Below are 144179 nucleotides of genomic sequence, written 5' to 3' on the forward strand. Positions count from 1 at the left end.
GCTTTAGAAATAGGTAAACCTGGAGAAAAAATTAGTGGGGGATATATTTTTTAAGCTACTAAAACAAAACAGAAAGAAGAATATAATTTAGGTTTATATGTTATGTTACAGCTGCTGTTCCAACCTGTGACCATTCATTTTAGAGTACGGTGAAGTTCCATCTATACATTTCCGTCTTTGACATTTATGTTATGTATATAGGAAGATACATATTTCCCTCTATGTGTGTGTATAGATACACATATGTATATTTAGTTATATAAGGACATTTGTGCTCTTAAGAGAAAAAAACATTGCCACCTTCTGTATTACTAGCCTAGGAACATATGGATCATATGAATGTTCTCAGATCTTGATCCAATCTCAAAGCTTCTATCATTTGTGATTGTGAATAGCACCCTCAAGCATGACATTTATTCCAAAAGAATGTGGAAAAAATAATCGGGTTTAGGGCTTATTTAAAACAAATTGTAATAAGAAGCGAATAATTTTGCATGATCCTAGTTTGTCACAAATTTTCATGCTTGCCTTTTTTTATTAGACTGTATTAAACTTTATTAAAGATGTTCCTGAACAAATGTAACTACTTGGATAAATGAACCAGTCCTTCCAGAACTGGAAGAAGAAGGGTGACTTTGAGCTAAGGTATTGGAATGTGGTTCAGGAATCTGCATTTGGTTCCTGGTCTTGCTATAAGCTTCATGTCTAACCTGGTGAGATTCATTCAGGCTCCTATGCCACATTCCTTCGTGAAAAAGTAGAAGAATAGACTTGTTTGTCTCTTTCTTTGTTTTTTTGTCTTTTGTTTTGTCTTTTGGGTAAAAGGCACCCCTGCTTCCGAGTTTCTACAAAATTTAACACACATGGATTGCAGTGTCATTGGGAGACTGGTGATACAATTTGCAATAGACCTCAATCCAAAGATGGTTTAGGATTGCAAAGGCTGAATGCTAGGTGTGATCTATCTTCATTAGGCTGGCTCTTGTTATATCTTTTCAATTAAGCTAAATTTTCGGATCCGTCTAACACATGCTGAGAGGGCATCTGCTATGTACTAGGTGTATGTTTGAAGAAAACGCTTTGGTGAAGTAGTCTGCATTTAAAATGCAGATGAATATGGTGTGTGATACATGGCTTTTGTATCCGTACCTTTTACAGGTATAGAGATGATTTCATGACTCACCTTTCTGCCCTATATAGGGTATTGTTTTCTAATAGCAGCACTAGGTGGCACACAAGATCAGGTCAGAGCATCTCCAGGAGCCAGGGTCTAAATACCTCTTATGGATCACTGATTAAAATGATCACTCTGAGCTTCTGGATCACACTCCAAGGCCTCTTGTCTTGTATTTCTGCTTACTACAAAATCACAGCATAGAATTAATTCTAAATCCAGGAGAGGCTGAAACTGTTCCAGCTGAGGACCGCATTTATACATAGCCATGTATTGTGTCATCTTCCTACAAGCATAGTTAATCTCATATTTATTACAAATATTAAATTTTATTCAGATTTTGAAAGGAGAAGTCACCTGAGAGAAACATAACTGACAAAAACCAGCTTCCAAGTGGAAGTTTAATAATCCATTCTTACTTCTCATAATGTACAAGGAAGATGGAGATGGAGATCCCATGTAGCTACAGCTCTTTCAGAAAGTATCTGGTGCAGCACCAAAGTCTGTTCCTCCCACCTTTTTCAGCGTGCTATTATTTGCTGCAAAGAAGTGTAGGTTTGGTGGTGTGTGGGGTTGCTTGGATGCTCGATGACCCTCGCTAAGAAGAGGAGAGAGCTCTGTAGCAGGCTGCCCAGTGAATTCCTGCTGTAGCCAGGTATGTGCAATGTAGATGAGATACTGATGGGGAAGAACATCAGTAGGGGACCACAGGTTAACACAACCACTGTAATGGAAGCTGTTTTCTGTTTCTGTTACGGGTGGTGAACTTTTTTTCCTCTTGTAGCTTAGTTTGGTATTAGCAATTTTGAGGTAAACTTTAAAACAGATGGACTTCTGTCAAGTAGATCTTTCAGCTGTAAAGGTTGGGTTTTTTTGTCCTCATTAGCTTTGTGTGCATGTGTATGTTTTTGTTTTATACTGCTTGATGCTGAGAAGCTTGCAAAGAAACCACAGTTCCCCCCCAGCCCTACCTCAGCACAGGAGGGTGACCAGCATGCATCCAAGAGTAACAAGCCGAACTAACTGAGAGCTCCATGTTTGGGAATTCATGAACAATAAGATAGGACCTAAAAGGATAGAGAGCCAAAGTCTGCAGCTGACTCAGTTACTCAAGACCGTTGAATGTAAAGCTGACTGTAAAAAATTGCAAAAGGATTTCTCATTACTGAAAGACTTGGCAAAAACCTAGTGTGTGAAATTGGAAGTAATGCAAAGTGATAAAGTGTACTTCAAACTCAAGTAAGTTCCATATATATATATATAAAATAGATATATATATACACACTACTGTATATTTAAGTATGTATGTGCTCAGCCCCAGCCTGATGGTTTTCCAGATACCAATCCACATGACATCCCTCCTTCCAGGACCACTCTTATTTTGTCCGGGTGCTCTCTCCACTGTTGGACGTGATCTTGCCTGAATACAACCTCTGTATTTCAGTTCTGGCTCATAGCCAGAAAATATCTGTCAGAACCTGATACAGCTACTTGCCTATCTGTCTATGTATCTGTGTATCTATCTCATGTCCAGCTTATGTTTTGGCTGTATGTTGTAACTCTTTTAGCTAAAATGACAGCACAGTGACATACACGTCATGTACATGCTTGCCACCATCCAGCTGCTGAGGTTTCCCCAATCCTTCAGGCAAACAAAGACACACAAGTGGCTGAGCAGGGTCACACCTAGGAAGTTGTGAGGTGTCCCGTCACAAGCCGCCCGGTAAGTCCTCTGATAGAAGAGCCAAAGTTTAAAGCACATAACTAGTTGAGACCTCTTTCCACATAGTGAAGAGCTGGACAGAATTTTGTCCTGAGACACCCAAGAACTGCACTTTTTGGTGAACGTTAACAACGTGAACATTAACTCCAGAATCAACAAAGTGTCAGGCAATGAAGAGTCAGCTCAATGTGAGGACGTCTTTGTTATGCAAAAGAGTGGCTGGCTGCCAGGCAGTGATGATCATCCTGACGGAAGGCTGCCTTTTTAATCTTCTGACTTGGCTAATAATGATCCCTTAAACCTTAGGAGTCCAGTTGTATAAAGAAAACCTCAGCAAGTAAGTATTTCTCTTTCTGTTTCTTTTATTTTTCTTGGTTATGAATAATTGAAATTATATGCTATATATATTTATAAATGATATTATATGATATATATATATATATATATTTATTTATTGCTAAATATGCAGTGATGCAGGTCGTGTTTGTCTTGCCTTTTTTGGGTGTTACTGGATTCTACCTTACTGGACAGATGTACATATATAGATACAGAGAGTATCTGTGTGCGTATGAGGCACATCTAGTCACATATACATGTGCTTCTTAAAAGGCTTCATGAGAAGCCAATGCAAAAAGTTATTTGGTGTGTTTGCAACTCTAGACCTAATTTCAACCTGTATAAGAAATCTTAGTACATAGTTTCTGAAAAGACTGGCTCTAGATAAAATATCTTTAAATTAACAACTTTTGGAGCTCGTAGTCATCTGAATTTAAATATATATTACTAGCTCAGTTGGTTAGAGTATGGTGCTGCTAACGCCAAGGTCGCGGGTTCAGTCCCCATATGGGCTGTGCTGAGGGTTGGATTAGATGATCTCCAGAGGTCCCTTCCAACCTTACCATTCTGTGAACTAATACTACAAGCTAATAAAGCAAGTATTTTACGTGGATGCAGAGGCTTTATATGGCACTGATGATTTTGGAGTGTCACCACGTTGTGTGGATGTCTGCTGAAGTCTTATTTTTACCAGAGACTTTTTGCACTCACTCAGGAAAAAGATAGAATTAGTGTTGCCAGCTTCATTTCATGGCCTCCCTTCTCACCATTTCCTCCCACATCTTCCTCCAATCACTTCAATCTGTGGATGAGAAAATGGCACAGCTATTTCTCTAATTTGGGAAGGAGGTTCAATACTATATGCATGTGCGCTGGATAGCATAATATAAGTCATTACATAACTCCAGTAAAATATATATATATTCACAGAGAGAGAGCCCTGTTCTGGCATTGTTAAAGTTGGCATCAAAGGGAAACCGTGTGCTTTGCTAGAACAAACAATTCCCTATTAAGAGATGTTGCAAACACAGCGGTGTCTTCCTCGAGATTCCTTTAATTGTATGGAGCTTCTAGCACAGTGCTAAATTTACCATCTAATTATCAGGAAAGGAACAGTTGGGTTTTTTCTACCTAATCTTTCCATGCTAGTGACAGTCTGTGTCTGCTGGGAAACTAGGCATTTTTCCTCTGACTCATTATACCCATCTGGCAGATGAATAAATTGTACTTTGTGTATAGAAATCTTAAAAATCTACTCAAAACAGCTATTTCGAGTGGGAAATTAGGGTGCTATGGGGGGAGTAAGTGCTAATTCTTTCTACTCAAGATTTTCCTAAGTTTCAGTAAGCCTGTCAGTGTGGATGGGTTCCCTATGACAATGAGTGTTCACTGAGAAGAAAAGCAAGGACACTTCACCTGGAGTTGTAAGCTGTGCTGAGCTTTAACTCAGGAGCTTAAAAATTATTGGAGTTATTATTATTATTAATTATTACTATTATTAATGGAGTTATTGCTCCATTCTTAAAAACAGTTAAACATCTGGTTGTTTTATAGTGAAGAATAAAAGCTCCAAAAAATAGTCTAGGAGAAGAGGGTCTGGATCCAAGGTATGTTCTCAAGATTGAAAAAGTGAATCAAACTTTCCCAAATTTCAGCTTTGATTTGTTTTAAGTTTTAGATGTAAAATGACATTTTAGACCCAGGACTAACAATCAGCATGTGGTTGTAAAAAAATTCCCCCCAACTTCCAACATTCCTTTGTAGGGCAGTTTTACAAAACAAGTGACTGAAGAGATGACAGCTTATTATAAAATAAAGTTTAAGTAAAACGTTGTCAAAGGAATGGAAGTGAAATCCTGCCATCTCAGTCACAAAACTGCTTGAAATTCTTCTGTAGACTGAGGAACAGTTAACCAAAGATAGTCAGCAAAAATGATTTACACAGGAGTAAATACCCAATCAGTTGTTATTAATAGTTAGTTGATTATCTCTAGGTGAATACAAATTTTTGACATCTGTTAAAAAAAACTCTGTAATGATTGAATACTTAGATTAGATTTGTGATGCTTTTTAAACTGAATCAGTATAATCCCCTGATTAATCCTAATGAGTAGTGATGTCTTCATAGCTGGATATTTTATTCTTTTAGATTCACATTAATACAAAAAAAAGACATATACTTTAAAAGTTCAGTAATAGTTCATTATGTTTTTCTGCTGATGATGATTTTAAACATCTTATCGGTGGAGTGTTATAAAGTCTGTATATGGAGAAGCCTGAAAGGACATGAAACTGCAGGAACTTCTGAGGACAAGAAGGCATTTAAGGAAGCATACAGTAATGAATAGCTAAAGAAACCGGACAGAAGTGAAATTCAGGATGGGAGCTGCAAAAATGGGAAGCCAAAGGAAAACCATCTGAAAAAACACAGAGGGAAATAGAGAAATAGGGGAAGAATTAAATGATTTTGAAGTTGCTCCTGTCACGTACCAGAGCAGGACGTACTATTTTCAGAGCAATTACACCTAGGTCATGGTATTCTCTTCTGAGCAGAAGAGAGCTGGGAGGAGCGCAGAGGAGACCCGAAAATGAAGAGGTAAGTGGCTGCAAGCCTGGGTTCTGAGAGGATATTAAAATAGGTAAATGTACTGCATGATTTGGCCGAGTGACAACTCGCTGGACAGCTAACTACCCACAAACATTGGAAGGGCATATACAAGAAGATGAAAGAAGAGTTTAATGTGTTTCTAAAAATAGCAGGCAAATTAATGGAGGAAAAAATGTAGCCTGAATAAAAGGAAGAGGATCCTTTCGCAATGATGTCTCACAGGCTGTCACATTCTCTCGCTGGAGAAACGGTGGAAAAAGTCGTATGAGCGCGTTGGACAAAGCGCAGGGAATTGGTAGGAGGCACCCAGGGCAGCCGGCAGGGAAAAGCAAAGCAGACCCAAGCAGGAGACAGAAGAGGGGGAGGAAGAGCAGTGTCTGGCTCTTCCCGTGCTCGGCCCACGTGTGGCCAGTCCTCTCGTTCCTGCGCTGGACCTGCTTTGGGATTGCAAGCCTTCTGCTGAGCCACTTAGGCTCCTAGATCCACGTCCAGCCTCTTTGACCATTTTATCTCAGCAATGGAGAATTCAGTCAGTCCTGCTTAGAAAATGACAGCAAATTTTTAGTTAGCAGCACACACTTTAATTGTGTTTTATTCAAGTGATTGATAGCAAAGAACTAGCAGAACGGTCCGCTATTAAGACAGCCTGAATTCAGGGCTGGCCCGGGACCAGAGGAGATGCGTGCCCATTTCAGAGCAAGAAATGCCTGTTTTTTACAGTGACACCAACTAATTCAGTAGTGATTTCAGAAATTATAGTATTCCAGGTCTATTCTTTGGAGATGTGTTACATTCATAACAGTCCAACAGGAAAGAAATCACAGGATTTGAGAACATAACTGGAAAGTTGGAGTATGACTGGAAAAGGCTTTTGGCAGACTGATTTGCTTTGGCGACCTTTACCCATTGGTAGTATTATAATAAATTCTAAGAAAATATACCTAGGAAATTGGTTGTTTGAAACAGTTAATGGCCTGAATGAGCATTTTACAGCCTGAGGCAGAACTTAAAAGCAAAGACGTAGCAAATTAATCATTAACCATAGTGATGATTTGTTTTCAACAGTTTTATTATAAGAAAAGCAGTGTTTTAATGTCATGTCTGAGAATTATTAGTTAAGCTTTAGAAATTTCTCCTGGTAAGGCTTAATGTGTGTTTAGGATGGCTTACATATACAGAGTGGAGAAAAGTTTTTATCTCAAAATTCTAGTGGGACATGTGAACATAAAAATTAATACCCTTGAGGGAAATGCAAAACTGCATAGGATTTTTAATGAATGTAGAAGGTGGCCATGTATGACCCATTTCAGACCAGCCTTTAAGGGTGCAATTAAAGTTCAGCATATGCTGAAGTTTCTTTGACGTCAGTGGGCCTTCGACTGGGCTTAAGTGATGTCTTGATTTTCTAATCAAGACCAGGTTCCCTCACCTCATACCTATGCTTATTTAAAAGTAGGCTAAAGCAGAAATCCTTGAAGCCTAGGTACCCTTTCATGTGTTATAAAAGCTGCTGTGACAAATAAAGGGACAGTGGAATAAAAAAGCCGTGACAAGTCATATGCATAACCAGAGCTAGCTGGATTATTTATTGCAAAGTTTTGTACAGGTTTTGCACAATTTTCTGCTGAGAAGTTTGGTTTGGGCACAAACAGAAAGATATTTCATTAAGGGAGAAGCAGTAGGGAAGATTTTTGTGCTCACTGAATTAGACTTACTCCTGCAACATAAGAAGGGAAAGAAGAGGTAGCCAGCAAGGAAACAGAGCTTCATTCTGATAAGGCTAATGCTGGAATAAAATCTGTGTTCTTGGAATCAGATTAGAGGGAATACTTGATGTAAACTATGCTGAAGTTACCGTCAAGTCCAGTTTGCTGTTTAGCAAGACTTCTGCATGCTGACATTTGTGTATTGATAAATCTTGGTGAAGGCTTCTAATGACTTCTGTTACTTTTTTAGTAAAAAAAAAAAAAAAAAAGCAAAACAAAAGAAGAGAGGTTAGGGTTTGTGTAAACCCAGAAGTGAAGAATGCAGCTGTCACTGAGGTACCTGATTTATGTTTGGTGGGGCTTTCCCTGGTATTACTTCATGAGTGCTGTTGTGCAAAACTCCACCAAATACAAAAGAGATCAAAGAAAAGACAAATTTTGGTACCAGCCTCATATATAAGAACTAACTGTTTGGTTCTGTTTTATTTTCTGCTTCTTTACTGGTGCTAATAAATTGCATAGTTAATTTTCTTGTTACCGTAATAAAGTAAGTCCTCACTAGGGTCTTTATGAAAGTAGAAATATATTCTGTTTACTGGTTTTCTCAATGCTTCTTTCACTTGACTCCTTCTCTAAGTATCCTGACACAAGATAATATCCTTTTGCCAGTAATGGGCTGGTTTGTCTTAATGCATCATGCCACTGTCCTGTATAAACAAAAATGTTTGTGTGTCTGTCTGTGATTATTTATTCTTTAATTGTTTTACTTGGCAACTTAGCAGAGGGAAGTGCTATTGTACTGATGGTAAATATGGAGCTACATCCCTTAAGAGAGTTTCATTTGGGAATTTCTGGGACTAAAAAGAAGTGTATTCACTGAAGACTACTGCTGCACTCATTTAATTATTAATAAAAGGGGGTTTGGTCTGTTAGATGATAATACCTACTAATGTATAAAGAAAAACTTTTATCTGACAAATAGATGTCAATGCTTTTCTTTTAGGCAAAGATATGCTAAGGGACAAGGAGGAGTAAGTATGAAGCGTAAGGGTGGTTCAGAAATTGCAACACTATCCTTGGATGTATCCTCAGGCTCTATTTACTGAAACGGAGGTTTGCAGCCTGTTCTTTTCCAGGCAAGAGAACTGTTTTTCTAGTCTTCTGGAATCTGATTTTTGGTTCTCCCCTGAGGAGCTATCAAAATAAGACTTTCAGCTGAAAGGAAGGATTATGAAGACACATATTCTCACTCTCCCAGAAGACTGAGAAACATCTCCTTGTGCAGAGAAAGCTAAACAACTGCCATATTAGATGAGCTGAAAGTGCAGTTAGCTCATTGGCGCTGGTCTCTACTGAGTTTTAATACAGCACGTCTCTCCAGATCACTGTGTCTCAACACACAGCATGTGGCTTTGAAATTGCAGGCTGCGATCCCAGGGCGCAGAGCGTCCTCCTGCCCTGTACGGTCTTCAGCAGCAGTATTAGGGGTGAGGGACAGTGGTGAGGACACCTGAACTCTGCTAACTCTGTTACTGATGTGCTACAGGGTCTTCGACTAGGGAGTTTGCCTCTCTGTGCTACCCAGCGCTCCTCCCACTACTTATCTGTTTAGACTAGAGGAAATTATTTGAGGAAACACTTCTGCTAGCTGTGCTTTTAGAGGTCAGTCACACTGGGGCCTTCGGCTTGGTGGAAACCTAACAATTCAAATAACAAGATAGCTAATAATGAAAATTACAAAAATGACAACTCTTGGGAGGAAAGAGAAATTAATTCTATAGGCAGGAGGTCACATTCTAACCCCAGAAAAGTGATAGGAGAAATCACATCATGTGTCAGTGTGCCTGCAGGTTTAGTCTTCACTGAGTTGGTTTCTGCTTTTGAGGTTATCTCTACATTTAAAAAAATTTACTAAAAGTGTGAGAGAATGAGAGAAGGTATAGGAAAATCACCAGGAGAATTTTTGTAAGTCAAAGTTGTGCAAACAAGCAAATCAAAGGATATTCCCAAGCCGCAGGTTCTGAGACACGATTTAGTCTTGCTGTATTGTGTTGCCCACTTTTCTCTTCAGTATCATAAAACAATGTTTCTGCATGCATCACTTGTTGATTAGCATTTCTGTGTTGATCTCTCTGTTTCATCACATCAGTTATTTCTCAGTTTTACTTCTTAACTCCTGCTTGCAAGGTAAACTGTCAGTTTGTTATTTTGAAGAGAGTGACAGATTGCTGCTGGATGTGTTCATGTCACTGTTTGGTCTTGATATTTTCCAATGATTTCTGGGACAGGTAGCTGTCATCATTAGACTATTTCGCTTAAGGAATAAATAATAGAAATGATCATAACAATACATATAAATTAGCTATTAGTGGCAATTTCATAACAATAAGTAACAGCAATTCAAAAATTCAGCTTTCAAGTACTGAGAAATCTTCAGGCTTACTCTTACTCCTTGAGTGTCTTTATCCATTTATAACCGGAAGAATGGATTTCATCGTTGTTTCTCAAGCCTGAATCTGTTTCTCATATTTCTATGGAGCGGCTAGCTCCTGATTTTCTTTTTGTCTCTATATTAATGCAAACAGTAGAGACCATTGGGTGACGTATTTAAATTCCAGATGATCTGTTCCTTATGGTGCAAAACAAAACCAAAACAGAAAAGAAAGAGATACAATTGTCTCATTCTGCAAATGTAAAAATTGGTCACTTCTGTGTGTATTCTGGAGGCTATTTGAGCTTAATTCTTCCCAAAGCTCAAAAACCGTAGGTTGAGAGTTTGTCCAGTAACAGACTTACTCTAGATTATTAGATGCTTTATTCCACATAGCGTTTGTACATGAATGTTCAGCTATTCTAGAAGTATTTTGAAAATTCAAATTCAGACTCACTACACTAAACTGTGTTACTTTTCTTGCAATACATAGAGGACTAAGTGTCCAATAGCTGTTACTGGTAGAACAATTTCCTATTTGACTTGTTTTACAGAGTATTTCTTTCTGGTTAGGGCCTATTTTTATGTGCTTTGCTCTTGCCATAATATAGATTTAGGACATTGGGGAATAAGCTTTTCTGGCAGTCAGGGACTCCTTAATGGTATGTAGGACCTTTATTGAAATATTAGAACATAACCAAAAAAAAAAAAGGAAAGCAATCTCTCTGCCTGCTGTAGTTTTTCATGTCTTTGATGTAGGTTTTTTTAAAGCATAACTTAGTTTATGTACACAGTGAGCCAAAGGAAGTAACATTCAGGAGAATGGAGAGAAAATAGCAGCGGGAAGCGCTACTTGGAAATAATATCTGACCAGTATAATTTCTGATACGGGTGTCAAATCTGTTCTCGTGGGCACAGCAGAGCTCAGACTGATATTAGTAAAAGGAGAAGCAGAAGAGTAATGGACACTGTGAGAAACCATTTTTGTGCTAACCCAGGTAGATTGGAAACCTAGGTTGGAGTAACAAAGACAGCGTAGAAAGCTGAAGTTGAAATGTTCTTTGAACGGGATGTAGCTCCATGCATTTTCATATCTTAACTGTGTGAGCAGGTAGTTTCAGTACAGGCAGAACAGTGTTAATCTGAATAAGAAAGACATTTCTGGAGCATTTTAAATATTTAATTGAAACAGACCACAAAAGAAGAAAGACTTTATAAAGATACTTTGAAAGTCAAATTAATGCCAAAGTTAGGCTTTGTAGATTTGCTTATAGTGATAAGTTCCACTAGTGAAAATTCTACCTTAAATAATACTGTGAGAATCTTTTCCATCACACACACACAAAAAAGACATTATAGCAGAATTGTACTCATTTAGGAGAGGAAATGTGCAAGTTACTCTTTAACTGTAGTGCCGCCTTTGAAGAACCTGAATGAAGCTTGCAGAAAACCAGTGACCCGTGGTGTAAATAAATAGTGTGTCAAGAGAATTATTATTATGCAGTAATTTTCAAAAGGGCAAGCAAGGTTGTCCAAATAATACATTCAGCTTTTTATTGGAAGTATTTCATCTCCTGAAAAGTGTCTCTCAAATATGAACTATGCCCATGCCCTCAAAATATTATAGATTCTTTAGTTTTTTTGTGATGCTCTTGTGAGTTCTTTGCAGAAAACGTATTTTGTTTCACTGAACCCTTAGCTCTCTCCCGGAGCATAGAGTCAAGAACGGCAAGTGTTAGAGCCGCTCCATGCTGCCAGTGTCAGAAACTTAAATCTAAACCTCCATTTTTTCCAGAATCATACAAAGTTTTTCCATATGTCTCTTTGGACATGAAGCATTTGCAAAAATAGAATAAGCAGTGAGTCCTGAAAATAATACTTCCATGAGTAATAGCACTTACTTTATTTGGACAACTTCCATGAAGAAAGGTTTGTCAGAGTGAAAGCTTGCTGTCATCTTTTAGACCATGACAGTGAAGGATGGAACAGCATGAAGTCCATTGGTTCTTGTTATTTAAGTCTTGTTATATAAGTCCTGTGATTTCCATGACAAGCAGAGTACCGTCCCTATGTGTGGTCCTGTGCTTTTCGCTGCTCTAGCCTTCCAAGCTCCCAGATAATTTCCTTTGAATATTTGGAACTGCTACACTGGTTAATATTGGGTCAAGATAATTTCTTATCACTTCTGCTTTCATGCAGTTTTCTGAGATCACAAAGTCTTCATTAGTTACTGATTTTTATTTTAAATTTCTGTCTGTGTCCCCCCAAAAAATTCAGAACAGATTGAAAACATAAACATGGGAGTAGCTCAAATAGCAAAATTTTGACTTACTAATTTTGATGTGAGCATCCTATCACTTGATACTGATTTGAATTTCTCTGTGAGGCCAGCAGTTGGTGTAATACTGATTTTTATAAAAATGGTTGCAGGGCAGAGTTGAGGCTTCAAGACCGGTGGGTTCTGACTCCTTACCAGACAATATTAAATTATATCCATAAATTTGCTATAATAATATATTTTTTCAAGGGAAAATCATGCCTCATAAATCTGCTCTGAAGAAGTGAGACACCCTGTAGGGGAAGGTCACGCAATTTATCTGATAAATTGGAATTTTTGAAAAAGTGAAATGTCCACGGTCTTCTCACAGATTAATAACTGACTAAAAGAGAGAGGGAGAAAAAAGGACAGAAATAAATACTCAGTTTTTGTAACCGAGTAGGATAACCAGTGGAATCTCTCACTGGAAGTTGTGCTATTTAACATACTCATAAAAGAACGGAGGAAAAAGGGTGAACAGTAAAGGAACCAGCTTTGCTGCTAGCACAGAATTATTCTGTGTGGTGCAACTACAGTACCTAGACACAGACATAGATCCAAATTAAGTTTTACTGTTTGGGAAGGAGAGCTGGTCATCCCTGTGGCTAGCTCAGGAGTAAGCAGAAGGCAAGTAAGAACTTAAAAATAGTTAGGTGAGAAACAGAAAACAAGCAAAACCATTGTTACTGTCTGAACTCCGAGCCTGTGTTTTGAATGATGCACGTCATTCTACTCACCCGTCGTACACAGATTTTAGAAGACAGCAAATGTAAATGAAGGGCAGTGACTTATGTACCCCTAGGGGAAAAAAATGTATAAATCAGGACTTTTCAGCTTGGAAAAGAGATGACTGACAGAAATTATCAACAATCAGTGATGTGGAACTGCGTACAGGAAATTACTTGTGTTACTTGCTTACAACACAAAAATTCAGCTGCATCCAGGAAAATGACCAAACTGTAGACAACAAAACAAATAAAAAGAAGCAGATTTTCTGTAGAACCCAGCTTGGAGCTTCTAGCCACAGGAAGGTATGGAGACAGAGGGTCCTTCAAGCAGATTGAAAGGCATGTCCAAAGGCAGGTATTTAAACATTATGGCCCTAGCGCAAACCCAGGGTGGGAGAAAGTTCCTAAGCTACATACTGCTATCAGAGAAAGCAGCATGTTGCACCCTTTATGTTTCTTATACTTTTTCCCTAGTTGAAGGTAAGATTTGGGGCAAGAAGGAATTTGGGAAATTACAATTGGAACAAGGGATCTTTGGAATAATGAATTCCATAGAGCTATGAAGTAAAATCTTGATCAAATGATTTTTTGGTCTACACCTCTTTTTAGACTCTAATCTTTATTTAAACTGAGGCAACTTTACTTAGTTCTGTAATGCAAGTGGTACCCCAGGGTATAATTCAATCCTATATTCAACCCTGTATTCATCTCCTTTAAAATGAATGCTGTTAAGTAGTCTCACTTAAATAACGTGATCTTAAATAGGGTCAGCCGTATTATATAATTAATCTTATTTGTTGAGAAGTCGCACAATTCTCCTGTCAAGCATGTGGCAAAGAAGCTGGTAATACCATCTGTGAGTTTTACATAATAGAAGACTACCTTGAAATGTTAACTGTTCTGAAATTACTTACACTGCTCTGGTTGTTCATCTCCTGGCTCAGAGGAGCATTCAGCTGCCCCTTTCTGTTGTACTAATCTCGGGGGAACGAAAGCTTTTCTGGGCAAGCTTGACATTCACAAATGGCCATGATGGGATGCACCGACGGGTACTGAGGGAGCTGGCAGGTGTTGTTGCCAGGCCGCTCTCCATCGTCTTTGAAAGGTCCTGGAGAACTGGAGAGGTGCCTGTGGACTGGAAGAAAGCCAATGTCACTCCAGTCTTCAGAAAGGGGAAGAAGGAGGACCCAGGCAACTATAGGCCGGTCAGCCTCACCTCCATCCCTGGAAAGGTGCTGGAACAGCTCATTCTGGATGTTATCTCCAGACATATGGAGGAAAAGAAGGTGATCAGGAGTAGCCAGCATGGATTCACCAAGGGGAAATCCTGCTTAACCAGTCTGATAGCCGCCTCTGATGGCATGACTGGCTGGGTAGATGAGGGGAGAGCAGTGGATGTTGTGTGCCTTGACTTCAGCAAGGCTTTTGACACTGTCTCCCATAACATTTTCTCCTAGATAAGCTCAGGAAATGTGGGTTAGACGAGTGGACAGTGAGATGTATTGAGAACTGGCTGAAAGGCAGAGCTCAGAGGGTTGTCATCAGTGGCACAGTCTAGTTGGAGGCCTGTGGCTGGTGGAGTTCCCCAGGGCTCAGTACTGGGTCCCATCCTGTTCAACTTCTTCATCAATGACCTGGATGAGGGGACAGAGTGCCTCCTCAGCAAGTTTGCTGATGATCCCAGGCTGGGAGGAGGGGCTGAGACACCTGAGGGCTGTGCTGCCATTCAGAGAGACCTGGCCAGGCTGGAGAGCTGGGCGGAGAGGAACCTCCTGAGGTTCAACAAGGGCAAGTGCAGAGTGCTGCACCTAGGGAGGAATAACCCCAGGCACCAGTACAGGCTGGGGTCTGAGCTGCTGGAGAGCAGCTCTGCAGAGAAGGACCTGGGAGACCTGGTGAGTGACAAGTTGACCATGCGCCAGCAATGTGCCCTTGTGGCCAGGAAGGCCGATGGTCTCCTGGGGTGCATTACACAGTGTTGCCAGCAGGTGGAGGGAGGTGATCCTGCCCCTGTGCTCAGCCCTGGGGAGGCCTCATCTCGAGTACTGCGTCGAGTTGTGGGCTCCCCAGTCCAAGAGAGACATGGAGCTACTGGAGAGAGTCCAGCGTAGGGCTACGAGGATGATCAGGGGGCTGGAGCACCTGCCCTATGAGGAACAGCTGCGAGATCGGGGCCTGTTCAGCCTGGGTAAGAGAAGACTGAGGGGGGATCTTATCAATGTGTACAAGTACCTGAAGGGAGGGTGTCAGGGGGACAAGGACAAACTCTTTTCAGTTGTCCCATGTGACAGGACAAGAGGCAATGGGCAGAAGTTGAACCACAGGAAGTTCTGTCTGAACGTGAGGGGGAATTTCTTCCCTGTGAGAGTGACGGAGCAGTGGACCAGGTTGCCCAGAGAGGTTGTGGATTCTGTGGTTCTGTGATTCTTTAAGGTGACATATTGCTTTATAAGAGACATGCCTGTTCACCAGTTGACTCTGAGGTCAAATGTGAAGTTGAATAAAAAAAATAAATATGGGAGGTTCACTTCAGTTGCTGAAACATAAGTAATTAGTGCCATTTGGACACCCATGGCTGAGACATCCAAGTGGGCTGCCAAATCTGACTCAGGACATATGGGACAGCCACATCCTTCTGGAGCAGCAGCTGTGCATCTCAAATAGTAATAGATGACTATGTTTAAATGACTGTATAGTGGTAAAACAGTAAATGAACATAGTTGTATATTTTTTTTTACATAGTACATTGTTTTGGTTTAGGTAGTTAGTGAGATTGTAAAGAAATCCCATAAGCTTAGCCATACTGTAGCTCCAGACTTCGGGCTCAGCTGCGCAGTACTTGACTGGGAGGCAGTTAATATGGCAGGAACAGCCTGGGTGGCTTTTGGCCACTTAATCCACGGACATGCCAGCAATTTATATAGAATAACCTGCTACAGTGTCATATGCTGGGAATGATGTAAAGCTAGAGGAGGGTACAAGCTTGTGCTTAGACCAAATTGTTTTGATACCACTGCAAACACAGTTGTCTGCAGACAGAGTAAGTGGCAATTTGTTTAGGAGACACTGAATCATTCTCTTTTAGATAGAGAGGATGATACTGGTTTGCTAGAAATTCAGAGAATGCAGCCTGACAACTGAAGATCTTGGAAACTGAGCTTCTCTACTGACAATCAAATGCATCTCTGAGGTTCTTACTGATAGCTGAAAAGAATATTGTGGAGAAAAAAATATTCTATTTTTCAAGGTTTTTTTAGCATTTTTGCCTATTCTAGTCTTTCAAGTTGCATGACAAACACAGAATAATGAACAGAAAATGGAAGTAGTGAACTGGAGCCCTCTCGAGAAGTTAATACTGGCCAGGTTTTTCCTTTGAATTTATCAGTATTTACAAATGGAGAGCATCACAGGGGTCTGTACCTGTCCTGTTTCATCAACATCTTTATCAACAATGTGAAGGAGGCATCTAGCACTGGTCCAGTTTGCAGATGACACTGAACTAAGTGGACCATTTGATAGCTTGAGGACAGGGCTGCCACACAGAGCAACCTAGGCAGGCTGGAGTAACAGGCCACCAGGAACTTTATGAAATTCAGCAAGGACCAATGCAAAGCCCTGCCCAAGAAGGAAGAGCCCCTGAGAGCAGTACCGGCTGGTGGCTGGTGTTGGCACTGTTCAGCCGAGAGGGTCAGGAGTGTAGCAGAAGGACACAGAAAAACAAGAGAGATTCAAACGAGATCTAAGGAGAAATATTTTCCCCACATGTACAGTCAAGCAATGGAAAAGCTTGTCTGGAGAGGTTGTGCTGTCTTCATCCCTGGAGGTTTTCAAATCCTGAGCAACCTGGTCAGATAGCTGACCCCACTTTGAGCAGGAGGCTGGACTAGAGACCTCCTGAGTCCCTGCCAGCCTGAGTTATTCTATCATCCTATGAGGTCAGATGTCATAGATATAATAGTAGACAATTACAGAGACTAACTTCTTCCTTAATATGAAGGTTTGAAGGTTTCACCCGACATGCTCTACTTCAGGCTCTCAGAAGATATTTCAAGACCACAGCATTGTGTCTAAAACTGGCTGTTATTTTTGCTGTTGATGTTTGTTGTTTCCATAACTGCCATGAGTGACTTGGCCGCAACCCCAGAAAACCACCAAGTAGGTGGAAGGAGGGAGAGAAAGATAGGGTCTTGCCAAGGAACTGGAGATCTGAGCAGAATTCACTTTGATTGTGTTTTTTTCTCATTGACAGTGGAAAGTCCTCCAGAAAAATTAATTATTTTTTAAATGATGAGGGAAAATGTTTGCATGTAGAGGTGGGGGAGGAACCATAGGGAAAAGTGAGCTTAAAGGAAGTTTCATTTTTCCGCTGCAGCAACTTGTCTGATGAATTATCTCAGAGGAGCAAATTGTAAACTAAGACTGCATTTATTTTGCCAGATGTCAGTGATAAGAGGCATTTTGACTGCTGCTGAGAAGCAGCTGAGAAGCATTAGCTGGGGACCCAGCTAGACCATTTCAGATTATGCAATTCCCAAGCAAATTGCTGGTTTTCACTAGAAGCAGTCTTAAAAGCAAGAGATTAAAACTTGTTTTTTGTTTCTGTGATGTTACATACAATGGACTAAATTATTTACACTATGGAAAGAGAGAGATTTTACCTTGGCATTAGCAGGTCTATCAGGTTATGCTCAGCGTAGAGGCCTCGGGAATGTGGAGTTCAGACAGCCCTCTACTGAGTAGCTGGCATTCTTAATCCTGATCAAAGAGTGGTTCTCTTCATGTATCTTGCAAAGCATTCGTCCTTAAAAACAACTGAAGGAGTATTTTGGGGTTGTGTTAAGCATCTGACAAAATACTGTATTTTGTTTACTCAGTCAGTTGTTTGCATTTTCTTTGTTGAGTCTTGATATGTCCAGTCTTGCTTTCCAGTGGTTTTGCCTAAAGCTTTGTCTAAGCTTTGAAGCTTTGAACAGTGCACTTAAACGGCCTCTGTAATTTGTAGTAGCTTCCTTCACAAATTCGGCTTTAGGAAAGACCTTTGCCTGCTCCACGCTCGCAGAGCATTTTGCATGCCCACTAATTGCCTCACCCAGTTCGCGCCTTGTTTCCACCAAGGGCCACGTCAAGGCCAAGAGTAGCTCAGGAACAAGCTCGCAGGCTGAGCGCTTCGACAGCAGTGCTTTGTCCCCGAGTTAGATGCCAGAAAGGCGTCGAGGGCACATACTGATCAGCTGGGGGCAGATGTGGTAACTTCACGCTGCTGGGTATTGCAGAGTGAACAGCATCAGATAGCTGTTCGTGGGTAGAAATCATCTGAGTTACGAAGAACACATACATAAAGACACATTTAAATAAAAGAGGGAAAGGAGGTTTTTTGACCTAGATCATTTAGAGATTGGTTGACAAGGCACCCTGCAGAGTCTTTTCCTACCGGGAGGCATGAGTTGATGGTGGTCTTCAGGCAGTATTTTATGTGGAAGTCAAAGGGACCTGAACAATGACACCATAGTGGTTTTGCTGCATTTTGGGGGGGTTAATGTTCAAATAGGCAAGATGAGGAAATGGAGGAAGAGGCTGTCCACATCAAATAAGTGCTTTCTGAGCTGGCAGGCCTGGGTTTGCTTTCTAAACTTGCCCTTCTTTGTGACAGCACATAGAGGACAGTACTTTCCTACCCAAATGCCTTTTTCCTTACAAGATGAGACAAAAAACTAGGTTAAAAGTAATGGCCAGAGTTGCTCAGCTCTTGCAGTGCCTCATACTAGAAGACCAATATGACTGTGGAGAAAATGAGGTTTCTGACTCGCATTGCTTTGCACTGAGGAGTGGCTTGCTTTCCTCTAATTGTGGCTGTAAGTTTACTGTGCGTTTAGGAACCTTGTTAACACTGTGCGAATGTCACTTACTTACTTGTCACTTGTGGACATCCTTTGGTTTTCTGTGCTTTGAGAAGGCCATGTGAAGGCACTTAAGACATTTTTTGTGCTTTATCTTTGTTTTTATAATGATAGTCGTTTTTCAAAGAAATGTGTTCCTATCTTGACGCTAAGTGTGTGCAAAGCCCCAGCAAATTCTAGTGAATTCCATCATCAGACTTACAACTGGCTATTTGGAAAGAACTTGACTTCAGCATCAGAGAGATGACCATCAATCTTTCGGTGCCTCAAGAACGAGCGTTTTTGAGCTGTTACATTGCAAGGGCTGGTTACAGGAGAGCAACAGCTGAGGCTCCAGCCTGTCAGGTTCTCCCACTGACTTCCTGTGGAGTCCACAAACCCAAGGGAGAAATACTTGTTTTGATGGTCATGATGCTGCAAATAATACTTTAAATCTTTTTTGCTAAAAAAAACCCCCAATAAATGTGAAAAGGAACTTTATGGTCATGTTAAACCTTCGTAAGGGTGATAGCATTAATAAAACTGAATGTGTTACCATTAAAAGCAGCCAAAACAGCCTTCTGCTTCCCGTAATCCCATCCTTCCTACTCTCCCTTCTTGCAGGACAGACCATTGCGCACACCTAAAACGTGCAACTTTTAACTTTACACGAGCCGAGAGCGGAGCCGGAGGCGTAGTCTGAGCAAGGCCTGGTGGTTCAGGCTGCGCAACGCCTGCGTGGGAGGGGGCAGCATTTCCCCGGCAGCGGGAGACGCAGGGCAGCGGGGCTGGTTTCCACGCGTGCAGACACGGCGGCTTTGCCGTCGGGAGCTGCAGACCGCTGAAACGCTCCTTGGGAAGTCACGGGTTCTCCGCTGCGGAGACTTGCTCCCGGAGCCGCAGGGTTTCCGCCTGGACCCGCGCTGCCGACGCGGTCGTCTCTGCACTGACGGTGCGGGCGTACCTAAGCCGCCCCGCACCTGGGATGGTCTGAGGCCTTTCTATCCTGACTGCGGCACAGGGACGCGAGGGCGAGCGCCACGCGCGTCGTGGTCACAGGGAGGGCGGAGGCTGTGGTGGACGCCCGCCCTCAGGGACGGAGCGGCCGTTCTGGGCTCCGCACAAATCCCTCGCTCGGAGGCTCGCAGCTTGCTGCCCGGTTACGGCCCGGAACCGCAGGTTCCCGCACGGGGACGCGGGCGCTCGGTGCGCGGGACGGCTGGCGGCACAAGGGGAGCGGGAGTGCGGCGGCGGCGGGGCCGGGCGGCGCTCCGCAGCGCGCCTTTATCCGGCGCGGACCCCCGGGCCGTCGCGGCACCGCCGAAGCGACCTTCCGCAGGTCGCGGGAGCGCGCGTAGCGGCCGCGGGGCGAGGCGGGGCGCGGCGGGGCGCGGCGCGGCGGCCGCTCCTCCCTTAAGGCTGCGCGCGGGCCCCGCCGGCGGCCGCGCCGCGCCGCTCCCGCGCGCCACCTTAAGAGCGCGGCGGGCGGGCGGGCGAGCGGGCGGCGGCTCCGCCCGGCGCGGCGCGGCGCGGCCCGCGGGGAAGGTGCCGCCGGCGCGGCGCGGCGCGGCGCGGCACGGCAGCGGGGGCCCTGCGGGCGGCGGAGACGGCGCGGGACGGGCCGGGCCGGGACCGCGCGCTGCTGTAAGGCACGTACCTCCCCCCGCACCTGCCGCCGGAGCGGAGCAGCCCGCCGGGCGCGCCGGGGCGCTGGCGCTGCTCGCTGGCTCCGGCGCGGCTGCTCCGTGCGCGGCGCAGCGGCCCGTCCGGAGAGCGGCGGGGAAGTGAAGCGGCGCGCCCGGCGAGGGAGAGGCGCCGCGAGCTGTCCGCGCCAGCGGCTCTTCCCGCGGGTGCGGCGGTGCACGAAGGCCCGGGACAGTTGCCGCTCGCGGCTGGGAAGCGCTGCGCGTCCCTCCCGGGGCGCCGGCCGTGGGCGCTTCCCTCGTGGAGGGCCGCGGCGGGCCCCGCTCCGCCCGCGTGCCCGTGGGCGCCCCGCGCCGGAGGGGCAGAGCTGACCCTCGCCTCGAGCCTCCTCGGGGGCTGAGCGACCCTTTGGGCTCCGAGCTCGGTAAGGCCCTCGCGCTGGGAGAAGCGCGGCGGTCCGGAGAGCGCGGCGGTCCTCCTGGCTGCTGGGGGTGCTGCCAGCAGGAGGAGGCTCCTGCGGGCCCCTGGAGACTTGGGTGTCCACCATCAGTAGCAACGGATTCGTGCCCTCAGCTTTGCGCTTCCCCGGGGATGTTGAATCCCCGAAGGATTTCGGAGAGAAGGTGTGAACCTAGAAGCCACCTGCTTGCTCCGTCTCCTTTTCCTGCCCCCCACAGGAACGAGGGGGAAGGTTTTGAACACGCAGTGCGGAGTTAAGTGCTCGTCTGCCGTTCTTGTCTTCAAAACCTCCGTTCCGTTCCTTTACAACCCCCTTCCTCCACTCTCTCCCTGTGATATAACAAGGTTATAAAACAAAAGAGGCGTGGAAATACTGATTTATACTTGAATCACATATTCTAATCTTCTCCTGGGTGCTGGAAAAATACTGGATCGGCTCCTGGCAGAGCAGCACCAAATGCTCTTGATACTTCTTGATGCTTTTAGAAGAAACAGGTGAAGGGCAAACTTTCCAAAGTGCTGCTTCCTCACTAGGATTGCAGGCTTAAAGTACATTGAAGCTAAGATGAAAGTGTTTAACAAAGTTATGCACTCAGGTTACTTGATACTCTTTAATTTTTTTCTCCATAATACTTTGAATAGATTCATTTTGACAGCTGATCTAAAATAGCCAGGGTATGAAGTATTTGAGCCAAGCCTTTTTTGCCTTGATTGAATCCATAACACTGAGCGGTACACCGGGGAAAAGCTAATGAGTGTAGAGTAAGCCCACGTTCTTCTGGGAAACTCTTTCCTTCAGAGCTACTCCTGAAAAGCCACTGAACAGCTTCAGAGACATTTTTTGTAAACTCTGCTTCCTTTTTTGAAGCATTTCCCTGATAGCAGCAAGGAACTAAGTCCCATGCAGTGCAGCAGGGGCTTTCCAGATGCACGTGGTTTGGGGAGTAATCTAAACGTCTGTACTTGAATACATTTTAATTAACATGCAATACTGAGATGTGTGGGGACCTCCATGACTTGCATGCAAGTTGGAAGAGGACAGCGGTGACAGTTGAGCTGAAGGAGTTTTGGTTTTTGGCAACTCGGAATTCAAAGTGAATTAAGTTATTTTCCACCTAAAGCTAGTCAGTTATCAGGGTTAGACTCTCATAGCAGCCAGAGAGGATGGTATCTCCGACTTGTGTGCAGCAGTTCAAACATATGATCATGGACCACAAAATACAAGAAATACTCCATTTTCCTCTTAGGCCAGAAGAAGTCAGAAACACCACCTTTCAGAGCGGTTTTCTCGTCGCTAGGCTACAGCCTAGTCTACACGGAGCATCCCTCGTGCTTTCTGGCAGAACAAATGGAAGGTGACTGAGATCAGAGTGGTAGAGACCATGGTTAGGACATGGAATTGAGAGCTGGGAGACCAGGTTCAGATTTATTCTCTGCCTGATACAGAACAGTGATGTGGATCTCCTTGCCCTTCAGGATAGTATCTGAAAAATGAGGGTCACTTTGAGGGAGCAAAACCAAATTTTTGAAAAAGAAGTTACTTGAAATTGATGGGAAGCCCACAATTCAGTGTCTATTCTGAAGATAAATAAGTGTCGAAAGCATCTGTGGCTAGTAGGCCACATGTACATGAGTTTATTGTCTAAATCATTTTGTGTAACGCCCTGGTTGAGCTGATGTTTAAGGATGCCGCTAAAGCCTATGGGATGTATTTTGGGCACATCTTTCAATTCAATTAACAAACTTCTCTGCTGTTACTTAATTCCGTGACAGCCTCTTTCTCACTGAAAACCTCTTGTAATCCATGGGCAGTGGCTACAGTATTAGCTATCATGTTCTTGAGAGGTGATGAACTCTGCCTCATGTGTGCTTCCCATCCCTGAGTGATATAACTGTTTTTTTTTTTTTACTAGTCTGAAAAACAAATTCCAGAACCTGCCTTAGTAATGGAAATGAGATCATCTCTGCCCTAGGTTATAATAACGTGATGTAGTAACAGAACACTTTCAAAAGAACTCTCGCTTTTTTTTTGAAAAAAAAGGATATTCAGACTTTCCTGAGGGCTTTCATTTACTATTTACCTCAGAAATGATACAAATTTCCTGACTGTACCAGTTTCCAGTAGCTGTGTGTCAACGTCTGGAGCGGCATTACTCAGCCGGTGGTGGCGAAGGCACTGGAGGTGGTCTGTAAGACAGGAGAAAGTGGTCCACCAAACAGTTGCAAACAAAACACCAAGCAGCCCCAAACCGCTTTGTTCTGTTAATGAGTTGTGGGGAAAGTCAAAGTCATTAGTGAGCCTTTCAACTTTAGCCTAACTGTTGCAAATGAGAAATGTTGTGGCAGTCCTGCGAAAGAATCAGTGGACTTTGTTCAAAAAGATCAGGTAGTTCTTCAGCTTGAAAGTACAGTCCAGGACAAAATGATTTTTGTGCAAGTAAGACCACAGTGTTGGTAAGGAAAAAGTATGAGAGATGTATTGAGAGACTATGGGACCATCACTGTACAGATTTTATTTTATTTCTCTCTAGCATTTATAACAAAACTGGTGTTCTTGATCACCGGCTCATGGGTGTAGCGATCCCTTTGGCAGAGGTTGCCCAAGCTTTTTAGTTTCAAGCGTCAGGTTGAACGGCAGGGTATCACCAGTGGTAACTCTGAAGCCTCTGCTGCTCCTGTACCAGCTGGCGGGTGTGGATGGCTTGGACACGGACACTGTGGTTTCTCTCCCCAGATATTTTCTTTTCTCAAAAGGACAATTGTTGGGGGTGGCCGTTTCCGTCTCTGCTCATGAGTTTGCTGTAAGCTGGGGCTTTCACAGCAGTTAGGATGTGCACTGCTGAAGGCTTTTGGCATCTGGGCTTGGTACTGTGGCACAACAGAGATGTTTTTTGTGATATTGTAGAAGTCTAGGATGTTGCCAAGACTCTTCAGGTAATCCCTGGAGAAAAACGGGCACTTCCAGGATAAGATTAACCTGATTCCAAAGCAGATATCCAAAAAGCCACATGAACTATGCCTTAGGAGTGCCTTTTTCTCTCCACTGCCTAAGCGCAGACGAAGATGTTTGTGATAGTCATCTGAAGTTAAGTGAGGTGAATCGTAGCTCTGATATCTACTGAGCACAGTGATCAACTGTGGAGACTATGCAAGTCTGGGGACAAGCGCTCTTTTTTTTTTAGTTTTGGGATGCAGTCTCCTTTCGAATGAAGGGAGGCTTTGGAAATGGTGCATCCCAGGGCTGAGAGCAAATGATACGATGTTTCTTTCTCCCTCATGATAAACCTCTGCCACAGTGGTTTTATTATAGATTTAATTACTCATTTAAAAGTTACTCACTGTTAATTTTTACTGCCTCTAGGATACTGAAAGCACAACATTTTGCAAAATATACATTATTTACAAACAAGTATCCTTCTCCTGCTCTCTCCATCACTCCAGCCTCTGCCCCTAAATATATGGATTTAGGAAGGAGATGGTAAAAGTAAGGTCAAAAGCTTCCATGTGCACAAGTTCATAATTGTAGGTGATTTGACTCTCTGTCACATTTGTAACTTTATAGCTTATAGTACATTGTTCATAGCATATAGTTCATAGTATGTGCTAAGATATGTAAAAGTGACTATTTATTCTGATAAGTGACAGTCCCTGCCCCCAAGAGATTACATTTTAGAAGATTTAAGTGTTAATTGAGACTGATAACTGGGAGATTGAGATAGGTGAAGACAACAGTGTAAGAAGCCTAGGTGGATGCTTTGGTATGGGTTGTCTTAGGTCTTCTGGTTTGTTGCATTTGCCAGACCAGTCAACGGAAGGATCTGGCTTTTGGAAAACCTTCCTTGAATGTCTTTTCTGTGTTTCCAGGGCATAGATTATAAATGAAGAACAAGTAACACTCATGGGCAATTCTGCAAGTGTGTAGAAACTCTCTGTGGCCTAAACTGTAACTTTACATGTTCTGTCAGATAAATTGTGCCTTTTGTGCTTAACATGCAGATGTTTGTCTCTTTGCAAAGTCAGCAGCTGCTGCATAGCGTGTAAGCTCTGTGTGCTTTTCTAGCAGGACTGAAAATCACTTTGGGGAGAAAGTGGCTGATTTTGTAGACCTTTGGAGTGTAACTAATCAGCTAAATCAGCTAATCACTAAACTTGTGCATCCTCTTTCCAAAAGCAGTGTGTGAGGGAGAATTACTTTTGCAAGATTATGGCTTTTGAAGTAGTTATGTTCTTAAAGTTTCATAAACGAGGATACCTAACTGAATGAACATCTGGAAAAAAGATGATGTCTTGACTAGACAGGTTTTGCAAAATAAGAAACTCACTTTTGAATCCTTTCCTCTCTTAACCTAATGAGATATTAACTTCCTAGCCACTAACTGAAGTGCAGTACTGCCTTTTCTGTCACCATTTACGATTTGATAAAGGCATGTATCTGATGAGGTTTCATGTGTACAGGGTTTAGACCTTCGATTTGAGTGGGAAAAGACCTTTCCCATTCATAACCAAAACTCCACAACTGTGAGTCAAAGATAGCACTAGTAAAAAGAACTTCAAATAAATCAAAATAGTAACTGGAACAGCATCTAAGGGGAGGGTGCTAGGAAGCAAGCCTTAGCGTTACTTACATCCTTTTTATTTTAGGTTTTGCCTGTGTTCAGTGTCATTACCAGCGATCATGTTTGCAAACTCTGTATCAGATGGCTCAAGGTTTCTATAGGAAGTTGGTGTGATGTCTGTGCTGACAGTACTGAAAAGCGATTCTTTTGTAATTGCAAACATCTGCCAGTATTTTGCATTTCTCTGGGCATTTTCCATTTTGAATAGCATGTGCTCAGACAAACCTTCCTGGTAAGGTGGCTGATTACATTCAACTATGACGTACTTCCAAATATTATTTGTTTTTCACACCAATGAGTTTTTCAGTTCTTCTGTAGCCCAGTGAGTATTTAATTTTACAAGGGTATTTTTGAAATAGAAACTTTAGATTCCAGTCATGAAGTCCAATCTGAGTCAGAAGTAGGTATAATAACCTGAAGTTATGTCTCATAGTCTCATCTTCTTAGATAGTCTTCTCTCCCCAAATCCACAATGTTCTGCAAAAATGGCTGTTGTTATTATGGCAAATGTTATTAGGTATTTTTGTTTGAAAATTAAAGGCTTGGGGGGGGGTTAGACTTTTCTTCTATGTGTGCCTGATGTTCTGTGTCTCATAATTTGGGAAATGAAATAATGCAGGCATGAAAAAGGTATGTGTGGTGTGGCTAAAGAGGAAGGAAAACAGGTTTTGCTGCTTGCAAAGGTGATTTTTGACGGTGAATGCCAAGTAAGGAGGGTCATATGAGCTGAGCCTGCCTTCTGCATCCCGTTCTTTCCTCTCTCCTAATATTACTATTTTTTACACGGGTCTGTTTAAGACCGATTGTAATACTATCGAGATGTTGATGAAAGAAGCTCAGAAAGAGTGGTGGTGTTAAGAACAGCAGAGCAGGATGGTGCTGGGATGGCTGGAGAGCCAAAAGATGCAGGTGTGAGAAAAGAGTAGTGGTCCAGATCGAGTTCGATAAAATTCCTTTTGGGAAAGGTTTTCACATCAAACCTGATCTGAGCCTCCAGTAAAAAGCTGTTTACTTTGGTGAATTAACACTTTCTGTCCAAAAATCTGTTTTGGTGAAAAATGCTTGATCTCCATGTATTTCTCAGTGCTCTAATAGGTAGCAGTTGCTTCCCTTTCAGTGCAGAGTGGGCAGATTGACCAGAGGTCTCATATGTTGAGAGAAAGCTTGACTCGTCAAGGAAGGTGCTAAGCCATTGGTGTCTTAAGGAAGAGTTAAATTAAAAGTAGAGACAATTGTGTAAGAGTGGTCGTAGCTTGTCTAAGTTCTGGTGGACTTTCTCTGACTGTGACCGATGCATCAGGGGAAAAAAAAACCCGTAAAAGTCCCACAATTGTCCCGAATTTGGAAAGCTGTTTTAACAAGAGACTGTGTGCAAATTTGGGGTTTCTTGTGGCCTTTGCTCGCTAACCGTTTCGCTTCTTGAGTCATTGTTTGTGGCTCTGGAGAGAATTGAATTGTTTGAGTCCTGGAGGCCACATTTAAGATCTTGGTTGCTAGCAGCTACAACTTTTTTGCTGGTTTTTCGGGGGGAGGGTGTGTGTGTGTCTGTGACCACTGATGTAGCTAGTCCCTTAGTACTGTTAGTACCGGATCAAAGTAAAGCTTGAAATAGCCACTTGCTGAGGACAAATAGAAAAATTTCCAATGTTGTCTTTTTTTGTGGTGGTGGTTTTCTTTTTTCTTTATTATTTTTTTTTATTTCAGGTTATGTTTTTAGTTTCAATCCAGCTCTAGAGCCATAGTTGGCAGCACTGTTCGTCCATCAGCGGTGGGTTACATCCTTTTCCGTACCCTCTCGGAGCTCTGCTGTGTTGCTGCTCGCGGGTGTCAAGGCAGTTGTTCAAGCATGAAGCAAGCCTGACCCGATTCAAAGCTGGCTGTGTGAACGAGCAGAGAGGTTGCACTAGAGCTCCTTATGCAGCCTAGCATTTTTACTGCTTTTACTCTGAACTTAAAGGAAGGGGGAGAGCAGAAAATTCAAGCCATGTGGGCCAGGGGAAAGCCCTGGGAAAGCAGTCGGCCCAGGCTGCGGTTCCCTGGAACAGGGGTGGCAGGGCTTGTCAGCGGCGGAGGAGTGGAGATAGGTTTGGAAGGGTGGTTGGGCGCGCGGTGCAGAAAGGGGAGCTCGGGGCAGGCCAGAGTAACTTGGAGTCCCTTGCACAGTTGGCGGGCAGCGTGCCGCTTGCCCAGCGCGGAGAGGGGCCTGGGGCCAGAGACACGGCAAAGACTTCTGCAGACTTGCACAGAGTATCAAGACTCTGAGTCGCTACTGTCCTTGCTCTGCTGATGAAGCATGGACTGGTAACTCGGGAGCTTTTCCTGTAACAGTCCAAATTTTGGCCTGGAGGTCTCTTACCAGCAGCTTGGCTGTGCAGAGAGGACAGGCTTTATTTCCATGTGGTCCAGCTCTGTGGCTGCCTGGTGTCAGGTACAAGACCAGAGACATGTTTATTGGTGTCCATACCACAGGCCTCTCAGAAAATGGGTAGGGACTTCAGGTTACCCCTTTAGGTCTAGTAGTTTTTTATTAAACCAGTTACTTTTAAAAAATTCTTTATATTGGCCTGCCTACAAGAAATCTTCCATAGTATTAAGTTCACTGAGTCTATCTCCTAATGAATGCAGTGTAAATAGTAGAGGTGTCTGTGTGTGCCTCTGTGTTCACGCGTGACCCATACATTTTTTATTGCATATTCAGAGGGTGGCTTGGCAATAGTCATAAAATACTTCCATGTGAATTTTACTAGCATCATTCAAAAGAGAGGCTGAAAAACCTCCGCGTCATACGTTTCTTGATGACTGCTTTTACTAGAAAGCCCTGACAAACCTCCTTGAGGGCAAACCCGTTACGCACTCAAACGACTTTGTCATGCTTTTTGTGTTATTGCAGGGCACACCAAAGGAAGTACAGCGCGGTTGTCCCCTCTATTACGAACAGTGGCCAGGGCTCATATTCTGGGTAAGTAATGCAAAACCAGAACCTGGCAGTTGCGACGTTGGGTCGCGTTCGACAGACGTTGTGAGCGAACGATGGCAGAACGCGCCTTTTGCGTGTAGTCCGTTCTGCAGCATCGCCGCGGTGCGAGCACGACAGCGTGTGCACACGTGCTGGGCGCCTGCGACGTCTGCTGCACTGAAGTGTCAGAAATCCGGGGAAAAACTCAGTTTTGGTAACTTGCTCTGGAGACCTCATTCACTGAATCAAAAAAAGATATTTAAAGAAATTCTTTGTCTAACTTCTACCTCAGTTTTTGTTTCATTGCTGACATGTTCTACCTGTACAGGAGTCAGCTCTTGATTTCACTAGCTCTTTGTGTTTTTGGAGCGTTTTTTGCTTTTCTGTGAGTAATTCTTCCTGCCCGCTGCGCAGGCTCCGTTTGCGGGCCATGGGCATGGGCAGCGCGGAGGAGAGAGCCTCGCCGCTCGCGCTGCACGGCACCAAAGCGAGGAAAACAGTGAGGGGTGCGCTGCATGGAGTGAGAGATAAGCCTTGCTTCTTGTGTGGGAAGACCTAAATTAAGAAATCACATTGCAGTAATTTTCCAGGATGCGTAGCAAAATCGCATAGAAAGAGATTATTTGTTATTTCTATTGTACAATCACAGAATCCATCTGTAACCAAATAAAATTCTAAGGGCTGATTTGATAAAAGTGGATGGTGACATTCATACCAAAAACCTGAGTCAATACTTAGCTTATTCTGTGCCCTCCATTTTTATCATATCATCTTGCGCCTTAATGACTGTGCTAATGAGTCACAGTTATTGACGATCCTAATTGTTCATATCTTTGATTTTAAAAAGAATTGGCAGACTTATTATAAACAGTCTCCCCTTCTGATTTTTCTTACTGTCTTAAGAACTTATTCTAGTCGTGGTATTTATACTGAGTTGTGCTTTACTCATTTTTGGCGGTTCTTTCCCCAGTGAGACTGTAGAGTAAGCTCCAGCATGAAAATGGCAAAAATCTCTTTACTCTCATTGTCCTCCATCCTGGACATATCCAATAAAACTGAATTATCCCTCGCAGTGGTACTGGATGAACGCTGAAAATGAAAACCTTTCCAGTAATAATTGGTGTCAACCTCTTTTTGTGTGTTTTTTTTTAAACTCTGTTTATAGTTGGTGTTTATAGTCAGTCTTCCTGTATCTGAGTCCGTCAGCTCATGTGAAAATTGCTTAAGATCACAATAGTGTCTTAGCTTAAAACGCAGAAACACTTGTCCATTAATAACATGTTATTTTTATTGTCTTGGACTGCACCTAACAATTAAATGTTCATGAATGGAAAAAAAAACAGTTGATTTTCAAGTGAAGGTGAAAATTCAGCAGAAAGCAGTCTCTCTATGTTACTGAAGTAAACTGATCTGTTCAGGATCATCTGTTTAGTACGGTGTTAGTAGGATAATTTGCACGTAGGACGTTTGTCAGTGAAACACCGAAGAATATGCTGTTAATCAGTCCGGTGAGCTTTTCATTTTAGTGAATACATAAATAGACACAATTTATGCTCATATTCTCCTAGCAGCATTAGGTGCTTGGCGTTTCCTTTGGGGAGGAAAAGGTCCAGGGAATCTCGCAGTCCGCAGGCAGTGCAATACCACCGTGTCAGGACACAGAGAAGCGTGCAGTAAGATTACTGAAATACGCTTTGGGATCTGGCTAGAGACGCTAGTTCCTCCCAGCGCAGACCTGCTGCTGGCTTCTGGAGGAGCGTGGTTGTCTTCAGACCTGCGTGCCCCGCGAGGCGCCGCGGTACGCTAGCACCTCTCAGAAGGCACCGGATGGCTGTGTTCGGGCACCTACCTGTGTTTATCGCTTCCTGAAAGACCGTGAGCAAGCAAGGCGATCCGGTTTAGAAGAGCGTCAGCGTTGCGAGGGCTGGGACCCCTCGTGCTGTTGGTTGGAGGGGTGTGAGGAGAGGGCTGTTCTGCTTTTCACATCACACCAGGTTCTTTGCTGCCTGGCCCTTGTTTTCTGGTTCGGAGACTGCCTGTTGATCCTTAACTTGCCTCTTGTGCATGTGTGTTTCTGATGGAGCTGTGAATTACGTGATCACATGTTTGTTTGTCTGCAGGATCCTTGCCTCATCCAACATGGAGGACAGATGGTGCCCAGGGATTCCTTGTGACTGTGTAATCAGAGACTGTTGTTTGCAGGATCACAAATTTATTTCCTGCAGATGTTGTAATAAATGAGGCAGGGGGTTGTGGGAAGGGAAGGGATGATCTCATGCCTGAGACAGTTCAGTGATGATCTGGAGAGCTGGATCCCTGCCCCTAGATGCTAGATGAGTAACTCAAACCAGACTTTTCTTGATAGGCCTAACCAATATCCTTAATTCTAGAGCAGTATCCTCAATTTAGTTCAGCGCATCCTCTCAAAACGAGCGTGGCAACTTGTTGGTACTTGACTCCTCACTTAAGAGAAATGGTGTATTTTCTGTTTTGTAACTTCTAGACTTCCTCTTCATTATAAGGATCAAAGTTTCCTTACTGGCTTCTTTTCTCAATCCCCTTTGAAGCTTGCAATGTGTCTCCATCAGCGATACAGCTGGCCTTGTTTACCAAGACTCTAGAGTGTCCTGCCTTGTTTAAGTAGAGCACGAGGTAAAATAAACCGGCATGCAAGAAAGCAATGATACGATATGTGTATAAACCCAATACTGCTTCCCTGATGTCCTCCTGTTTACACCACTGCTGAATTTGGCTGATAGAAATTAAATTTAAAAAGTCTCTGTAATTATTATTACAGGACCATAAGTCATGGTGTGTTTGTACTGTAGAGATGCTATTCCCTTTCTCTAATAAAGTTCACTTGTTCCTGTCCCCCAGGCTATGAGCTACCTTAAGTGAAAACTAAGAACTGAAAGTATGTTGAACTCTTTCTTATGCAGGCTTTCGTAGACTTTTTAAAAAATAAGCCGCTGGAATTTCTAGCCTCAGGATATTAAGTCTGAGGGGCTCAAAGAAGAGACAGCATATTTTAATGGTCACGACTATCTGGAATTTTTATGGCCCCCGTTACACATGCTCTCTCAAGAGTTCTTGGAAGTGACATAAATCATCCTTTTTTAAGGCTTATCCTGTCCTTTAAAAATTGGGGACTAGCAGGAAAGATTTCCTTGAGCCAGGACTCACTCTTTTCATTTCGCTCTGCAGCTTCTGATGGTGATTGTGGGCTAACTGAATCTTAGATCTGATCCTGGCCTGCAGTGCCTGCATTTTTAGAAATGCAGAAGAGACTAATACTTTTTAGTGTATTTTACTTTGCTCGTTGAAAGTAGATTTGAAATTTAAGGCCCCCAGTGGCCCCTGTGTGCAACAGAAGTCTTCACAATGTTTTTTTCAGAAGCACAGCGGCCCATGGAGAACCTATTTAAATACTGCTAGCTGATTTGCAGGTTGCCCATCAAAGCCTTTCGTGGATCTCTGTAAATAACTGTGTTGGTGACGGAGATTATATACAGCTTAAATTGCAGTTCTCTTTTCACATTTACAGTGGGCACTGTTGCTTCTAATTTGTAGTCAAGTAAATTCTGCTGTGCTGCTGCTGACGATTAGATGCTGGAATTTGTTTTCTGCTACTTTCTTGGTTATACCCAGAGGCAACTTGGGGAATTTGCTATTTGAAAAAGCTTTCCATGTGGAGGTAGCATGAGAAGCTGCATTAAGCTGACTTAACAGGCTTGCTACGAAGGGTTGCAGCTGTCTGATGAAGTTGCTGACTGTCCTACTAGCGCTCTTTTCAACTGGCTTTGCGGTTCCAAATTTCAAGCCTCTTGGTGTTAGGGCAGGACATGTGCCTGTACTACACCCTGTGCAGAGAGGAAGATGCAAGGAGGAACTTTGTTTCTTCTCTCCTGACCATGTGTGCACTTCCATATCGAAGCAAAGTATAGCAACCAAGACTTGGTCGTTATTAACTAACCAATGATTTTGATTATCCTATTATAATAAGGTATGGAAATGTCTACTTTTGAAAGTATATAACCGATAAATATAATTGATTGATTGTTTTGTTTATCTGTAGAGCTGATAGAAACCCTTGGATGACTGGAATTCAAGATACTTGGTTCATGCTCTTACACTAAGTTGAAGGAAATAAGCACAAGAAATTTCTCTGGTTCAGGCAAGTGGAAATCTATACCTCCATAGCTTATATTGAATTAATTTCTCTTTTAAAAAATGAGTTCTGGGAACCTTACTAAAATGGAACAGCTAATCTTTTTAGTACGGATTATATTTTGAAAGGAACGTAAGAATTTTAATTACAATTCCTGTTCATTACTCAGTGGTTAAAGGATCTGCCAGCCTGAATTCTGCTTTGAAAAGCTGGGAAGTCTCATCGGTGTGGAGTTGAACTAGCCATTTGACAGCTGTCTTGAACAGAAATTGAAACAAAGATGTCCTTCATAGATCCTTATCAACATATTGTGGTAAGTAGGTTTGAATATTTTATGTATGTTGTCTTGTATAGCTTATTCTGTACAAAGTTACCCTAGATAAGCACAAAGCATTAGTGTTATCATGAATTCCATAATATATTTTTGAGTGTGGTTAGAGCAAATTTCTGAAGAAACTCTTCTGAATGAAATCTGAGGGATATTTGGTTTAACTTTTCAAAAGCATGTAATGATTTTGTGAGTGTAGCTGCCAGTGCATAATTGGCATATGCCAATTGGCAATGCGTAACACAGGCTCCTCCTAACTTACTGTAACTTACCATGATGAGTATGATTCCAGGAGAGTAGGATTTTAAAGGAATTGCCGTTCAACATGATGACTCAGAGTGCTTGTATTTGATACTTTATTGCATATACATTTCTGTCTTACTGATTGTCACACTGAACTTGCAGTGAAAACTTCTGCCAAAATTTCTATGAAAATAACATTATGTCTGTTAAACTTTCTCTTCCAGTACAATTTTTCTGTAAAATTCTATTTAACAAGTGACTTTTTTTCCATTTTCATCAGTGTGAATAGAGGGAGATTGGCAATTTTGGTAGAGCTTGAACCAGTGTATATCAGTAATGTTGATTTTTAAAAGAGACTTCAAAATACTAACCTGTAAACCCTGGATAAAGGTCAGTGAGATGAGCTGTGCAGCACATTGCTGCCAAAATCTCCTTGCTCCCTCTTTTCCATGTTCCTCCAGGCATGTGTTCTTGCTACATTCTTTGTACCAGCTCTGGAGCTCACCTCATCTCTGAGTGAGGCAATTCACCTTGTTGACTTGGCAGAAAACGAGACTAATTAAAAAAAAAATCTCTTGTCAGAGCTGGTGCAAGGAAAGGGCAGAACCATGTGGGCACCAGCTGTGAAAGGAGAGAAGGAGGGACAAGAGATAGAGGAGAAGGGAAATAGGAGCAGGACTGCCCTTTACGTGGTGGCAAGCCAGTGGCTCGGCTGCTTGCTGAACGCTGAGTTTAGGCTGTAGTGTTTGCTCACATATCTTTGCTCGAGTGACTTGCCAGAGAAAACATCGAAATGGCAATTTCCATCCGAACTGGAAGCTTGGAACAAGTTGGGTGTGTTCATATCAACTGCTTCTCATAACAGAACCGGCATCTATCGCAGCAGGAAAAGCAATTCATACTCAAAGATATGCACCATCCATTTGTTGTAATGTGAAACTTTTACATTGCTAAAAATAGTATCTGCTTCCTTGAAATGATCTCTTATCAATTATGTGGTTTCCACCCCACACAGTCACATCCTTTACATGAGTCTGCAGCGAACAGATGTAGAACTTGTGTCTTACACCACAGTTCCGTGAAAGCTGCTGTAAAGACGTGTTTCAGGTTGATGGCTTTATTTAATACAGGGTTTTAAAGCAATATACTGACATGTTCCTTTTTGCATCAGTGCCCTCTCCTGGGTGGAAGCAGTCTCTGAGGCATGCATTTATATTTAATTTAATTTCATGTGGAAGACCTGTTTTGGTTCCAGTGCAGATACCATAGAGAACAAAAGGCATTAAAAGCATATGTAGTTAAAATTCTCTGGCAGTGCTGAGTTGTTGTTGAGGGAACATTGTTAATGTAAGAGCTGATTCCATAAATGCTTGGAAAATGAGATGCAGGCCTTTGATTTTTTTAATTTGAAGATTGAAACTACAAGGAAAGTTTTACCAAAGTGTAGGACACTCAAAAGTCAGCAGAGTCATATCAGTGCAAAAAAAAAAAAAAAAAATTTTAATGGCATATGGCATTGGAAGACTTGAGAAAAAGAATTCTGCATTTTCCAAAAGTCTTTCTGATAATTATGAGGTATTTTACAACCTCTTTATTTTTTATTTCTAAATGAAAAACTCAGAGGAGTAAATGAAGAAATTGATCAAGTTGCTGCAGGTACAGGCAGAACTGACTGTATAAAAATGCTTTTAGGTTCAGAGAATAAAGAATTGAAGTTATTATGTAATAGGTCTTCAGTTATGTTGATATTGGGGACAAATATTAAAATAATGTGTAAAATAATTTCAAGATTAAAAAAAAATCCATCTGTATGCAAGAGTGTCTGCCTTAATATGTAATATCCCGTTAGGGGATTTATGAAAATCTGTTACTTACGAAAACAGGCAAATATTTTCACTTCTCCAGCCCTGCTGCCAGCTCAAAGATCCTATTTAATGTCAAGGAAGTAAAAGTAATAAATCCTTATTACACAACCAATCTATAGCAGAACTTCCTGATCTGTACAGTACATCTTGTGATTGAGTTTCATTTAATGGTTGTGCATTCTGGGCTATGAAAAATATTATACTAAACACATGCAAATTCCTTGCTTTCTCAGGAAGCGCGGAAAGTACATAGACAAAACCTGATTGTGTTGCAGCAAATTCTCGTGGTGTTCTGCTTCCCAGCTGAGAAGTGAGAATGTAGTATTTATATGTACATATGAATGTAAAGATATTTACGCCTTATGTAAAATAAGATAACTAGGGAAATAAGGAAATAAGATAACTAGGGAAATTTTACTGGGACGAAAAAAAGTCAAAGGTGGAAGAAGGCAGGAGGCAGGAGGAGGAATTGAAAGGGATGGAGAGTCCTGGTGTGGGAGCAGGAGATACAGAACGGTGGCTGTTCTGAATACTCAGAAAACCTTGTGCTTGCATGTAGAAGGGGTGCAGTGAACCATTAGAGAGGCGATACTAGACATCAAAGTTTTTATCGTTTGGGAAAAAACATGTTTGGAGGTGATATGGTAAAGACTTTTCTCCTACCTTCTCTAACTTCATGAACAAAGAGGAAGCAAAGTGGAAGAAAATATTTAAAGCCAGGTTACTTTTGAACATAGGATTTTGAGTTTTAAATGAATTATGAGTTTCTGAATTTTTTTAACCTGGCTCAGATTTTAAAGGTATGCAGATGTTGCTCCACTCTTGCAACACTGAAGTGATTTATATACCAACTTCCCTTTTTTCAGAAGTAATTAAGGAGTTGGCAATGTACAGATTTTTATCAAGATTTAAGGTGAACATAAGTCATTTTGGAAAATACAACTTAGTCATCTAAATTAGTATGGGCTGGATTCATAAAGGTATTTAGAATCAGTACATTTCTTGTGGTATTTTCAAGGGGGCATCTAAATTCCGTGGAAGCTATTGTTGCTGCAAACCAACAAACAAATGTTTATGAAAGTCCCACTAGCTGTTAAAGTGGGTATTTGAGCTTCTTAATACCCTTAGAATTTGGATCCTGAGCACAAAATAGCCCTTTTTCCAGCTAGCCAATAGTCATATGAACAAAGTCTATTTTGGGATAAGAGGGAGCCTATTGAGCTTCCCATGTATCTCATTTTTTTTTTAACTAAGAGGGAGATAATTTGCAAAAGTAAATTTCTTCCAAGCATGTGACTGTGGCCAAATATTAATTAAAAGCCTTGGGGTATTATTCTGGGTGATGTGCGGGGGAAGAAGATAATGTTCCTCTGTTGCTTTGTCAAACCTCTGTGTATTTGTGTTCGTTTCAGAGGACACCAAATCTTACGCAACAGCTACCATTTTTGGCAGCCCAACAGCTGGAATTATGGGGCTTGCTGCCCATAAGTCAATAAAAACCAGTTTGCGTGATAGTGTTAACAACCCAGTTGTCAACTTAAAATAGGAAGTAATGGCAATGTTCTCATTATAACTGCATGGGAATTCTATTAAATGGTGATTTGGCCTTAGTTTAATGGTGAATGTTTTATTTAAGCGTACATGCTCCATGAACAGAACTGGGGGAGGCAGGAAAACTCTTTCACATCTTTTTTTCTTTTTTTCTTTTTTTTTTTGTGGACCAGCATCTTCAGCATAATGCAGGGTTGAAGACTGAAAGCAGTCGGATCAGTAGGCAGCTTTACAGGCAGGCTCTGGGGCATCAGAATTAACCAGGGGTGCCACAGAGCAGCTGAGAACTAAACCCAGCCCTCCCATATCCCGTACTTGTAACTTAATTACAGCCCCGTCCTCCTCTCTGTTGCTAAACGTTCAGTGCTCTCCGATTTGTGGTCGTAGTGAGGACAGACTCTTTCCTAACAGCTCAGAGTAAGGGCAAGGGCGGCGTGTTTGTACTTTGGGCCGTCTCTCTTAATTACAAGGTTGTACATGACAAAGCAGCTACACCAGTCTGCTGCGCGCGAGCTCTGGGGCCAAGGCTGCGTCGCGAGCCCAGCGCTCCGGCGCTCGGGCGTGCGTGCGAAGGCGACGCGCGCTGGTAGAGCAGCTTTGGGCGCTCCCACGAAGCAAAGCAAAAACAAGGGACCGCGGGAGAAGTTGTTTCCTGGAGATTCTCAGCTTGTAAAAAAATCCTTGAAACAATGCAGATGACAGAGCGGGAATAATTTTAGGTAGCTGCGTGACAGGTAACTCAGGCAGAAGTTTGCTCAGGAGGAAGTCCTGCTTTTTCCCATTCATCTGTTTACTCTGGGAAGCAGCGAGGCAAGGGAGAACGGACGTCTCAATTACTGAGACGTCCTCATGTCAGCACAAGCCAGGCTGTTTAGTAGGTGTTGCTTCGTAACGCTCTTCCTGTTTGCACATTTGCACATCCGAACTCTTCTGTTCAGCTTGGAGCTGTTAACTCCGGTCAAACGAATCGCGTGGGAGAATTGGTTGGAGTCTGAAGTCCATTTTTGCTGCGGTCGGTAACCCACTTGCCGTGGCACGCTGACTTCAGTATACCACTCGTACGCCAGTAGTTTGCCTTGCCGTGGGCTTCCCTCTGCCTCGTGGCTTGTCTTTGGAGCAGACAGGTCCTCCTGCGGCTCGCAGGAGGACCATCGCACGGTTGGGTTTTATCGCTGGGCAGGCCGTCGCGAGCTGAACCTCCAGCAGTCCTCGCAACGTGTGGGCGACTGCAGCCTCGGTAAAACGCAGCAACTCACTGTCTAGGTCAGGCGGTGTCTGCAGTGAAGTCATACCCTTAATATCTCTGTGGGCATTTTTCTGCTTAGTGTTTGCAGCTCTGATGTGGCCATGCCCTTTGCAAACCTCGAGACTTCAGACTTGTGGAGGAGTTTCTGCTGGTATCAGCCGTGTTATTTTTCAGTGCTTTCTGACTCAACTCATACTTAATTATTCACAAGCCAGCTTTGCCATGAGATTAATTTTTTTGAAAAATCATATAAGAAACATATATATTTTCTATATACAAATATCTTATATATATAAAAATAAGAAATTTAGAAAAGAGATAAAGAGTTGTCATTTGTTGCCAATTTGTATTGGAGAGGGATCCAGTTTGGTTGTGGGCACAGTGTGCGAGCATGATACAGGTATAAAATGGTGAGACTTGGCTGAAGCAACCGTGATTCTTCTGAAATAGTTGTGAGCCCCTGTTGAAGGCCTGTATAGGATCTGGTTGTTGAATCAGTAAATAGAGGCATGTGGCACTGCTGAAAGCTAAAGCACAAATGAATTGGAGGGTTTCACTGGCTCCTCTCTCTCTGCTTTTAGCGTGAGAATTTCCTGATGCCAACACTTTCCCTTTTCCTTCCAATTGGAGTATCTTGCAAGGTCTTTAATACTTGGTTAATTTTTTTGGTCCTGATAATTTATTGATATGCAGTGTTTATTTTAACATATTTCACAAAGTTGATGGGTGATTTTGAAAAAAACATAATACGGGTATCACAATTTCAGCTTTACAGGCTGAAGCCTGAAGTACGGGTGCTCCCTGAGCCCGAGTTTCCATCGCAGGAGAGCAAGTCGGCCCCTGCCACGCTGTGCCAGTGGGCGAACCCACGTCTAGGCCCTGGGGGCAGTCAGACGGCTTGGGTAAAGTTAAGATTGGCGTTGAAATAACGTACTTCACACGTAAGCACTGTGAGGCAAGAGCCTGAGACCCGTTCCAGGCTCTGATATTTCACCTTAGCTCTGCACTGTGCCCCCGTAGAAGGTATGTTGTCTGCCTTGTCATGTGCAGTGATGTTCATAATGGTATTCAGTAGGGGAGTTAAACTTACGGACCATGTGGACAAAGTAAAAATAAACCTGAGTCACTGAACACCTCTTCGTTAGGTTTTTTATTTCTTATTTTTACATTTCTTTCTACTTCCTGTTTCATTCAGGAGTGTGGTGTTCTGGCTGTTCCTGCTGCACTCCTGGCTTTGCAGGGAGCAGGAAGCGCTGGAAAGTGCAAAAAGGCGGGGGAGGGGGGGGGGGAGAAAAAGAAAAGAAGAAAGAAAAAGAAAAAGAATAATAAGAAAGAAAAGCTGGTGGATGTTTTTACAACTTGCTTTTCACCTTTACTCCATTGTCTTAGGGCCGCCTACACTTTGAGTATTGATGCGTTGATGCACACTGAAAACGAATTGGGGAGTCTCTGTATTACTAATGACATCCCTTGCATCTGCAATATGCCTTTATCTATTCCAGAACATATACTTAGGTATAATTGTACCCCCTTTTTTTTTAATTGGAGGAAGGTAATTATAAACACAAGTACATCGTAAAATAGCTTTCCCCCCCCACTCCGAGTTGTCACTCACTGACTAAATGCCTTAAAGCAAGTTCTGTAGAGAGGAGGAGTGTTATTCACTGAGATTAGGGAAAAAAAAAATAAAAGCATGTTATGAAGAACCTGTTAAGTAGGTGTGGCTGCAGGAAAATCAAGCAACCTTAATACAAGGTCTGACCTTGCAGTAAAGCTACAGGGTGCAGTTGCGCTTTAAGATGCTCTATCCAGTATGCATTTCATTTATGTTTTGAATGGGGGATCTCTCTTTTCCAGTTTTTGGACAAAGTGAAACCTATTCTGATGCTTTTTGGTTCTGGAGCTTAATTGCCTCTAACTCTCTGACTTCCAGGTGGAACACCAGTATTCCCACGTATTCACTGTGACAGTACAGAAAGCCACCAATGTCACAAAGGGAGCGATTGGCGATATGCGTGAGTATTTCTCTTTCTGGTTTCACGTCTTTCATCTCTCTTCTAGGAGGCTGTTTCCTTAGGCAGGGGGAGATGACACAACAAGCTTGTCATGCATTCAAAGGTTGTTGGTTTCTTTTCTTTGCTTATTAAACCTAAGGCAATGCACTTATTTCATTGCTCACACGCTTTAGCTCATAAAGCAGATTTGCCGCTCCTTCTTTCCATTGATCCAAAAAAGATGAATGAGTGAGTTGTACATAATTTGCCTACAAGTGAGCAACACCTACGTTTAGTTCTTGGCTTAGACGGAAATGCTGTTCTGAGTGTAGTGAAACTGGCAATTGCTGTATCTTCAGAAAGCTGTGGTTTGGTGGGAACGCATAAAAAGAGAAAAACCCAAAGCTCTGCTGAGTCAACACCCTAAAGAGAAAGAAAGGGGAAAAGAAAAGACAGATAAGCGGATCTCGTGATGAAGAGTTGTATCAGACACCACTGCTGCTTCTCCTTTCTGTTACACTTTTGAGTCTCCAGACTTAGCTGTGGAACAGGAAACCACTAGGAAGAATGACCTGCGAAAACCCTTGTCTGCTCTTATCGGGGGGGGAAGAGGGAGAAAATAATATGTTGGCTTAAACTGTGCTTTTTTTTTTTTTTTATCTTACTTCCTTGATTATGGCTGTGGTGCTGTTATCAGTTCATCTCTCCCTTTCCCTGGCACTTCATGCAGAGCACTGCATTGCCTGATACTGCAGGTTGAGGCTAGGAGGATGAGTGTGGTGCCCTGTTCCTCCTTTTCAGGGCGTTTTGATCAGGCTTGTTTGATGTATTCTTGTTTCTTTCCCAGCACATTCCTGCAAATGGCTTTCAGGTCAAAATACAGCAACTGCTCTAATATGTAGCTTTGCCGCAGCAGGTTAACGGTTCTTTATGCTTTGTGTCCAGTTCTGATATTAAACATGGGGGTAGGTGGGGAGTGGCAGTGAGGAGGGAAACATGTCAGAGCCACTAATATGAACCCTGGTAGAAAGGGAGAAGGAGCTGGAAGTCCAGTTAGCACGCAGAGAAGATGCACTGGGGCAGGCGGCCTGCTCCGTTGGAGCGCAAAGGTCCCTGGCATGAGACAGTGCAGGGAGTGTGGAAGGGGAAGGAAGGTGCGTGGAAAAGAGAAGGTGGGGGAATGGGGGCTGCATGATATAAGGGACTAAGAGGAAACATGGAAGGGGTGAAGAAGAAAGTTGGGATCCTGTAGTCATTTTTTCTTTTTCTTTTTTTTTTTTCTTCCTTTTTGGCCATCAGAACCAGTATGATCCTGTAATTCCAGTTAATATCTATCAAAATATTTGGTGTTTTTCCAGCCAGATTCTTTCCATGAAAACTTACTGAATTATCAAAGCTGAAAAGTTATTCCGGAATTACTTGTTTTTGATAAAAACTTGCCAGAGCTATGCACAAGGGCCACTAAAAGCTGCTTGGGTTCCTGCTAGCTTGTCTAAAGCAGCTGGGAATGTTCCATCGCCTGAAGCACTGGTGCTCTGGGGCATCTCAGAAAAGGCTTCCAAGTTCCTGGGGCTTTTGCTTGAGCGCCTGGGGTCCTGGCAAATACTCCAAAGTCAAAAAATTTTAAATGGAAAATAAAACCTTGTCTCCTGTGTTTTTATGAAGCTTGATATATTAGAGCATGGAAGCCAGTTGAACAAGTTGGTAAATAATGTTAAACGCCTGAGAAAAATGCACGAAATTGTGAGCATCCGGGGCCGTTAATTAGTCATTGCTGGTCAGTATTTTTTTTTTCATTTGATTTCTCAAGACCTCAACTTGTTGAAGGGCTGTGCCAGCTTCTACACTGCATTTCTCTTCTGAGGCAAAGAATTCCCTGCCAGGGAGAGGGGCTGGGATATTTAATGTGAGATGCCCTGATCTGAGTCGGGACCTGAGTGCTAGTGTCTGTGATGTGGGAGAGGAACAAACTGTTGACTCTTCTCTTACGGGTTTCTCCTAATCTCCTCTATCAGAGTTGCTCCACTTGGTGTGGTTAATGAAGCGTTCAGTGGACCACAGGTCACTTTACGTTATGGTGGTGATAGAAATTGGGGAGAATGTGAGATTTTGATTCATCTTTTGCTTCTATTCTTTTTTCCATGTCCCAGGTGAATGCCTGAAATGCTGTAAGTCTCCCCTGGAAATTTTCAATTCATTTAAATTTCTTGTATATTCACAGCCCAGTTCCAGTAAACTGGAACTCTTTCCCTTTTGGAAATGTCTTGATGAGATGGGGATTTATACCTCTAGAGGATGTCAGATACTTCTCGTCCCTGACAGAAAGCAAGTCATAGTTATCCATGTTACTGTCTCCTAAAGCTTCCGTTGGGGAACTATATAGTATTTCAAGTAATTTTTCAATGCTTCTTGAATTCTCCATTAGTGAAGAACAAAAGTGGTTGTGTCACCCCTAAAAATAGGTGATTATGCATTATAACATCCACAGGCTGTGTTTTCTTGTGTGAACAGATCATGCACAACACTGCTGATTCAAGAGAGATTCTTAGTTTCCTGGCAGATCTGGATGTCTAGAACAACAAGGAAAGTTGGAGCTAGGATAGCTTCCAGCCCTCTATTTTTATTTTGCTTGGCTGAGATTTCCCATTGTCTCTGTAAGCTCTAAAAATCTCTGTAGACTAATCTGACTAAGACTGGCAAACAAATCTGAGTCTGGGTCATACCAGGATCTGAGTCTCTAAACGACAGTGGCTGTTTGATTTCTCACTGATAAAGCATGTCAAAATAAACAAAGAATGTCAAAAATCATGTCATATGGATTTTCCGTGCCACTGTTTTTCATATGTGCCTGAAAGAAGTTGGTATATTTACACTGCTTTGACTTTCTGCTTTGGGGGAGGAGGGGAGAGGGAATACATGAGAGTTATAGTAAAAAGGCATGCCCAAGCTGTTAAGAGAAGTTCATTCAAGTCCTGTATTTCAGATGTTGGTTCATTTTCTATTGCCTTCGTGTAAGAGTACATCCTTTACTGATTTCACTTGCTTTAATTTTATCACTTCTCTTTCAAGATGTCTTTCACACTCTAAATATTGTCCTAACAGCATCTAATCAGTGCAATTCTGTCTTTACAAAAAGTTTAAGTGACTGCTGCTATAATAGCTGTAGTGAACTTTTCTGGTTAAGTTACTCTGCAGTCTGGAAGACTTAAGAGCAGCTTCAGCCTCTACAGTATCTCAACATCTGCATGTTTTGGGGAGGATTTAATTTTTTTCATTCAAGGTCAATAGACCTTGCAAAGTCATTTCTCTGACCAGAGCTTTTGGAAAAGACCTCAACTCTAGTCCAGCAAAATCTTATGTCATAGATGTTGAGTTCTGAGTCTACTTCAGGTACCAAAGCATACTTTCCTTATTTCCATGAAAATAGAAGGAGTTACAGGAGAGGAAAAACAAACAGAAAACAAACAGAATCCAAATCTGCAGAGTGTTAAAAGAGAGAGCTTGCAGACTTTGGTTCTTTTTCAACTGGATCTCTCTCTCCTGGATTTTCAAGGGGCTTGGTGGAAAATTGGACCAAATGAAGCAGTGGAAAATTCATCCTACGTTTCTAAGGACCTATTTTATTCCTAAAGCATAGTGGCTTTCAAAACAGTATGTAGCATCTACAGAGGAAACTAGTTATGTGACTCTGTTCTTAGTGATCCATAATCTTCCTTAATCCTGTTTTGAATTCATTTGCAGCTTTTATTTGCTTTATCTGTTTTTCATGTTACAATAATACACAGGTTAACCCTGGGCATCTTAGGGAAAAGAATCTTCTTCTAAATAATCAAAGAAGCTTGAAGTTTGGATAGAACTCCAGCTTGTATCTCAGTTTCTGTCCTGGAATTAAGGGTGCATTTCCACTGTGGTTATACTGCTCAGATAAACAAGTTAAAGTATTGGGAGCAGTCCAGTCAACAGAGCTTAACCCTACATGCAGAACTTGCCAGCATGAAGATGGAAAGCAGCTGGTGATGGTTGTAGCCCATGCTGCTGCAACTAGCAATAGTTTCCCCTAGAGGCTAAAGCAATGTTGTGGCAGTGTTACTGGCATGTTCCCTGCCTCTCCCAAAGGACAGGAGGAGCCATGGTGTTGAACAGGGCAAGCGTGTGCCTTGCTCTGCCTGCACCACGAGTTCAGGCCCTGGCTGCCAGACGTGGCTCGGCAGCATTCGGGGTAAAGAGAGGAGATGACTTCCAGTGCAATGTCACAGTTGCCATTTCTCCGTAGGCTTTTGCCTTAGTGTTGTCTTCACTTCTGGCCATAGCTCTTGAGTGTCCAACCTAGGTCATTTAAAGCCACAGCAGTTGAGTGCAGTTCAGACATAAACATACAGTGCTTTAGATGTGAGCTAGCTGAAAGGGAAGAAATTGGAGATTGCCTGCTTGTAGTGGAGTAGAGACACAACAGCTTGTGTTACAGCAGCTCATTCAGGACTAGTCCAGATTGATAAATCTCTCATCCTGATTTAGCTACAGTATATGTGTTTTAACTGTTGAAGTGTAAGATAACTCTTTCTACAAGGCCATGAAGCAGGACCTGATTTTTGCCCAGGAGCTGCAAGATGGAAAACAAAAACTAAACGCCTGCCTCTGCCAACCTAATAGCCTGGAAAAAGTAGGTCAGAGTTGGCCAATCTTTTGACGAGCTGCGTATCCAGATCTGCACATGGCCAGGAGCCATAAGGTGCACTAGATGCCTAACAGAGCAAATGAGAAAGGGATTGCTACAAGTAGTTCACAAGGAGCAGACAGATGTAGCATAGGTCCATGTGGAGAAACAGCTATCTGTGCTAGGGTGGCCTGAATGGGCTGCTGAATCCCATGACGACCAGCCTGTGTGGGCTTCAACTCCTCTTGACTTGCCTCTTGCCAGCGGCCCAGTACGAGGTCTGCTGTTGGTCATGTTCGATGGTGGTCCATGCTCCACAGCCAGCCATAGGAGCTCAGTGTGGCTCCCAAGCCGTGGGCTAGTAGTATGCTGTTGCCTAACTTCAGAAGTGAACAGTACTAGTCACAACTGCTCATGAAAACTCTACTGCAAATTTCAGATGTAAATACAGGCCTGCTTATAATTTCCTTAACACATTGCAGTGTTTTTGCCATGTTGTAGGGTCAGCCATAAACAGTGCTGGGAGGTGAAGGTCATGTTGAACACACTCATGTGTTCCACGGTGAAACCTGCTAGAAAAATGTTGCATTTTCCAGTTGTAAAAATATCTTTTTGATGTAAAACTTAATTTCTTCCTGCCTTCTTTTCTCTTCCCTCCTATCCCTCTTCCCAATGACGTCTTTGAGGTTTTGTTAGAGTTGGACTAATGCCTCGATCTAAGGGAATATCAAGGAGAACATGTGATACTTTCCCCTGTTCTCCTCTGAGTGCTCAGCTGTTTTCAGCAGAGGGCCTTCCTGAGCTGGATCTGGTTCTGATGTAATTAATAGCCCTCATTGACTTTCTCTTGTATAAATTTTACTATTTTTCCTGAATCCATGCAAGTCTTCTCATCCACAGCTCCTTTGAGGAATTCTACAGGATACTATCTGGCCTGTGAAGAGGCACCTTTTATTTGTTTTGAAACTGGGGTTTAAAATTGTAATTTGAAGCACCCCCTAGTTACTCTACTGCATTTTCATGATGTTGCCTTTCTCTAATATGTCAGTCCTTGTAGAAGAAGAAGCTTTTTTTAACTAATAAATAAATACGCTAATTTGTATATTTCTGACTGATGAATGCGTTCTAAAAGGGAGAAGAACGTTTATCATTCCTCATCCAACTCGTTAAAAAAGAAGTAAGTTTGTAAAGGCTATCACTACAAACAGTGCTGTCAAAGCGTCCTGCAAACAGTATTGAATGTAGGACAGTTCAGTACAGGAAAGGTCTGCTCGCTCTGCGCTAGATTGTGCCGTGCTTATTTGGCCTGACTAATCCGCGTGCACGATCCCTTCGCCTTTACAGAGCTGTTAAGGTTGGTGTGCGCGTGGTGTTCTAAGTGCTTCACCGTCCGTTCTTACTACTCCAGATGAAACGCCTCCAAGTGCAGCAAGGTTAGTGCAGCAACACTTCATAGGTGTCGCTTGAAGTTTCCCGTAACGGCTTGCGGTAGCACGGAGGACGGTTTTCCTAAGACATGATGTTTATGTAAGCCGCCTGAGCCTATGCTTAGCTACGGTCCTTTCTAGTTAGGACAGCTCCAGGTTTATGCAACGTGTTCCTGACTCTGAATGAAATGTCAAAGCAAGAGCCTGTTCTCACCGAGGCCTTGAGGCTGCACTTCAGCAGTATAATAAATTGAGCTTTAGGGCTTCTGGTAGGGGATCAAAGCCTCTAGAGCCTCGTGATACCAGACACAGATCCAGTATGAACTTGTTCTGCGGATTCAGAGCTGTTCGGAACACGTTGACAGGTTAAATTGTTATTAGTAGACTTTATGGCAGGCTAGAAATAATCCATACTCCATCAGCCAACACAAATCTGGAATAAAATTCGTATTGTGGGTTTTGTGTAATTTATCAGGAATGTGGCAATATGGCTAAATGTATTCCAGATGAAATTATCGCTGTGCAGATCTGGCATTATCTTGGAAGCGAAGTCCTAGCTCAACTGGGCAGCCGTACCAGCTCTTCCTTCCTTTCTTCTTAGCGTCTTTGCTGGCAGAGTGAAGTTTTTCCCAAGCTTAACACTGAAAGCTCTAAGAAGTCGCCACTTGAATTAAAAGACAGGAGGGGTGGGGGAAAAACCCTTGGATTTGGACACACTGCTGGAAAACTAGTTTTTTCTCTGAACTATTGCAAGCGGATGTTTTAGTAACTTTTTACTGCAGTTTTTCTGCAAATGAAACAAGTTGGACAGATATTCTAGAAAAGTGTATCTCTTTTCATCCGGAGACTTTTACAAATTTGGCTGGAACCCGCTGAGGGGTTTCAGCTGACTTTTCTTCTTTTTCAGTGCTGGATCAGCATAGCTCCTACCACTATCTCACCTGCCGGTAAACTAGGTGGCAATGTTGTGTTCAGCTCCTTCCTTCCCTTAAGTAGTGCTGGAGAAGAGCACTGTCATGCTCTAATGATCTCTGCTGAATGCATTACTCAGTTACAGGACTTCTCATAGCAAAGCCTGTTGCTTCGGGAGCTCCTTACCTCACTCGTAGTCACCTTCCACCCATGACATCTAGCAGTGCATCTTTCCCTTTGCAAAATGAAAATGAGGGCCAAAAGCCTGGAAATTTCTTGTAGTTGCTGCAAGGAGGCAGTCAAAAACCTTTTCCATCCACCCTGGGGCCCCTTGCTGATAGTTTCTCTGTGATCTCCCAGATTTCTCAGGCTTCTTGTGGCCTTCTGTCCTCCCCAGGCTCTTGTTAGTCCGGCATACAAATTACCCCTAGCCTATCAATGTGTGTCTGTTTAAAGACTTTAAAAATATCTGTCCCAAACTAACAGGAGGCATGGGTTTAAACATGTTATTTAAACTGTGAGCACTCGTTCGGGATTAAATTCCGTTAATTTTTAATTCATTTTTGAGATGGCCTACGTAGCAATTTAATTCAACTTAGCCGCTATGCTTTACAAGCTGATTGCGTTGGTTGTCTGTGCATCAACAAGGCATCCTCCTCTTAGGAAACAGAAACTCAGAACAACTTTGAGACCACAGATGAAAAGTTAGGCCCTGCTGGCTTTCAGATTCTCCTGCAAGCTCTTGCGAGGGTTTCAGTATTGAAAGGAGGGCTTGCCATCCTGCCTCCTCGTCTCTCTGGGGCCGAAGTGAGGAGTAAATCTGTGGCACCTGTGTCCCTCCTGAGCAGAGGAGTCCCGGCTCTGCTGGGGCCTCATGTTAGCCAGTCCCTTCGCCGGTTTGCAGTGGAGCACGGCTGAGCCCAACCTACCGATACAAATATTTGTGAAGTTGTAATTTGGGAAGCGTTAATTGTTTGGGATTGGCTGATATTTGGCAGTTACTGATAAATACTATTTTTAGTTCCTATTTTCCCCCTCCCTCCTTCTAAAAAAAGGAAAACCACGTTCAAGCAGGAAAAGACACTATTTCAAAATTAACTGCATCTTCTTCTGAATCTTCTCACGACCACAACAGAGATACGTATCAAATTACATTTCCGTGCCGTTGCGAAGCATGTTGCACAACGAGCCGTGCAAAGTTTGCTCTTTGAATAAAAATCCATTATTTTCAAACACACCTCCATCGAAACGATGCTTCAAGCCTAGGCAGAGATTCACCGTAGCTTGCACCGTGCTGATCTGCCGTGATCTATACTAGTTACTTTCCAAAGGGAATGTCTTTGCACATCCCGCCTGGGGTGTCTTTAGGGAAACGGTGGCTTTTGTAACTTCTGTAATCTTCCGAGGAGCCCTGCAGCTGCCCAGCAGTGAGTACGTGCGGTGTGGGCGCAGCCCACGCAAGTTCCCTTCCCCGACGAGGACCGCTCGCCCGAGACGGACAGTTGGCGGTTTTTGCTTTTCTGAGGCGGCAACTTCCTTCCCCTTGGAGGAGGGTGAGTTAATTCAGCAATTCCCCCTCCGAGCGTGGCCTCGTCCGAGTGGCGGAGCTGCGCGTACCTTCGGACCGTCCCCAGCGCGGTCGAAACGGCGACGCAGCGCCCGGCGGAGCGGAGCGCCGTCCTCGGCGTTCTCAGCGTCGCGGGAGAGACGAGCCGTCGCACACCGGGAAGGCATCTGCGACGGCGCGGCGATGTGGGACGGCAACAGAAGCGCGTCTTCGTTCATTCCCAGTTTCCTAACTTTCAGCCTTTGTCGCTTGTGTTTAATGGAGGATGGGACGTAATTAATTTTTGTTAGAGCTTCCGTGATTATCAAGTTGGACTGCGATGCTGGAAGCAGGAAAATGCCATATCTTCTTAGTGGACGGTAGTCAAGGATGTTCCTTTGGGACTACTCTGATTTTATTAAGAAGTCTGCACTTAATGGTGGAGGATGTTAGTTGGCACAAAGGGAAAAAAAAAAAACAAAAAAAAAAACCCTCTGATGAACCAAAGCAACTTCTTTAAGGAAATTCTGCAGTGTATTTGCTAGAACATTTCTGTAATATCCCTAGATATGATCTTTGGAGACCTGGGTCTTTTACTTTTTATAACGGTGATGCACATGTTAACTGAAAAATTACATATTTTTATTACATATTCAAGTGTGTATGAATGCTTATATATAAAAAAGAAACTCTTGTGATACTAAATTATTTTGTAACAAAGTAGATTTTGGGACAGATCACAGAATCAGTAAGGTTGGAAGGGACCTCTGGAGATTGTCTAGTCCAAGCTCCAAAAGATTTCCCGGTGCTGGTTCCGCTGGGGCTTGAGCCCAGGACCTTCAGCATGTAAAGTGGTTGGGATAACCACTACACTACTTTGTGTGTCTTCCAATTTTTGATGGTCAAATTAGATAGATTTTAGTGTTTGGTAGATGTTGCTTTAACCCTAGGTATTTTAGATATGAATGGTTTTTCTTTAACTCTAGGCATTTTAGATATGAATGGGTTTTCTGTAGTTTCTAGGTGTTTATTACTCTGTTGGAATAATTGACATTAGAATGACTTAAGTACATATAGTTAATTTTATTAATATGGAGGCCTAGTTACAGTGCATCTCATCAAATGGGTAACCTAAGACAAAAGTGCTTTTACTCATCGTAGGAAATTTTTCAGATTTCTTTAATAGACAGTTTGCTTTAAGCGTTACTCATTTTTAATGTGAAGATGATTGATCCTAATTAGTGTCCATTGTGAGTTTAACTTTGTGAGTCACAATATAATTCATAATATAATTTAGAGATATGTTTCTATAGGAATTAAGTACCAGGAGATAAAGCAAACAAGGAAGACTCGTTGAATCCTTGCTTCCTGCCTCCCAGCCATTTGTTAAGCCAGTGTATTTAAAGATAACAGTTTAGGTGCTGACTCTATTTTTGATATTAGATGTCTGTTTTTTGAAAAAAGGTATTCCGCAAATTGGCTAGCAAAAACATACAGGAATAAATACATCCATGCAAAAAGACATAGTGCAACTATATTGTCTTCATATGATAGCTTTAATGTTCTGAACTACTGTGGGTGAATAATTTTGTATTAATTGCCAGGTTGCTGGCATCTCCAACCAACAGCAACGAGTAAGATTCTGATTAATGAAATATGGCTTATAGGAATATTTTAATCAGAGTATACAATCTTCCTGTATTTTTCTTCTTCATCTGAATAAGGAAGTTTTAAGAAAATAGATTTGCATTTTCTTAATTAAAAATAGTGCAAAATAAACTTTCAAACATGAAAAGGCAGATGATTAACTCTGCCTGAGGTTAAAAAAAGATAATGAGGGCAGGGAGTGAGTGGGAGGCTTGGCAGTGCTGAGCTACAAAAATGTTTTTCTTACTTAGCAGAGCGACTGGCTTGAAGCGTAGTTGCGCCGTGCCTTGGGTTTAGTTTCCATTTGCACAGCCTGGCTGGTAGAGAAGTTAGCAATGGGATGTGCGTGGCGGCGTACCGCGGTGCGGGTTTCACACGCTTCGGGGCTGTGAACGCCTGTAGGAAGCCGCTGGCTGTTTGTGTTCAGAGGAAGGTGGGTTATAGAGTTTTCACTCATTAGAGCTTTGTAACTGCTAGTCAGAGCTGGTCCCGTAATCAAGTAAAAAGAAAATGATTGGGAAGAGAAGCGATGGAGTTTTGCCCAGAACGCTGCTTTGTATCAGTGTTTTGGTTAAAAACCAAACTTCTGTGGGCAAGTTCAGGCTCTTGGCGCTGCAAGTCTGCAGCGATCGTTGCCAGAGCACTGCTCAATGTGCCGACTTCCCCGATGAGATCCAGGCACTGCTAACTTCAGTAGATATTTTGCAGCTCAGTTTTAAGGGGCATTGATTTCCTTCCTATTGATGCAGTTTTGCATAATAATTCAAGGGAGCTAGAGCCTTCAGAAAAAGCTGACAATTAGTTATTTCCCTAAGTGAAAAAGTGGTACGGAGAGCCTGCAGGTTGATCCCCTCTTCCCCAGACTTTAGATAAGAGATGAGGTAAGGTTTAAATTCTTAGGAGCTAATGAAGGTTGATATCTAAAAGCTTGCCACGCTGATCTCCAGCTTTAAATAGCTACTTTTTAGTTGTACAGGTAGCACTGTGACCTACCAAGTCCTAGGTAAGACACACGCAAACCTGAAGTACTGTCTAAAACTCCCTACAAAGTTATTTGAAGTGTTGTAACAGTCCAAGAAAATTGTGACACAGGGAAATCTGTTAATTGCAGAATTGGCGAGACGTTTTTTGTGTGTATTTACATACAACGTTTAAATTTAATCAGCCCGAGTCTGTGAGATTTATTTACTGACTTCGAGGTTTCACTTGCTAGAAGAATGTTTAACTCACTGCATGAGACTTGCATATTATTCTGCATCTCCAGAGGTATTTGAAATCTTTCTGTGTAAGTTCAGTATTTCTAATGTTTGGAGGTAGAGTCAGAAGGAGAGTTAATTCTAGTTAATGTTTTCCATTAGAATTGGCAGGAGGCCAGCTGTTTTGGTTCATAAATATTTTTGAAATTTTAAATTTTGTTTTCATTCACTGGAACACAAACAAAATCTCCTGCATGGTTTTTAAATCAGAGTCTCTAAAAACATTTTACTCTGAACGAAACATATCTATAGACTTAAGTAGCGTACAAGGAGGAATGTTCTGACCTGCTTCACCCATTAATGGGTTCACTCTTCCACAAAGTGATCTTTGAGAGAAGTGCTCTTGCTTAGGTGAGTATTATACGTACTTGAATGTATTTCACAAAAATGGAGGGCAACCTTTGAAGAGAAGATCCTGGAAAGATGTGCATTAATTTTACCCCAGTAGAGCAAACAGCTTTTAATGATGACCAAAACCATGGAAATAACTTCCTATGCTGTCCTGTGAAAACATCTGAGCAGTGTTGCAGAGGACTCCATAAAGGGCTGCATCAGCCCAGGCCTTTGGCAGTACTGGTACTTACTTACTTACTGCTTTCTCAGTTTTTGTATATGTGATATCCTCTTTTTTGGAGTTGATAGAAGAAGGTCCATAGTGATCTTTGTCTTTTTTTAAAAAATGAACTGAAATGTAAAATACAGGATAAAAATCTCTTCTGGAAATGCAATGTAGCGCTGTGGAAGGTTCATGACAACTGAAATTTCTTGTTTAGGAAAGAAATATCATCACATTGGTGATGCTTAAGCCCTGAGGATCTGTTTCATTTGTCAGAAAAAATTCCTTACTTTAACTATTGGCAAAGTAGGGTTGGGAGGGCTACCAGCAATGTAACTTTGCTTTCAGGAATGAATAGCTATCATTAAACATATATCAGGTGAGCTTTTTGTCCATATGTATTTTTCTGCACTGATAATTCAATTGAGATATAGCTGGCCTCTGTTAGTATATTTTCAATTAGTCTTTTGCACAGTCATTACTTGGATATGGTATGTAAATAAAATCTTGATCTGTGGTGACTTCCCCAGAGCTCCAAAGATTGCGATGGTTTCAGTTTTGAACAGCACTCCTTAAGCTGTGTTTAGGAGTACATAAGTGGCCTGACTGGTTTCCTCTGTGATTGCCAAACCAACAAAACTGAAAGAGGATGCAAAAGGATACACCAAGCTGCTTGCTTTCGTTTGTAGCTGAAGACTGTTGTCGTGCTAAACTTACTCCTCTGACACAAGCCAAAGTAATTAAAGGATAGAAAGAGAAAAAGGGCTAAGAGCTTTTGAAAATAATTACCACTGCCGGGTAGAAATATACTTATTTCCAATAAACTTGAATCATTCTCAGTACCATTCTGTTTGTGCAAGACTTTTTTTCCCCTCTTTAAAGATAAAAGCATAACTTCTGTTTCTTTTGGTGAGACTGTTAATGTCATTATATCATTTATGTCATTATATTCCTATAATTTATATCATTACATTTACATATATTTTTCTGTCATAGACCATGAGATGATCTGTGGTTTTGCATAATTGTTTTGGTTGTTACATCCCAAACTTGAGTTTAATCTAACTTTTACATTTGTACAGTTGACACTCCAGACCCCTATGTGGAGCTGTTCATCCCATCAGCCCCTGACTGCAGGAAGAGAACTAAACATTTCAATAATGACGTGAATCCCGTGTGGAACGAGACCTTTGAGTTCATTTTGGACCCCAACCAAGAAAATGTCCTGGAGGTAAATCATCTGACTGAGGTGTATCTGTGAAATGGAAGTTGAACAATATCTGGAAGGTTAGAGTAACAGTATCTTGTACAGCATCTGTTGTCTCAAGATTTCAAAGATTTTTTTTAAAAACATTAAAGGCTATGTTTTTGCCTTTAGGTATGCTACTAAGCAAGAGCGTAAGTGTATAGATTGTATTATTCAAGGAGTAATTGAAAAATTGGAAAAAACTTGAAAGTCTTTGTAAGATAGGCTGCTGAATCATCTTTCAGACTGCTCCTGAGGGCTAGTAGCTTTTATTGTTCTTCACATCAGCTGTAAACTATTGTCTCCCTACTTCCTTTGTTGATTCAGCTATTAAGGACAGTGAATAGCTGGGGGTAAAGTCAAGTCTCTGCCCATTCCCTGCTCCCCCCTGAGGAGACAGAAACCAGAAGCATGGCTCTTTCTCCTCTATGCCCGAAGCCAAGCTGTGAGTTGCCCATTTAGTGATGTTTTGGGAACCTTTACTCCATGTGCAGGCTTGTTGACTAAGTTTCTGTCTACTCTGAATGCATTAAGCCATTCCAGACTGTGTGCAAAAGGTGAATATAACTGTTTTGTAAGTGGACGTAGTTGGCACCTAAGGTTATCTGTGGTGTTTCGTTAGCTTGGTGGTTCTTAGGGGGTGGCGATAAAATGTAGAGTCCTCTTACTCTAGTTTAGATGTGTTCAACCTAAATTGATAGGCCAGCTGGCACAGAGACCAAAGCCTGTGAAACCTTTATTTGAACTAGTAACTGTAATTTCTTGTAGCTAACCTGTTCAGGGTCTAAAATTGGCTGGTGCTTCCTACAATGTTCCCTGTGTCCCTGGAGAGGTAGGCATGCTCTACTGTTCAGGGAGACAGAATTGCATGATCAGCTCACTGGAACACAAAGAGCCATGGTATGTGTCCTCCACAGGTGGCAATCATTTTCGGGAGGTCCCAATAACCTCATTACAGCTTTGCAGATGGGAGATTACCTGAAATAACTTCCACGAGCTGGTCAGATGCACCAGTCACCTCCGTTGACTCTCACCAAATGTTTTAGTCATGGACATACAAACTGGCACCATGAAGCCTGAGAAAAGTTTGAAATCTCTAACTTCAGTTATTTTTTCTAGTAACAAGACAGGCAAGTAGATAATGGGAATTAGAGGATAGAAGTATTTTCTTCTTGAGAAGCATTTGTGGAAATGGAGAGGAAGAAGAAGAGAAGAACTTGGGTTCTTCTATCTGCCAATGTTGCAATATGGGAAATAAAAAATGTTATATTTCTACCTGATGAAACTATGCAATCCTTTTTTGAGCCCTTGACTGCAGATAAACAAATAGTAGAACAGAATATGATGTCTAAACAATTTTTAATAGCTTCAAGTGTCACTTCAAGTGTCACAATCAGTAGTAAAGCTATCAAGTTTAGTTTAAACTTCTACTGTAATTTCAGTTAAAATAACTGTCTGCATTTGTAATCAAATGAGTGTCTTAATTTTTTTTCCTAAATCTCTGTGGATTCTAACATAAATCCTGAAGCCGAGAGCATCTTGCATCTCCTTGTAGGAGCTCTTACACTTTTTAGTTTCATCATTTGTGAATCAAATACAAAGCTTGGGATAATACTTCTTGTTTTTATGCTTGCATCATAAATGCAGGGGTTAAAACTACCTCAGCAAAAAGGACTCAGCAAAAATCTGTAATATAAGTTATCCTACCAATTACATACTGAAGGCGGAAACAAGTGAAAATGGTATGACAAAGGGGAAAATGGAAAAAATGTAACTCTTCATTTGAGTTACATTTGGATCTTGTTTCAGTTCAGCGTCTTTCTCTGGATTTTAACAGATAAATGAATGCTGTGTAATCAAATCCTCATCTCCATCTTGATTAAGATTTTGTCTTGGAATTTCTTTAGGCTTTTTTCTCATTACATTTTAAAAGATATTTATGAGGTGGAATAAGTTAACGAGCTCTGAAATGGGATCACAAAAAGAGTTTCCTAATAGGTTTTGTGCCCTCCGGGACACTGGGCATGGGGAGATAAGAAAACAACGCTGCTTTCAGAATCAGGCTCGAGGAGAATCCATTGAATAGAGAACCTGACAGATTGCGGGGAGCCTGCACAGTATTTACAGAGACTGTGTGTGTCAGTTGTCTCTGACTTGGTTCCTGTTGGTTGTCATTCTGATGTTACAGTTGTTGTGGATGTTGGAAGATCTACAGGAGCTACTGCTGGCTAAAGGTTTGGTGTGGTCTGTAGTAGGTCCCTCAAAAGATGAGAGGAATGTGAAGCTAGGAAACAGGAAATAAGAGTTAAAGTATAATCACTTGGTTACATTGGCATTTTGTAAAGATTGGGACAGATTCTGCTTGTAGTTACGCTTAGGCAGCTTCCCTGGTAATGTATGGATTTGTTGAGTGTAAGATTTGGCTCAAGAATTTTAAAAGAATAAATTACTAAGTCATGAACAGCAATGGCTAATGGCTTATCTACTGCCTTCTATAGAATCAAGTCCTGCCTCTTGTACTCGATATCTTTGTGCATTCTCATGTGAAGAGGCTGGGACGGTGGCAAGCCATTCGTTCCTTACCGTTGTAAGGTCTCAGATCTTTTTGACCGTGGCGTGGCCCAAGTCATTCACTTCCTTTTTGGAGATAAGGTGAATAACTCATTTCCCGCCATGGTGAGAATCCCTAGTTACTTAAACATCTCCTGTACGTCGGCTAGCATTTTATGAGGTATTTCTCAGTTTTAGCATGGTTCTATAGAGTCATTGGAAAGAATAGTATTTTATGAGCTGGCCCTCCGCTGATTTCCAGCATGCTGCTGGATTTATTTAAGTCTCCATTTCCTGTAACAGAACATAGCAAGGATCATTGTAAGCAGAGTTTGGAAACATTCCCTTGTTGTTGTTGTTGTTTTAATCAAAATCTTTAGCTCAATCCCAAGCACAGCTTTCACTTTGAAGAAATCCCCTGAAGAACTTTTTGCTCTTGCATTGGTTTTATAAGGCAGCCCTCAAAGATTACAGCAGTAAGAATAAAGTTCTATGAGAAAACATCAACAAAAAAAAAAAAAAAACCCGTAGATGCCATTTAAATAATGAGTTCTTTCCTAACATACAGTTCATCTTTCAAAGATAGCTTGTGGCACAAGATAAGGAAGATTCTTTATAAATGAGGAGAGATTGAACCCAGATACAGCAACTAGTCATTCAAGTGATTGTGTCTTTATTCCATTTGTTTTATGCAAAAGATATGGTCCAAGCCGCAAACACATGATACTTTAGAAGATACAGGTCCATAAAACGGAAAAAGAAAATCATAAGCCAAATCAGTTTGGAGACTTCACTTAATAGAAACCATATAAGTGGTAATTTGAAATTCTTTTTGAACATCTTACTTGAGGACTTGGAAAGCTGATACTGAGAAAAAAGACTGCTAGATGTAGACTGACATGGATTAGAGCAAAAGCATGGAATGGCATTCTTTAATTTCCACATAAGTGTTTGGATAGTATCACATTTTGAAAAGGTATATGCTCTGACATGGTGGATACAAGAAGAGACTTGATCTGGTTGAATACAGAGAAAAGCTTTGTGTAATTGGAATTTTATTAGATTCTCTGTGGATAAATTCTATTAACTGGAAATTTGAAAGAAATTGTATCTACTTAGAAAGGTGGTGAGATTTTATGATGGAAAGGTGCTCAGATGAAAAATGCTTTGTAAGTGGTACTGTCATACTCGTGCAATAGACTGTCTTGGAAATGACACATACACTATACATGAATTTTTCCTATTTTTAAAAAAAAATCACTATTGACTGGTGTTGGTCTTGGCGTCGAGTTGGGTTAGTCATATTCTTTTATATATCCTTTTTTTAATTTCAGGCATAGGCTGAATTAAAAACGTTGTCAAAGTAGAATTGAATGCCTCTGTATCTCTTCTAGGTCACTTTGATGGATGCCAACTATGTTATGGATGAGACTCTTGGCACGTCCACATTTCCTATATCATCCCTGAAACTGGGAGAGAAGAAGGAGATCCAGTTAACTTTCAACAATGTAAGCTGCAATAATGTGTAGCTTCACCTTTTTTACTGCAGCATTGAACATGATAGAGAGATCTGAAAACAGCACCTTGACTGTTGGGTAGATCAGAACATACCATGTTTCAGTTTTTTATCAGTGACTAAATTCTAGCTCTGCCATATTCCAGTTAAATAAAAGCTTCTTCACAAACCATAAAAGTAGCTGCTTATAAAGGATAAAGAATCTCACCAAGCCTGAGGTAGATCAGAGTTTTCCCTTAGTCACTCTGTTGAAGGATTAGAAAAAGGCTTGACTTGCTGTTGATATCCATTCCCAGATAAAAGGAAATCCAAGGCCGTTTCTGATCCCACCAGTCTTCCTCAGTACTATCTATGGATGTGTTTTTTCAATGTGTAACTGAGTTTTAATTTCAGAAATGGATTAGAATACATCATGAAGGGGTGATAGTGGCAGCCTTTCAATCAGGAAATGGCTAAATTTGGGAGAGCTTGGGAGGAGTAGCCCAAGTGAGAATTGTTCTCTATATGCCCTGCTCTCAAGTTTGGTTTCTGAGCATTCACCACTGGCCACGGTTAGACACACAGTGCAGGCATAATGGAACTATATCTTCTTAAAATCCTACTGAGAAGAGGAGAATAAAGAAAAACAGTGCCACTGAATGCTTCAGCATCTCTCTGAGAGAATCCTCTTTGATGCTCTAGTTTTAAACTACTGCATTCTGAGCGAGTTTTTGCATCACTTGATTCAATTTATTTTAACAATCTTTGCTAGCGTGAGAGGTTAGGCAGCTGTTCAGTATGTTACATCTGCTGCTGCCATCTGTGGCTCCGAAAGCCAACAGGAATGTTTTTATTGTTACGCACAACACTTTCAATAGATGGCTTGTCGTAACGCAGCCCTAGTTATTACATGTAATAACGCCTTGGTGTGACTGCTCTAAAAGAAAGGCGAGTCCCAATTTGGGTTATTCTCTTTAAGCCTGTGTACGAAACAAATGGAGTCAATTTAGTAGGAACTGTTTGCTGGTACATAACTGGAAATTGTTGGTAACTCTGTGCATAATAGAGCTTTTTCTGAATACGTTAAAATACTGTTGTTTGTTATAGTAAAAAATCAGAGGCCATTCTGAATGTAATTCATTAGTTATAGTTATATCCATCACCTCTAGTCATCTTTCTATATAGTGTCTGCATTTCCAGTTTGGCCTGTGGTTTATTATGTGATTAGAGGTCATGTGCAGTGACTCCTCCTCAGTTGCTTTCCATATGATGTAACTATAAAAGCATGTTTGGTTACAGCAAATAACTAGTTAAGGCCAATTTATTGGCAATCAGAGAGTTTTTTACGCAAAGGCTGAGGTGCATGAAGCGTGAGGTGAGGCAGCAAGAAAGAGCCGATGATCTTCTGGCAATAAATAATGAAGAAAACATAGTTTACAAAGTTTGTGTCAATAACGTAAGGCCTTGTCACCTTACAGGTATATTTTAACTGCTTATTAGCACTCAGCAAAGATTTTTAGAGTCCCTAAGGCAGAATCTTAGGGAAAGAAAACAAATACACTCTAAAGTTTATAAGCAAATGGTAAGGGAACATCAAATCAGGCTGAGCCCGATGTGGACAGTGTGTATACACAACTTGTATTGCTGAGATTTCCACAGCAGTCTATAAAGCATAGAAAATGACGTGCTATTTCCCTGTTGGGACATTTCACTTAAAGGGTGCGTACATTTTTTTCAACCACTATCACTGCGAATATTTGGAAGTGCTTTCTAAATTAGTAATATCAGGTGCTGGAATAAAGTAATTACTACTCTGTCTTTGAAGTGTTTCCCCGAATGACTCTTCACTCTGTTTATACATGTTCTTCTGTTGTTATTTCTTTGTCTTTTCTTTCCCCCGCCACCTTCTTCATAGACCTCTTCATGTACAATTCCCATAGCGGAGGGAAGTCTGAATCATCCCGTCAGCAGCACGCGGGATGCGGGAGCCCAAGGGGAGCTTTGCACTTCCGTCTCCTTAACTAGCAAATGTTCTGTTGGAAGTGACAGTCCGGTTCCTAATGATCATGCACCACGAATGAGGGGGATGATGCATCCATTGCAAGGGGTAAAGGGAGACAAGACACTGTCTACGAGTCCATGGCCCACCTACAAGTGTGTACCAGTGTGTTGGTGGCCACTGGGTATGGAAGGAGCTTGAGCCTGTTTGTTCTGTCATAGTTCTAGCAGTCTCATGCTCTTGGGTTTTACCTAACAGATACGATTTAATAATTTTTTTAACTTTTTGCCTGCAAAAAAGCCTTTTAAATATTCTATAGAAGAGGCAGAGGAGACCAACCCATAGCTTATGAATCAAGTGGGTTTATGTGGCGTGTAAAAGTGTTCTGAAATCCCCATCTCCTGCCCTGTGAAAAATACCTTCTGAAAATGCAGTTACTCATCTAGTCATCATGAGAGCTCTTGCACTTGTTCCCTACAGTTTGAACACTTCCACCTGTATCGAATAGCTGCATCGTTCCTTTTAGTGTTGGCGGTGTGGTAGTGCTTTACTAGACTGATTTATCTAGCGAGGCAGGAGAAATCATACTTTGATTGGTTTAGCTTACTACATCGGTGATACTTAATGAAAGAGAAACCATTATATAGCTACATTTATTAATTTACTTGCATCTTGCAGAAATTTGTAAGCAGTCACTCTTTCTGACTGATAACTTAGGCATATTTGACTGATGAAAGACATTTGGTGGCTCAGGTAGAGCACAGAGCAGTCGTTCACTCACAGGTCTTTGTTTTGGATGCAAGTTGAGTATAACGTTTACCCAGGAACGTTCATGCGAAGCAAATGCTGGATGGGCTGTGGCTGGTACTAGAAATGAGGATTACAGCATGTGAAGACAATTAGGTCACTTCAGCTGAAAGATGAATAGCGCTGCCAAAAAGCGATGGTCATCAAAATAAAGCCAAAATAATGGGATCTGCCTAATGAAAGTCAGGACCTAGCATCATCTAGCACCTTTCAAGTGTAGTCAGTGCTAGTGATGTATTTTGGAAGCACTTTATGTGCATTTCAGGAAAGGTTACTTAGAAAGAAAAACTCATTTCAGAATTTGTTTCCTCTATTTAAAAAAAATTATTGCAGCAGTAGTTAATTAGGTGTGCATGGTGATTTTTTTCTTCCTCTACAAATCATGTAACCAAATTTAAATATTTCTCGTTTAGGTCACAGAAATGACTTTGGAATTGTTTCTTGAAGTCTGGTAAGTATCTCATATAAAAATATATTGTCAACAAGGGTAACTTGTTATATTCTGTTCATTATATTTTTCTTAAAACCGTGTCAAGAAGAGTGCAAAACTTAATTGTTTTAACATTGAAATACCAAGTACTCGAAAAATCAGGAGACTAAAATTGAAGGTGACTTTTCACGAAGTAATTGTGTCATTGATGTAGACACCAGTACTTATATGAATAGTTTCCGCTTTCCGAATGTTTGCAGGATCAAGGCAAGAATCAGGGTATGTGAGTTTCTCGTCCTGGCTTATGTCAGATGATTTCCCTTCCCAGGGCTCTTCCCCTCATAACCTCATGGACTTCAGGCTCAGCTATTACCCTTCTTATTTTAACTTCTGTGGTAACTTTGCATCTCATGTTAACTTTCACCGTGTATGGATGCGCCTTACAAAGCTGCCACTAAAATGTCCGTGAGTACTAACATACCCTACGCAGTTTTGAAGGCAAAGGTGAGGATCTCAGGAGGGCCAGCATTTCACCATGTTTGAAGCTAGGTGCCTGCCATGTTTTCTCTAGATGTCTTTCTCTCTTTCTCAGGCTAGCTAGGAGAAAGATCAAAAATCGCCTTGAGGTGTCGTCAAAAACCATAAAAAAAAAAAAGGCTAAGAGTGAGTTACTGTGAACAAGGTATTCAAAGAGTTGTTTGTAACTATAAATAGAGGCACTAAAAGCTATCTGTAAATGTAGGGCTCTATAGTAATGACTCTGGAAACTAGTAAACATTTCTCAGGGATAATTTCTGCTCATTATTTTGTACTAGTAGAGCTGCATATGTGGATGGTCCTTGAGACCACCCTTAAAACTTGTAGGGCTTGTACCTTACGAGCGTATTTTGCCTGTCTGATATTAAATGAGCTTAAGATGCCTGGCTGTGTCTTGCTGCTAGTAAACAGTAGGCATTGAACCAAAGGGAACCAGCCGAGTTCAACTCAGGGATGCTCTGCCAGCCCCATGGATTTTGGAAACTGCATGGATCTGGAGATTGCAGTGTCGTGTGCATCGTCATGGAGCGCTGCTTTCAGGCGGTCTTAGCTTTTCTTATCCCTCCCCCCCTTTTTCTTAGTCTGATCATTTTACTGCCTAACAGTTTGTTAATTACTTTGAGGAATTATTACATGTGCCTAAATAGATGCATTTCACCACAGTGTCCTTTTCAGAAAGGACTCTTAAAAAGGCTATATTGTAACTAACCTGTTGAGTAGCCACAGATTCCTAGCATGCCATTTCATAAATACGTGAATTTGAGCGAGACAGACAGCAGAAAGACTTGGTACGCTTCTCTGCACTGCCATTTGCTACAGGTAGGGCTCGAATGAATCACTTGTGCAAGTTTGCATGTGGGAGAGATCTCACTGAATTAAGTGCTGCTCATTCACGGAATTAGTGTTAAGCATGGGATTACTTCTTGGCTGGCTATGTTGAGATTTTTTTCTGAACACTTTTTGCTTAGAAAAGTCAAATTCTAAGACCTTGGAGTTATTGCAGTTCAAGCTGTGGAATGGCTTGTGGACTCCATGAGTTATCTAGTCCAAATGAGGTGAGGATAAAATTGTTTACCCTGTCTTGTCATATGAATTAAGTGGGAGCTGAAGTTGCAGCTTTGCTAAGATCATTTAAGTACAGTAAGGAGGTGTTGGTAGAGAGCCCTGTGTACATTTTAGATTGCACAATCTGTGCAGAAAACTAGAAAAAGAGGTTTTGTTTCTCCTATGTTCAATGGGTAGAATTTACTATATTTAACTGTAATGAACGGGCACAGAGTGAAAATTACCTTCTCCTCCCTTAACATGGAACTCCAAGTTCAGAAGAGTGTATGTTAGTAAAAGTGTGTGAAGATTTTTTGTTGTGGTTCTTTGTTCAATAGATAAAGAGGATAACGAGAGAATTCCAATTTCTAGACTGCAAATCTATTGCCATATGTGAATGATGAATTCACTTGCTGTATTTTATTTTTTTGTATTTCAGACCACACTATACCACTAGTAGCTGCGTACTTTATGTCTGGTTTTCACTAGTATGTGAGTGATGGGGTTACTGTATAAAATTCATGTCTTAAAGACAGTGTACCATTGTATTTCATTTCCATCACTCTGTAGAATCACTTGATGCAGTTGTATCACAGGCATAATCAAAAATTAATTGAAGTTTTATTTCTTCTCATGTAAGGTAGTAAGGAATTTCCTTCCATTCATACTGGTACATGTTTTTTTTTTAGTTATGTTTTGAATTATGCTGTTTGTTAAAGCCTCTCTGTTTTGCAAAATAGCTCTTCGACAGATCTTCGGTTCAGTATGGCTCTGTGTGATGAGGAGAAGAAATTTCGACAACAGCGGAAGGATAATATCATGCACAGTATGAAATCATTTCTAGGAGAAGAAAACAGCAAGAACTTGACTACTTCCCGAGATGTAAGTTTGGAGAGCTCTGATTAATAGTAATTGCACATCAAGATTAGTATAATTCTTGAAATCCTTGAAATCCTCCATTGTGTCTCAAAAGAATGAGAGATGAGGTAGAAGGATTCAGTGTAAAGACAGATGACAAAAGCAAACCATTTTTTTTTCCTCTGTATACCTGCTGTATTTGGGATGGAGAATTTTCCTTGTACCCTAAATCTGTAAGGTAAGGAGACAAACTCCTGTGCCTGAATGAAGCTGCACTTGAGTAAGATGTGATCCATAAAATGAAAAGAACAAGACAGCTTAAATACCACTAAAAATAAATATCACAACATTTCATTTGCACTGACACCTTAAACGTGTGTAACTTTGTCCTGAATCATTATTCTTTTAATTCTTAGCAGGTTATACTCAGGGTAAAATTGAGGGCAGAAGGAGATGTATCTGTGTTTTTCATTTTGTTCTGATACTGAATTCCATGCTTTGTTAAGGTATTGGTCCTGACCTGAGATCCTTATTAGGAAGACATGCAAAGGGAGTGAGAAATATGTGCTGCAAAGAAGTGTGGAGAGGTTCTGGGCGGGCACTCTAGAACCTGCCCTCGCATGCTTGATACTCAGCTTGTGTTCTTAAAGTGGTTTTGGCTGCGTTGTCGTCTCTGTCTAACAGACAGGGCAGCAAATGAGTAGTTTTAATGTTAGAGTTAGCTTAGAAATGATTTTCTTTCCTTCCCTTCTCCTTTTCCCTTGGACCATTTTGTAGGATTAAGATTTTGAAGCTTAATTCTTAGAGAGCATGAGGTGCCACAGTTTCCACTGACTCATTGAGGCCCTGGTGCTGCGTGCTTCTGAAAGTCAACCCAGCAGAGCTGAACGGACTGGTTGTGGTTTGGGTCGTACCAGAACGAGGAAGCGTACTGAATCCTGCCGATCGTTTCAGTGGTTTCATACAGCACTGCTTTATTTTGAGTTAATTAAGGATACAATTGGTACAAATCCACGTGTTTGGTTTTTTAATCGCTTGTTCATCCTCTCCTTTCCTCCTTACTTGTTTCCTGTCCCGTTCTGCTCCCTGAACTCTGACAGGCCAGCTGTCTAGGGGAGTCAAGCAATGAAGTGAATTAATTAGTGCATCTGGGTTAAAAATACTGATTTCTTCTCTTCATTTTAGTAAAAGGAGAATGTAACAGTCTTTTGCAAAAACAAGAACTAACACTAATTTCTTTCTAAATTTCAATGAATTTTTGAGCAGGCACCAACTGTGTTATTGATGTTTAATTCTGAGCTTTCTTTTAGCTAGGAAAATATGCTAACATGAGCTTTCTGAGGAAGATGGAAGAATTTGAGAAGTATGGTGTGTATTTCCTCTGCAGTGGTATTAATCACAGACGCTGTGAAGGAATATTAGCAATTTTTTTTTCTTAATTTTCGGTGCAGTTATTTTATTGTTGACGCACATTTTATCAGAACAGATATTTGTGGGCGTGAGATTGATCTACCACAGACTAACATCTTTCTCCTAAAGAATGCAATGATACTTTGTCAAGCACCGATTAGGACTGGGTTGATCCTTGGTGCCTGAAGTATCAGTTCTCTGCACGTGGTATGAATGCATGAATAAAATCTCATTATTGCAAAAGCTAGGCAAACTTTCCTATTCTTTATATCCTCATCTTCCCTCGGTATCCCTCACAGCCTCACATGCTGAAAGTTCATCAGTTAAAGTGCATCTTCCAAGACCAGACAGTAATCTTTGAATCCTAGGAAGGACTGAGGTAATGCAATCCTGTCTTGTTTTCACATGCCAAATCTGTAGTTCTGAGCTGACTTACCAGAATTTTTAGCTACTTCTAGCAATGAAAAACACCTTTTTTCATCCAGATTAAAATGCAATTTTAGTTAATTAATTAAAATTTAATTACTTAATATAATCCATCATTTTTAGTTTTATCGCTGCAGATTAGACATATCAGGAGGATTTTGGGGATGTCTTAACAGGGCAGCAGAAGTCAGGAGACATAATGAGTATTCTTAGCTGCCTGTGAGTCACTGTTTGATCTTAAACAAGTCACTTACTCAGAGTTCACCTAAGTTTCTCCAACTGCTAATAGCAACACATGTGCCTTGCAGGGATGCTGTGAGAGTTAAATACCTGTGAAATAATTATGCATCCCCAGATGGGGAGATAACTGTGTACTTACAAATCTCTGTACTTAATTTTGAAACACATTTTGAAAAAAACAGAGGATGAGACTTCTGGTACCTGTGTAATTGCTTCGTTTATTTTATTGCTTTGTTGGTCTAAACTTTCTAAAAATAACACAATCAATTAAAGCAGACACATAGTTCTCTAAGGCTGGATTTGCAGAACAATTTGTTAATACACATCTGTGTACCCCGTGGCAAATATTTTTAGGCACATGTATTTTTGTCGAGGTTTTGTACACTCTGTTTCCAGGGCAGTTGGACAAAAACATCTGCACCACCCATTCCCATAACAAGATTTAATATGTTTTAGCTTTTTTGCCAGGTTACTGGAAAATATGATTGAGATGATCTTTCTTTTCAGAACTTTGCTTAAAACATACCTTGTTTCCTAAATCCTTTCCATTTACATGCCCAGTGAGGCGATTAACGAAGCAACCCCTGTTGAAATGAGATGCCCATTGAGTGAAGGGAAACTGTATTGTCTACACAGTTAGAGCGTCACTTGGATCCTAGGGTCACTACGGGTGTATTGATGGAACACTTTACCAAGGGTGTTAGGTCTTGTTCAGTGGAGTACGTTAGTTTAGATGATTCAGATGAGATCTAAGCTGGTTTGTTCAAAACCAGCTTGGGTCCCACCGTTTTGTGCCATGCGGACGAACCATGGGAAAAGAAAGCCATGGTGGCATGGCCTTTTGGTGGTGCAGAAGTGGACACAACCATGTTGAATTTAGTGTGGCAGTACGGCCAGGGATTAGAGGAATGGACTCCTGTAGCCAAGACTCTTGAATTCAGTTCACATTTTTGCCATTGACTCACTGCGTGACTTCTTGTGAGTCACCTACCCTTTCAGTCTAAGTTTACTAAGCTGCTTGGATGGGTGTTGTACCTCTGCCCAGGTTTAGCTGATTGTGTACAAAGGGCTTTGGCTTCAAAGTGCCTCCAAGAGTGGAGTGCGTCAGCCACAGCCGGTACATGCGAGGAAGCATGCACGCCTCCTCCTCCTGCCTCATCTCCATACTGTCTCAGTATCGAAATGGCTTCTTAGTTCTCTTCCCGTTGTTGTCTGCTGGCTGCCACTTCCCCCTTCCTCGGCACCATTTACTCTAGAGCAGAACTTGTAAGACAGTGAGGTGTTTATGATAGGACCTGAGGTTGGTTTAAACTCAGTGGCTGACACAGGAATATCAAGTGGTTCCTAAACCTACACATACCTCTCTCCATATCCACCTACTGCAGTAACCTGTGGTTTCTGGGATGTCTGTGGGCTGAGGAAGCATTTGCACTCAGGATGCTAGTGACTCTTCTTGGCATTATTTTATTGATCCTATTTACAGATTCCTCTGCATCCTGAAGGAAACTCAGATTTTCCTTTGTGCTTGTGCCACTTTGGTGACGAATAGATTTGTTGAATAGTGGTGCTTTGGAAGTGTTCTTACATACTTCTTTGAGGCTTGCACCTGCAACCACCCTCTGTTCATCCTGTTGGGATTTGCCTGCATAGATTAATTAGGCTGTGTTTGTAAAGAGCTTTCAAAGCTTAACATACATTCATAAATGTGTGATTAGTAATACGTCTCTTCTGTTCAAAGCAACTGCTCTGTTTTTGGGGTGTTGGCTTAACAAAACAGGCATGTCCTAATTCTTTACCTTTTGTTTTGTCATTTCTTGATAGCTATCTCTGGAGTTGCATGATGAATGCTGATGCCACTGAAAACCTGTGACTTCTGTTAATAATGCTTAATGCTTATAGAGAAAATGATCAAAAAATCTTGTTGGATCAAGAATCAGTATTTTTCACAGAACCGAAGCCTAAAGACAATTTTTCAAGTTATTTGGTCATTGTGCATGGACATCTCCATGTGGCTGTACGTGCTTGCAGTCTACAGGGGAGTTTCACTGCTTGGATTATGGAGTCTACTGAAAGAAAGTGAACTGAGTAGTTGCCTGGGTCCCCACCCCCTTTTATTTTTTCTTATAACTAATCTGATCCATTACCACCTTAAATAGAATTTCAATGACTTTTTTTTTTGACTGACTACCAGTTTGATTAGATATGGGCTTTCCACACAAATGTGTAATTTTTTATGCTAAGTAACAACCTGCAGGTTGTTATCTTATCACCACTGAACAGTGGAAAAATTTTCCAGGATTCTGAAATTGGGAGGCAGATGGGCCCCTTGCTTAGATCAAAACACTTGATGACAGCAACTGGGTATTTGTTTCATTTTGTTGTCTTTCCAGATACTTGGGGAAGCTATGCAATAGAGGAAAAGGCTTTTAAATGAAGCCTTGAAAGTCTGGGAAGTAAGAAGGAAATAAAATGTAAAACATATACTGTAGATACGATTTCAGTGTGGTATTACTTGTAACTAGGTATACTTTTAATCATTTTGGCTTCTCTTAGTAGTTTAACAAGTTTATAGATACGCATAAATTCTCCTTCCCTCTTCTGTAGTTTTTGCATGGTAGTTAAGTCTGACACTGTCTTCTTTTCATGCTATGTAGTAATATCAATTTTTTATGTATTTTTAAACTCCTAACCAACGTATTATTTATATCTATTCTGTTTCTAATTAGTAATTTCCACTGCTTTTGGCTCTGCCACACGGATACCTTTTCGATTAAGGCTGGTCTTTGGATTGCTTTAAACATTTTTGTGGTTTTGTAGCTATCTATATAGTTACTAAATAATAAAGTTTAATTTATTTTTCTATTTTGTTTATTTCCTGGATTATGAGTAAGCAGGACAGGCATTCTTAAAAAAAAAAAAAAAAAAAAAAGATGTATTTTTATGTAGAAGTCTTGCTACAACAGCATACTTCTTCAAATACATTGTAATTCTTCATATACTGAACAGTTATGAGTTCTAAATAACAGAATATTCTGGAAGCAGCTGCTTACAAATGCCAAGACCTGACTTGATTTATTCAGCCGATTTGTAGATTAATTGATTGTACTTTGAAATCTGCGGGAGCACAAGTCTGTGCTAGTGAACTGGACTTGAAGTTCTGTACGTTGTTTTAGTGGACTGGAAGCTATAGAGAGTCGTAATGATGGTATTTAACTTTCCCTTTTTTCTTTTAGCTGCATGGCCTGTGGAATGTGAAAGCAGGCATTATCTTTCTGTGCTTGTGAGGAGCTGAAAGCAAAGGATTCTGTACCGTGATAATATTGCATCGTATTAGCAAGTAGAAGGAATAAAAAGTACATTATAAACAGGATCATTAAAAAATTGTCTTGTCCCCCTTGTCATGGAAAATAACATTATTCACCCACACTCAATTTATTGCCAACAAGGAAATCAGGAAGATTCTTCTTAGCAGGTCCCAGAGTCCTAGTTCTGATGCTCATCATCCCAGCCATCTTCTGATCTAGAACTCAGTCACTTCATGAGTACTGCAGCCCAGTTTTTTACTGTTTGGGAGTAGCAGTTGAGGTACAGCATTACCACTCATCAGTGCCTCTAGCATTTGCATTAGAAAATTGTCCCCAAGCTGTCTACATACTTCCCAGATGGCTTGCACAGTGCTGCTGTCTGAGCAGGCAGTTAAAATTCCCACGGAGGACTGGAGCCGGATCAGGAGACTTCTGCTAGTAGTTTATAGAAAGCTTTACCCACTGTAAATCATCCTTTTTGTCAGGTGGCCTGTAAAAGACTGCCGCAGTATCTTTAGTGTTGATTTTTTTCTGATCTTGACCCACAAACACCCAAAAACGTGTCTCTGGTTTCATCCTGAAGTTCTGAGCAGTCAGGGAGCTGCATTTCATACAGCTCGGCCCTGCACCCCTTCCCCTCTGCCTAGCCTTCCTCAGCAGCCGTTACCTCCGTGGCCACGTTCTGTCATGCTTGCTGTCCCACCAAGTCTGTCATTCTGATCATGCTATAGACCTGTGACTGCATGTGAACTTCCAGTTTTTCTCCTTTGATGTCCAGTCTCTGTGCATTAATGTAAAGGCATTTGAGGTAAGCTTCTGAATACTCTCTCTTCTGAGCAGGAGTGTGCAAGTCTCCCTACTAGGTTTCTCCCATGCACACCCCCTGCATTTGCATCATTTGCTTGCTCAGATTCCTGTTCCCCAGTGAAGCTAGTCTAAAGTCTTTCTCATTAAATTATTAAGTCTGTTAACAAAGATGTTTGTCATTCTGTTGGTCAAGTGGATTCCATTTCTTCCCAATGGCCCATCTTCAGCAAACACAGCTTTATGTTTGAGAAGACAAAGTCTTCCTGGTGATACCACCTGAGCTTTTCCTCTTCCAGGCTGGAAAGATCAAGTCCACAGGCTACAGCATTGGGCCCTGTACCTTCTCACTCTTGCTCCAAGAATGGGCAAGACACCTCTCATCTGATCAGAGTCTCTTCCGCCCGTATCAATAGTGCCCACTTAAATGAGCAGAGAGGGGTAGTAGTTGGAAGGCCAGATGAGACTCAGCAGCCTCTCCAAGGCATCAGGGACCTACAGTCTGGGCAAGCAGCAAACCTTCCTAAACAGTCTGTCTGTCTGGCAGATTGGTCTGTGTCCTGTAGGAGAGCAAGTCACCAACTACTGTCATTTGTCACTTCTTCATAGCTCTGATTCTCATCCAGTAACTTGTGGTGTCTGGTCTGAAATCTTCCCTGACAGCATTTATTTGTTCATCATCCTCTCTGACCAGGGTCCTAAACCTCTTTTCTAGGCACAGAGCTGTTTGTGGAAGGGGAGAGTCTCCTGATGCCGGAAGTCGCAAGCTTACAGCTCCCTTTCTCCTGTGGAGTTCATACTCATGCCCTTGTATTGCCTCAGACATATCTTCTTTCTTGTCTGCATGGGGGCAAGGCACATTTGCCCCCTTTATATCCTTGCATGCTCCATTAGTTGCATCCTTTTTGTTTGCATCTCCTGGTTGTTAATGCTCCCTAGGTGCCAGACAAATGGGAAGCTGGAAGGAAGTCCGCTCTGCCCCTCTGGGAGATTTTCTCCTGGGCAGAACCTCTCATGCCATCTGTTTGTTCCTGGCCGGATTTGCTTGTGATTGGCAGTCCCACCATACGCAGCCTTCCTCCCGTGCTGCAGTCCAAAAGTGCTTCTGCCACCCAGCGCTCATTGTCAAGCGGGAAGGACGGAGTAAATGAAGTTCAGTTGGTCGACATCCTTCCTGCGGCCAGAGAAGCTGAGGGGATAGCTGACCTCATGGAATGGCTTTATGGTGTTGTGCATTTCTACTCAGAGAATTTAAAAATCGTATTTTGAAGTGCTGCATTAAAGTTATTTGCTATTCACTACTACGTGTACTGCTAAAATAAAACTGCAAGTGACAAAAATACCTCTTTTTGACTCGTTAGAGCTTTTTACATGCAGATTAGAGAAAGTGCAGGTTTCATCTCTGTCACGAGGATCACTGGAGAGTGACTTTGTTCATCACACGAGGCCAGTGCATTTGGGCAGCAGTTGGTGGATAAACTGTATTTACTTCTTTAAATCTGTATCAAAGTTGATGTGATGATTTTCTGTTCTTTTTATCTATGCAGGTACCAGTGATAGCGATCCTGGGTTCGGGCGGTGGATTTCGTGCCATGGTCGGGTTTGCCGGAGTCATGAAGGCACTCTACGAATCAGGAGTTTTAGACTGTGCGACTTACATTGCTGGCCTCTCAGGGTCTACATGGTAAGGTTATTTTTTTTTCTTTTGCTTTTCTTCACTTTTTGTTCAGAAAAATCAAGCAGGAATGTGATTCAGAGCAAATTTTATACACTGCCTGGAGGGAAGAGTCTTCCTGAGCTGGTTGTGGTAGGCAGTGGAGTAAATCTCCTGGTGGGGGAGTTACAGAATGCCTGGAAGATAAGGACAGCTCTAGTTGGTCTCCCTAGGAGATTTGATAGCAGGAATGGATGAAAAGAGGTGCTACACATATGCAGTCTCTTCCAAGTATCAATGGCTAGTGTTGTCCTTTGCAGCTGATTTTACCTTGGTGACTGAACCAAAAAAATTAAGAATTCAAGTTGTTGATATGCTAGAATTTTTTTTTTTTTTTTTTTTTTTTTTTGTGGTGGTGTTTTCTTCCAAATAATGGAAAAATAAATCCTTTAAATTTGAAAAAGGTATTCATTCAACCCAAAACGGAATATATCCTTTCAATATCTTCTCAAAGATACTCAAAATCGCGGAAAGATCCTTTGCTCCATTTTAGACTCAGTAGTCCCTTGCTTAGTGGATTTACCCAGAGTGTACTCTCTGATCCTTTCTCAACTTTTGGGAAGTTGAGCAGATACATTTCAGCTTGTAAGGAAGAGTTCAGATTGCCATGGTGCGTGGCGTCCAGGTGCGGATTGCCTTGTATCGTTCCTATTGTCACTGTTACGTTTAGAAACGTACACTGTTCATTAAAACGGTTTATCGGTCGGATGAGGAGGAAATGTCTTTCAAGATGTCTCAATTTGAGGATGCCTTTGTGCCTGACTCAATGAAAGCTTTACGCCATAAAGAGGAACAACAACAGGAGAAAGTAAGAGTGACAACACTGTGAACAGCGCTCTCTGACTCCTGCAGGCTCAAGGCTTTGTAGGCAGTAGGGTGATTTAAACCCCAGTATTACGTCTACCTTAACCACTTTTGTGAACTAGGGTTTCTCTTTTCCCCACCCAGTGTTAGGAATCTAGCCTTCTCTCTCCTTGGTTTTTATAAAAATTGCCCGAAATTGTACATCTTACGAATGCTGAAACGGTTTGTTTTGATATTTCTTAAATGAAATGATCTGTCATTTTTAAAAGCTCTGTAATTTTCATCAGCCAAAGATATCTGGCACGTTCAAGCCAAATTTCTTAAATGTTTGGCCTCCTTAACACTGCATTTTTCATTAATTGCAGTACTTCTTTTTGTCTATTCTTAAACTTTAGTTTTAATATCAGTGAACTTGGTTGCAATAGAGAATGTTACAGCTTAAGAGAATGTTGAACTTTCCAAGGAAGTATCTTAACTGTCACAAAATAACATTTTATTGCAACTAATACTTTCTGTATTGTAACCAGTTTGAATATTGAAGCTGTGTCTGGAGTAATGAATCCAGTCTAGGGCCACCTAGCGCAAGAAAGGTGTTGACAAATGGGATGAATTCCATCAGAGGATGACCAAGGTGATGAGAGGTGTTGAGAAGTACATGGAGGCTGAGAGACTGGATTTGTTCAGCCTTGAGAAAAGATTGGGAGGGGCTGGAACCCAGTTGCTGTCTCCAGTTACCTAATGGGTTGTTGTAGAGAAGACAGGCTCCTTCTGGAGATGGCACGGAGAGAGGACAAGAGGTAACAGCCAGGAGTTGCAGCAAGGAAAGTTTGGTTAGCTATTACAAAACATTTTGTGCAATGAGAGTGGTCAAGATTGCTCCATCTTCACTTGACTGGACTGGATTAGATGTCATAGTTTTTCTGTCTGACTCAATGAATGTGTCCTGTGAAACCTTGTGCAACGCGATCTGTCTTTTAAGTTGCCTCTGCGTTGAACAGGATTTTGGGCTACAGACCTCGAGCTTCCTTACAGTCTAAATTATCCTACGATCCTATGAATTTCTAGTTGCTTTGAGACTGAGGGAAAAAAGACTTTCATTGGAGTGAGTAAATATCCATGAGCAGGAAATCTGCCTGGGATGAATTTTACACTCTGGTCTAACTTGGAGCAAGTACCTGAACTTTGGTCCTACCCATTTTAAGGAAATAATTAAGCCTCAAAGTTGTTAACTCTTTTTTGAAACAGATGATAAACTCTTCTATTCTTTGATTTTTTTTTACAATTATATTTCAATCCTCACATCCCCTCCCCTTTCATCAGCTCAGAATGCCAGAATTTCTGTGAACTAAGAAAACATTTCTTCATTTAAATTTATCTACAAAAGGTTGGCATCACCAGAATGATGGTTCTGGTGGATTTTCTGTATCACTGATGCCCAAGGGGAGGGAAGATTTACTACTGGCTGCTAAGAGATCTGGATGTACATTTGTCAGATTTGCAGCAGCAGTGAAAGATCTCATTCGGCTGGATTAAGAGGAATTGAGTAGTGTAACACAGTGTGAAAAATTCTCAGGGCATTTCTAGGGAATGGTGTAGAGTCCATGTTTTGAAAAGACGTCAGTCAGCTGGGCATAAAAAGAAGGTAGTAAGAATTCCAGAGAAATGGTTCATCATCGTTCCGCTTCCTAGTGAAGGATTATCTGTCATACCTCAACTAGCTGGGCAGAGTAATGGCACGTGGCCTTTTCAGCTTGCTTTATTTGGAGACTTAACTTCAGATGGTCAAGCTGTTCTTTGTGAATAGAGCGTTTTGGTGAGGATTCGTCCCTATGCGTTGACCCAGTGTAAATCTGTGGAATCTGTATTAAAATAGCAACATGATCTGAACTGACCCAGTCAAAAACAGATGTTGAAAATAGTTTGTTTTTAAATAAATTAGCTTTTTCTTTCTTGGTGATGTCACCTATTCGGAATTTCTTTGCTTGACGAATAAATAAATTAATACTTTGTCACTCCCTTTCTTTTCTCTTTTTCCCATGCTGTCCATTACTTGGGAATAATGCTCCTCTTTTTTCTTTCTTTCTTTCTTTTTTTTTTCTCTCTTTTTTTTTCCTTCTGAAGGGTGGAGTATTCCTTTCCTGGAGGGAGAGGCAGGTTTCTGCTTGTTCGCTGAGCTGCATGCCTAACCTTGGAGCAATGCATTCACCTCCCTGACTGTTTCAGTCGGCTTGCTTCGACCTTGTCCCGAATTCGCGGTGCTGCGTTTCCCTTTCTCTGCTCACGTGGGAGCTTGCTGCCGCCCGGGGAGCTGACGCGCGCGCGGGGCTAAGCGTGTCGCTTCAGAGCCTGCGCAAGCGCTGATGAAGCGGCTCCTCGCATCCGTGCGTGCGGCAAGGTTCGTCATCCTGCCGGGTTAATCGCAGAGCGGAGGCCTGGGGGCCAAGCTTGCACAGTGTCTCTCTCACTACTATGCAGAAATATTACTGCAGGATAGTACGCATAGCTGTGCCGGCTACTTGAGCAAATAAGAACGAAATGAGCCTCCAGGAGGTTAGGACAGCCTAGCTTGAATCTTCACCCATAGCATTATTTAAGCCAAGCAAGTGAAAACTACACTTAAGTTTCTACTTTGTTTTTGCTGAGTAAGCAGAGTTTCCAGAGTTACTTAATGATAAAACCAAGCGCTGCCTGATAAGCCTCAAACTAAATTAAATCTCTGCATGGATCGTAATTATCGTGCTTCATCATAGTGTGAAAACTTCTAGAATCCTGGAAAGGATGCTAATATATTTCAGGAATTTCTGAATAGTGCTAATGAGCTGGAGAAAGTCGGTGGGGTACGTCTTAGAGCAAGAGAACTGTGGGTGTTTGCTTATGGACTCTCCAGTCTGCCAAATTCAGGTGTACTGTGACAATTTGAAAAGCTGTTTTTTCAGGTTGCAGTGATTATGTCCGTTATCCCTTAAGTAAGTAAACAATGAACACTTTAATCTTTTGGACGCAAAATGTGGGTGTTTACAGAGTAGTTGATTGAAGGCATACATTTAGAATGAATCGTTTAGCTTTCTGTGCCCTGACAAAAAAATGACAATTTACTATATAAATGATAAGTAAATTACTCTGATTTAATCGGCAACATATCATATCAAATTATTTATGGGCTTATTGTATGGTTCAGGCAGATACTGAATCAGGCTTTGATGCTTACTGGAGCTTATTTTCAATTGCAGGTACATGTCGACTTTGTATTCCCACGCGGATTTTCCAGAAAAGGGACCAAAGGAGATTAACGAAGAACTGATGCACTCTGTGAGTCACAACCCACTCCTGCTGCTAACTCCTCAGAAAGTCAAACGCTACATTGAAGCCCTGTGGAATAAGAAGAGCTCAGGGCAGCCTGTCACCTTCACGGATATCTTTGGAATGCTGATAGGTGAAACACTCATCCATAATGTGAGTGCATTTTTTTGTGATTACTAGAGTTGTGAAATTATTGTGTAATAATGTCTATTATTGTGTAATAATGTCCATTGTTTTTTAATGACCTCAGTAACATTTTACCAACCACATTTAGCAACAAGAGTATTTAAATTTATATTTAAACAATGACTACATAAGAAATGTGGAAGATACCTTGCTTACTCTGGGATGTTTATCTGAGTGGGTCTCATTCCTTTAAGAGCAAGGAAAACGTCATGTGTTCACATGCAATGAAAATGAACTCAACCACTGGATGCTTGCAGCAAGCTGCAATCATTGAGTATCATCCATGAAAATTACCACTTAAGCAATTTCAACAAAAGTTTATGAGATGTTGTAACCTCTTCATGTACATTTTGCTATAGGAAAAGCAGCATTTGCTTAAGCAGGTATTAATATCAAGGTGAAAGACCAATAAGATCACGTCTCTATTATTAGTTGTTTTTCTGCAAATGACAGAAATAACAGCACGGTTTTTCACTGTTACATTTTATTATCCACAAATCCTGCTTGTCTGAATCAGATACTAACTGTCAAGTGCGAATGATTCAGGTAAATAGAATTTGCCTTTGATCTTATCGCAAGATTGCAATGCGTTAATAGGTTCACAGGCTTGTTTTATATACTAGTAGATATCATGAGTATAGATTTCCATTACGTTTTTAACACTATAAAATATTGGAAAACAGGCAAGCAATTTTTAGTAGGTAAGGTATAAACTAAGTTCCCCACAGTGAAGGTGTGTTAAAGATCTTGTGAGGTTGATTAGAAGTCCCCATTTACTAAGGAGTTAAACCAGTACCTAGATGTTTTAGCTTAATGCTGAACTTGAAGCAGAAAAACTGGAAATAACCAAGGCTCTTGGTTGCTCACAGATAACATTTCTTACTACAATTATATTGTAATAATTTTCAATCTTTTTTGATTTGCAGACTCCAGAATATGTTCTGGGGGAGGTGTGGATCTTTGGTTAGCAAATTAATGGTCTGTTTGCTTTTCTTAGTTCTCTCTGCTGACTTAGGAGAAGCATCACAGATTGAAAATCATTAGATGACTATCAGTGGTGGTTCTGGCTAAAAGAATGTTTTTCCTCGTTTCTGTGCATGTCTTTTACAGCAGCAGAGGGAAAGAACTTGCTTTGTCCAATAATACTGCTTTCTTTTTGGTCATGTTACATTGGATTGCACTTATTTCAGTGCAATACTGAAGATACACTTATTTCATCTTCCTATGAACTCTTCTCCGACTCCTTCCCTCCTGAACAGTGTTGTTTGCAAAACTACCCATCTCACATACGGAAAATAGTTCAATGAATATAAAAGGAGAATATCCATGCTTTAGATGTCTACAACTTCTATTTGTGTTTGCATTTATTGTGCAAATAGAAGGCAATTGAGCAGAACTGCTTTCTCTTCATGCAGAGAATGGACACCACTTTGAGCAAAATGAAGGAGAAAATCAATGAAGCACAATGTGCACTCCCACTCTTTACATGTCTCCATGTCAAACCAGATGTCTCAGAGCTTATGTTTGCAGGTATGTTTTTAATCTGTGTCTTGAGTCATTTGTGACAAAAGTGCTTGGCTGGAAAAGCAGCTATTAATACTTCTGAGAATAACTGCATCCCGAAACTTGAGTACACTTTGTTAGTCCCGTTGCAAGAATTATGAAAGACTTTGGCATGAAATTAAGCATTCTTTAAGGTTTAATGAAATTCACAGTGTTATGAATTGAATAAAGGGAGATTTAGAGTTTAAAAAAGAAAAAGGGTGTGTCGAAGGGCACAGACAGGGCCTGTCAGACAGGCACACGATAAGGACAGTTAATGGATTTTAAAAGGTGATGGGGAAATGGAGACTTGTGTGCTGCGCGCCATCTGGAGCTCTGACAGTAGACCTGCTCAGGTAATGAACACATAAATAGGTAGACATTTATTTGGCTGGTGCTGTATATGGGTATTGGTCTTCAAGGGTTACAGGATTTGAAGAATTGTCATAAAATGGATATATCATTCCTCATGGCTTGCCCTCGAATTGCACCTCTTCTTGGCTTTTAAGATGCATCTTTTCCTGTCTGTATTACCACGTAACACGGAAAGGCAAACAGACTTTTAGGCAAACAACTGCCTTTCTTTATTTGGTTTTCTCCCAATGAAAAGAATATCGCTTATCCAGCAAGTCACTCAGTACCTTACAGGAGTCAAGAAAAATAGAAGCGTAGTATTTCTCTTCACCATCAGGAAGGTACTTACCACTAGTATGTCAAACAGGTAAAGGGAAATGTTTCTAGTCAGCCAGGATTATTATTCTTTAAAGAAGAGAAAAATTAGAATTGAATAAGCAAATCAGATGCACTCTATTATTATTATTATTTTTTTTTACTTTTTGCACAGTGTAAAGTACTAGTACCATCATCCAAAGGGGAGTTGCTTTTACTCATCTATATCATCAGCTAAGCTAGATCCTGACTGTTGCCATCGTAAGCTTTTTTTTCTTCCTTTTAGAATTGAGCAACTGTTCTTGATGTGAAATACATAGTTTTGAGCCAAAATATTTATACTTTCTTACTTACTAGATTGTAGAGATGGGTGAAATCTTTCATGTTGTTGCATGTTGAAATGCATTAATTATATCAGATAACATTCCTTCCTTCCAGGAGTGACAGTACAAGATTTCACGCGGCTGCTAATAGCTTTCATGCCCCAGGCTCTGCGTGCTTTCACTACCAGTAGTATTTTTGACCCTGGTAGTGCTGACCGTACCCAAAACTTCAGCAGTCATTATAAGTGAACATAATTACTGTGATCTATTCCAACAAAGTGGCTTTTTTTTTTAAGATACCTTCTTTAATAAGAAGAAATTACGTGAAGATACTGATGTTAAGAAGGGGAGTGGAACTTAACCCTTGGCTTTGGTATTGCCGTCTTTCCGTCCTCCTAACCTGGCCTCGCTCACCAGCAAGGCTAGGCCAGCCAAAATTAGGATTTTGGGCTTTTGCGTTTGCAATTGATTACAATAAACCAAAGGCAACTGCAGGCGTTGCTGGGGAAGCAGGGCCGTAGGCGTGGGCTGCAGGGCTCAGATGCCAGGCCCGGGTTTCAGAGGGCTCCTTCGGTCGGGACGCAGCTGGCCGGATCCACTGGACGCGCCACCTCCGTTACGGGTTGGCGATCTGCCCTCCCGTGATGTCATGGGATCGTCAAGCTAATAGCAAAGTCCTTTAATCGCATGGCATAAATCAGTTTATTTCCTTAAGTTGGCGATGTGAGTTGAGAAATTGTCTTTCCTTTTGCAAATACAAAAATGCAGATTGTCTGTCTCAAATTAAATTAATTCTATTCCTAAATTTGGTATCCCTCCTAAAAGCACGGTTCTGCATAGGCCGGGAAAGAAGACTGCCAACTCCTGTTTATACTCGTTAAAGGGAAATACATTTAAATTCCTAGTTCTAGTCTTTAAAGGAATTTCCGTCTGTTCCAACAACTGTCAAGATTTGTGGGTGGTCTATTTAGAAAATTGGAGATTGTATTTGATTTAGAGTAGATAAATATTGCCCCACAAAGTGAGACCCAGTGATTCATGATCAAATCTTTCCTTTTCAGGATGAGTTGTTAACCTTACCGTTAGCATTTTAACAGAAATGCTGAACATTTTGAGAGTGGATGGCATCGTGTGACTTGTTAGAATTTTTCAAAGATGTTTCTTGTTCCTTTCAATTTAAGAATTATTTCTGACCTATTTATAGAGTCAATCAAATTGATCACTATAAAAAATGGAAGATAAAGTGGGCGAATGGTGAAAATCTAAAAATGTTGGGTATTTTTTGTTCCTCATAGTTCACTTTTTGAAGTGAATTTGGTTTTGGGAGCGACTCCAGTGGTTGTTCTTTAAAAGCACTTAAAAGCAGCTAAAATCCATTTAAAAAAAATCAATTCAGTATAGAAAGTGCGTTTGAACATTCTACTCTATCCATTTTTTTTGAGTTCTTGACCCAATAAGATAGCGTGCTCCTTTAAAAATCTGTTAACATCATTTAGTATTAATAAGGTTTTCAACTGCCTCTCAGTTTTGCCTCTTCATGTTGCGTGTTAGAGGCAGCTTTAGTTTGTGGTAGAATCCAGATGCTACTTCTGGAATCCTTCGACCGCTTCTGTGATGTGAAATACTCTCTCTGCCTTCCGTGTCGCTGTCCTCCACATTTTTAGTTGGATCACGGTGAAAGGAAAAAACCTGGGAACGTAGGCTCATGCAGGCACTAAAACATGAGGTGAAAACCCAATGTCATTTTGGGTGTTTCTCATTCACAATTGCTACTTCTTTACTTCTCTTTTTACGGTCTCCTGTTTTTCCATGGAAGTCTGTTGCGGTAAGAGAGAGTGAGACTTCCTCCTTTGCTTTGACATCAGACTTCGTTTGGAATCAGAATTTTGCTTCTGCATAACCGAAGAGGGATTTCCACGACCTCACTGGTTATTTAGCTTGCAGTTTAGCTAACATTTCTTTCCTTGGACAAAATCTGCAGTCAACATGATAAGTTTGTTCTGTGTTCCTACTCACAGATCTGTACGGATCGCGATTGCTAACTAAGCTTTTATAAAATTTCTTGTTTTGCAGATTGGGTGGAGTTCAGTCCATATGAGATTGGTATGGCAAAGTATGGCACTTTTATGTCTCCGGATTTGTTTGGAAGTAAATTTTTTATGGGAACAGTAGTGAAGAAATATAGTGAAAATCCCTTGCATTTCTTAATGGGTGAGTATGGGATAGAAAGGGATTATTAAAATGAATTTCAGTATTCTGTTGACACTGCTTTTAAATATAATCCCCAAAACTGTGGAACAACAGCTAGAGTTCTCGCTCTCAGTTTGTTGGAATGCATCCATTTGAAAGGTTTCGCACATGTGGATAGATGTTCGCATTTTTTGGCAGCTGGTGTGTACACCTGAGTTTATGACTTAACATGTTCCAAAACTGAGATTTTCAGAGGGGTATTCAGAATGCAAGTTACTGCTTAAATAGTGCAGCGTATGTTTTTTTTCTTCTACCAGCCTCCATTCACTGTTTTTTTTGTTCCCTTTTAGGTGTCTGGGGCAGTGCATTTTCCATATTATTTAACAGAGTGCTCGGAGTCTCCAATTCTCAAAACAAAGGTCCCACCATGGAAGAAGAATTAGGTAATATTAGTAAATAATTGTATTACTAAGCAAAACAATCACTAGCACAATACAGCAAATTTCCATTCTGTCTGTGGCAGGATGACAGTCTGCTGGTAATCATTTTAGGAGTGCATAATTCCACGTAACTAATTGCTGACATCACTAGATGCTAGTGAAGTCAGGGAAAGAGAATCGGTAATTTCCATTTCTTTCTTTCACTTTTGTTTCTGATTCTTGTAAGAGATAACAAAAATCATCTCCATATATCCACCAACTGTTTATATAACAGAAAGATATGATTCAAACCCCCCTTTTCACGACCTTGTGCTAGCTTTCGGAACTCAGAACCTGACAAATAATTGACAGTTATTTGTATAATCTCTTGATACTGGATTAGATTAATCAGGGGATTAGTCAAGTAGAAACAAAGCAGTTAGATCTTGGTAGTTAGATCAATTGCATTCTAAGCACAAGTCATCTGGTGATATCTGATGACTCCATGACTCTTCCTTGGCTTGTTACTTTAATGATTCCATTCCTAGTGCACAAAAGTAAAAAAAACAAACAAAGAAACAAAAAAAAAAAAAAAACAAAAAAACCATATATAGAGAATTGTAGCTTGTTTGGGGTAGACTTTGTTGTTTTTTATTTTAGAATTCGATAATGAAACAGTTTTTCATACTTATAGGCAGACGTTGCAGAGAAATACAATTAAATCAGTAGCTAAATTGAACTAGATGGCCACTTTTTCCCTAATAGTGAATAGAGAGAATGCACACTGAGTTGATAGAAACAAAAAACCGAAACATGCTCAGCTGCTGCTTTCTCCTAGTATATTATTATGGGAATACATGTACTTATTTATGGATGAAAAGGAGATCTGAGTTTTAAGGTTCATATATTTGATATATTTCATGAGCATTAATGCCTTCTAATGGGGAGCATGTTTGATTAAATTTGATAGTTATACTGCTTTTTAAGATGCTTAGATACAAAATTTTATGCCCCATTCCTGGCTAAAGTCTCTATTCATCTCACATATAATTTAAAACATATTTTCGAAAATGAATGTTGATATGAAAATACTGATGAGAGTTGAACCAGGCTATTAGCGTAGTTGTAAACTTCCCAGTGAAATCTTGGTACCACCAGTCAATGGGAAAATACCAATGGACAGTGGAAGAGCAATGGTTTCACACAACATATGTAAGCAGTAAATAACTTGGCATGGAGTTTCTTTTAAAAAGATGATTTCATATCCAAAAATTGCATTTTTTTGTTAGTTACCTTTTCTATTTGCTATTTTCTTTTTACCTGTGTCCTTTGTCATTGCTCCAAAATTTGTACGTTTGTCCTTTGTACCTACTTGTCCTTTGAAGATATTTAGATAAGATTAATCCTAATGAAATACAGACTTTTTTCAGAGAAGTTCATTCACATTCATTTCTTTTTCTCCTTCTCTCACTTAATGGTATGAAATGTAAGTAGTCATCTTTTCTACTCGTGTAACTGCTTTGCCTTTTATTTTTCACGTGTTCCAATAAAACTTTCCTCACCACTTTCATAACCATCTTGGCTGTTGGTTTTCCCACTATTTTTAGGGTACATGCTCATAGAAGCATGAGTCAGGTTAAGTATTACTCTTTTTTCCCCAGAATGAGCACTGAATTAACAGATCTGTTGCCTTCCTCGTTCACTAGGAGTTATTCAGAGGACAAAGTCTGTACATCTAAATTTTAATTAATGTGAATGAAATGTGTCAGATATGTGCTACAGCAGTAAGTGATATGTGCTGCTTTAGACTTAACTTTAGTTTTCTCACTCCTTTGATTTATCTGCTTTGTGCACAGACTTTGCAACAATTCCAAACTAAAGCTGATATATTCTAAACATGTAGGTCTACCAAAAGATCAAGTCTCTTCAGCTCACTATTCCCTTATGAAGACTATGATAGTTTTATGCCTCAATTGTTTTGAAAATCTTAGCTATACTCACATTTAACCCCTCGGAGATTAAAGTCAGTTTTTATTTCTTTCAACAGAGAATATTAGGCTAAAGCACCTTGTGAGCAATGACAGCTCAGACAGTGAAGATGAATCACAACATCCAAAAGGTAAATAAATCCCCATATTTTATTTTGTAATTTACTTTCTTATTCTGTTCTCTCAATGAAAATTCAGATTTGTAGGTATTAGTTATTAGCCCAATCCCATATTTCTTAGTCTTACCGAAGATCTCTTTTATCTCCTCTGTCATTTATACCAATGCTAAAAACTTCATTGCCCAATGATCTTAAAGGATCCAGTGGCTCAGCAAAACAGAAAAATATTGAAGAAAAGACCACAGAAAAGCCTTTGACTTGACTTCACACCTTCTGCTGAAGTTGATGATCAAGTGATTCTCTCCTGCAGAATCAGTCTTGGCATCAGCCCAACAAGACTCCAGTGGTGTCTGCAATTTCATATACAAGCACAAATTACACTTGGTGAGCCGCTTATCCCGAAGTCCACCGCCAGCTAGCTCCTGAGCTCACAGCCGCGCATGAATCGTCATCAGCCCAGCAAACTAATGCTAACCCTTATTTGCAAGGTCCTTGATCAGATACTTGCTTGAGAGTGGTTTACTTTGTTTCCAGCATTCATGGATACCTGCTAGCACCTGTACAATTGACACCTGAACCAGGAAATTCGCAAAGCGTTTTAAAAAATGCCCAAGATGAATTTCCCCAGAAGAGGCATAAGCCTATGTGGAGTGTTTGTCCGTGGGAAGAAAAAATTATATTGAAAATCCTGTTTAGGTACCGTGATCTTCTGGGGCTATCTGATTTTACTCAGTGTCTTTGCCGCATCCTAATAATGCCTTCTGGTTTTGATACTTCCAGGGATAAGAGTGATTATTTCACCTGAAAAATTTGAGAAATTTTTAACAACTAAAGCAAAGAATAGAATAAGGAATCTTTGGACAGGTGAAGTGATAATGACACTTTTTTGAGCACAAACCTCTTAAATGCAGCACTAGTACTGTGTGTTCATCTAAAAGAGTGGTATTTGCCAAGCACACAGTAAAGGAAAAACCCATGAATATGTTTCTGTAAAGATTCAGAAGATTAACTGTGCCTCCTTGAGAAAAAAGGATGGAGAAAGCTGTTAATACACATATACACTAATGTAGGCCTACACAGTATGGATCCATACATAGTATTAATCTTGGCAACCACACGTGTCCTGTGGGCCCAGGAGAGATTACATTTTGGCTGCTAGCACAGGCCAAAGCCATGGTTCTTTTTAGTTTTGTTATCGAGACTAGCTAAATCCAGGTCAGGTCATCTAGCACAGTCCCAATCTATTTTCCTATATAGACACATCCACATTACTGTACTGCAACTGGGAAGGTTTGCTGGCCTGTGATGGTGTGAGAGGGCATGTTATCTCCCTTCCTCTTGAATTCTTGCAGCAAGGCTCCTTCATTGCATCCACTGCTTCTTGAAAGAAGGTTATGACCCGGTTCCTGTTGTTTTAACAGGTCTTTGGCCCAGAAGTCTTCATTTTGTACTTCAGAAATTAACTGTCTCACCATCGGTTGCTTTCATTTTCTTGGCAGGCACTGAAAACTCTGAGGCAAGTCACGAATATCAAAACAACAGCCAGGAGAGCTGGGTGCAGCGAATGCTGATGGCGTTGGTGGGTGACAGCGCCCTGTTCAATACCAGGGAAGGGCGCGCTGGGAAAGTGCACAACTTCATGCTGGGACTGAACCTCAACAGCTGTTACCCGCTCTCCCCTCTGGCAGACCTTCTCACTCAGGAGTCTGTGGAAGAGGATGAACTAGATGCAGCCGTTGCAGGTTAGTATGAAGGAGGTCTGTGTCGTTCATCTTCATTAGTAAAACCAGAAACTGGGAGTTCCTCGGCTGGTTTTATTTACTGGAACTATGATGCTTAGAAGTGCATATGCCTGAAGGAAGGCAGGAGAAGCTTTCTGTAGTGGCAGTCATCAGTATCGATAAGCACTGCTCCAAGTGATGGCCCTGTGTTGTTCTTTTATTTATCTTAAGTCTTCTGGTGGAAATGAAGCCATTGCTTTTCCTGCCACAGTGCTTTCCTGTTCCAAAACTGCTGTAGCTTATCTGCATCTTTGTCTTCCTCTAAAAAACCTGTGGAGACAGCACACACACTTCTTTACTTGTAGATCCTTGCTTTGCTGACACTGTCTTCTTCCCAGTGTGACCGATCCGCCAAATTTATCCACACTTCATGTTAGTAAAAGCAGGATGCAGGAACACTGCATCCTGAATTTCAGAAAAATGTTAATTTGTAAGAGAAGTTCAGCGTCTTTCCTTCCCTCTGTGAATTTTATGGTGGATAGGACGATAGCTGTGACTGCATTTGTGACAGAGAATTAGGAATCACGTTTGATTGGTATTTTGAAGATTTCCTATAGATAGCTGCAATTACGTTTTGCTCAGTGAGAGCCTGTGAATTTCTGAATAGTCTTCTGGCGCCGGTGCGTTTCTTTTTTCTTCGTTAGCAGGCAGCAGAGCACTGAGTTAAGGATCTGACTCTGCCTGTGGAAAAGGTATGCCACGGTGCAGACGCATCCTTGGTGAGGCTTCCACATACGGCTTCTCTGCTATAAACTGTAGTGTTTGGGGATGCTACCTTCAAGCTGAGGATACCGGCCTCCGATAGGGGTGTCCCTTGCATGTTCCTGTGTAGTGGCACTACCCTGCCAACCAGCCCTCATCATACTAAGTGTCACTTCAGCCCTTGTTTTCTATTCAAAGAGATTGTCCTAGTTGGTCATTATGCAATAGTAAATACCAGATGTCGTTTAAAAGCTTAAGTAGCAGACGCTCTTTAATGTGTATTTGTTAATGTAACAAATCCCTCTGAATGGTTGTATAGTAATTTCCATCCGTACTCCATTTTCTAAATATTTTCATCGTCTCAGGGGTGTTTACAACTGCATAATCCTAATATTTACAGTGGTTGTAAAAGAGGCAGGAAAGCGGGTAGTAGATTTATGGTTGGAAAAAATGACATTTGATGAGAATTTTGCATAATTAAGGTATGCGGATAATCTCCAAAATCAACTATCAACTTCCTGGGTTTTTATTTGAATTAAAATAAAATGCTGGTTTGACAGAATGAGCCTGCTTCTCTGAGACAATTAAGTTTGAGGGCCTGTCATCTGGAATTTCTCTGGCTAAAAATGTTTGGCAAAAGTTTGATACAACTATAGTTTTTTAGTGTTTGCTGAAGCCCACACTCATGAACCTGAACTAACAACCCTATTCTAACAACTGTGAGTAGTCTCAATGTTATGGTCAGGAGCAGTAAAAACCTCGGACTTTCAGTAGTTAATATAAAATGGGAACATCCAGTAGTGTGACTAGTGTATCCACATTTTAGTGCTTTTAGTGGATTTTGCTAATACGCATAAGAGCCTTGGAGCACAGAGAAGCAGAGAGAAATTTAAAATACTGTACATTACCAATGCAGTAGTTTAAAAACACCATCACATGTACTGTACTCTCAGCGTGCACCCCCTCTCTCCCTCCCCAAAATGCAGTATGGATCAACTCAAAGCCCTGTAGATTCTCCTGCAGGTCCTACATGGATTTCAGACTTGCCAAACCGCAGCAGAATTGCCTGATCCGCGCGGGAGCAGATCCAAGCAACTTTTCTCAGGCTTGTGGATACAGCGAGGAGTAGTTCTTTTGGCTCATGTTGGTCTGGAAGAGTTGGCTGGCTAGTGAAAAAAGCCAAGTGGGGGACAAGGACCCAAATTTTATGAGTTTGCTCTCTGCCGAGGTCCTTAGACACCTCGGTGGCAATCGGGAATTCCTGCTGCTGAGTTCAGTGGAGCAGCGTTTAGCTCCTGGCAGCTGTGGAGCATAGACTATACATGCAAAAATTGGTTTTACAGTAAAAGCGTGAGCTCTTCAAGGGCTTTAACTCAGTGGAAACGCCAGCCCAGCTCCTATATTTGAACTGTATTTTCATTTTGCGCTCCTTTTTATGTGTGCTCCCATAGGTTGGGGATTTTAGCTTTTTGGTACTAGCTTATTGATACTCCTGGGATACACGCTCAAAATAGCTGGGTTTAATTCGCTATTCTGTTTTTCTGGATTCTGTTTTTATGGCCCATTTTCTTCCCTGATCTCAAATAAGCTTTAAAACATTTACGCCCCCGAATGATTTCATTGTTCGTGCCGAGTTGTTGTGTTTCTGTGCCTTGACATTACAAGACACGAAAATCGCTTGAGAAGATGCCAAGTCAATAACAATAGGGAAAAAACCCCTCAGAGTCTCTGCTTCCTTCTTTCAGTATTTGTGGAAAGTCTGTTGCAGAAGCTGCACGTCAGTAGCAAATGGCCTTTCCATCGCCGTTACTTTCATCGGAGCTGTCGGCTGCGACGAGGATCGCTTGGAAATAGAAACGCACGCGTTCGGAGGTCAAACTGTCGTTTGCTTCCTGAGTTCTGACCCTGTAACAGGCACCTAAGGGACGTCCTGGAGCTTTTTTTCTCAGTTGGAAGAGCAGAAATGTACTTTTGCAAAGAGTTACAGCAAAAAGATAGCAAAAACCCCTAGGCTGAGTTTTTCCGGTAGTCACTTTACAAAATGCTCTGTGCTAATGATATATTTATTGATGATGTTGTGATGCTTAGTCATGGAAAGTATGTTAAAATTATGATGATAAAATTGATGATCAAATCTTGAAAGCTGTAAGCGTAGGAACCATCTTGTTTCTCCCTGCCTTGTTGACATACTTTGGACAAGGTTTTAAAGATTTTTATAAGATATTTGTATAAGCAATAATACTGCTGATCACAAACATTATTCTAGCTGGTACAAGTCTTGTTTAAAACATCACTGATAACTTTGTTTTGACGTCAAGCCAAATTTTTATAAAGGAAGCTAGTATAAAACTAGACCAAAGAAGGTTTTTGCAAATTTTAAAAGTTCCTTTGAGAGCAAGATGAGTAATAAGTTATGTGGTGTTTGAAATGTTGTCTTTAATAAGAAGGAAAACCAAATCTAACTTTAATTCACTTTTGTTTCCAAGCTGAAAGATAAGTTAATGAATGGAGAAAAAAATTTGTAGTTATTTTTGAGTTATGAATCTATTGATAGACCTTAAATACATATATTTTAATTGTTTTTTTCTAACTTACAGTTATGGAATACATCTGTTTTTAGAATAGGTATCTAAATGAACTTGGCTCTTCAACTATATATGGTGATTGGAAAGTGTTTTCTCTGATAGAAATCAGGGCAAAAATTAAGGAAGTGGTGCATCATTTGTTGTCAGAGTGTCCATGAGTAAATGAATAATAATAATAGTAATAATAATAAAAGAATACTTTCTTTGAGATTTATTGCTGCTTATAGCAAAAAAATTTCCTCACCTATCCTGAAATGAAAGAGAAAAGCAGTTTTTTGGAGCTTGAGTTTGAATTAATTTTGACAGATTTTCTTTACATTAAGATACCTTTTCTCAGATGACTTTATGCCAATAGGTAGATGTTAGGAGATTAAATAGTACAAGAAATAATACACACCATTGTATTCAGCATTCCTTAGATTATACTGCCCTCTGCAGATACGAGCATTGGTTCTTAGTCAAAATTCAGAAGCATGCGTTGGAAATATGGTTAAGAGCTAGCGCAAGAAAAGGTTGTCAGGAGAAAAGTTCTGTCACTGCAGAGACTGAGCAGTAGGCACAGATATCATCAGTTTGGGCAGTAGAGACAGGAGACTATTTTATGCTATACTGTGACGGTAAGGAGAGGTAAGTATCTTAAATTAAATTCTGGCTTAATTCTTAAGTTTCCGATACGGATCTGGCTTAGTGTTTGTCTTTATTTCCAGTATCGCAAGAAGTAACGGGGTCGTGAGATTTGGAACGGGTTGAAAAAGCGCGTGATTGGGTTCTAATTCACAGGCACAGGCAGACCTCGCTCGCTCAGAGGCACCTCGGGGCTTGCAGGCCGACGGCACGTACCTGGGCGAAGAGGAGGTGGGAAGGCCAGGGTCGAACCCGAGCACATTTGGCTCCGTTGGCCATGCCACCTCGACTTCTGCCTTGGGCGGCGTGTTTGTGGACGCGACCCGCTGATGGCCCTGGCTTCCGCCCTTCTTCTGCACTCGTTGAGATGAGAGTTAAGATGCTTAGCTGGAGCGCCGTCCGTTTTAAATCTGTGAAAGCTTGGGAAACACTTGAGAGGTTGGGCCCATCAAAACGGCAGTTCTTAATCAGTGTTTCGTATCTTTTTTGCATTTGTTCTGTGCAGATCCCGATGAATTTGAGAGGATATATGAGCCACTAGATGTGAAGAGCAAAAAGATTCACATAGTGGACAGTGGGCTTACGTTTAACCTGCCGTACCCACTTATCTTGAGACCTCAGAGAGGAGTCGACCTTATCATCTCCTTTGACTTTTCAGCACGGCCAAGTGATTCCAGTCCTCCTTTCAAAGTAAGTAAGATCGGCCATTCCTTCCGTTGGTGTTGATGCATTTAAGATGTTTGAGTTTTATTATTCCAGGCAGATCAGCTGCAAATTTAATGGTTTCTAAAGGTTAGCCTTAGGGCTACCGGACCTACAGCTTCGGAGCAACTTGTTTCCATGTCAAGGCAGAGACTATTCCACCCCATCTCAGTTCCTGTTTACATGACTCACATGAGACAACTGACACAAAGAAGGCAAATACAATTTGGGTCTCAAAAAACCACTGTTTGAAGTAACATCTCTCTTGTTTTTAATGGAAACCTTGCCTTCACGCTGAATTGCAGAATTTGATTTTATCACGGTATTAAACAATTGAATCATTTACTGTTACTTTATAAAATGCGTTAACAGAAAGAAACAGTAAGACAGAAATACAGTAGAAAAATACTCCCTAAAACACACTATGAGTGAGGCAGCACATTAGACTGCTGCTCTAATCCCATCCAATTCAATTCTATTTTGGATACAAAAAATGAAAAACCTTTCTCTGTTACTTGTAACATTATTTTTAAGATCTTCAGTGGATCGCATGCTGACATACATCACTTGCTGTGATCCCGTATCGTAATAAAGCGTAATAACGAAAAAGCATTTAAAATTCTCAGAAGTTTCTTACGTGCAGCTCAAAAGTGACTTAGGAGTTTAATTCCCAACATATACGTAAATAGTTTCTTCTCTGAAGTTAAGATTTAGGATTTTCAGTAACCAAAGGGCTTTTTGAAAGTCTACCCTGAACGTAAATGGGATTTCAGTGCACAAAGGATTGATAAATATTTCAGTGAAGAAATCATTACAAGTTTCAGTAATACATTCCGCTTAAGCGACTTTTTATTATAGCAGTTTCGTGAGTACCTGCTTGGGCTTTCTTATGAAATATCCTGGTGTACTTCAAATATTTTGTGTATTCCTTGCTGTTCTTATTTCCTGACAAAGATTCTTAGAATCACATAGATACCTGTAATAAGTTTATGCACTGGGGACTTAATTTAGCTGTCATTGAGGTCAATGGGAAGTCTGAGAATCAGTCTGCTTCAGTCTCCTTTAGAAACTGTTCACCAGAAAACATTTTTTTTTTATATTCAGAAATCTGACAATTCTCCCAGCTCTGAGAAGGAGGCATTTCCACATCGTACGGATGAATTACTACACGTGTTGTTATGCATTGATCATCAAGTGCATGTTTGGCACTGGACATGAATCCTGGTCCTATTAATTTTAAAACTAGCATTTAATAAGATTTCATTGCAAGCAATTAATGAAGATTTGAAAAAATCTAGCCATGTGCCTTAGATATTAATAGGTTGTCTGGAAGAAACGACAACAGCGATGATGACAAGTAGATACAGGAAGTCTTCCCTCAGGAGAGTTGCCCAGCTGGGAAGGTGGGATGGCAGGTAGGAACCGCAGTGGATGAAAGCCTGCAGGTATCACCCCCACCATGGCAGAGCCGCTCTTCTACAGCATACTGTATTTGTGAGGATTTACAGCCTCTTTTAGCCTCGATGAGGCAGAAGCAGACATTAGCATAAACAAAAATGAGACCGTTTGCATGTGGGTATGTATAGGAGCAGGACGTTTCTCGCTGTGACTCTAGTTTTATAGTCATGCAGTTTTGTACCTACGTGAGATGGTTGGCACGTTGCTGATATTACAAGACTTCTCAGAGTTAATTCTCGTGAGCGTTAGCAGCGGGAAGGACTGTAACAGCTCAGACGTGAACCAGCAGGTCCGGTGCTCTAGCTCCTACAGCCATGTGATGTAAACGCGTGGCCTTCTGTCATCTTGTAGCAATGTGTCCAGTATTGCTAAATGTATAACATTTTGGAAGTGAAACTGCCAAATACGTAGCGTTTTGGAAGTGATACTTAACTGTTCAATCACATCTCACCAGGGATGAAAGAAAGACAAGCTTCAGCAAAATAGAAAGGAGCAACTTCTGTTATCTCTGTGGTTATTTTGGGGGCTACCTGTAAAAGTAACATACCAAGAGAACTTGATTAGAAACAGCAAGGTGGTGTCCTCAAGGGTTTATATATATGTGTATATATATATATATATACACACTTAATTTTAAAAAGGTAGAGTCTGTTTGCCAGCTGGGCAATCCCATCGGTTCTGCTAACCTTAATTGGTTTTATTTCTCCAGCATATGGGGAAATTGGCCAGCTGAAGTCGACGGCTCTGCTCTTGTTTCATCATTTTACACCCGCTACCTTTTAATCGCTTGTGTATCCAAAACAGTTGCCCAAAGAAGGGTCCCGCTTCCTTCCAAAGCGACATTAAGCGCGCTGACCTTGCCCGCTCCCTCTCCCGCCCTCGTCGCACGCTTTGAGTCATTATTTACAAATCAGTTTGTTTACCGAGCTGTCACGAGCGCGGGGAGCGGGAGGAAGGCCGGTTTCCAGGCCTGCACCTCTGCGTAGCACGCTTGCCGCTGCCGCTCGGCACGCCGCTGCCGCTCCGCACGTAGCGACGGCGCATCGGTGTTTGTCAACTCTCCTTGGTTTCCATAGCGCTGCTCCTCCGTTTGCAAGTAAAATTGCGGGTAGCTTTTTTTTTTTTTTCTTCTCTCTCTTTTTCTAGCTGTCAGCTCTGTAAATTCACCCCAAGATTTACGTGACAGACCAGCTCTTTCCTTCCTGTGAATCATCCCAGGTGGGGAAGATTGGGCAGGCTGAATGAGGTGCTCATTTCTACCTGCAAAGCTCCAAGCTATCAGAAATGCCTTCCGTGACAGTGAATGTTCAGGGGATGTTGCAGACTCCAAGGGGGGCTCCCATCCGCCAGGGCTTACCTAACTCCTGCTAGTCGCAAGGAAATAACGCGCACCACGATGGGTCTGGGGTGGAAAACCTCCTATTTAAAGAAGAAAAAAATGCCGGGTGTTCTGCCGTCTTGCATACAAAGATTGACTCGGTCAGTCCGTTTGTGGTGAAGAAGCACAACTTAATAAAATTGCTCCTATATTGGTAACTTCCTTGCTCTGAAAGTGTCCAGGTAAAAACGCACTTTGCAGGGAATGTTTTTTCAATCATCTTAAACTTCCTGTCTTTCCAGGAAATTTTGCTTGCTGAAAAATGGGCCAAAATGAACAAGCTTCCGTTCCCCAAAATAGATCCAAACGTGTTTGATCGAGAGGGCCTGAAGGAGTGCTATGTTTTTAAACCAAAGGATACCTCTTCAGAGAAAGACTGCCCAACTATAATCCATTTTGTCCTGGCAAACATCAACTTCCGGAAGTACAAAGCTCCAGGTGAGCTAACAGTTTCCGATGATGAATCTACTTGTTCCTTTGAAATTTTGTACCAACATATGTCAGTGATTATATCCTGGAAGTGTGTTGTCTCTGACATAACTCTTAAGTCTGTCTATAGTAGTCATGGATTTCAAAAGGTCCATTAGAAAATGAGATAGTCAGTCCTCAGTCTTAAAACTTAATTTTTCTTTTTCCAAATGATAAATACCTTTTGTGTTTGTTGTGCCTGCAGGTGTCCCAAGAGAAACACAGGAAGAGAAGGATTTTGCAGACTTTGATATTTTTGATGATCCTAATTCACCGTTTTCTACCTTCAACTTCCAGTATCCCAATGAGGCTTTCAAGAGGCTTCATGATCTAATGGAGTTCAACACCCTCAATAACATCGATGTATGTATGCCGGTGTAGAAGGGCCTTAAAGTGTTCAGATTGTTAAAGGCAAGAAGTAGGTGGTGTGAATAAAGCCTTAAATCTGCCACAGCAAAGGTCCAGAGATTTACTTTAGTGTTTTCCGTATTGATTTGTTTTGACATATTAAGTGCTTTCTGCATATAGAGCTGAGGTTCGATCAAAGACCATTACAGTCAGTGAAAAAAATCTGCTTTATTTTAATGAGAGGTGGAGTATTCTCTGAAAAGGTTCTTCAAGAGCTTGTGCAGAACTGTGGTGCTTATGGGTACCTGCACAAACTGTCGTATGGTCCACTTATTTCCTTCCAGCCTGAGAAGGGAAGGTTTTAGCTGCACAGATAATGCAGCAACTGGAGTTACCTGAAGTAAGACTGCAGAGAGTTGCATGAGTTGCAGTTAGAATTAGGGGAGACAATTTTGCCTTTTCTCTTGATTTCTGGTTTTGAAGTGTTGAAATATCAGTGCTATGGGAATTATTATCGTATATGATCTTCTGTCAATTATAAACGTCCAGGTAAACATGCTGCTGAAAAGGCCAGAGATGCTTTCTAGTGAATAAAAAAGCCTAAAGGGTCTAAGACTAACTTAATATTGTGGTCATCTTCTGCCAAGTAGAAGAACTAGTAGAGTTCAGTTAAACCTCGCTGGGCTTTTTATGTTTGACTCTGTCCTTGTTAGGATCCATTCCAGTTCATTTTCTTTAAGTATCCTGTAAGTATGAGTTTCCTCATGGTTTTGACTGCCGCTTCAGAATCGCTTTGGGACTCGGTTTAGATGGTGAACAGTCCTGCGTGGCTGCTCTGATGCCGGGGGTTTTCTGCCAACGCTGAAATCAGTATTTTATACAGTCAAGAAAATGGTATTCAAAGCAGTGCTCAGCAGTTGCTTTGGTCGGTGAGGGAGCACTGGGGGGAGTCAGCAGCCACAGGTGCTGAGAGCTGCTGGGATATTCTCTGTCGAGTAAGAACTCCTAACAGCGTTGGTCCTTGGCCCGCATGACACGCTCTCCAACTGTTTTCCAGGTGATCAAGCAAGCCATGATGGAAAGCATTGAATACAGGAAGGAGAATCCGTCTCGCTGCTCGGTGTCTCTAAGCAGCGTCGAAGCAAGGAGATTCTTTAATAAAAACAACCTTAACAACAACCATACATAGAGGATGCGCTGTAGGTCCCGCTCCTTGCAGGGGCTGGCTCTGTCTTCATAACTGGAGTTGCAAAGACATTGTGAAGAGTGTTGCTGCTCTTGAAAAGGGCTGTGCAAAACTCCTGAAAACCGTTTCTTGTGCATTTTCAAGTTTCAGTATGATTTGATACTACTTCCTTTCAACCTAAAAATTGAAAACATTTCAATGCGCGGGCCATTCCCTTTTTAAAACTGTGGAATTAGGTTTCTTGGCTACAGAGTCATTGGGTTCATGGGGGGGGGTGGAGATTGTGTTTTTTGTTTGTTTTTACAAAACTGTAAATACTGGTTTCTGCCAGTGGAGCAATTTTCTTGTTTTTCATTGCTGTAAATTGGGTGTATCTTCAAACGCCTGATGAGATTTGAAACACAATAGAATAAAACTTTGGTAATAGAGACCGTATAGATCTACACCTGGACTTGGGCCCAGATGCCACCCCACTCAGTATAAATGAGAAAATGTACTTTTAATCTTGGCTGAAAATTTAGTAATCGATAACTATTGCTAGGCACTAGCTGCTCCCTGATATATGAAGTCACTTAGCTGCTTACCAGCTCTGTTGAGGTTGATTTCTTTTAGTGGAAGGGCTTTTGATCACTAATGACCATTGGCTATATTGGCCTCACCAAAACTCTGTAATCAAGCTGTGTTTCAAGTTTTGCTTTTCTTGCATTAATAGTAGAGCAGTGTCTCTTAAAACACACGCGCGGTTTTGAGAACAAATGGGTGAAGAAATGGGGTTTATACATCTCTGATAATATTATGAGTAGGGTCGTCAGCTGGTCGTTAACGTTAGCAGAGCATTGGCGAGTGATACCAAAGGGATCTGCTTTGAAGTCTTTGAATCTCGGATATGTTCACAAAAACTGAAGTCCACGTGGCTAATTTTCAATCATACATGTATCCCACTCAGTAAAGAAATCCAACCTCTTACATTTTTTTCCCCTCATTTTTCACAAAATTAAATTGTGTGAGTTTTTGAGCTGCTAGTACCTGTGTGTTAAGTAACTGTTAGTTGATGTATTTCTGGCCAAATTGGTTTAAAATAAGAATCATTTAGAGTTTGATCGTCATGAAAAAACATGACATTTCTGCAAAGGGACAGTGGCAATGTTTACCCGGGATAGAAGAACATCCCGAGGTAAGAATGTGAAGTAGTTCACCTGCTTAAGGGCTGTATTTAAGATGTATTTTCACTACTTTGATTAATGAAAGATCATGCATAGACATAGATTATTTTAGTACCATCTGAACAAGTGCTGAAAATCTTCCTACTAGATAACTGCAAACACCCAGAAAAATCTTTCTTCTTTCTTTCTTTTTTTTTTTTAACAAATGCAGATTTCTCACCCAAATCCTAGCAATTGGTAGTTTGCTGCTTTTTTTGGCGGCGTTTGAAGGGGAAGATGGCAGTGGCTGAGTAAGTCTGAGAGCTGATGCAAAGGTATTTGCCGAGGTGATTTTTACAACTACTCACTCATCAAAGCGTTCACTGTTAGTTCAGTGACTCTTCCTTTTATTGCGAATTAGTGAGCTATTTTCAGTTGCTAAAATCTTAAACCCATGGGAAGGGAAGCAATCTTTCTTTTAATAGTTACTACACCATCTCACCTTAAGCCTACATGTAACATTATGTGATTAATAACATTTTCCGTATCAATAGGTTTCATCTCTGTTTGAATTAGAGTATGTTTAAAACCAGGAGAGAAAATAAAAGTAACTTATCTTAGTGCTGCATAATTTAAACATTTTCAATAATTTCTTGACTACAGGAAGAAACTGGTACCATTCTTTTATTGTAATATTTTCAATAAATTTTTTCCCCTTTTGGTTAATACGATAATATTTGTATTTTATATTTTACAATACCTGCCTTCTCTGTTTTATGGAAGTGTTTTGTCATGCTTTATACAGTTTATATTATCACAGCATTATCAAAGAACAAAAAATAAAATTTAACTATGTTTGGCATCTGTGGCTTTCAGATGGTTTATTTGGATTGCTTAAGTGAAACTGTCACTTCTGTTATGGAAAGGTGCGAGACAGATACCCTGTATGTGGAAGCTGGTGGGACTGCGGTCAAGTAGGAAATTCAGAATTTTGCTGGTTCGTCTTTCTTTTTAGTTTAAATGTTAAAAATGCAACTTTTGGGGGCAGTTTGGTGGAGGGGGGAATACCCCATCTCGGATTATGTCGTTTTATTTTGATATGATCGCTCTGCAAGTCATTTTGTGCTGTTCCGTTAAGAGCTCCTGGGGTTTGGGAGCCGGGTCCTTGCTGTCCTTAACGTTGTATTTCTTCAAAAGCAGGTGCCAGGGAGAAGCTCCTCCAAACCTGACAACCCAGTGCCATGAAATGCGGCTTCCACCGACGTCGGCCTGCGTGTGCTGAGCGAGAAGAGCAGCTTCTCCTCTGCAGGTGCTGCGAAGCGCGAGCGCGGCCCTCTGGCAGCAGCGCTGTAAGCGGTTGCACTTCGTGGCTGTGGTCAGCCGTGAGCCAGAGGTCCAAGAGTAAAATACTGGAGGACCAAAGCCCTTCCGCTGCGCGCGGGGGCGCGTGGCAAGCGTTTTAACGTGCCAAAGCGCGGGGTTCTGCGGAGCCAGCGCTGTTGGGACCTTGCGCAAGGTCCCAAGAGCAGCAGCAGCAGCGGCGGGCCTGTCCGCTAGGGCGCAGGTCCCGCTTCCTCCGCAGCGGGTCCGGCGTGACTGTCCCCGAGCGCGTGAAACGGCGTTCGAATCGCCGTGGGCTCCCAGGAGGCTCCTAGGCTCGTAGTTGGAAGCACCTTGCTACTCTTGAGCCTGCTTCGTCTTTCTTACCCCCGTGATAGTTTTTCCAACCAAACGCACGTATGCTCTCAGGAAAGTAGAAGGTGGGCTTAGCAAATGAATTAGGTCACGCTTCAGGCGTTATTTGAGGCAGTAGGCGCAGGATGCGGAAACGCCATAATGCTGGCGTATGGCTGCGAAGAGCTCAGCCTGCCAGGTCAAGCGCAGCTACTTTAAAACGGATCTGGAGCACGAGCCTGTCCCATTGCAGGGGAGATTGGCAATGAACCGCTGACATCCAGTCTGGAGATGATATTGCCTTTTCTGTAGGAGCCTAAGGCAGAGTCTCCAGCTGTCAGAAGCAGCATCTGCAAGCTCTGCTTATCCTTTCTTACAGCAGAAGTAAACACTCGGGATGAAATCCTATTAACTCGGCGAGCGTGAGAACGCAAGTGCGTTGACCTCATGCGTGTTTATATCTGCGAGAAGAAAATTCATTTTGGCAGGGGCCACAGCAAACGCGTTTTCTGTTTTGACCCAACAAACAGGGGGCTGAAACTCGAGAAGCAGTTGTGATCAAGCTCTGGTATGCTCTTGAACGCGGTCTGGATCGCCCAGAGGTCTCGCTCTGGATTATTTTTGAGGGGAGCTGCTGAACCGCTCTGTACAAACAAATGGACGTGGTATTAGTAACACTGAGAAGCAAGTTGTGCAACCAAATAAATTTACATAACACATGTTTGCCTCGATGCTCACTCAAAGCCCAAGCATGTAGACATTTCCTGAAGCTGTAAATTCACTCATCACTCTTACTGGTTTTTCACTTCACATGCGGGTTGGATTTGTGTATGCATCTGACTCATCCAATTGAGTTACATAGACTGGCCCTTCTCACGCTAGGTAAAAAGGAAAGATCGTCACAGTTCACAGCAAGAAATTCCCCGTGACAGCAAAAGCACGAGACTCTCTTTCATGCAGAAAAAAGCCAGTGGAATAATACTGTTGACAAACTGAGTTTAACTTCTAGCTCACCAGAAATGCACTACTCAGTATTGCACAGATTTGCTGCCGCGCGTGCACCTGCGGTGCGAGTGCGGCCGTGCCGGTGCCCCAAGCAACAGCTTGCAGCCCGGGGATGTGAAAAGCGTGGCTAAAAGGCTGGACGGTGGGGAGAAAATACTTGTTCAGCACCGGATAATTAAGTGTAATGGGCCTCAGGTTTGCAGGTGGGAGGCAAAGCCGTATTTAGCAGTGAGCCGGTACTGGATTTGTCCTTCGGCAGGTCCTGGTGGAAGAGGCACAGCCTCCGCCTGAGCTGAACGCGTCAAAGCAGAAGTAAACCAGGAGCAAAGACCTATATAGCGCTGTAGTTTCTTGCGTATGAGGGGATGCTGCTGCGTGGAGAACGGCGAGAAAAGCCGTAAGCAGAAAGTGCGATTGGGCCGGGGCGAGGAAAGGGAAGCGTCAGCCGTGCGTTTGCGGTCATTAAGTGCTTTGGAGGAGCGGGTTAATGCAAGAGGCATGTTCCACGTCTAGGTCGTGCTAAGTACACGTTAGAGGCGGGTTTTTTTGCCAACATGTCGTTTAGGGTGTGTTCTGGAAAATATGAAGAGGAATTAATGTAATGACATTGAAAGAAATTGAGGCAAGGATTTTGCCAATACGGATGGGAATTAGAAATGCTGATACTTTGCAGCTGTAGATGCTTCCTTCTGGTCCAGCTTTTTCAAATCCAGGGGATTTGCTACAGGACATTTTTGTGTTATGGTCGAATACTGTTTATGACGCTCACTAATCCGGGCTAGCTCTCAGCAGAAATAGGTACAGCCTGAATTGCTGGGCTCGTATCTGCTTATTGGCGGATATGGATGTCAGTCTGTCCAGCAGGGGCAGGAGAAGCGTAGGCCCGACCAAGCTCTTCCTTTCTGCTGCAGATCCGTTGACTTTGGTGACGTTGCTTAGAAATCCAGACTGTGTCTGCAGTTGTGACCTGAGCTGGCCGCTGAGACGGCCCTGCTGCTTTCCATGCTCATGCTGACTCCGGTCCGCAGCCCAGGAGGGATGAGGACTTCTGGGGGACCGAGGTCTGAATCGAGGGCTAAAAAAAAATAAAAATAAAATCAATGCCCGAGTTAGATGCATGCCACAGGCAGTCTGAGAAGTGTATTTCTACAGCACTGTTGCAACGATCAGCCTCATAACTGACAATTTACTCTGTGATGGAACCAGAGACGGGTTCCTGCGCGGGCTTCAGCATTTTCCCATTTGCCTAGGAAGCCCAGGGGAAACACCAGTTAAGTAGTTTTGCCTCCTGTTCCAAACTGGTGGGTGTTTGACTTTAGCCATGTTCAAATACTTGGGCAACGCTTTGGTAGGGGCCCTGATTAGTGCAGGTTTGCCACTGCGGCTTTAGCTTCACGTCGCTTCCGGCAGCTTGTTTGAAGCCCCCTTTTTTTCTCCGTCTTTAGAGCAGGCTGCAATAACCCCCTTGACCGTAGACGTGTTTTTGTTACTGCATGCCCTTGCGTCTTTTCGCGCTCTCTTTTGGGGCAGCGTGAGGCAGAGGCCTGACAGAGAAAAAGCAGAGTATTTTGGTATCGAGAACTTGCTGTGCATCTTTCTCGGCCGTTTCCTTTTCTTTTGTTATTGGAGCCTGGTGCTCTTGGCCTTTCCTTCCGCTTCTCTCCCTTCTCACCTCGGGAAGCTGCCGGTGTCCACATAACCGTCTTAGCACCGTTCTTCTGCCTCCATCCATCCTTTCTCTGCTAATTCGCCTTCCATCTTCAGCAACAGGAATTTGCCAGCACTTGTTTTTCTCTGCTTTCTTGCTAAAAAGGGCAGTGAGAAGGTTGGAAATCTCTTTGCGAAGCGCCCTGGTGACATGTGCCACACGACTTTCCTCTTTTTGCTGTGGAAGTAGGAAAAACCTGTAGGAAAAAATAAACTGGAGCTATGGCCTGATTTAAAGCCGGCACCATCCTCTGCGTGCCGTAGGGGGTTTGGGTATAGTGCTGAGCTCTTTCTGAGCCTGGCACCGCGGAGCAAATGCTGTTTGCCAGAGGAAGTACCGATGCCCGGGGGCGATGACTCGCGGGAGGCCCGGGCACCGCCTGCGGCAGGGACGCGCAGAAGCCAGTCCCGAGCGCTGCGTGTTCCTGATTTCCCTCGAGGACAAAATCGGTGCTGTCTTTTCCTGCCGCTCTTAGATGGCGCTTTTGAAAGCAGGAACGGAAGCAAAGCCGAGACCAGCCGGAGAGGCGCGTAATTAGCTGGCTTCATTAATTCATTAATGGACAACGGGCTGGATCCAGCAGTAAAGGGGATCACAGGAACCGTGATGCAAAAGCATTAACGAAAAGAGCAAAATGTCGCAACTTAATTTTTCATGCAGGAATCCTGTTCTTGCTGCGATGGATGTACTGAATGAAGGCAAATGAATAATCAGCGTCTGGCTGGACGCTGTTCTTACTGCTAGCGAAAGGGCCGGATGTGTTTTGTTCCTTATTTAGTTACATGAAGCTTCATATATAGCTACAAAGTGGGATAAGCCAGCAGGTCAAATAACAAGCGTTGAGCTGTGCGGTGAATCGACGGAGCGTCAGACGGTCCGCTGGGAGCGAAGCCTCTCCAGATTTAGCTGTGGCAAAAACAAGATTTCTGGTTTGCCGCAGTCTCGTTGTTGTGCAACTCGTTTTCGGTACGAGTGATGCTTGGTTTTTGCAAGGGGAAAAAGGGTCAAGGCTGCCACCGCTGCAGCCGTCAGGGCTGCAGGTCAACCTAAAAGGACCTGGAGCGAAGCGAGGAGAAGTGTCGGTGTTAGAAACTCTTAATTTTAAAAGGCCCCCACCAACTGGGTAAGAGGGGGAGGAAGGCTGGCTAGCTAAACACGGACGGTCGTGCCTTGTTCTGCCCGAGTCATAACGCCGCCGTTACTAGTTCCTTTTCTGTCAAACCTGCAAAGTTCTGGGCAGCCCTTGGCATAACCTGCCAGCATTGCAAATCCTGAAATGCAGTGTTTAATCAGCATATTTTTATTTAATTCTTTGGTTTTAGAGTACTTTTGGGTGTGCTTATTTCTTGGAAGTTTACGCACAAGAGAGGCCATGACTTGGACAGTGGCGTAAACAGGTCAGCTAACATCGATCAAACGGATCGACAGAAAGTAATTCCAGGAAAAATGCTCCTACAATTTTTTATCATTCCTTCTAATCCGTTGACTTGTTTTTCTCTTGCAATCAAAAGGGGATTTTAGGGTAAATGTCGCTGGGCTCTTGGTTCAGCCCGGGAGGCTTCGTCTTGGAAAGCCAGCATGGGGGTAACGGGAGGTGGGATAGATTGAGCCACGCTCGTGTGAATTAACCCGATATGAGAGTCTCATCAGGAGCCCGGTGCTTCGTTTTTAGGCCTGGATTTTAACGCATACATGACGGTTGCCAGAAACGTAAGTTAAAGGTGGCTCGTTCCCTTTGTTTACTAACCACGATAATCTGGATAAACTCACCGGTTCCTGCCCTCCGCGTTGGTGAGGACCACTGGGGTGGTCCTGGTCTTGCGGAGATGCGGATTGACTGCTAAACGGCAAAACTGCGAAAGCTCTGCACAAAGATATGCTGTCTTGATGCTTGCATACAGGGCTAGCTAAAGAGGACTTGGATTCTAAATTTGGATTTCCTTCCAATCAGAATGAGAAGTCAGAGTCCTGTAACTGAAGTAGAGCTACTTTTAATGGCTTGTTTTGATAAAGTTGAAACATTTCACTATCATGTAAAATTTCAACATTTATGTTTTACAGCATGATGAAAGCCAACTTTTCGGCTATATTGTGTAATGTAATAAATGTCAGACTGAAAAGTTCAGCTTCACCGAAATGCCTTTTTATAATTGCCCGTGATGTTGTAAGATCCATTTAGCAAAAATGTGTTGACTTAATGGATGTAATTGAATCATCATTTTCTGATGGCAAAGCATCACAGTGGAAAAAGTCCTCTGCTAATAATTTCCTGGTTCCCCTGTGGGCCAGGACACCTAGGAAAGCTCTTGTGAAATACAAAACTCAGGCATTACCTGTAGACTCACAAGACAAAGTGAATGGTCTTTTGCCTAGTGAACAAACAAGTGGTTGGTTGGGGAGGGAAAGGAAGGGAGAGCTGCCCTTCGGAGCCCGGCTGAAGGAGGAAACGGTGCCCGAGCGCCTCCATCGCTCGGCTTCGGTTCCTCCGCCCCAGGGTCTGCGGGGTCTTGGTGGCCTGGTGCCGGAAGGCCAGGTGGGATGCGCCGCGCGCGTCGCCGAGCGCCCGCCGGCCCGGGTCGAGACTCACCCGTCGCGTGGAGGTGATAACGCCCTTCCCTGACCGGGCAAACGCAGCCAGAGCAAAGCACTGAACGCGATGATTTATTAGCTTACTAAACGGGATTTTAAAGATTCGGGAGGTTTCGCCTCGATGTACAAATACGCTTTTTTCAGGCCGCGGAGGGGAGCCGCCTCTGAGCGAGGATGGGCGCTGTTGTACCCCAAGGCGCCTTCCCCTGACTGGAGGGCGAGAACCATCCGAGTAAGGTGCAAAGTGGCCAGTCAGGCCGGCATCAGATGATGCTTTTATCAGTGAAATATTAAACAGTGGGTTTTTTGGAAAATATAGTGGTTATGTTTGGGGAAATGTGAAGAGGACCCTGCCAGTGCCTCTGTGCGGTCTCTGGTGCTGAGACTCAGAGGTTACCCAGGTTTGTTTTCTTCTGGGGTTTCTCTGTTTTTTTATTCCTTCTGCATGTGAAAATAAAAACAGCAGAAACCTTTGCTTCTGGCTAGGAGATTGCAGATTTCCAATGGTTTGATGGTGGTGGCAAAACAGCAGCTGTCAGCTATCTTTTATCTGGGATGAACTGCAACGAGCCGGTGTCCGCGTGAGGCCGGGGCCTTGGCCGGGTTCATCGTAGATAACCGCAGCGTGTGACACCGCAGCATCCTAACGAGCGGGGGCTAACGACGGGCGCACGCGTGTCCTGGCTTTCTGCCGTATCTGCATGTGGGCTGTTGAAGGACGGTTGTATCTTGTGGGTTTCGCGCTTGCACTTCACGTGTAATAAACTCTTACTCCACGGTCACGTTATGAATGGGTTGATGGTGGTTTGAGGTGAATCTCAGCTGTAGGCACACACACAAAAAAAAAAAAAAACACCCAAACCCCAAAGCGGACATCTATGCACCAGATGAATCAGAGAGAGTCTGAACAAGATTAAAAGCCTCGAGGCATGGGTAAATATTCCCTCTTAGCCTCTGTATAATATAATTTTACATTCAGCACTAAATTATAGCTCACACCCATTAAAAATTCCTAGTTAAATGAACTGTTGTGATCTTTAAATTTATTTTTCTTTATTACTGTTCTTCTGGGAAGACTGACGGCTAAATCCACAGCTACCGTAAATCAACTGGGAGGAATTAGCATAGCTCTGCCAACATCAGTGGAACTACTCCCATCTCTGCCAGGGTAGATCAGGTGTGAGGATTTAGGAATAGAAGGCACAAATGCATGGAGAGCAGGGTGGTGTCAACTGCCTGTCTAATATTTTGCTTGGTATCTTACTGTTTTTCTTGCTGTTAGGTATTTTCAGCTGTAAAGAGCTGACAAACAGATTGCTAATGTGTTATTATTTATCACGCTTGTCTGAATAAGCAAGAAGGAAAATGAGACTATGTTTGGTTTTAATAATTTTTTACACATGAGAATTTTAAATAGCTTTAGTTACTATCTTTTTTGAGCAGATGTGCTTTAGAAGGGTCAAGTCGAAAGTAATATGCAAAATGTGTTGAATTAAACATCAAAGGGTTGGAGAACCACTGGCCTGCTGTGGCCGCTGGGTCGTGTCCTGTGCAACGCGTCCTGGGTACGCTCTCCTGCAGCTCGTTTTAACTTGAGTTGCTAACACTGACTTACCATATCTTCATACAATCTCTTAGTTAGCGTTAAGAAAAAAAATCAAGAGTGATTCAATGGTAGGGTAGCAGCATGTGTTGTTAATATGATGCGAAGCTGATCTCAAACCACTTTTTTCTACCAGTAGCTCCCTGCCACTGATTGCCAAACTTGCTTGCTCTTCTCTCTCCTGTCTTTATTTTCCCTTGCTTCTGATCCCGTGAAGGCTATGCGGATCGAATATACCAACCTCCTGGCCTCTGGCATTTTTTGTGTTTCGTAAACAGTCACTGAAAAATCCTGATTAAATATATAACTGATCCAGAATTTCATGAAGATTTAGATCTGAGACACAAAGATGTGGGAATGGAGGGAAAGCTGGAGACATGGAGCCCCTCAGAGGTGGACAAAGCAAAAGGGACTAGGATTTCGGGGAAACTGTAATGCCTTTTTGAGACAGGAGGAGATTGAGATGCCTCGTGGTGACTCTTTAAGGATTGTCCGCTATTATGCACTTAGTCTTCCACAGTTTGGGCTAATTCTCTGTTCACAAAGGGTACCTCCTGGTGCTGCGTTTCCGTCTCGCAGGGCGTGTAAGGTTAGTTTGCATAAAACTGGCCGTGTAAGAGTGACTTTGTAATCAGTCAGCACTGCCGTGAAACCCCCAGGCTGCCACAGATTTCATCACTGCTTTGCAGCATCCGTGGCTGGGGTGCAACGCCAAATGGCCAAGGCTTTACCATAAGCTGTTGGCACATCAACGAGGCCATGAAGCAATTTGATGTTTTAGTGGCAAGTATAAATTAAGATACAGTCTCTTAAAAAATGCTGCCTTAAAATAGAGCTGATTTCTGCTCACTGGCTGCTGTGGTTCACTTCTAAATCTGCTTTTGAGAACCAGGTTCCTTGAGGCACAGAGCTCTGTGGCTGGTTTCGTTATTCAAGCAGGGTATCTTCACTTTGTGGGTGTTTGGGTGTGATACGGATACGCGTATTAAAGGCTGGGTTTATAGGTTCCTCCGAGTGCGCGTCTTCGCCGTGCTTCACCGTAGGTGTCTCTAGCGGCCGGTAGTGCTCCGCAGGCCTAGCGAAGGTCGCCCTGCCTTTCTAAGCTCTGCTGGAGCTGCTAGCTAGCGTTGCCTTCAAACTCCGCGTTACTTCAGCTGAGCAGTGATACTAATTGGCCCCTTCCTCCCCCCCCTCCCCAGGTGTGTACAGCATTGTTTTAAGTCTCCAACCCAGAACTAAACAAACTTCTAGTTCCTTCTTAGTTAATATTTACCTGTGCAAATAAGGTAGAGTTTCTTTCACAGGGTAACTTCAAATAATTTCTCGGTGGTATTTTCTCTTCCTGATGGAGGATCACAATACTGTGTCAAACCGTGGCGGGTATTCGTCTGGATTGCTGCTTAAGGACAGTCATGCTGTGATCTGTATTCTTATCCTAAAACATTCTAGTTAATAGCTATTTTTTTTTGAATCCACCAAATAAGCCCAGATGGAAAATTCTTCCAAAACAGTCAGAGTTGTTTCAAAAGTATCAAGCTATGAAGATCGTGAATTTTATAAGAGTGAGAAATGTTAAAAGTGACTCATCCACTGTTTTGAAATAATATGGAGTATTTTTATCTGATGTGAAATACAAAAAGTCTAGTAAAAGTTTTGACAGTGAAAAACAGTTACTTTTGCATCCAAATTTTAAATGCGGCTTCTGGAAAGGCTTAATTCCCTATCACGTTCCTCAGGATGGGTTTGCATGTATAGGGCAGTTTAAAATAAATGTAGTAGTGAAATCACACACGTTTGAACTTCTGTATATACTTAAACATGCGATGGGACTGGAAGGAACAGTAACATATGAACCTGTTTGGCTGATTACTTTAACAGACCTTTGATTCAGGAGGAGGATAGTTTAGTGGCATGACTTAATGCCATTATTGCACTGAAGGATGTTAAGCAAAGCCAGTTTTAGCTTGAAAATGGAAGTGAACCAAAGTTTGCAAGTTAGTCAGGTGAATTCCTGCCCCCCACCCTAGAGATGACAAATAATTTGGTGTTTCTGTACTTGCCAGAGCTCTGTTTGGGCATGCAGCTCTCCAGCGGAGATGACTCCCCAGCTATCAGCTGAAAGCTGCCTCTCTAATAACTTAAGCTAATGCTACCTGGCCATGCACACTGCCAGCGCTGGCTCTTGTAGCTGCTGAGTGGCTAGTTTGGCCTCTGGCTGCAAAAATTGAGTAGGCAGCGAGACTTAATTTTTCCTCCGTTTCCTCATAAAGAAAATGATTCAGCAGTATCGCATTAGTGGTTCACGGGCCCGTCCTGTTGACCCTACGAAAGCGTTCAGCTCCCCTGGCTGCTGTTGCACAAAGCACACTAACAGGAAAGATAGGGCAGGCCCAGCAATAGTCGGGGAGGGGGGGGGGGGAACCCACATCCTTCTAGCCGCTATAAGGACTTTTTATCCTGGTACGTGAAGTATTTAAATTCAAATGTCTTTCTTTTTAAGTACTTTGAAAAAATTTGCTTCTCTGTTGCACCGCTTGGCACTCATGAAAAATGGTGCAAGGAAATAACAAACCTACACTCTGCAGGATAAAAGCTTAATTCTCCCATGCTCAAAAATCCCATAGAGAGGATGGAGACTGCTCTTCTGAAGTAATTTATGATTAGGAGAAAAATGTGGGATGCACAAAAAGCAGGAGAGATTTCCACAGATTGCTTACCAGTAAGAAGATCAAGTAAATTACAAAGACAGCTTGAGGTGACTTTAGACATAAGTCATGAAAAGTGTGCCGTCAGGAATGGAAGAATATAATAAGCATTTGCCGTATTAATATATGCATGAGAGACTCTCTTTTTAAGCTAAATAATTCAACTGCATTGTTAAGCTTCACGGGGTAAATAATTTCTTCAGTTTGCAGAATTTCAAGTTAAATCAGCACCTTGCTGGTAAACCAGCTCCTTGTGTCTCTGTCTGTTTTTACGTTAGTCCCGTGAAGATTGCAATAATGGCTTTTGGGTTTGTTGTTGTCCTGCTGGTATTTGGAGTGCAATAAAAAAAGAGTTGTGTGCCGTGCAGGCAGGGAGTGAATCTCAGCTGTGAGACGAAAAGAAGGAGCCTGTAGATGTTGTAGGAATTCTAGGTGTAAAGACTGTATTTGACTTTGCTGGCTCCCTTGTCTTGATAGGATAACATGAAAACAATTTAATTAAAACACTTAAAGCATTCCAGATGGCGTATGGTGTATATAGTGTGAAACCTCTAGAGATGTTTTTCCCACTTGTAGGGATGCAAGAGGGTCCATCAGGCTTCATACAGAATAAAAACATGCTGTGCAGCATAAATTCTGAGAAGCTTTTTTTTTTTTCTTTCTTTTTTTTTTAAAGACGGCTCTCAGGAAGTCTGTTCTGAATATGGGAAAATACAATTTAATAAAGTTATTAAAAGATTGCTCCAGCTGCAATTCCTTTCCCTTGACAAAACCATGAGGTGAATTCATAAGATGTTTTTCTTGCTATTAATTAAGAGTTGAGCTTGGTATGTCCTTCAGCCTAGACCCAAGTTTTGAAAGGCACCAAGTTTCAGTTTTACACAAAAGTACCCATTGCTGTAATGAATCAGGGTAGCTGCTGGTCTTGTATACTGTCTTCTCTTTCTTTAGCCAATAATAAGTGTTTTAATATTCTGAAAAGCTTTAATAGAAGCAGCTGTGGATAAATCAGCCCCATAATTGCTGTAGCTCTCAGTAAGGGGTGTTAGCAGTGAGTCCCCTCTGAAGTACCCAGGCTTATACAGCTCTAAAAATGCTGTGAGTATTTTATTCATATAAATATCTAACCTTGTTTTGTTATCATTATAATGTCTTGGCCTCAGGGAAATCTCTTGACAGTGAATTTCATAGGCAAAATTTATCAGAAAAATCCCCATTCTTTTCCTTTTTTCAGTTCAGTGTGTGGTTGATCATCATCTTGTGTTTATATCATGAAGGATCACAGAAGGATCAAGAAGAGGAGAAAAACCTGCATTTTGACTTTGTTTACCTTTATTAATATTCTTTCTACACTAAATGGTTTGGTTTTTCTCCCAGTCTTCTCCACTTGGAAAGGTACTGAAGCTGCAAATCAGGCCAGTTGCCTGTCCCTTAACCTTTCTTTTCCCTCCTTCCTTCTTTTCTTCAAGAGCTGTGCAAATGTACTCACTACTCCAGATAGGGATACTCCATCCTTTTTTCCAACAGAGTAGCTCTTAGGCGAGCTCCTCTCATCATCAGTACTTCATAGGGAATGAAGTAACTTGTAAGCCTGATGCTTCTCCCCACTGAGGAATACTGAGGCACAAGGTGAGAGTTGCCCATGCCTGGCCCGTGGCAGAGTCCACACGGCTTCGTTATACTATTTTTAGTATCTTCCATCCTGTTAATGAACTCTAAATGCGGAGTTCTCTTTTTTGTTGACAGTATCTTGAAAGCTGTTCCTTTTGTTTGCCAGCATATTTTGTACTACGGTACAGAAATGCAATACTTGTGATAGAAGTACGAAAAATATTGGAAATTGTATGATAGCGTAGTCCGACTCTTTGAATCTCCAGTAGGTTATGCTTAAAATGCTAATACGGATATTCACTTTAACTTGGAACTTAAGAAATTTCAGCTTAAAGAAGGCTAGTCAAAATGCAAAAGGGATAAAGCCTACCATACCTTCTACTATGGAATTTAGTTCAAATGTTATTCTAAGGGGGTGCATAAAACTGAAAGAGAGGCCCATGAAAGAAGCTCCGAGAAAGTGTAGCCTGTCTGGAATAAAACAAACAGCAAAGATGTGGGAAAGGGGCAAATTCCTTATTTGTGCTATTCAAGGCTGCAGCCCCAAGCAGCCGCTGTCAGGAGGCTGGCAAGGGAGGGGGCTGCAAACAGTGGCAGCGTGCAGTCTTCCGTTCCTGCACGGGTTCCCCCCGCATCCGCCGGGTTAGCATATTTGCTTCGTTATTTGCCTTGCTAACTCCGGCGTTAGTGGCGTTTTGGTGGTGAGTTCCCCCCATTGAAAACCAGTCCCTCTAACAGTATCTACTGGTTTCTGGGCGCCACCTTTTGGGCACTGAGACTGAATCACAGCCAGGTTGCTTCATTTATTCTGAATGTACTCGTCTTACTGTGCATTGAGGAAAAGAGTATGAAAACAAATGAAATGCAAATGCCAAACTCATTTTATTCATGATTTTGATAAGAGCAATATTACAACAGTACTGTATGATGCAGTCTCCATGTAGGTGACTGTTGAGTGTCGGTTGTTTTTAGACTTGTTTCTTCTGTAGAAGTTGGTAGAAGTTGGTCCTATAGATGTTAGTGAGAGCTGGATTAGTGCTTCACAGCTGTCTTGTTTCAACATATGTTCTCGATCCTGCTGCTGTGCTTTTCTACGTGATGCCAAGATCTGGAGAACGTGGCCAGGACTCCAAGCTGGTATCTGTGTTTGTGTGTACGGTTAATGGATAGTCGCTGTCCTGGGAGCTCCCACTGGGGCACGCACTACTTGTAGGTCAGGAGAGCCATTAGCATGAGCGGTGGTAGTTCACTCAAGACATCGCTCCCGCCTCGGCTAGAAATCTAGTAACATTGTACAAAGGAAATAAAAATCTGCCTTTTTGAAATCAGTTCCAAAACTACCTGCATAAACTTTGTATTTGTGAATGACAACAGACCAGAAGGTATTGGATCAGGCCAGTTGTTTGCCTAGTTCATCTTTTCGCCCCTTAGACTAGCCAGATCTTTTAAAGGAACCAGCTATAGTCTATATAGGGAGAAAGTAGTCTGCTGCAATAACAAGTCTCCACATGCCTATAGGCAAGGAGACTTGTGCTCTCAAAGGTTGAGAGTCATCTGTCCTTTTTATTAACCTGGGGAACAGCAGATACTTCTCAGGGTAGTTCTCTCTTTTTTTCCCCTCATGCATTGAAACTCTTATATAATTGTGTTTCACATGCTGATTACGTTTTGAATAATCTAATAAAAATTATGTGGCAATTTTGTGATGTTCCTTTATCATTGTTCTCAGGAAAACAGAATTTCCCAGGATGGTGTATGTTAGACATTTTTATATGACAGTCTGCGAACCACTGGTGGCATTCAGGGAGAAGATGGAACATACGGTGACGGCTTTGCCCCTGGGATCCCACGATAGTGTTTGGATGAAAATCACATTTGTTTTCCCATTAATCCTGAGCTTCTCTATGGAAGTGAGCACTTGAGTGAATCCTGGGATGCTTCTCGAGGAATTGGAAATGGAGGTGTTCTGCATAACCGTGAGGGGGATGGAAGGTGCACCATGACCTCATTTTAATTTAAAATGAATCTTTTTGCCCCGCGTCTTCCGTATCCGAGATATGGCCAGCCTTCTCATCAAACGCGTTAATGTCCACTCTCTAAAACCAAATGTACTAAACTTGCTAATTAAGGGATGTCAGGCCGCTTTCTACCTTTAAAGGGCCGAGCAGCAGGAATGCCAGGATTGCTAGTGGTGCTAACGCTCCTAAATAAGCAGCAGCCTTTCGTTGCCTAAAGTCTCTGAAAGAAGGAGCAGCAGCAGAAAGAGTTAACTACCTGTGCTTCTTACAGCACGGATTCATGCCACAAAGCTCTAGAAATGACTTGCTGACTTACGGTCTGCCTTTGTTTGTGAATTTTATGATGCCATCCAGGATTAACTGATTTTGCCATTAAAGGAAAAAAACGATAAAACTGAAAAGCAGTCTGTAAATTCCAGTAACAAGAGGTGCCAACCTCTGCATTTTGTAATGGGTGAGACTGACATTTTTATGTTCATCTTTATTTCCAGTTTGGCTCTAGCTGAGGGAGACGATGTTAATTGCCAGGAGAGAGAGAACAAATAGTGCAACTAATAACAACCTGAGTTCATAAGACTGTGTGATGGTGTGGAACAGCATGAGTATATTCCTTCATATTAGCTGTTTTAATCAGTCATTAAAGAATCATTAAAAGAAGCAACAGAAAGCTTAAAAGGACTAGAAGAAGGCCTATAGCTATTTAAAGGGCAGGTTGGAGAGCACAGTTGGTAAAAGCAAAGCAAAAAGTAACGTGATTAAGCTGCACAATCTAGACTAAAATGATATTCAGTGTTATCACCCCACTATCTTCAACCTCCCCCCCTTACTACTTCTTCATTCTCTAGAAGGTATGACTTGAACATTCATCAGCTCTGAAAACAGGCCAGGATTTTGACACCAAAAGTGAAATGGGTCTCCGTCCTACAAAACCTACGCTGATCTCTCACTGCGTAAGTAGCTGCCCTGAGATCGGGGAGGTTAAGCGCCATTCGCTGCACTGCCTGAAGAAATCCCTGGGGGACAGAAAACTCCAACATTTCCCTTGCTGCGCTGTTTAGATAACCTGTGTTAATTGTGCCAGTGTTATTAGGGAGCAGCAGGCCACCATTTCCATCCCCTGAAGAAGCCTCGATAAGCCAATACCTTCCTGTTGGCGTATTTTGTAGTGACAACAATGCTTTTGTGGCTTTTTTTTTCCTCTTTTTGGGACACATTAGCAAAATTTTGTTCCAAATATCTACAGCTCTCAGTACAGTCATTAAAAAGGAAAGAAATCAGTCCATCTTTCTGACTGGTCATTCATTTATTACAGCTTAAATTAACTAGGACAGCAATACTAGCCACGGCAAGAGCAAAACACCGGGGAATAACAGTGACAGAGTTTGAGAAGGGGATGTCCCCCTGCCTCCCTACCCGCAAAGAAGGTTAGAGATGTGGAGATGTGTAATGATGACAGATGACTACCAGCTCCTATTCCCTCACTCCATATTTTCCACAGCTGCAGTCATAACTCAAGGGACTGGATTTGTTCTAAGTCCACATGAAAAAAATAAAATCGTTGTGAGTTGACTTTGAGGTGAAGCTTTGAGTCATGAATTTCAGACAGCTTTTCAGTAACAAGATTTGAGTGTAGCAGGAGCTCTAATCATCCTGGATGATTTCACTTCTATATTGTTGTAATCTCAGCAAGGTGCAGAACATGAAAGAAAGTCAGATAAATAGTAAATTAATAAATTAAAAAAGCCCTGAAGAACCGGTGCCACGTTATCCTAAGGGCCACCCCTATTTCTACCCTTTCTAGGAGACGTGTGACATCGTGCCCATCTTTTGTACTGTATTTTAGGAACCTGTATTCCTGCGGTGTCTGGCTGATACATGCAAGGGCAATGAGGCTTGGCAGTATCCTCCTTTCCATCCACCCAGATACTCATAAGACCTCTGTCACTGTAATATCTTGTTTCTGGATCTCTGATTTATCTTCTTTTAGCCCTTGTGTGTTAAGCAGTAAATCTGAAATTATTCTGTCAGTCATTCATGTTCATCCTTGCTTTTTTTTTCTTTTCTTTTTTTTTTGGCCTGGAAAATGACTAGGTTTAATTAAGGGGCAGGGAGAAGAGAAAATTAAAGCATATAGAAACTGAGTTTTCTAAAAATAGTATCTTTGTATTTTTTGTTTTCTCTTCTATTTTGTAGGATGGTGGAGGCTAGATGAGTCACTATTTTGTTTAACTGAGATTAAAAAGCTATGCCAGTAATTCATTAGAAATAGAATTTTCAGGCACCTCTAACAAAGACATAGTGTCTGTGTTGAGCAAATGAGAACTAAAGCACAGGTTGAGAAAAGTGTTTAGCTAATATGGGATTTGGAAAATCTGGGTTTATTTCCTAGGCCTGATACAGACGGAAATTTTATTCTACTCACTTATTCTTGTAAGGGGCAATCAATCAAGGAAAATAGAAAGTGGCTCGAAGGACAGTTTGACTGATTAATGCTTTGATTTGAATCTGTGCCTGTCTTGGCAAGTTGAGTTTTGAAGGACTACCATTGTAACTATCCCAAGGAATCAATATGGATGTATTTGTTATTTCAGCATTTGCACTGCAATAGTGACCAGGCATCCAGCTCATGAGACTCCATTCCCGTGGAGGTATTGTATAGACCTGTATTAAAAGATAGTTTCTACACTCAGACACTTCCAGGTGATGAGGTAGATATCAAGTGCTAGTACTGCAGCAGCTATGTGAATGAACAAAATGTTCTGAAAATTATATGAATTTTCCTTTCTTGTTTTAATCTCAGTTCTGAACCCTAGGCATTACTTTAATAAATGTAAATAATAAATGGAAAGATAGATTAGCATTCAAACAGGCAGTCTGTAGTCCAAGGAAGCATGAAGTAACAAACTAAATTATTTTTAAGTTTTCCTTCCATCAATAACGTCACCTCATACCATCATGTTCAAAATTACATTTTTATTTCTTTGAGCAGAGGGAGACAGAAGGATGGGTTGGGAATGATACTAATATGTCACTTTGGGGTCTGGCAAGCCTGCACTGGATAGATGCCTTTGCATAGATTCTCATTTGCAGAAAGTCATTTATGTCGCTAAATTGGTCTTAGAGTAAATGAGAATCTAGCCTCTTCTAGATATCATACCTATCTTTAAAGCTAAAGGAGTAAAATGTGACACTTTGTTATCCCTCAGGGCCCTAATGCATTTTAGCTGAAAAGCCCTGACCGTGAAGTTAGATGGTCCTAAAATGGACCATTTGGGAATTTTGCTTTCAAGACTGTATTATTAGTCAGACCCAGGTTTCCATGAAGTACCTACGGCTGCCTCTAAGGTGATATAAAGCTTTATTGCTTTCCCAGTGGATGGAGCAGTAGAGAAATTCTCTGTAGGAATATATATATATATTTGCAACTCGCTTGGTCAGCATACTGAATTGTGCATTTTTTTTGTGCAGAAACTAAAAGAAAGGCTGTGCAGAATCTTCTCAGTGTCTCTCACTCCATATAGGCTTTGCCTTCACTTTAGCATTGCTCCTGACCTCTTTCCTTTGGTAGCTCAGTCCTCAGGAGTTCCTGTGGCCCAGTACGTTTGTGCAGTGTATCCCCAGGTATCTGCAGTAAACAAGTATATTATATCAAAATGACAGTAGACCTGTCTCCTGGGTCCCACTTGCCCGCGTAGTTGATTTCTATTTCTGAATGCCATTTCTAGTTTCTTCCCAGTGGTAAAATCCTTGTGGCGAACTTAATGAGGTTTTTCTTACCTTTGGGAAATTAAAAAAAATAGTAATCACTTATTCATAGCTAGGCTTAATATATTTTCAGGGACAACAGTAAAAGAGTAAAGGAAGGGGAAGACACCTAATGCTGTGCCACTTAGGTGGAAATAGCATAATATATTTTCAGGGACAACAGTAAAAGAGTAAAGGAAGGGGAAGACACCTAATGCTGTGCCACTTAGGTGGAAATAGCATCTATGTCTATTGAGTAATCTTAAACTGTCTTTAGTAAACAAAACCACAGTGAACTACCTAGAAATACTGATAACGTGATTGTTGCATTACAGAGAGAAAAGTAAGAAGACCTGATGAAGTTCCAAAAAAAAAAAAAAAAAAAAAAAAAAAAAGAAAAGAAAAAAGAAAGAAAAAAAAAGGAAAAAAAGGAGAATTTGGTTCTGGAACTGTTAAGCTGGAAGTTAGGTAGCTTTGGGAGAGTGTTGGGGGTCTTCAAGCTCACGGCAAAATAAAGGAGAGAAGAACCACCTTCTGTTTAAAGACAGCCAAAACAGTTGACATCTTCCACCAAACTGCAGACTGCTGCGGTAAAGAGGGGATGAGTGAAAGTTTTGATAGCATGCTTTGAAGAGGAAGCGGGGAAAAAGCTGCTTGCCGAGCAAGAAGCTATGAGGAGTGTGTGGGAAGCTAGGCTGCAAGGGGCTGACTTCTCCAGTAAGGAGAAGCGTCAAAGAAACAACAAATCCCGCCATCAGATTGTCTTCTAACAAAATCAACTGACAGTATTAGATGCAGTTAAGAATGAGTATAAGATCATCATGGGCAGGATCCAGTTTTCCAGAGAGCTTGTTATAAGCTGGTAATCCTGTTAAATGCATATGGAGCAAAGCAAGGATGTGTCCAGAAAGATTTCCATCAAAGGTGCAGCCTTCACAGAAGGAGCTAGAGCAGGATCTGAAGTGAGTAGTAATGAGTAGCTGGGAAGATAAACGAATTTTTAAGGCTGCCTAATGAGCTCAGATCTGCTGGCCCTGTAAAATTTGCCTCAGAGCAAGGGTGGAGCCATCCAGGTTGGGCTGAAGATCTTTAAATAGGGTTTCAAGCAACTGTTAATCATACCTGTATGGAGGGGTTCAGGCAAGGGTCTGGAGGTAGCAGGAACAAGTCTAAAACTGCCAAAAGTAGAAGCGCAAGATGCTACCGAGGCCCTGGAAGCACCGCGCCCAGAACGGGGACTCTGCAGCTTTGCGCACAAATCATCAGTGGTCAGCTGCAGTTCTTTAAAGGCTGGTGGAAAGAGGATAGAACTGATTTTAGGGACAACAAAAGGAGCAAAGAGCAAGTGTCCAATGTATGTGACCTCTACTTAGTCAGTAAAACTTGGTTTAACAGGGTATTTACGTGCCAGTGAAGAGAGAACAAGCAGGCAGCCGCATTGGCAAAGATGCAAGAATAACCCCAAGGAGCCCCAAGAACAGAGAGGAAGAAATGCCCATGAGCAGCGTTACTTATAGTCCTCCCAGCGAGGGATCGGGGTGCCAATGGCTCCCAGTAACGAAGCATTTGGGGAAGGGGGAGCCCAAATTAGCAGATAATCCTAATTCTTAGACCGTCAAGACTGTATCCAGTCTCTCAGTGCGTTCTTGGTGCTGCGTACCCCGCGTGCACCTTCGGCACATTGCACGGGGTGCTTGGTCTGCTACCCTGCCTGTGAAGGCTGCTGTAAAACCTGACTGCAACGATTTGCGCGATGGGTAAACGGCCTTTTTGCCATCTTTCAGAGCAAAGAGAAAAAGCAGTAGCAGTGGCTTCTTCAAACCCTGCCACCCTTCCGAGGATAACGTGATATTAAGGCTACACGCCGGGTGCGGGGGCAGGTTTGGGCTGCGGCGCTGCCGGTGCCTCGTGGGGGAGGAGGCGGCAGCTGCCCCGCGCCGGCCGCGGCCGGTCCCGGCCGGTCCGTAACGGCCGCCAGCGGCCCCCGCGCGCCGCGGCAGGGGGCGCCGGAGGGGGCGCGCGCGCGCGTGGAGCGGGGGGGGGGGCGTGCTGGGGTGGAAGTGGTGTGCCTGTTGTGTACCAGCAGGGCTGCTCTCTGTCAGAGTAACAGGCGCCTAACGGATGCGTTAATGAGTGCTCAGCATGAAGGACAGGCTCGTGGTCAGAGGTAGGTGGCTCGTAGCACTGAAGAGGCTGCACCATAGCTGCGGATCAAGCTGCCCAGGCTGCTGTGAGAGCAACTGGTGGGCTGAGAGTGCCTATGTGGGGTCATCGACACCTGGGGTGGGGGGAATGAGGACTTTGGCAAATTAGAAAGAGAATCCTTTTGAGCTATCCCAGTTGCAGTGACTGAGCAGACTTACGGAGAACAGAGCACCATTCCCCAGAGTGTGACTGCTTAAAGGATCCTTTACTCTGAGTGAAACTGAAAAAATGTGGGGCATCTTCAGCCCCACGAGGAGAGACCACTGCAGTGGCTCTGGCAGTGCTGGAAAACTGGAGCTGTTAGGATGCAGCTAGTGTCTCGAGAGAGCATTGCTTTGAGGAGTTTGCGGCTTATGCCACTTTTAAAAACTGCCCTGCACAAGGGAAAAAGTCTTTAGGATCAGCTGATGGCGGGATATGTAGAGCAATGGCCTGATCCTGCAAATGAGATACCCTCATGAAGTGACTGAGGAGGAGGTATTTGACTGCAGTTGCTTTGATTGCTGGAGTGTGTGTAGAGGCGAGGGGGGAAGAACCCTGAAAAAGTATGATTGCTAATGCCATGGCCTGAAAGCCTCAGCAGCTGGGCACAATTACTAATGACCCTTTGGTATCACTTGATAGGCTGATGGGATGTTCTGTTGGTTAAGGAGTGACTTATGTGTACCCTACTGGAAAACAGGTGCAAGATCTGCAGTACAGCTGTAGAAGATGCAAGATTTTAGTTGTATGGTCAACCTTGAAAAAGTGTGAAGAAGGGTTGAAACATTTCCATCTTTTTCCAGGATTTATGGATGTTCCCAAAGGGGAAGGGAGAGGATATGATGAAGTGGGACACAAGGTCCTTCAGAGATCAAGAGTTGTGAGTTAAGGAATTGCAAATGTGGGAGAATGGTCAGAAAATGCTGTTGCAGGATGTGGAGAAAGCTGCAGGAGACAAAAGCCACTTGGTGCATCATTTTACTCTCTGAATAAGGAAATGCCGCAATGCTTCAAGTGAACACTGTTCACCATCCTTTTCAGATCTTAATGAAACCCTACAGAGATAAGAGTCATGAACCTTTTGGTACCTCAAACAGTGGCATTACTCGTTGCTTGTACTATCATACACATTTGCTTGCATGCTAAAGTATACTGAATATTCAGACTGCTCTTGTATTCTTGTCTGCATGCTTTGCAGGGACAAGGCTGAAGTTTTTAGTAAGAGTTCAGACTGTTATGGTGCTAAGTCTGATAATTTGTAGAAACAAGAGGTGGAGTTTATAATGGATATACAACTGTGGCAATCTTCCTGGTGTTGTGTTTTTCAAGGGATAATTGATTGTCAATTGTAATTGATGCTTGTTCAGTTTGTAACAGTGTTAACCCCTGTAGCGTGGTTGGCAGGGAGGAGGGATGGAGTTTGTGAGCAGTATGTATTCAGACTGCAGTTGTGGTAACTCTGATACTCGTTCCCAGGAGTGAGGGATGGAGTTGTGGTAAGTATGTACTCCCACTGTTACATTCTTAAATGTTCTCAGGGGTTAGCAGGCACAAGAGAGGGAGTTTCTGAGGAGTAGATACTCAGCCTCTGATAATGTTAACTCCTCTGGCTCCCAGGCACGAGGGATGCGGTGTTATTGAGTGTGCATACATACTGTTCCAGTGTCAATCTCTATTGCCTGGGAGGGAGGGTAGCATTTATAGTACGTGTATGATAAGGTTGTGATGATGTTGAAGTTGGTAATGGATGTATGTTCAGACAGTTCCTAAATATGTCTCTCAGAGGTGAGAGGTGAAATGTATTGGGCATACATGTGGGATTTGGGTGGTGGGTGGCTGCAGGGTGCCCTGTGTGGTAGGAGCACATGAACTACCTGGTGCTGGTTCCTGTTGGCTCTGTAGTGAATGGATGAAAGCAGCTGACTGCACACCAAATCTTAAACTAATCAGAAAAGCACGTGTTGGTGCTGCTCAGACAAATTTAAGAAAGGATGGGAGCCACTGGAGGCAGGAAACTTGAGGGCAGGAAACATGGGAGAGATGACACAGGAGGACATGGAAAATGGGACACGCAAGGAGCAATCTGAAAGGATGCGTTTAGAGAAAAGCAATGGAGTAGAAATGTGTAAGGGGATGTTGTTGGAGACATAGTTGGAGGTGCACTCTTGTAAGAAGTCAATCTGTGCTGGAGGAGGTATGCCTCTGCGGAAACTGTGAAGCCTGTCATCCAGGCCAGTAAGCAGCTACTTGACTCTAAAGAGCAAAAGGTGGAGGTAAAATGAGGAAAAGAAAGAAAGGGAGGGGGGGAGAATCTCCACCCACCCCAGATTTGTGAGGGTTTGGGTAATCAGACAGCTGTAATGAGTGATTGTCTCTTGAGTATGTGATAAGACTACTGAAAGGCTTAGAGGAAACACATGCCTTTGCGTCCTGATAGAGCCCATTTGCTAAAGCTGTTTGATAATAGGGGCTTTAAAACTGAGCTACATATATTCCTGATAATCTTGAGAAATATATACTCTTTCTGCAACTGGGGAAAAGTGAAGTATGGATAGTGGAAAATATTTCAGGTGATGTGAATGAGTCTTTCAGATGGTCTGAGTTTCATTCCAGCTAATTGCTATGTATCACTTGCAGCAAAGTCCAAGAGAGACATGGAGCCGCTGGAGAGAGTCCAGCGTACACAGGGCTACGAAGATGGTCAGAGGGCTGGAGCACCTGCCCTACGAGGAAAGGCTGTGAGAGCTGGGCCTGTTTAGCCTGAGGAAGAGAAGACTGAGGGGGGATCTTATCAATGTGTACAAGTACCTGAAGGGAGGGTGTCAAGAGGATGGGGACAAACTCTTTTCAGTTGTCCCATGTGACAGGTCAGGAGGCAATGGGCAGAAGTTGAACCACAGGAAGTTCCGTCTGAACGTGAGGGGGAATTTCTTCCCCGTGAGAGTGACAGAGCCCTGGACCAGGTTGCCTGGAGAGGTTGTGGAGTCTCCTTCGCTGGAGATCTTCAAGGCCCGCCTGGCTGCAACCCTGTCTAACATGCTCTAGGTGACCCTGCTGAGCAGGGAGGTTAGACTAGATGATCTCCGGAGGTCCCTTCCAACCTTACTGATTCTATGATAAGTCCAGGTGAAGCAACTTCTTTTAAAAATGTAGCTAAGGCAAGGCAAAAGGTCTGAAGGCAATTGGTTTTCAGTGAAGCTCTTTCTGAGTAGAAGTTATGATGCATGTTCAGGTAGGTTTTCAGTAAAGGGAGAGACTAGTTGGATTCTGCCCTGAGACCAGAGTCTCAGGGGAATTTTAGCTGTTGAAGCCCTTAATCTGAAGCAGAAATGGATTCTGGCTCTCAAAAGTAAGCAACAGGTCAAAAAGTGGTGGTCTCAATAAATACTGGTGAAGAAGAAAATTATGAAGGACAAAAAAAGGTGAATGCAGTCTCCCTAAGCTTGTACTGGACCTCTTCTAGAGCAGTGATATTTAAACAAAGTAGCAGAGTTAGCTGAATCTGTTTGTTTTCAGGAAATAAGTTGTTCTTTCTGTTCAAAAACATAGTTTGTCTTCTGTGGTCCAGCTCAGTCTAGAGTTCTGGGGAAAATTGACCCTTACAGAAAAATCTTCCTCTGGATTTAAAAAAACCCCAAGCATTTAAAAGAAAGTAGAACTTCTAGATCTTTTAAAGAAATGGTTAATCAAAATTCTCCCACTCACATTTCTGTGACATGTAAAATGTTGCTAGTATCCATTTCTTAAATTGTTTCTTGTTTAAATGACAAATTTAAGATATTTTGTTTAGAAGAGCCAACTTTTTTTCCTATCAGTTCTCATCACAGATGAAACTTTTGCAGATAATCAGTCCAAGACTGATTAACAGTGCCTCTCCTATTGCTAAATGTTGACCCTGAAAGACCGAAGAAATAATTTACTGTGTTTTTCTCTCCTGAGTTGTCAAGGTTTCAGACTATGATGCAATATACAAATTAATAGAGCTGATTTCTTCTTAGGAAGGTGGGGAGTTTGCAGTTCAGTTGAGTAGGCTGTACATTTAGAAATGCTGCTTCCTGGGGAAAGCATGTTACCAAAGAGTGAGGACCACCTTTGTACAAAATAAAATTTCCCTTGCTTTGGGAGTATTTAAAACGGGTTTGTCTACACTAGTGTTCTAGCTTGAAAGAGGAGTGTGCTTTAGAAGGGATGTTCCCTGCTTGTTTCATGAGGGGGGGGGAAGGGGGGGTCATGCTGGGAGCAGTCTGAGTGAGCCAGCTGGTTGCCTTTGCATGACATTTCCCTGGAAGCAAAACTCTCCCATTGTGCTCCACAGTGAGCACCAGGCCACGGGACTGGATCCCAGCTGGACTGTAGCAATTTTCCTTCCTGCTCCCAAAACAAAAAAAAGGAAGCCTTGTTTAGTGTCACTGGCTTTTCAGCACGGACTGCTCTACTCAACTGAGCCCCTCCTATTGCGCTGCTCTCCTTGCCTGATGTGTACACAGCCTTTGAGACCTGAAGTTGCCAATATTCCAGGCAACTTTTGTGTACGAATTTTGGTACTTCTGCTGTGGCTAGTACAGAAGCTGTATGCCTGCAGACTTGTTCCTTCCTGTTGCCTGTGATCCTCTCCCCAGGTGCTATGGGTTCTGTGATTTTCTTTGATGTATGGGTAGTTTTTACCTGTCTTGCCAACAGAAATGACAAAGCATCCCACTAAAATTTGACAAAGAGGCAGAGTGAGATTTGACTAGTGCAGTTTAAGTAGGTTTATGCATATACAAAAATGAAAGTGGAAAAGGGCATAGCCTTAGATTCTCCTTAAATCTGTTTCCATTCTCAGCATTGAATGAGGAGCTGCAATATCCTAGCATGGAAATTTCCCCCCTCATCCACTAGATGTTACTATTGCTCTGTAGAAATGTGTTATATAAGCTAGGAAGTTCTTGAGCCAAACCTCTGTCATTCTGTTAGGAGCTCTTTCTATGTCAAACCTTCCTCATCAAACCCTCCCCCCCCATTTATTCTTTTGATTGTTACTGTCATGTCTAGAATTTACAAAATTGTCACTTTTAGAAGGAAATTGTCACTTTCTACTCTATCTCCTACTTGCGGTGACCTCTTTTTGCCCTTTTTCTAAACAAATTGAATACATCCAGTACATGGCAACACTTAAGAACATAACAGCAAGAAGTTTTTTTCCTTTTTAACTCTTCTTTGAGTTTGTCTTCAGTCCTGCAAATAAATTAGTAATGAGTTTAATATTGTTACTGGTCCCGAGGTTAAAGAAATATGCTGCAAAGTTTGTCGTTAATTTTGACTTCGGGTTCTCAGGTCGTCTTTATTGTTATATCATCAGTTAGGAAAATTTGTTTAGAAGAGAATTGCAATGTCTTTGCATTTGTTTTTCTGTTGTGTTTGTTTTCCCTCTTTCCTTGCATTTAAGAACACAGCCAAAAGAGAAGGGCTAGTCAAACTCTGTCTACCTACTCCAAAGCCCAGTTGTGCATGGTTGTGGCTTCCATTGCCCCAGCTCCAGGACTTTTCTAACGCCACCCAGCAGAAAACTAACTTGGAAGAGAAATTAAACTTTTTCTATCAAACAAATCGAATTGTTTTGTTGTAGGGACAAACATTGAGAGGTAGGGGACCAGACTACCTCTGTCATCTTCTTTGAGATTCTGTTCTCCATGACCATTTGAGGAGCTCGAGCAGATTCCTGGAGACAGCATGAAGGAGCTCCTGGAGTGAGGAGGGAAGGAGTGGGCCTGCTTCTTTTTGTACCAGATAAGTTCAGCTATCTGCCCTAATTCACTGTAGAACTCCAGAATTTCAACTCTGAGTTTGACTTCTGCCCTGTTTGCTTTTATGTGATTAAGAAATTTTCAGTAAACCACATCAGTGCAAAAAGTTTTGAGCAGGTTTTCAAGTTACTGTCATACTGAGGAGTTTAGAGAGGACAAAAACTGTCTGATTATCCTGATTAATGTCTCAAAGACTGTTTCAGGCTTTCTCCCTAAGGCCTGGTGCAGGTTGGCTTGAAAAATAAGACTGGACCAGTCTAGTCTTCATTATCTGTCTATGTAGTGACTGGGGAAATGGACTTGTAGGCTCAACTAAGTACAGCAGAAGTGTTAATTAATGTTGGATAACTTTTGGCTCAGAGGAATAGGGTAGGTACAACAATGAATGTTCTTTTAAAGGACAAAAAGGCGTACACACCTAACAGTTCATGCAGTGCTGGTGCAAAAATGGTGGTTGTTTTATAGTTGTTAAACTGCTTCAGGCAAAAGCCACAAAAAGTCTCCCTGAACAGCTGTGATTACATTTATATGGTCTAAAACCCATGTTTGCACATACATGCTTTCAGAGGAAAATGAAAATTTCCTTAAGCAAACCCTGGTGACTTTAGTTCTTGTTTCTAGTTATTTCTGCATGCATTGTTGTTGTTGTTTTTTTTAAAGCATTTATATGCAATGTAATCCAAAGTTGTTCATAAATACTATATTTCTGTAGTGGCATCTGAATGAATTGGTTTGATCAAACCAACCGTACTCCTTGCAGAAACGACTTTAGTGATTGTTTGCGTCAGAAAAGAAGTCACAGGCAGATGTACACCTTCACAGCACAAGGTGAATCAGGTGATGTCACAAGCAGAGCAGGACAGGGGTGTCTGTCCTGTCCTGTGCTTGCTCTGTGGAAAACGTTTTGGTACTAGACAATCCACTTGACCTTCTTTAGCACGAAGTTCAAACGCCTGTACCTATACACGTACCTTTACCTTACTGGCTAGCACAAACCTTCCAGCGTTGTAGTCAAGGTTAAGGCCATTGTACAGAAAGAGGCTGCTCAAAATTGTTTTGAGAGATAGTGCTTGTCATGAAGGACTGGTAGCCTAAGCTGACAGAGATGGTAAAACCAGCTCTTGCTTTATGAGGTAGAAAGAGAGCAATACGAAGGGCTAGAACCGCAGATGACAGGAGCATCAGACCGCTAAGCATTTTCAGCGGTTCTGAAGTGCTTTTTCCTGTTGAAAACAGTGTCAAGCACCTGTGATTTTGTGTGGCAGGCGGAGAATTGTTAGCTCAGGATCATAACTTTGAACTGTCTGGATTATTAGATGCCTTGAGGATCACCTTCCCATAAAACTTACCCAAGGGGGAAGAAAAGGTAGGGCTCACAATCATTTATGAACCAGGATACCTCGGTTTAACTTTCCCTTTTATATGAAGGATTTTCAACTCGTGCCTCTGAGGAGAGTGCCTTCACCTTCCTCTCTCCTACTGCCTGGGAACTTAATGTGTCTAAGCATAACTTTAGTGTGAATGGTAGTTAATGGTCACACATGCCACAGTTGAATCAAAGGTGTACTTAATCAAAGGTGTACTTTTTTTTTTTTAAGGAATAGAAGAAGCACACATGTCTAACAGTTCTTCAGAGAATGGGTTGCCAGTGCTGAGCATGACCCTACAGGTTAGAGGACTTCCTACTTCTTCTCCTTAATAGAGTTGCATAACAATTCTAGCATGAGCTCAGATGCGTATCTCAACCTCTTTCCTTCTTTCTGCCAAAACTCCGCAAGTGCTAACTAAGAATTTGCGGAAGTTTCTCTGCTTTTGTTTTGTGTTTAGTGTCCACTTTGTTGCATGCCTTGTGCTAGCTTAAATTATGAATAAAAATGTTGAAAACCCATTAGCATCTTTTCTTATATTTATTCCTGGTTTGTAACCTGACTAAGAATCCAAACCCACTTCTGAATACTTCTGAGAAAAACCTACCAAGACTCCTGAATCTTTTCTGACACCATTTGTTTACTTCTTTCAGAAGATGGCGAAAGATAAGAAAAAAATAGAACAACTCAGAGATGCTCATTTATATAGGCAGTACTTCCGCTTACCCCCCCCCCCAGCTTTAATCAGCAGCTGATTAAGCAGGATCTGATTGTCTGACCTGTGTCTGGTTGTAGGGTGAACATGCGTGTTTGCATGTACTGAGAACATATCCATTGCTGCTGAACTGACCCACGCAGTCCCATTGCCCCCCAACAAGCTGAGTCGATTTGAAGGCAGTGCCTTGGAAATGCTGCCCAGCGAGCCTCTCTCCCAGGGGTGTGCTTTTGCTTTTGCTAAGACTTCTACTGGCTGGGGGGGGGGGGGGGAAGGCTGTTCCGAATTATACCAGCGGGCATTTGAAGATGCAGCAACTGGTCATACATATTTTAGCATTGTATAATAGTAGAACATGTAGGGCTTTCCAAAGCAAGGGTTGAGTCAGTCTTGGTGCCGCTCTGCTGGTCACAGACATGCAGACTTTGTTAGCTATGCTGTATTTTAGATGAGGAAGAGTGGCATCTCTTACAGCAAGGTTCACTATATGGCAGATAATATTTGTTTATGGTTGACTTGAATAACAGTAATAGAAAGTTTCTGAACCTTGGTGTTTTGTCTAGAACTTCCTCTATAAATGCTGAAAATTCTTCCTAATTCTGATATGAAATAACATGCTTCATCTTATAAATAAAGAGACAAGTCTAAGAGGAATTATTCCGATCATTTAGTTTCCCTTTTAGTAAAAAAAGAGCAATGGGATGCATCTGTTTAAAATTTTTTGGGGAAAATTTTCAGATATAAAAATTGCTAAGATTATTCAAGAATGCCACCATCAGCACTATTAAAACATATGAATCTGATCTTCTGCCTTAATTTATTTGGCCGTTCTTCTTGTATCTTTGGTCTTTGTCATGTCTTTATGGGCTGAAATTGAGGAGTCCGATGCCATAGATAAATTCCCCATGTTGTTATTTATAGACCTTTTGACTTTTGGGGGGCATTAAACTAAGAAGATAGAAATCTTAGACTCTTTCTGTGTGGAGTAAACTTCCAAAATCTCTCTGATGCAGTAGGCTTCTTGAAGTGCATGCATCATGACTAGATAGGTTCTTGATGTGGCTATATTAGTGCAGGTCATAGCATGTACTCAATTTTTGTATTTGAAATCTGCGCCTTGCTGGGAGCTCTTATTCAGCTCATTATTGTCCAGGAACTCAGTCACCCCTGTCTGTGAAAGGATTTGCTATTCGTTAGTTATAATGGCTATCCATTGACATGTATAGTTTAATGTCTATCCATATTTAGAGGAGTGCTGCTTGCTTTACCTAGTCTTTTGAAGAACGACTTAGGTCATCCTTTTTTGGTGACATTTCTGCTTCAGTATTTTTCCATTGACTCCTTTCTTTTTCATCTGCAAATGCTGTTAGTGATTATGTGATGCAACACTTTCCTTCCTCGTATCACTAATAAAAATATGAGAAGCAAGGATTCATCCCTGCTGCTGAAAGCATTCCTGTTCAGTTATGTGTCCTTTTCCCATTGCAGCTGTGTATCAGGAGCTGCTGGGTATCTATGTAGTAGCATCCGTGATGATTTGTGTGTGATATTAGTTACTTTATCAAACAGCACATGATACTTAAAACTTTCTCATAAAGAAAATGCATGTATACCCCTGTTATGAATACTCACACTTCCCAGTGTAACTCCTTTGAAGTACACAAATGTTATTAGTTCAGCTGTGGAGAAGAGGAAACTGGGGTTAAGCTGAGTTGTGCAGGAAGCCTGTGCTGAGGAGGAAGCAGAAACTTTCCTCTTCTTTCGGTCTCACTTTTCCAGCCACAAAACAGTTCTTCCTACTTAGAGAATAGAAGAAAGAATATTAGACTTCAGAAATACTATTTCTTACGTTTAAGTGTGCTCAGCTCGTATTCATGCTCTCTCATACTCTCTGATAAGTAATTAGCAGAATGAAAGCTAACAAGCCTGGATCAGAGGCCATCTGTTACACTGTCCTGGCTGACTTGAGGAGAAGCATGTGTTCATATATTTGAGCTGTCTTTAGAATATAGCGCCCTCCTAACCCTACAGAGAAAAAACACTTTCTGTACTTATGAGACGTGACACAAATTTTACTTTGCAATGAATTTTTTTCAATGTGAAGATTAAAGAAGTAGGATGAAGTCCTGGCTCAAATCTGTGGAAGGTGTGCTGTTGACTTTAAGGTCAAGTTTCAGCATTTTTGCAAGGGTTTACTGGGCGGTTATGTATAACGGTTGTTATACATAACAGTTGTATAACGCCTGTTGCATTATCAGGTCTAGTTAATACAATTAGATTCGTTCTGTGTTATGCTGTGTGATTGTAGCTGTGAGGCCCTTACTGTTCAGGTCCACCTCTGTGTCTGGTTAAGGTATAATAAGTTAACGCTCTTACCTGAGAAATGTTCACAAAACCCTGTTTTCAGCAGTATAAGCCAGTCTTCCAAACTAACTTTGTAATCCAGCCACATACTACGAAGATCACCTCCAACACACCCCACTGAAATCGGCTGAGTACTCCACATGCTGAAGGTTAAATACATGTATATTGTGCAGAACTAGAGCCTTGTCTCTGATGGAAGCTTCAGGTGAAATCAAATGCTTTGCTTTTGGGATTAGTTTATATTGCCTCAAATGCAGTTAGTTTGAAAAAAGATAGAGAACTATAGCTTTTTAAATCATTGTAGAGGTGATTCCTTTACTTACCCACTCTTTAAAAAATTTTTTAGAAAGGTTTTTTAAAATTAGTTTTTTTCTTTCCACCGCGGACTCTTATATTGTATTTTTAAACTAATGCCGGAGGGGAACTTAGTTTTGTGTTAAGATTTGTTTTTGCGTAATTGAAGAGCTGAATACGTTATTTACATGATACAGTAACCATCCTCTTTTGGGGGTGGGGGGAAGCGCCAAAAATCAACTGGCCAGAATTAAGGTATTTTGGTTAAATAACTGCTGTTTCCATGTAGGAATTGGTTTGTGAAAATGCTCCCGTTTGTCACCTGTGGGTGTATGCATTCATGTAAGATAGGACATTTTTTTCAGTGTCATCTAGTGATTTTTTTTATTTATTTTTATTTTTTGGTATTAAGAGCAGAATTTCTTCTTTGGAAAGTTATTTTTACCTGGTATCTAGAATTTTGTTAGAGTTACAGAACACTGTCGAAACCAAAATGAAAATCAAACTCTGTAAGGTGGAGAGAGATTTTTCAAAAGGCTGGAGAAGCACATGCAGTGGGGATCAGTGCAATGAAAAACAAACCGTAATGAATATGAACATTAAGATAAGAGCAAAGTATCACTTGAGTTTCCAAAGAAAATGAAACAGCAAAATAGGCTGAAGCTGGTAAAGGACACTAATAAGGTCATTGCAGGCATGGAATTCATATGGAGATTCTTATTCAGTGAGTCTCCACTACTTTTTATTCAGAGGAGACTATGCAAATAGTTGGTATTCGTGTTTTAACACATAACCACATTGAACTACTTGGAAAGAATATACTGAACCCTCTAAATGCAAAAAGACTTTCTCATCATTCAGCCCTATCCAATTCCTGCAGGTATCTGCAGTTTGTTTTGGACCAGAGGGGACCTGTTGTTAACTGTTCTTTCTGATGGTTAACTAGAAAGATGTTTATCCTTAGGTGCTTGATAAGCAATTGAAAGAAGAATCAGTAGTCTCACTGCAAGGCCTACTGGACAGATCTTACCTCAGACACACTCACATTAAAAATACTGTAGTGAATGACATGAATTAGCCATCCTGGCCTCAGTCTTGGCTGAGAAATCAAAGCTTGACTTGAAGACAAAAGTCCTAGCGCTCTGTTATTCCTGTAAAATGTAGCAGGCCGTATGAGTTTCAAGCCTGGAGAGAAATGGAGTGTGATCTATAATACAATCAATAGAGAATAATTCCTTACCTCTTAAAGCCTGCCTCCTGCACAGATGTTGCCTTCAATTTGACAAAAGTGCTACCATTTTTTAAACTGTACTGCGTAGGTACTGTGTTTCAGCATCTGTAGTGTGTATGTAGAGATGTGTTACCTTTACCAATATGATCACTTTTAGTTTTTGGAAGGAAAATAAGTAATACATGGCAGGTATACAGTATATGTGTATATATATATATCACAGTATATGTGTGTGTGTGTGTATATATCTGATTTTACATGTGTTTAGCTGGAATTTAACTGCTGCATAGGTCTTATCACATCTTTAAATTCATTGTAGAGCAGATAGAGGAACTGTGCGGAGAATGGACTAATAATGGAATGGAGCTACATAAGCTGTCTGTGGTCTTTTGAATTAGAGTGAAATCACTTCTACATCTTGAAGATCTAAGTCCTGTTATCTAAGTCCTTACTGAAATTGGTGGAGTGCCGTCTTCAGTGTGTTTAGTTTGCCAGTGCTGCTGTTAAGATTCCACTGCTCTGTGTTGATTAACCCCAAATTTTATTTGTTAAGCTAGGCTTTATTTGCATAACTGAGGAGCATTTTCTTGAAAGACCAAGCCTGCAGGTATGCTAACTTATAACGCTTACTGTTGTTATAAGAAAAAATGCACTTCGAAACCAAGAGCAGAGTCCTTCTGAAAAATCCCGAAATGTCTGAGGTGATGAGAGTTAGCATACCTGAGACGCGGTAGGACTCAGCAAGCAGACCCTGAGAAGGCGCTCTTCAAAGCGGCTGTCCTGTCATGGCTTCGAATAGGGCTAAAGAAAGGACAAAACAGGAAGCTGACCTACCTGTCTTTGAGTTTAAGTAAGCTGAAGAGTAGTTTAACTAAACTAGGATAAAGCTCCTTAAATCTACTAGAATGTTATTTGATTTCTTGATGTTTTAAGAGAATCCCTTATTTCTTCCTGTTGTTAAATAAGTTGCCTAGGTAACAAAGAAATGGAAAACTGTTACAATGCGTTCTCTGGTGCTCAGTTTAACTCAGTGATCTGGCAGACAAGCGTGGGCTAAGGGAAAGCAGCCTTTCATTGTGTGGGTGAATTCATTTTGCTGCCTGCTAAAGTCTACAGAGCTTTAAGATTGAAAAGAAAAGACTGGTGAAATCTACCTTTTTCATCCAGGCCTGGCTTTTATTTCACTGTTAAGCACAGTGATCTTAACAACTCCATTTTCCTTTGTATTTTAAGGGTTTTTTTTTTATTATTATATATATAGTTAATCAACTGCTAAGAAATTGGAAGGAGATTAATGTCCTTTCTTCAAGTTGCAGGAATAAAATAAATACAAAACCTTCATAGCTCAAATTCAATCCTATTTTGGAAAAACTTTAAAAGTGATTAAAAACTATGGGCATAATTGTTCAAGACAAAGAACTGATCTGGCTGTCTCTCAAAGGCATAATCCCTGATGCTGAGGAAATCTTTGGGCTTAATTAAGACAGTTTTATCATCCCTCTGAACTTCGAGTGACACAAGAAGGTCCTATCAATGATCAGAAACTTTCACTGTTCTAATCCAATGATAAGGGGGGGACAGGTTTAGCTCAGTTGGTTAGAGCATGGTGCTGCTAATGCCGTGGTTGCGGGTTCAGTCCCCGTATGGGTTACGCTGGGGGCTGGACTGGATGATCTCCAGAGGTCCCTTCCAACCTTGCCATTCTGTGATATTAACCAGAGGTATGTTGCAATGAAGGTAACGATCCTCTCCGTGTGGACCTGGTTTTGCACCTAGCTGTGGGTTATTTCTTTTTCTCTCTTGGAGATGTAACTCCAAAACTTGCTGAACAAATAATTAATTTCACCTTAAAGAATCACCTCGAAAGTGATACTAAACTGAAGAGCCTGATTGAGCTGTCATTTTGAAAGTATAAGTATTCTCCAAGTTTATCTTTTTATACCAATTTTTTCTTTAACTGTTTAACATAAAAAGCAGAGAAGCGTCTGATCAAAGAAAGCCTCCTGATGTTTTTTTGCGGTACGGCTTTCTTTGACTAGAACAAAAAATAGATCTAACAGTACTTTCAAGTCTAATCTGTTGAAAGAAGAATGATACTTACAGTATGCATCAGATCTCAGTTGTTTGAAGTGTCTTGAAATTTTCTCATCTGAGTTGACATTGTTTTACTTCATTGTTCATGTATTTAAGATAAAATCACTATTTTAAAGATAACACAAAAAGTACTCGTGATCAACACTGAAAGTTTACAATTCATTATAGGTTTTTACATTTTTTTTTTTTTGAATGACCACTTTTTCTGTACAGGTCTAGTTTTATGTTAAATTACTATTTACAGTATTACAATGCTGAAGAGCTGGAGGAGAAACTTTCATAAATGTCCAAGAATCATTCAGGTCTTCACTTGGATTTGCAAATTTGGGCTAGGACTCAGCATTTGACTGGAGTTTGTGTATCAGTTGGGAAGAAGGTTTGAGTAGAAGTGAGAGCTTATGGAAATTACAAGCCTACATGTTGCGTGACTATGCTTTCAATGATCTCATCTTAGCAATGCTTGTCTAGTAATTTGTGTATGTTTTATTGCTTCACAGGAAGGGGGATTTGGACGCCTTTCCATTTCAGTTTACCATTTGGAGCATCCACTCATTGATGCGTGGTTCAGAGATTCTCTTTGTGGTTTTTTTGGAAGGTATTTACAAATCCCTAAGAGACCTATTTTCTAAAAAGCTGTATTTAACACATGACCTGCTTATTTCCTGTCTTTGATCTAATACCTTCTATCTCTTCTAGGAGTCTAAAGCTAAAACTCCACTCTGTTTCCTTCTAGTCTCCTCTGTCTCGTTCTCCTGGTGAAACACATCACACAACCAGAAACTATTTCACAGCTTTTCAGGTGGCACAAAGGCCCTGGGTTTCTGACCCCCTGGGTGTTGTACCCTAAATAAGTAAAGCAGTGACCTGCAGCTTCATACTCGGCAGCTCAAGTGCGACTCGCATCCTGAATTCTGTCAGACGACTAGCAGGAGAGTTGCTGCTGGGAGGGTGGCAGTAGAGAGGGTTAATGGAAACTTCATGGAGGCTGTACTACTCGGAACTGCGAGAGGACGTGAGCTAAAAAGGGAGGCTGAAGCTAGTCTGGTTAGGTTTCTCTGGGACTTTGCTAAATCTCCATCTGAGTTGTCTTCCCCTGCACCCTCGAAGAGCTGTTATGTGTTGCGTGTAGCTCATTTCCAGAGCTGCTTTATGTCCAGCTTTTCATGTCATATGTGCCTTATGGTTTTGGGTCATGAGAAGAACTAGACACACAGCTCATAATGTCAGGAAGGTCAGTTGCTGCTGCTTTAGTCTCTCCTTTGGCCTCCTTCATTTTCTCTGTCACTCCCTCATTTGGACCAGACATTTCATATGGAAGGAATTAAAATATTTCTTGACAGAGCCGAGCCGTCATTGAAACTTGTACTTTCCCATGAAAAGTTCTGATTGCAACAGAGCCGCAGGGAAGGGTGATCTATTTTGTCAAAAACGTCCTAATTTGCTTTGCTTTATGTGTGTGCCTTGGTCAAGCTTAATAGCTTTTATTCACAGACCTTACAAAACAGACAGCAGACATTGGGGTCCGTGTCTGCTGAACTCAGGGATGCTGCTTCCTATTTTATGTCCATAAAGGAAATACACTGTCAAGAATAGTGACGTACCCAGGCTAAGAGGCATCCCAAGTCTGGCTGTTACTGATAAGCAAAGGGAAGGACCTGTTTTTGGTGCTGTTGGGCTAGCTGAATTGTCTACCACCTGGGCTAATCTTAGCTGTTAAATCCTCCTTTACAACAACGGCTTGTGTGAGAGTTTTGGACCCCTCAACCCATTGTAGTTTAAACCCTTTACATAGTTTTGTAGCAGTTTTTTGCTAAATAGTGTGAGTTGGACTATCTGCACTAGTTGAGCATCTAGGGATGAAAACCTCTTGTTGCAATTATGCAACTGAAGAGGAGAACATATGAAGAGATGTTAAGTTTCATTCCCTGCACCTTGTGTCTAGGGAAGCAACCCTTGGTTAATCCAGTGAACTTTACCATTTCTGTTTTGATCTACTTTAGCTATTAGGTAGATTCAATATAGGATTTTTTTCCCATCAGAAAGTAATTATAGTCACAGACTGAAACATTTAATGGAACAACAATCACACTTTTATTTATTTTTTATTGCAAGCATATGTTTGTCTCCTGAGTCTTGAAAGATGCTGCTACATCCTCTTCAATCACAGAAAGGAATGAGCCATGACATTTCTTTTTAATGAAAATGCTGATCTACTGTTTATCTTCATGGAAATAAATGAAAAGTTTCAAAGTCTGACTTAGTTGAGCATATTTACGCTTTAGCCTGTGAAATGTAGCACTTGTGAGCAGTTTGATATCTTTCCTCGTGTTTAGTTTGATTTTAAAAGCAAAGGAGAACTCGGTTTGCTTAGTAGCTCATCTCTTTCTGGGTCTTCACTGACTTGTGATGGATGATTTTATATGGTAGAAAAACCTAAATATTGAGCACTGAAGCATGTCTGTTAGGGATGCTTAAAATGATCCTTTCCTGCCTAAAGGAGAGGATTATTCATGTTTTATAGAAGTGGATAGATGGTTTAAGATGACAGCTCCCTGTTTTTTCGGATCTTCCAGTCTGTTCCTTTGTGGCTTACCTTTTTTATGGAGGACAATATAGTGGAGAGACAAAACCTCTTTCTTCCAACTCTGCCTCATTCCACAAGAAAAGACAGATATTGTTATTCATTCCCTCTTATCCAGAATGATCATATCCTTGACAGCTCCCCCTCACATCTTTATCCTCTGCTGACGCTTCTTGGAAAGATGATGGAGATGAAAAAGATGGGGAAAAAGAAATTGCCCTTTTTCTGCAGGCCTGTCTCACCTGGAGCAGCTCTGGGCTCCCTGAGGGATCCGGACTTCTCTGAGAGACACTTGTTGCTTTGCGTCTCCCTGTGACTCACCTCACCATGCCCAATGACGCAGTGGCAATTCCATGTGATCTCAGCACATATGGTAGTTGCATCTAATCTCTGAAACTGGCCAGTATACTCACAGCTGTTTTTTTTTTTTTTTTTTTTAAATAATAATTAAGTGTTTGGTAGCGGCTAATATTCTACTGCTTGCAATAATGTAGTTGAATCGGTGCAATAGCGTTTGCTTAGAGACCAGTGTGAAGAATGCTATTTAATATCTAATGTTAGCTGGCTTAGTTGCTCACAGAGAGTGAGTTTTCAATAAACAAAACATTTACCATGATAATGATACAGCAGATGCAGTGTGCCAAATGACTATTAAAAATAATTTGTGGCTGGCATGGGAAAATTGCCATTTGTAAGTATAACAACATTACTATCGCTGCTTTTTAATGACAGGTACCCATAATACTTGAGGTTGTCTCAATTCTGTTCAAACACATGCTTTTGTAGCCAATTATCAAATATTAAATGGCAAGGTGGAAAAAAGAAAGCTATGTTTTGTACCCTCCTGACTTAAACTGCAAAGCTTCTGCACCTTAAAATTTTAACAAGGATTAGCTATAGCTTTAGAAGCCTCACAGAAGTTTTCAAAACTATTCAGTGAAGTCAGTTCAACATGAGGAAGAGTCCCTCCTGGAATTTAACAGTCCCTCCCTCCTCCTCACTTTGGTATATTCTAGTTTAGAAATCTACTTTTTTTGGTGTAGTTAAAATGTGTTTTGAAACAGTTTAATGGCCACAACGTGGGGTATTAACCAAAGGAACAGGCAGGTTTTAGTATATCTTTTTGTTTGTCCAAAATCTCTCCTTGAACTTGAACTTTTCCTTGTAAGCAGGCTTTTATTTTATGCCATTTTGGTGTAACATCAGGGCTGTTGGACATCAATTGTTTCAACTCTGGGACGCATCTGGGATTCTTTTGGATTCTGGGGTTAGTTGCACTGAACTCGAGAGATCATCATTTGTCAAATACGAGTATTTAATGAAAAAAGGTTATAATAAAGCTAAAAGTATAGTAAAGCTGAAAATAGAACTGAAGAGATATATCAGCTCTACAGTTAAATCATGGGTGCGCAGTACGATCACTCTTACCCTTTATGGACTGCTTCTTCAATACAGTTTTCTCTGGATTCTCCTTTAATGGGCACACCGTACAGCGACAGCTCTCGTCTCTTATGGGCCACCCTTCTTGTGGTATGACTTTCCTCAATTTCTCCTCACCATGCTGTTGACATCGGGGGCATCACTGCTGATGGGTCCCCCCCGTCCACTGGCCAGCTGACAGTAGGTCTGCGTCCACATCATGTGTGTGCCTTACTCTTTTATAGCTAGTCAAAACTATGCTCGCCTACGGTTAGACCACAGCTGTATGGCTCTGGTTCTAACAGTGCACGTATCGACAGGTAACCCACTGCTCAGCCCACAGCCCTGCTCAGCCCTACCAAAGGGGTAAAGGAGGTGTTCCTTTACTGAATTGTGTGGCTTCACACATAAGCTTTAGCTAATTTTGACTTTTGTCTGTAATATTTCTTCTGAGCAACTCCAAAGGAAGAACTTGAATAAAGAAAAATGCCTTTAAAGTGGGTCGGAAGAACTTGAATAAAGTAAAAATGCCTTTAAAGTGGGTCGAGACAAGTTCAGCTGGTTTTACACAAGCTGGCCCTTTACTGTGTGTCCTGCAGGCACTCCAAAACAGCCAGGCCAGAGTGCCACCTGACTTAAAAACAGGATTATACAAAGAAAATTCTGGCAAGGTAGTTCGTCATGAATTCCTCTTTGCCATAATTAAAAAAGTCTAGTTTTGTGGGCTAGGGCACTCATATGAAGGAATAGTGCTGACCCTACTGCCGTAATTGTTACAAGCAAGTATATGTGCCTAATATGTCCAAATTACCTACACACATAGCACATATTTCTCTCCAAGTGTTATTGCTTTTCTTTTATGATAAGTTTTGCATTGGAATTGTTGCTGTTGCACAATAAATTATTTTTCTGCTATAGATTAACAGAGCTGCAATACTTGATGCCATAGGCAAATCATGATGTATCTATGCTCATAGATCAGGGTGGCAGTGAATGATGACTGCTTTGCAAAGCAAAATGCCAAATTGATTACATATTGCAGTAGTTGGAATATAAAGCATCATACTAAAAAGACATAATACTTTATGTTGTTTAGCCCTGGGAGAACACACTTTTTTTTTTTTTTTTTTTTTTTTTTTTTTTTTTTTTTTAAACAATGAGGTAGAGGTGATTTTGATGGGATTAATAGCTCTAGCGCTGATAAGAACTCAGCAGCATGGTAAGCCAAATTCTTGTCTATACAGAAATTGGCTATTTTTGTAGCTTACTGTTTCTGTACTGCTCTAAAATGATGCTCCCTTTCCTACAAAAGGTGTTGCATTCAGTTGAATATGTGGGTGGTAACACCATACAAACAGAAACACCTAATACCATAACAAACAGAACTCTTAAAGTCAAATTAAATAGTTAAAGATTGTGGTCATCCTGGGGGGGCAGGCACGTTCAGCTTAGCCTACTTGTATTTTCACTGAGGTCATTGACAGATCTGCAGAGACTCAGCTGCAGCAGAAGGTGACACCTAACCTGCCGGAAACAGGTTGGACCAGTAGGGTCCTCTGCAGTCATGACCGCAAGAAAACTGCGTTTTCTGAAGTTCCTCATGCCTTGCAGCTTTTTGCTTCATCAGTCTTGATTTTTCAGATTAGTAAAATAAATGTTATCCAGAATCATTTCAGATCTGCTAGTTATCGTAAAAGAGAGGATTTTTTAACAGTATTTCTTAGTTTTCTCTCTTTTGAAATGTTCTCAAAATTCCAGCAAATTCTAGCAGTCTTTGGTTCTGACGATCTCCTGAAGTCATGGCCCATTTGGCATATATGCTGTCTCTCCTGGTCACTGCATAAGTAGCTGTCTTTCCTCTTGCATGATCCTGCTGAGGGTCCATTAGTAAGATGTAATAAAGGAAAGAATTTTTTTTTTTTTTTTTTTTTTGGTAAGTACTGTTAGTTGATGAAAGCATTATGCTTAAAGGGAAGTGAGCAGAATTTTCTGCCTAAGGAAGAAATATTTTCTTTCTCTTTTTAACTGATTTCAATAAGCACTTAAAAACGCAACATAAAAATATGGTAAAAATACATTTACAAGTTACTGTATGTGTATACACCCTCACCCCACCTATGTTGTAGTCACAACAGGATCAGGTGGCTAATCAGAAAGATATTTTTCCAAGGGCGTATCACACACATGCATTGTCTTATTTTAAGAGAATATCATGCTTTATCAGTGCCATCTCTGTGACATTGATAGAGTAGAATTAGCTTTTGGTCCATGAGTTTGAGGACTAGAAAAGTTATTAAACCCTCTGATGTTTCTGGATATCTACATTCGCATGCTCTCATAAACTCCAGTGCCTAGATCTCTTTGGAGAGCCGTGCTAGGGCCAGTTGGCAGTGCCTTTTCAATGGCTCGAGGGCCTTGTCAATACAAGGCCATAAACTAACTGTTGCTATTCTTGGAAACTCTCAGGTTTCTGTTCCTGGGCAGATTGCTTCTTCACAGCAAAGTTCTCCAAATCGGCCAGTGCCACAAAGAGTACCTGCACTGCTCTGTTTTTGGCTCTTCTTTACCTTTGGAGCGTGTTCCCCAAGGAAGTATCAGAGATGGCTGTCGTAGGTGTGGTGGACAGCTGTCCCTAGTGCGTGTAATGTACCACAAACGCGTCATGCCTGTGCTAATTTCATGGCTCTGTTTAATTCTTCTATTCAGAGAGAGAGAGCAATCAGCAGAAACCGCCTTTATTTCCAATGCTTTCTATACTCCCATGGAAAAGATTATGGCCAGCAATCTGAAATTTCTGTATCTGTTTTTTCCCCTCAATGTCCCCTTGCTCTGTTTGTAAGAGATTTTGTAATTAAAATGGAATGAATAAATAAACATAGGTCAGGATACAGTTTAACCAAAAGATGGTGCTGATGTGTCTGTGGAGCTGGTTAGCCAAAATTGAGAGAAAACAAAATTTCAGTGATGTACATATGCTGTGAAGAGACATACATTTTAAGTAATGAATGAGCATTTCTATTTACTGTATGACATTGTGAATGTAAGCAATTTAATATTTACAGATAATGTTCAGCTTCTATAAATGGATTATTAGATATTAGAAGCTTAATGGTATCTTTCAGAGTTAAATGGGATAAATGAAAATATACTTGCATAGTAACCTTTGGTTACTATCTTTGCTATTTTATTACATTCCCGTGATTGGCCTCTCTCCGTATAAAAAATTAATCTGAAAAGCATAGAAAATACCAGAAACACACAAGCAGAATCAAGAGCTGAACCGTACTTTTTGCCTAACCGTATTTGAATCTTTAATTTATATCAGGTTCAATTTAGCCACCATATTCTTGGCATTTTCTTAAAATATCATGAAATGATTATGATTAAATGTTGCTAGATGTATTTTGCTGATGATAGTGCTGAAAATACCCTTCGATGGGGATACTAGCAAAAAAGCAAATAATGTGAAACTTCCCAGTTATATTATTAAAGAAATCCCCAAGAGTTCTTCTAACCTGTGCAAGAACTCGGCAGATTTCCCACCCGGACAGATGTGCTCTGCCCATAGCCGCCCGGCAAAGGAGCCGGATAATCACAGGGGAGGATGCAGACCGGAGCTGGCCTCTGTTACTGACTCTGCAGGTCAGCAGCGGGGGTGATTTCCTTGTCTCCTTCCCCAGCGATCACTTGTGCTATAAGGTTTGACCGGGCAAAAACAGCGACAGGGGTAGGCATGTGTGTGGTGAGTGTAATGCCCAAGGAAGAGAGGGGGAAAGTACTACAAATCCGACTCCTTCCTAGCACAGGAGGGTTTTCAGTGGGAACGCTATAAGCCGTGAGTATTCTGTTTCAGCCATGAGTTTACAGGCAATAAGGTTTTCAAAATTCTAGGCTGCAGGTTTCCAAAAGATGGAAGTTTTCCACGACACTGAAGAATATAAGTGTTGCTTGTTGGTAGAGACTTGAAGATTCAGAGTTACTATGGATTTGAATTTTCGAATGTACTCTTAAGAACTGTGCTGTCAAAAACCAACAAAGAAAGTATTGGAATGACTTCACTCTGCCAAGAGGTCATCTCCCTGCTGTACACTGCGAAGTTATCCCTGCCAAACAGAGGATCCTTCAGGCTCATGAAATACATCTCAAAGTGTACACTTGGCTCTTTAATACCAGAATGCACTAAGCTTTAAGCAGTTAGAAGCATGAAAGCATAAGCTTGGAAATATCCGTAGGTCCCTTCTCCCTCCCCCCTCTCATGCACTGTATAAAATTCCTTATTTCTCTGCCTCATGCTTAGCTGTGGTGATCAGAAACTGTTGCAATCTCAGTGCTGATTTAAAAAATATATATATGTATATATATTTCTTAAAAAATAATTCTAGATTTTTTTGAAACAGTTTCATTTTGGGGACAGTTCTTTCCTGAGTGTGCAGTCATTACCATCTCTACCAGAGGACTATTCGTAAATTGTGCTAGACATCATTTGATTTACATGGATCATCTAGGAGGTGACTTTCTGACCTCGTTCTCAGTGTGGGATGATCCCCGCCGCAATCCTCTGTGGTGATTAAACCCTCCTTCCTTGCGCAAGTGGAAAGTATGGGAGTAAGAGACGTTCACCTCCTGCGGGAGAGTGAGGGTGGTGAGCAGAGGGTAGTAGTTTCTTCAGCTAAGTTGGTATAGCTGAGGCTGGGAGAGGTTGCGTGTTTAAGGTCTAGCTTTGCTGCTCCTCTGCTGCGATACGCCTACACTTCTAGTCTTGTTCTGCAATGCTCTGAGTGTGAGATGGCAGTGTTTCTTGCAGCTCTGAAGGGGTTTTAAGCCTCCTTTGGTTCCAAGGTTGATTTTTAGTTTTGACAGCATGCTTAGTTATTTTAACAGGCAAATAAAAAAAAAATCCAGCTCAATAAGTAAGTAACATCAAATTGCTTGCTAAATGGAGTCAACATCTTCCTGGGCATGGTTGTTGTACCTTTTACTTAAAAACACAGAAGATAAAATACCAGTTTCGGTCGCAAGCTAAATGGAGCAAACAATTAGGAGCTGTTTTTGAAAATTTTGGCAGCACGATTCTGTCTTATTGAATGTCAGCAAAGATTTTGCTGTGTTACATATTCTATTCTTCAGAAAGTTTTAATTAATAGTTGCATTTTTGAAAGAGAAGATGAAAGGGAAGTGAGAGAGTTTTATATTCTCTCACCTTTTTAAGATCAAAAGGAGGCAGATCAGGTGGTTAAATGATACAGATTGAGCTGTTTTTTATAACAGCTTGCAACTTTTTCAGATTTCTGTCCTGCAATAAGAGAAGGAGCCCTATATATTTAGCGGTCTGAATTCAAATGTATATCATGTGCCTGTGGTATCATACAAATCTGTGTTTTAAACCAGGCTGATAAAACGTTTTCCCTTTCAGTTCAGCAGGCAATTGTTCTACACTTCGCTTTTCATTTTGTTTTCCCTGGTGTGGCCGTGCTTATTATTATTTCTACTCTTACTATTATTGGTCTACTTTGCAAACATGTTGATCTTTAAACACAACATTTGTTGATAAATACAACTAAAAATGCATATATGGTTTTATATCAGACTTTTGTTGAATGCACAGAAATGGTCTTCAACATCTATATCCCTATCAAGATTATTAATAAAAGAAAGAATCTGCATGGAAGAAATACTTGCTTTTCCCCATTATCACTGTCAGGATTTGTTATCGCAAATGGAAAAGCGAACACCGGAAATGAAAATGTGGCTAAGGGAAGGATCCTGCTGGGAGTGGGAGGCCAAGCATTCCCATTGAAGTCGGCAATAGCTGAAAGCATTCAGCACTTCTCAAGAGGTGTTTATGCAGGGTAGGATCCTCATGGTCTGGAGACCCCACTGGTTTTAAAATAACCTACCCAGCTGATAGCAAGGCTGCTTCAGCTTGCAAATAAAACAACTCATTAAAACAATATGTCCATTGCAAGCAGGTTCCTTTGCTGTGGAGGCTCCATCTTGGACTTTGAAATATGTCTATTGAATGAGCTAAAAATATCCAAGGAGAAGATACCTTCCTGCCTGTAAAGGACAGGAGAATTTCTGTCTGACTTTTTATAGACCAAGTCAAATGCGTATAATAGAAAATGAACGTAAATTCTTTAACAATTTGGAAACTGAAAAGATTGATTTTCTTTACGATTAAGGCAATTCTTTGTGATAAAGAAGCCATAGACCGTAAACATGTGTTACTAGAAATACCATATAGTATTTTATTATGATGGCATTTCCAGCAACTCTAAATGATGTATAAAATTGAAATTAAGAGATATTATTACACTTCTTATTCAAATTACAGCTGAACGATAATATTCCTGTGGTTCTACCTTTAAGATTTTTACCCGTTTTTTAAAATATCCTTATAAAATTTTTTTGACAGTCTAATTGTCTGTATATGTTGGGATTTATTTATTTATTTTATGACTCTGAGTCTCTGACAAGTTTCTGGTGGATACCCTAAGGCTGCTTTCAATAGAAATTTCAGAATTTGCCTGAGTATATGATGCTTAATGCCTACCTGAGTGAATTGTTCTTTTTTCCTATATGTTGAAGCTCCCATTGCTGCATCCTGCTCCACTGCAGACTGATGTGGAAGATGAATATGTGCTTACTCTGCTCTCCACAAATACAATAGAGTATCACAAAACTCATGCAGTGAATGACCTGCTTATATACAGAGAAACATTCACGCTGGCTTACAGATGGTATTGAATCCCACATATTAGATTATGTTTAAGCTTAGACTTAGAAAATAAAAATGATGACAGTTTGTGTCAAGAGATGGATTTTGTTGTTGTTCAGAAATAATCATAACTGTAGAACTGATTACACCCATACCTATAAATACACACAGAGAGAGAGTTTTTGTGTCCTTGACATTTTTATGATCTTCTAAGGTCAAGTGAGGCTGTGTGTACTGAGAGAGGGGAATGAAATAGTAACCATAAGTTGTTAAAATTGCATTCTGACATTTTTAGTAGATCTATATATGTCAATTTCTCCTGAGAACCAGTGCTTTCTGTTTAATACCACATTATTCACAGGTTGTTGCTGTTCTGTTTTCTCATGTCTTCTCTTAGAGAAAATAGGCTGCTCTCCGGACCTGGCAACTGTGGCACACATGGTCTTGACGAACAGAATCAAGCACTTCCAGCTGGCTACAGCCACGAAGTAGTAGTGTTCATGTTTTTGATGATTTTACATTTTTTTCAATCCTTAAAAGTAAAAGCATCTCCTGCCACTGTCATACAAGAGGTTGCACTAGAAAATAAGGAGGCAGCAAAGTTAGCAGTAATAAGTGCAAGTTTCCCAAACAACTGGTGAAAGAAATGTGTCACATTGAGATTGTCTTCTTGGAGCAGTGGTCTGCACTGCATCCCAGTGGAGCACAGTGCACAAGGATGGATGGGCAGAAGAGTTTATTTTCTAGATGGAATCGATTAAGGAATTAAAGAAAATAAAAAATTACAGTAACCGTCAGTGAAAGTGGCCTCAATTTAGTAGGGCTCCAGAATAGATACTGAAGTATTGCTTTTCTTGAAATATGTTTTGCTTCTTTTGTGCTAAATTGAATAGCACAGCAGTTAAAAAGAAAATACCAAAATAGCATTGGTGTTCAAAAAAATGTTTCAAAGTACTCTTGCGAATGTTTGTTTGACTTCTTCCAATCTTTTCCTATTGTGCCTCTCCATACTCACAAGCAAATCAAAATTTACATATTTTAGAGATCTTAATGGAGTTGTTGGAATTAAAAAGATCTATATAAGGTCTGTTTAACAAACTTGATAGGTTTAGCCTCTTTGTTGGAGCTCACTGAAAGGGAGATGCCGTAGGGAAAGTATTTGCTGACGATATATGCAAGACTGAAGAAATATTCTCTTTTAAAATAAATGTATATCTCAATCTAATGTGACTTTATTTGCAGAAGGGATGACAGCAGCTATCTGTTGTCTGCACTAACTGATCAACCTTTGAATGGAGATACTTCATTCAAAATGCTTCTATTCAAAGTGCTGTATCAGACCCAGTATTTAAACACAGTGACAAAGCCCCTAGGTTTGAGAAAACAAGTGTATAATAAAGGCAGCCAACAAAGTAGTATGCATGCCATGTCAGAAGATGTAGGAGACTCAGAGTCAAAGTGTTATCACAGACCTGGTGGGAGACTTTGTATATGAGAAGGTAAGATCAGTTAATCGAGGATCAAGCCTGAAAAAGGTTCTTTAAAGTGAAAGCCCATTTGGAAATTGGCTTTACAATTCAAGAGATGGTTTATCTGGGAAAACAAGAGGAAAAGTATGAAATTTCCACTACCGTATGTGCATCTTGGGGATGGTGATACAGATGCTTCTTACTTGTAGAGTTCATTTTCTATTGCCATGTTAAAAGCCAGAACAAAGTTTATGATGAGTTTTAAAAATCATGTACCTAATTTCTGCTTTATAGGTATTTACAATTTGGGTTTGTATTCTGAAACATGCTATGAAGCAATAAATTTGAATGTGGATCATAGGTTAACTCAGGCTGGAAGGGACCTCAGGAGGTTCCCGATCGACTGCTTGCTCAGTCAGGTCAGTTCTAGGGTCAGACCAGGTTGTTCAGATCTTGATCCAGTCAGGTCTGGATCCGAGACTGCCAAGGATGGAGATGGCGCAGCCATGCTTGCAGCCTGTATCAGCTGGCTGTTCTTACGGGGAAAAACATTTTCCTTATATCCAGTCTGAACTTCTCTTGTTTCAGTTTGTACCTGTTGTCTCTCATCTTTCTGCCAAGTGCTTGTCTGGGAGCAGCAAGGGCCAACTGCTTTGCTTGGGGGATGAGGAGCCAGGCGCCATGCATGACAACCTGACTGGCAGAGCGGAGGTTTCATCCCACTGCCCCTGAGCAAGGAGAGCAGGGCAGGCTCAGGAATGGTAGTCAGGTTCAATCAAGAGTCCAGGTTGTCAGGCAAGATCGTGGTGATGAGGCAAGTCTGAGGTCAAGTCGGGAAGTCAGTCTGTGGGTCCAGGGTCAGGATTTGGTCTGGTGATGGTAACCAGGATCAGGCACAGCCCAGGGACTGCTGAGCAGATCTGTGGTCATGAGGCAGGTCTGAAATCAGGCCAGGAAGTCACTCTGCTTGATGGGTCTGAATCAACTTGGTGGAAGACTGATTTTTTTTTTTGTCCTTGGCGCCCCTTGCAAGTCGCAGCTCCAGCTGAGGTTTGGCCTTCCTAACACTTTCCCTGCATGCCTGGGCAATGTCTCTGAGTTCCTCCTTTGTGGCCTGTCCCTGCTTCTAGCTCCTGCATTTGGCTTTCTGTGCAGCAGCCCTATTGTCCCCTGTTTAGCTAAACCCGTGCCTGGAGGAAGCTGTCCTTGAAGCGCTGCCAGCTTTCCTGAGCTCCCTTCAGAGCAGCCTCCCACGGGATGCCAAGTACCAGCTCCTGGAATAACCCAGACTTTGCCTGCCTGAAGCCCAGGGTCGGCACTCTGCTGCTCTCCTTTGTCTCTCCCTCTCTGGATCCACTATTTCATGGTCGCTACAGCCAAGGCTGCCACTGCTGATCACATCCCCAGTCAGATCTGCCTTGTTAGTGAATAGCAGATCTGTCACCCCCATTGGCTTGTCCAGGACCAGTGTAAGGAAGTTATCCCTGCCACCCTCCAGAAATCTCCTTGGCTTGTGTCCTGCCCTGTTGGCCTTCCAGCAGATGTTAGAGAGGTTAAAGTCCCTCACTAGAACCAGGAGCTGTGATCCAGAGATTGCTCAAGTTGTTTAGGGAAACATTTGCATACTTCCTTGCCGTGATCAAGTAGTCATCAGGATTAATACACTCCTGCTGCACTGTCACCCTCCCTGGCCTCTCCTGTGACCCTGACCCACATTCTCACCCAGCTGTCGACTGTCCCAAAGAGGAGCTCTGTACATCTGAGTTGTTCCTTCACACAGAGGGCAGCTGCACTCCTCATTGTCCCTGCCTTGCTTTCCTGATGAGCTTGTACCTGTCCATTCCTGGACTCCAGTTGTATGAGCTGTCTCACCCCGTTCCAGTTACTCGAGTGGTGCCATAGCTCTGTGGCGTCATGCTGAGCTCTAGTTCCTCATGGTCGTTTCCCAAGTTGGGTGTATTTGTGAACTCATACTTGAGGCAGCTGTCCCTTTGCCCTGTTCTCTAGTTTCTCAAATCTCTGCTGATCCTGTTGCCCTGCATCCTTTGCTTTTGATATATGACTACAGTTGAATGCAAGTTCCATAGTATGATATACAGGTGTGCGTTTGTAGGCTTGTGAAGAACAGGAGCTCGATACCATGATGTTGCTGTTGAGCTGAGGTCAAAATAGAAAATGAAGCAATTAAGATTTATGAAAGTAATATCTTTTTAACAAAAGATATTGAAAAGGGCAAACAATAAAAAAGTTGAAATAAAAAAAAATTACGTAGTGCTGTGACAATTGATAGTTTAGTTGTAGGTAAAATTACTGTTGGGCTGAAAATCCAAAGCTTCGATATGTGTCCTGCTTGCACTGAGTGCCACAAATGAATTTTTCTGTATGCCTGACTTTCTTTGTAATCAGATGTTGTAAGATTGTTAATTGTATGTAGCTTCGTTTTCAAATTCAAAACCTGTGTTTGGTGCGTCAATGTTGGTAACGCATGATTAAGGAATGCTTATTGCCCTACTCAGACTCTTATTTAAGTAAAATACTAAGATGATCTGTG

General features: G+C 41.6%; 1 protein-coding gene across 1 annotated transcript; it reads left to right on the plus strand.

The window, feature by feature from the left end:
- The first annotated feature begins 32913 nt into the window (after positions 1-32913).
- On the plus strand, positions 32914-95550 carry PLA2G4A (phospholipase A2 group IVA). Its single transcript, XM_062580970.1, has 17 exons — positions 32914-33055; positions 39909-39990; positions 53050-53198; positions 57158-57271; positions 60478-60515; positions 62816-62957; positions 70666-70802; positions 74867-75089; positions 76538-76652; positions 79730-79867; positions 80197-80289; positions 82313-82384; positions 83872-84114; positions 88570-88754; positions 91845-92040; positions 92276-92433; positions 93476-95550. The coding sequence occupies exons 1-17, from the start codon at positions 33023-33025 to the stop codon at positions 93605-93607; spliced, it is 2250 nt and encodes a 749-aa protein (XP_062436954.1). The 5' UTR covers positions 32914-33022; the 3' UTR covers positions 93608-95550.
- The last annotated feature ends 48629 nt before the right edge of the window (positions 95551-144179 follow it).

Source organism: Rhea pennata, chromosome 8 (genome assembly GCF_028389875.1).
Source record: "Rhea pennata isolate bPtePen1 chromosome 8, bPtePen1.pri, whole genome shotgun sequence".
In the NCBI taxonomy this organism is placed as follows: Eukaryota; Metazoa; Chordata; class Aves; order Rheiformes; family Rheidae; genus Rhea; species Rhea pennata.

Excerpts from the sequence above, each read along its gene's own strand:
- PLA2G4A (XM_062580970.1), top strand. The coding sequence starts at position 33,023 with ATGTCCTTCATAGATCCTTATCAACATATTGTG. Across the intron at positions 88,755-91,844 it reads ATTCCAGTCCTCCTTTCAAA|GAAATTTTGCTTGCTGAAAA; the intron begins GTAAGTAAGATC and ends CTGTCTTTCCAG. Across the intron at positions 92,434-93,475 it reads ACACCCTCAATAACATCGAT|GTGATCAAGCAAGCCATGAT; the intron begins GTATGTATGCCG and ends ACTGTTTTCCAG.